The sequence below is a fragment of the Schistocerca cancellata genome, chromosome 1 (genome assembly GCF_023864275.1).
Source record: "Schistocerca cancellata isolate TAMUIC-IGC-003103 chromosome 1, iqSchCanc2.1, whole genome shotgun sequence".
Classification (NCBI taxonomy): domain Eukaryota; kingdom Metazoa; phylum Arthropoda; class Insecta; order Orthoptera; family Acrididae; genus Schistocerca; species Schistocerca cancellata.
Window position 1 is genome coordinate 914,310,226 of NC_064626.1, and position 144,179 is coordinate 914,454,404.

Here is a 144,179-nt window from a genome sequence, read left to right on the forward strand (position 1 = left end):
AAACGCAAAAAAGTAAAAATTGAACTTTTCATAATTTTGAGCCTTTCCGGAGCCCCTTAATGTGGTTTTACTTTATACCACAACAAAAATAAATGTATCTAGCACCGCATCGTGCTCTGAGTAAAGAAAACAATAGCTCGGCACGTTCCTACACCGAGGTAATGTATATGGGGAAAACGAAAATAAAGTGCTTCATACAGGATGCAGAAGGGTGTGTCGCTACTCTCCTTACGCTTCATCATCCAGGTACGTCTTCACGTATATCATGTTATTCCACCGAGAATCGAACTTAGTCATGTCAGCTCAATCAATGGGTGTCTTCTTCTACCTGTTGATGATCCAGCTGCGTGGAGGGTCGCGTAGGGCACTACCTAAGCAATTAGAAAAATACTGTCTGTATTTTTGGTTCCGTACGATCTTGCAATGACGTTCTTGTAGGTAGTTCCAAAAGTCGAATACATCTTTAGGTCCATCGTGAAATAAGTAGTGTACCGCTTGCGCACGGATCCACATGACAGCGTTGGTCTTGGCGCGCGGGAAATACTGTTGATCCGGAAATAGTAGAAACCGAGGTGTAATGTGTTCCGGAGTCATTCGTAGGAAATACGACAAAATCTGTCGCACCAAGCGCCATACGTCTTCTGCCGCGTCATATGTGAGACGGTGTTCGTCCGTGTCTGGTATCTCGCGGTCTACGCAGAGAGACGATTCCGCCATGTTTATTTTGTGGAGGCGTGATCGGGTGATCTGTTTACCATTGACTGTGGTGTACCACGTGGATCGGACAGCTGTGTTCAGTGTAACCGCGTGAATCGTCTTCCACACCACCTTCCAATTAACCTGAGAGCTTTTGGTCTCCACGATGTTTGGTGGGCGCCTCTGCTGTAGGACATGATATATATCCCGCGCCGACGCCTGTTTCGTCGGCGGTTCTGCGATACGGACAGAGCTGTGTTCAATGTAAAAGTACCCGAAGTAGTAGAAGGGTGGGGGTATGTCTTGCGTCGTCAGTGGGGGCATAAGGGAGGGCGGAGCTAAGGACTCCAACAGCAAACCTGTCAAACTTTCCGGGTGGTGGCGTCACAGCTTGATGTGTGAGCTGACATACAGGGCCACAGCTCTGTCGTGGACATGGACTAGACCAAGACTTCCCCTTTCTGGGGGAAGGGTCAGTGACTCATAATTGACTTTGAATAGCATGCCGAATAGCATGCCTCTACTGACGTAGGCTCCGAATGCCGCTAATAGAAGTCGAGCCATCAGTAACGATATTGGAAGAACATGCGCTATGTGTGGAAGGCGCGATGCGAGGTAAACATTGACGAAGTGTGTCCTTTGGAGAATGTCGAGGGTCCGCAAACGAAGGTTGAAGATCTGGACCCGAATTTGTTGTAATAAGCGGCGGTAGTTAAGAGCCGCAGTGCGCCGTATGTCGTCGTGAAACTCAATTCCGGGACATTTGATAGTGCCACGAAGCTGTAGGGGTTCGACACACGCTGGGGTCAACCCGTCTCCTATGGCCATGGCGACCGATTTGACGACGTTGAGACAGCTGCCGGAAGCCACATCGTAGGTGGTAATCCATTCTAGTGCTCTGTTGACATCGTCGCGATTGCGGAACACGAGAACCAGGTCGTCTGCATATGCTGCACAGCGAAATGTGACGTCACGTAGGGTAAGACCGGTGAGGCGTTGACGGAGGCCACAGAGTAGCGGTTCCAGTGCCAGAGCATATAGTAACGTCGACAAGGGGCAGTCTTGACGCACGGAGCGGAAAATCGGGAGGGACTGCGAGAGACGCCCGTTAACGAGCACTTTGGAAGTCGCCCCTCGGAGGAGGCGCCTCACGACGTCTGTGAATTGCTGTGGGTACTGCATGTGCTGGAGAACGGACGTTAGGTACGCGTGATCCACTCGATCAAAAGCTAGGCTAAAATCTAGTGATGCCAGCGCTCCCAGGATGCGGCGTGCCCTGGCTAGGGCTATTAAGTAACGGTATCGACACAGTGCTGTGTGGATGTTGTTGATACACCCTAGGGAAGTCTGATCTGGCGAGATGACGTAAGGTAGGGTCGGTCGTAGACGGTTTGCTAATAGTCTGGTGAATATCTTCATGTCGCAGTTGACGAGTGTTAGCGGGCGGTAATCTTGTATTCGAGCCCCACCTTTAGGTTTGTGAACCGGTATAATTATTCCTTCTACGAAGGTCGCAGGGAGCGGCACCGCGGGGGACATAAGCTCCCGACAGGTTTGTTAACTTGGGAGCCAGTAAATACTGGAAAGTTCTATGAAACTCCACAGGGAGCCCGTCGGGACCAGGAGACTTATTCGCCGCTCCTTTACCGATGGCGTCGATAACTTCGTCTTCCGTAATGTCGTTCAATAATTCAGTTTGTAAATCCTGTGGGACAATGCCGTAAACCAGTTGTGAGACTGCTGTCACCGTCGTCGGGTCGGAACATTGAGCAGAATAAAGTCGTTCGTAATGGTCGAAGAATGTTGCAGCAATATCGCGTTGTGTGGTGTGATGAGGGTGGTGAGCGCATGTATCAGCGCCCGTCTTCGCAGTGTACGTTTTCGGATGACGTGGTACATAGTGGGTCGTTCCGTTGCGAGTCTGTCTTGTGTTCGCGCTCGGACGATCGTCCCTTCGAAGTGTCGGCGCATATGGGCTACGATCTGTGCTTTCGCACGCTGAACTGTCAACTGTCGTTCCGGTGTGGCTGGTAAGGAGGCGCATTCGCGAAGGACGGTGAAATAAAAATCAAGGGTCTGCCACCTCCAAGCAGCAGTCTCACGACCATACGTAATAAAGGTTCGCCGTAGGGCCGGCTTGGCGCAGGTTAACCACCAACTAATCGACGTAGTATACGTTGGAAGGCGACGGACGCACAAACTCCACGTGTCTTCGATGGCACGTCGACAATCCGGAGAAGCGAGATGAGCAAGGTTTAATTTCCAGGGATGTCGGCTGCGCCACACCCGTTGGCGACGAAGGGTGACGGCACATATATAGGCCTCGTGATCAGAAAAGGCTACTGGCCACACCTCCGCGTCGCTCACCGTTGCCGCGAGACGGGAGACGTAAATCCTATCGATGCGACTAGACGATTGACTCGTGAAATGGGTGTATCCCGGTCTATTTCCTCGGAATGTTCCCATGCATCTACCAGCTGTAGATCGCCGATGAGTGTCCCAAGTTCGGGGCACGGTGAATGGCGTGGCAGCTGATCTTTAGGTGCTTGGGTGCAATTGAAATCGCCCCCTAATATCAAGTCATCGTGCCTGCCCTGAAAAAGCGGTGCTATTCCTTCTGCGAAGAAGAGCGATCGGTCACGACGGCGTACACATTGATAAACCGGACGCCTTGCACCGTTACGGCCATTCCTCTAGCGTCGGGTAGATATCGGACTTGTCCGCCTCGAGGCCCTCTCTGAGGAGAATTGTGACTCCACTGTTAGTTGTCGAGGCTTGGGACACATGAGCCGTATAACCAGACATACCCGGGAAATCGGCGACGAAGACTTCTTGGAGAAAGACAATGTCAACGTCTGCTGCATTGAGCATGTCTTGGAGCAGCGACAACTTCGTACGTGTCCGAATGGTGTTAATGTTGATTATCGTTGAGCGATAGGTCTGTAGATCGTCTCCTGCGGTGGGGGCCGCCGTCAGTGTCGCAGTAAAAGGTGGGGCATGTGATCTGCTGGCCGCGTCCGCGCCGTCATCTGTTGCTACTCGGGAGGGGCCGAGGTGTGGGAAGAGAGACCCCTCTCCTCATCCACCACAGCGGCCGCAGAATCGTCTTCAATGTCATGCACCCAAGGTCCGTAAGTTATCGGTGGCTGCGGTAGAACACTTGTGGGCTGAGTGACTAAGGGTGAATCCGCAGTTGTTTTCGGTTGTGTACCAACGGCGGGCGCTGTGCTGGCCATCCGTTTGCCCGAGAGAGCAGAATCGGGTTTGTCAAAATCAGACAAAGTGACAGGTGAGGGCGATCTCGTGTCATCCATGTTCCTCGTCGTTTCGTCGGCCGTCCGGTCGTCAACTGGAGAAGACGTCCGCTGGAGGCAATCGTCTGAGGGTGTGCGACGTCGCTTTATGTTTTCTCGGTGACCTTTGTTTGAGGACGTGGGTTTCTGTGTCCGAAAGAGTTTGTGGTTCCCGTATAGCATCCCCCTCAGGTAGAAAGGCAGAGGTCGGTACAACCCTAGCGTTGAGTTCCATTCTCTCGTCCGAGTCTTCATGTGGAGTCGATGGGCGGCGTTCTTCAACCTCTGCAGACACCGTAATGGTGTTGGTCAATCCAGGACCGGCGACAGGTGCGCATTCTAACGCGTCCTGTCTCCCGGAGGGGTTGTCGTCTGTCATGACGGTAGATCGTGTCACCTCTGCGTAATTGAGGGGGAGGGCCGTGAGCGTAGGAGGTGGTGTCGTGTCATGTAATGGAAGTTGTGTAACCCGACGTTGAATACACGCCGAGCGCACATGACCCTCCTGGCCGCAACCAGAACAAGTACGAGGTTGTCCGTCGTACATTACTATTGCTCGACAGCCACCTATGACTAAGTAGGATGGCACATGTTTCTTTAATTCAATTTTCACTTGTCGGACGCCGTTGAGGACCTGGTACGTCTCGAAGGTGTTCCATTTCTCGGCCACGTGGCTAATTACCGTCCCATAAGGGCGGAAAGCTGAGGTAACGACGTCCGGTGGTACTTCGAAAGGGAGTTCGAAGACTCTTAGTGTGCGTAATCCTAGTCCAGCATGGTCAACAGTAACCTCTCCGATGTGACCATCGGAGTGTTTGAACTTGAGAGTGTTCGCGCATCTGTTCACAACTGCGTGACATAGCTCGTCATCGACCATGTTGACGTAAACGACGCTACTTGTGACGGATAGGTGGATACCGATGATGTGCTGTGTTGGTATTTGAACTTCGTCACGGATGAATCGTTCGACTTCAAAGGCTCGTGGTCGTGCGTAGTAGGGCTGGAAACTGATCTTGATGGTAGCTTTTCTGTACGAATGAGCCATGGCGACTCAGTGTTAACGGTCGCGAGTATTAGCTGCGGAGAGGAAGTAAACAAACTACGCGCGCTCGCGACTCTGCGGACGGGACGTAAACAAGACGTCCTCGCCGCTCACCGGCATAAAGCAGACTGCCTTAGACGCTCGCCTAATCCCGCGCGCTGTGGAATACCTTTTGAATAGAGATCTATTGCTAGGGACAGTGACGTTATCCGAAACAGAGTTCTCCTTCTAGGATAAGGGATCAGCTACAGATCGAGTTACGGGAACCATCGCGTTGTCCTCTAATCACAAATGCACTGGTGTGCAAAACGCAGCTCAATAAACACACTGGTGCGCAAAACGTAAGGCCGAAAGTAGCTTTCGCATGATGTGTCACTGTCAAGATACACAACTCGATGAAACTTGGGCCATACACAGAAAGGACTGCTGCAGTGTAGTGCAGAAGGTCACTGAAAGAAACATTCAACGAGACGAAGAGAAATGACACGTTTATTCGAAGACTATAGTTACATTGAAGTAACCAGGATCCATGATGGTTCCCTGGACATCAGCAAGCGCGGGTCATGCATGTTAATGGGGTGCGTGATCGCCAGGGACAGCAATGTATGGCCGCGCGGAGTGGCCGCGCGGTCTCAGGCGCGATGCACGGAGTGCGCGGCACCTCCTGCCGGAGGGTCAAATCATCCCTCGGGCATGGGTGTGTGTGTTGTTCTAAGCATAAGTTAGTTTAAGTAGTGTGTAAGTCTAGGGACCGATGACCTCAGCAGTTTGATCCCTTAGGAATTCACACATGTTTGAACATTTTTAGTAATGCATGGTGTGCAATGTGCTCGCATGCTGGCGACAAGGTACGTAACACGCATGTATCCTATCACACTTCGAATGACTCGTTGAATCACCACATCTTCATCCCGTAGCAAATGTACGCGACTGCTTGGGATAACGAGTAACACGTAGCGTTGGTACCTCTGTCGCATGTAATCATCGAGTGGCTTCAGAGGGATATGGCGACCCTGAAGAAACCTGTGAACTCTGCGCCTAGCATAATGGAGACCGTCACCACGTCTAGAGACGGGTTGCGCCTATTAGTGTGATGCAGCTTAACAATTTCCACATGTGTTGACCACACTCCTTATTATTTCCAAGATGTTCTTAAGCGTTTAGACCTATCGTACTTTACAAAGGCTATAAAATACAATACAAAACTGGTCTCAAAAGACATGAAACAATGTTGCATTTCACCACTGGTTAGAGACATAGCATAGTGAGCACAATATAGTTTATTAGCTTACCAATGTTACATAAATTGTAGAAAATTGTTCACAAGATACATTGTAACTCGTCAACATTCTTAATTAAGAGACAAGTGCAAACTGCTACCAAAGAACAAATTAGAAACCAAGTGGACTAAACTCCTATGCGGCGCTAGATAAGTGGTTCACGATGCGTTTGTTTGAACACAATTACATTTCTTCATCATTACATTGTACAAAACAATTTCATCACAAAAAAATTCATGGAATCCACTTCACTTTTTTTTTACAAAAGGTATTTTAAGTAACAGCTTTTTTCAACGGTCGAAAATAATACTGCAGAAGGGTGAAATTGAATTGTAACGACAGATAAGAGTATTCGTCTCCGCTTTTTTACGCAAATACAGTCTTTGTTCAGCCATGTGCCTCTTCAATTAATAAAGACCATCACTAAAATATACATTTTTATTCACATCTTTACTACAAATTAGTCAAGTAGAGCTCATGAAATCGGTTCCTGATGTAAACTTTTTGTTGGTTTTGTAGTTGTGTAGGAAAATCTACATCATAATCCGCAAGCCACCTACTGGTGTGTGGCGGAGGGTGCTTTCTGTACCACTATCTGATCCCTCCAACCCTGTTCCACTTGCGAATAGTGCGTGGGGAGAATGATTGTCGGTAAGCCTCTATATTGGCTCTAATTTTTCGAATTTTCTCCTCGTGGTCAATACGCGAGATGTATGTGGGTAGAAGCAATATGTTATCTGACTCCTCCTGAAAACTACTGTCCCGAAGTTTCAATAGTAAACCTCTCCGAGATGCACAACGCCTGTCTTGTAATGTCTGCCAGCGAAATTTGTTTAGCATCTCTGTAACTCTCTCTCACCGCTAAACGATCCCGTGACGAAAGGCGCTGTGCTTCGTTGGATCTTCTCTATCTCCTCTATCAGTGCTACCTGATAGGGATCCAAGACATATGAACAATACTCAAGAATCTGGCGAACAATCGTCTTATAAGTCACTTCTTTCGTGGATGAGTTACAATTCCTTAAGATTCTTCCGATGAATCTGTTTTATGTGATCATTCCACTTAAGGTCACTCTGGATAGTTAAGCCTAGATATTTTACGGCAGACGCTGTCTCCAGCTGTTTTTCATCAGTAGTGTGGCTTTACAGAAGTGGATTTATTTTGCTATGTATGCGCAACACGTTACATTTATTTACGTTCAGGGTCAACTGCCAGAGTCTGCACCATTCATCAAGTCTCTGCAGGTCGTTCTGCAAATTCTTACTATCTTCTGGCGTTGCTACTTTGGTATAGACGACAACATCATCTGCGAATAGCCTTAAAGAGCATTCGACGCTTTCTGCTGTATCATTTACATATATTGTAAACAGCAACGGTCCTATCACACTTCCGTGTGGTACTCCGGATATTACATTTGCATCTGTCGATTTAGCTCCGTTAAGAGCGACGTGTTGAGTCCTATCTGCAAGGAAGTCTTCAATCCAATCGCAGGTCTGCTCCGATACTCCGTAAGCTCGTATCTTTTTCATTAAAAAGCAACGCGGGACGGTGTCAACTTACTGAAATCAAGGAACGCGGCATCAACCTGAGCGCCGTTGTCCACTGCGCTGTGGATCTCACGGAGGAACAGAACGAGCTGAGTTTCGCAGGTTCTCTCTTTGCGTTATCCATGTTGATTTTTATACAGGAGATGTTAATTTTCCAAGTACGTCATAATTCTTGAGCATAAAACATGTTACATAATTCTACAACAGATTGACGTCAATGATGTAGGTCTATAATTGTGTGGATTTGTCTTATGGGCTTTCTTAAAAACGGGAATGACCTCCGCTTTTTCCAGTCCTTAGGTACCTTTTGTTGCTCAAGCGATCTACGATAAATTACTGCTAGAAGAGGAGCAAGTTCTTTTTACATAATCTTTATAGAATCTCATAGGTATCTCATCTGGTCCTGAAGCCTTTCGACTACTAAGCGATTGTAGCTGCTTTTCAATTCTGCGATCGGTTATCTCAATACGTGTCTTTTCGATGTTCGTACGATGATTGAAAGGGGGGGGGGGGGAGGGGGGAACGTTTGGGCTGAGATTAAGGCGTAAACAAAGCACGACGATGCCACAAGACAAATCTTATAATCTGTTTAGAACATGACATATGTTGTTATTATTTTGGTCGTAAGTCCAAAGGCTGGTTTGGTGTAGCTCTCGATCCTATTTTATGCTGTTCAAGCCTCTTCCTCTCTGAATAACTACTGCAACATTCGTCCATTTAAACCTACTTACTGTATTCATCCCATAGTCTGCTTCTATAATTTTTACACTCACCCCTTCCATTCGATACCAAACCGACAATTTCTAGGACCTTAGTAACTCTGAGGGAATGCCATCTACTACAGGGGCCTTGTTTCGACTTCGGTCTTTCAGTACTCTGTCAAATTCAACTCACATTATTTTATCTCCAATCTCATCTTTATCTACTTCCTCTGTTCTTTCTATAATATTGTCTTCCAGTTCATTTCCCTGTATAAGTCTTCCATGTTTCAGCTTTCCCTTCTTTGCTTAGTACTAGTCTGCCACCTGAGCTATTGATATTATTAGAGTTTCTCCAAAGGTCTCTTTAATCTTCCTTTAAGCGGTATCTATCTTTCCATTAGTTATACAAGCTTCTACAGCCTTGCATTTGCCCTCTAGACACTCCTGCTTCTTCTTTCTTCCAATCTCATTTTTTAGACGTCTATTTTCCCTTTCGCCTACTTCATCTGCTGCATTTTTATATTTTGTCCTTTTGTCGATTAAATTAAGTATTTCCTGTGTTATTAAAGGACTTCAATTAGACTTTTCGATTTATCTGTTTTGTCGTCTGCTACCTTCACTATTTCATCTCTCAAAGCTACTCATTCACCTACTACTATACTCCATTCCCATAGTTCAGTTAAACATTACCTAATGATTCTTCCGAAACTCTCAATAATATTCGATTATTTCTACTTATGACGTCCCATGCCCACAATTTCATGCTCTCCTGCTGTTTCTTCAGTTAGTATCTGCAGTTCATAAACAGTAAATTATGGTCAGGGTCCACATCTGCCCCTGAAAATGTCTCACAGTTTAAAATCTGGTTTGTAAATCTCTGCCTTACCACCATACGAACCTGAAACTTTCCAGTGTCTCCAGGTCTCCTCCTCGCGTAGAACCCTTTTAAATTGTTCTTAAACCAAGTATTAACAATAGTTAGATTTTGATTGGTACATAATTCTACCAGGCGGCATCTTCGTTCATTCCTTTACCACACTCCCCATCTCCTACTATTTCTTACTTTGTTCCTTTCCCTACTACATCACGTAACACATTCTTTCAATCTCGTCATGTTTGACATATCAACTTGTACTAGTGCGGTGGGTGTAGACGTCGTGCTTATCTTGGCTACGATAATGCATACACTATGCTGATGATAGAAGCATACCACCATTTCTGTTTTCTTAATCGTCATTGGAGCTCCTTCTGCATCACGCCTATTTCACTTTGTATTTATAATTCTGTACGCACCTGACCAGAACTCCTGTTAGGCCTGTCACCACACTTCACTGATTCCCACTGCGTATCTAATTTCAAGATACCCGTTCCCCTTATTCAATTTTCTACCACCCCTATCCAATTAAGGGATCTGACACTGCACCATAGGACCCGTGGAATACCAGTTTCGTTTTTCCGGATGACGATACCCTCCTGAGTAGTCCCTGTCTGGAGATCCTACTTACTACTTTATCTCCGGAATATTTTACTCAAGAGGATGCCATCATCATTCAACCAAAAACTGGAGATGATAATCCTCGGAAGAAATAACGCCTCTAGTTCCCATTGCTTTCAGCCTTTCACAGTACCAGCACAGCAGGTCCTTCGGGAAGCAGATATTTGCGTCTCCAGAGATACGCCTCCTTTGTTTCAGCACGTACGGACGGCTATTTGTATTTTTGAGGTACTCGGGCCACTCTACCTCATCAAAGTCCATTATACATGCGGTGCATGACACATATCGACTGATATTAGTTGGTGCCTGTTGAGTTCCGTTTCTTGCCTCGCTACAGGATCTGGCCGGTCACGTCTGTTCGCCCGCGCAGTGGCCCATTTCAATTGTAATGGCCCGGAACTGTTGCACTAGACGTTGCCAACTGGATCGCATGGCACACTACCAACTGAGGTTTCTCTCGTCTCCATAATGTTTTCACGAGAAATACGAAGGTAAATCGAAAAGTATTCGCACAACTTTTTTTCTAATTTATTACATAACAAAATTTACAATGACTTCTGAATACATTGTGGGAGTGAACACTGATCAATGTGTTACAAATATTTACTATCAAAAACAGTCTTGATCACAATTTATTTATTACGGTGACCGGTTTCGACCAGTAGTAGTAGCGATTTACCACCAGAAGAAGGTTCTTACTCATTGGTCTGAAGATGACCACAGTAGTGGTCGATACCGGTCACCGTAATAAATAAATTGTGATCAAGACTGTTTTTGATAGTAAATAAAAAAATTACAATGACTTCGTTTTAAGATAGTCGTCCAGCTTTTCAACCCACTAGGTCTATTGTTAAACAAGCTTTCCAACACCGAGAGAAAAAATCATTTTGGTTGAGCAGCAAGCCAAGTATACACCGTTTCCTGCATCACTTCTTCGGATACGTTCCGCCCTACAACGGTTGTTTCGACTGCAGACTTCAGCTAGTTGTTAAGTATGTAAAAGTAACATCAACTGTTTACTATATACCCCTTTTCCAAGTACTATTTCAGAACTGTCCCTCGAGCGTCCCGAAAAACTTTGAGCATCGTTTGTCCTCCAGAAGATTGACTATTGAATTTCCTTTTGCTTGAAGATCTGGTATGTTTCTATATCCTCCCATTTGGTCTCTGTTCAAAGTGGTGAAACTATGTCACGTCTCCAGTGATGATTATTGTTTTTTAAACTTCACCTTCATTAGTGTGACTGTTCTGTAGCTGCTGACAAATTCGCACACCATTTCTTCTTTGGTTTTTGTTAAGTTGTTTTGGGACGTATGTTGTAGGAGCAGTATAGAAGTGGAACCTGTTATGGATAACGTCATACGCAGAAACTTGACTAATATGCTTCTGGGTTGCTACTTCATCAACAGTCAATCGTTATTTATTCAGAACCCAGTCATGGATTTGCTCAGTGTTGGTATCAGAAGTAGGCTTGACTGGACATGATGCGCTTTCCTCGTCCTTCATGCTTGTTCGACCGATCTGAAATGCCCTGGCAGACACTTCGACATGGCAAAACATTCCCCCCCCCCCCCCCCCGCACTGTACTGAAAGTATTCTGTAGATGTCAGTAACACCCTGACCCATGATTCCTTAAAGAATCGAACTCCTGCGCATGAACGTGGTCTGTGCAATTTGCGTTCCATTTTGAGAAGAGCGAGTTTCTCACGCACCTCGTTGTATATGAAGTCATATCTCCAGACCATTGTGTCGTACAACGACATAATTCTTCAAGACATTTCAGTGGAATATGTGGATACTATATGCAAAAATATGTTACGAGTAAACAAGTTATAAATAAAAAGATGATGTCTGGTGGTGAAGTTTTACTGCATGCAATAAGCAATAATCTTTTTTTCTTTCATTTTTTATGGGGAATGACAGCGATAAAAAGTTTCGAAAGTGGTTGAAATTATGTATAAAATTTGTTGGAAATCGCTAAGCGCTTTCATTCACAAATATTGGAAGAGTATAGTTTGGGAAATTTGCACGCTGTGAGTTACACTGCCTCAATACTTACACACAATTTCTTTAATACTTGACTTATTTTGTTAGGTTATACCTCTTGATGGGAAGAGTAATGTTGATTTTTAAATTAAGTCAATAATTATATGAAATATTCAAATTCAATTTTTTGTTCCAAGCCATTGGATAGGTAACTTGAAATTGGGAATGTGCACCGTTTTAGCTTTTTGGTAATACAGAACAGTTCCTGGGGCAGCTTCAGCTTGCAAAAAACAGATTACAGATCGCTATTCATCATCTATGAAAACAGAGAGCGGCGCAGTCTTTTTTCCTTCGCGACAAGGCAAATCAAACTGATATTACTACCCTGAAATCTGCAGCAAGTCAAGACGACGGCGACATGTAGCGTCTGTTGAGTGCAGTAAGTCGTACATCCAACCTAGATTGACAGTGAAATTCCGATTGTCTTCCACTTCCAAGTTTCTCTCTGCATACCTACGTATTATTTTCATACGCTGAAAATTAGAAATCGCCCACGGAGGAGAAAGGATGTTTTTATTTCGTCGTTTCTGCCATGAAGGCAAATTAATACTTATTATTTTTACATCCACATTCTTTACACCTCCGCGGTTGAGAACCAGGGTTCACTTGCCGACACCTCTAGGCATTGTTCCTTGGTGTGAAGACATGTACGCGGGGCACTCAGCCTCGTGATGCCTGTTGTGGAGCACCCGATTGGAAAGTCTGCAAAGCGGTCGGGAGGGCGGCGTGTCGACCACATGACGCTCTATACGGCATCCGCACGACGAAGCAAGGAATACATCCCTTGGACCCTTAAGGCTTAGATGAAGAGCTCGTTTATTTTCCCCACATTGCTCTGCCTAAACCCGCTGGGCAGATCAGGTGGTTAGGATTGTGGAAAGGGCCAAATAAGGTGGCGGTCAGTTTCACTTCAAAATAGTAATTTATTGTAATTTAATAACACATTTAAACCAAAATGGCACATAGCCGAACCTTTACAACTACGAGTTTCAAAATCCAATTCTTTCATGACTGAAGGCCTCCAAAAAAGAAATCTTAAAAATTAACAAGATAAATTTCAAGTGACTGAAAACGCGCAGTTAAAATTGCAAATAAAATAAAATATATATATTGTTGTTGAGGTCTTCAGTACTGAGACTGGTTTGATGCAGCTCTCCATGCTACTCTATCCTGTGCAAGCTTCTTCATCTCCCAGTACCTACTGCAACCTACATCTTTCTGAATCTGCTTAGTGTATTCATCTCTTGGTCTCCCCCTGCGATTTTTACCCTCCACGCTGCCTTCCAATACTAAATTGGTGATCCCTTGATGCCTCAGAACATGCCCTACCAACCGATCCCTTCTTCTGGTCAAGTTGTGCCACAAACTTCTCTTCTCCCCAATCCTATTCAATACTTCCTCATTAGTTATGTGATCTACCCATCTAATCTTCAGCATTCTTCTGTAGCACCACATTTCAAAAGCTTCTATTCTCTTCTTGTCCAAACTATTTACCGTCCATGTTTCACTTCCATACATGGCTACACTCCATACAAATACTTTCAGAAATGACTTCCTGACACTTAAATCTATACTCGATGTTAACAAACTTCTCTTCTTCAGAAACGCTTTCCTTGCCATTGCCAGTCTACATTTTATATCCTCTCTACTTCGACCATCATCAGTTATTTTGCTCCCCAAATAGCAAAACTCCTTTACTCCTTTAAGTGTCTCATTTCCTAATCTAATACCCTCAACATCACCCGACTTAATTCGACTACATTCCATTATCCTCGTTTTGCTTTTGTTGATGTTCATCTTATATCCTCCCTTCAAGACACCATCCATTCCGTTCAACTGCTCCTCCAAGTCCTTTGCTGTCTCTGACAGAATTACAATGTCATCGGCGAACCTCAAAGTTTTTATTTCTTCTCCATGGATTTTAATACCTACTCCAAATTTATCTTTTGTTTCCTTTACTGCTTGCTCAATATACAGATTGAATAACATTGGGGAGAGGCTACAACCCTGTCTCACTCCCTTCCCAACCGCTGCTTCCCTCTCATGCCCCTTCCATCTGAGCTCTTGATGTTCATACAAGTGGTTCTCTTATCTCCAAAGGTCTCTTTAATTTTCCTGTAGGCAGTATCTATCTGACCCCTAGTGAGATAAGCCTCTACATCCTTACATTTGTCCTCTAGCCATCCCTGCTTAGCCATTCTGCACTTCCTGTCGATCTCGTTTTTGAGACGTTTGTATTCCTTTTTGCCTGCTTCATTTACTGCATTTTTATATTTTCTCCTTTCATCAACTAAATTCAATATTTCTTCTGTTACCCAAGGATTTCTACTAGCCCTCGTCTTTTTACCTACTTGATCCTCTGCTGCCTTCACTACTTCATCCCTCAAAGCTACCCATTCTTCTTCTACTGTATTTCTTTCCCCCATTCCTGTCAATTGTTCCCTTATGCTCTCCCTGAAACTCTGTACAACCTCTGGTTCTTTCAGTTTATCCAGGTCCCATCTCCTTAAATTCCCACCTTTTTGCAGTTTCTTCAGTTTTAATCTACAGGTCATAACCAATAGATTGTGGTCAGAGTCCACATCTGCCCCTGGAAATGTCTTACAATTTAAAACCTGGTTCCTAAATTTCTGTCTTACCATTATATAATCTATCTGATACCTTTTAGTATCTCCAGGGTTCTTCCATGTATACAACCTTCTATCATGATTCTTAAATCAAGTGTTAGCTATGATTAAGTTGTGCTCTGTGCAAAATTCTACCAGGCAGCTTCCTCTCTCATTTCTTAGCCCCAATCCATATTCACCTACTACGTTTCCTTCTCTCCCTTTTTTACACTCGAATTCCAGTCACCCATGACTATTAAATTTTCGTCTCCCTTCACTATCTGAATAATTTCTTTTATTTCATGATACATTTCTTCAATTTCTTCGTCATCTGCAGAGCTAGTTGGCATATAAACTTGTACTACTGTTGTAGGTGTGGGCTTCGTATCTATCTTGGCCACAATAATGCGTTCACTATGCTGTTTGTAGTAGCTTACCCGCATTCCTATTTTCCTATTCATTATTAAACCTACTCCTGCATTACCCCTATTTGACTTTGTGTTTATAACCCTGTAGTCACCTGACCAGAAGTCTTGTTCCTCCTGCCACCGAACTTCACTAATTCCCACTATATCTAACTTTAACCTATCCATTTCCCTTTTTAAATTTTCTAACCTACCTGCCCGATTAAGCGATCTGACATTCCACGCTCCGATCCGTAGAACGCCAGTTTTCTTTCTCCTGATAACGACATCCTCTTGAGTAGTCCCCGCCCGGAGATGCGAATGGAGGACTATTTTACCTCCGGAATATTTTACCCAAGAAGACGCCATCATCATTTAATCATACAGTAAAGCTGCATGCCCTCGGGAAAAATTACGGCCGTAGTTTCCCCTTGCTTTCAGCCGTTCGTAGTACCAGCACAGCAAGGCCGTTTTGGTTATTGTTACAAGGCCAGATCAGTCAATCATCCAGACTGTTGCCCCTGCAACTACTGAAAAGGCTGCTGCCCCTCTTCAGGAACCACACGTTTGTCTGGCCTCTCAACAGATACCCCTCCGTTGTGGTTGTACCTACGGTACGGCTATCTGTATCACTGAGGCACGCAAGCGTCCCCACCACCGGCAAGGTCATGGTTCATGGACACACACACACACACACACACACACACACACACACACACACACACTCACACACACACACATATATATATATATATATATATATATATATATATATATATATATATATATATAATTATTATTGGTGTTTTGCCCTTAAAGAGCGCATTTGGACTAAACTACATGGCCAGTTCCTTTTGCTGCCCAAACTTCCCTCATTCGCTCGCTGTGTTATATATATATATATATATATATATATAGGGAGACAAAAATTTAGTAGTCATGGGTGAGTGGAATTCGGAAGTAGGAAAAGGGAGAGAAGGGAACGTAGTAGGTGAATATGGATTGGGGGGAACAAATGAAAGAGGAAGCCGCCTAGTAGAATTTTGCACAGGGCATAGCTTAATCATAGCTAATATTTGGTTCAAGAATCATGAATGAAGGTTCTATGCATGGAAGAAGCCTGGACATACTAGAAGGTATCAGACAGATTATATAATGGTAAGACAGAGATTTAGGAACCAGGTTTTAAATTGTAAGACATTTCCAGGGGCAGATGTGGACTCTGACCACAATCTATTGGTTATGAACTGTAGATTAAAACTGAAGAAACTACAAAAAGGTGGGAATTTAGGGAGATGGGACCTGGATAAACTGACTAAACCAGAGGTTGTACAGAGTTTCAGGGAGAGCGTAAGTGAACAATTGACAGAAATGGGGGAAAGAAAAGCAGTAGAAGAAGAGTGATGAAGTAGTGAAGGCAGCAGAGGATCAAGTAGGTAAAAAGACGAGGGCTAGTAGAAGTCCTTGGGTAATAGAAGAAATATTTAATGTAGAGGCAAAAGTGGATGGAACAAACATCTGAAGGCCATAATTAAATTTCAAAATTTTAAAATATATTACCGTAATCTTTCAAGGCAGAAGGCCGCAATGTTTTCACTTAAGTGGAAATTTGAGAATAAGGCTTTAAACGGCTGAAGGTCCACATCTGATTTTTCAAAAATTCAAAACTACCTTAAACCTTCAAGTTTTAAGTGGCCAAAAGCACACTAAATGAAAAACAACGCAACGACAATAACTAAATTTGAGAATAATGCTTTAAGCGGCTGAAGGTCCACTTTTGACTGTTCAAAAATTGAAAACTATCTTAAACCTTCAACTTTTAAGTGTCCAGAAACATATTAAATGAAAAGCAACGCAACAACAATAACTAAATTTGAGAATAAGGTTTTAAGCGGCTGAAGGCCCACAATTGATTTTCTAAAAATTCAGCATACCTTAAACCTTTAAGCTTTAAGTGGCGCCGGCCGCGGTGGCCGTGCTGTTCTAGGCGCTCCAGTCCGGAGCCGCGCTGCTGCTACGGTCGCAGGTTCGAATCCTGCCTCGGGCATGGGTGTGTGTGATGTCCTTAGGTTAGTTAGGTTTAAGTAGTTCTAAGTTCTAGGGGACTGATGACCACAGCAGTTGAGTCCCATAGTGCTCAGAGCCATTTGAACCATTTTTTTTAAGTGGCTGACAGGGCATTAAATGAAAAGATATCAAAACAACAGTAACTTTCAGCAAAATATCCACTTCCTAGAATTCAAACTTACTTATACGGGCTGAAGGCCCATGATTTACATAAAACACTATAAACAATTTTTTTAAGCATTGGCTACAATAGATTAGCAACAGACCATTGAACACCCATGAAAAGGACAGTATAGACAACGGCACTCAGACGCCTCCAGGGGTGGGGGGTGAGTCTGACCTCGAAACATTAACGTTCACTTAGGTGAGACAGTTGGTGGGCCCAACTACACTTGATTCGTCGGTAACCCAACCAAGAAATAGTCGTGGACCGACCGACCAAACGACTTGCTAGCCACCAATCGGTACATGAAAACTTAAAGACCAAACTGTTACGGACGTGATTATCCACAATGAAATATGTATTAAGCTGTCAAAACTACACTATGTGTTGGACAGCGACAACAGGTGTGGAAAGGACACTGCCTGAAATTACGTTAGTGGGGAGGGTAGGTAACCAGAACACTAACGGCCACAAGACAGAAAATTCCGCTGGTGCACTTGAATTGTAGTGAAACAATATAGTTAATTCCACAGCACTGTGGCTCGATTTCACCACTACAATCACTCAGTGTTGCTCACAGGAAAAACTCCCCAACAGCGAACCACCGAAACGAACGACACATCATGAATGGAGGTGGCTTGGTACTTGAGACACCTCTCAACTTTGACGTCCTGGGTCGATGCGATCGGACAGCTCCACACATGCTCCGACACTGCGCAGGGACCGCCAGCAGACCCATCCAACTGCGCCGCACGGAGGTATCCTCCCTGGTCCGCACCAACCGACCGACTACCTGCGCACACCCTAGCCGGAAACTATATGCACAAGACCAAAGCTGGTACACGCCAAGGTGCAAATATCGATACACATCGCTGATGCCACACGTAGAAGGAGGAAGAACCACGGGATAACCGCAACAACGGCGGGAAACCAATGAGAATGATTCAAATCCAGATTTACGTCTTCTCTGATTTTCCTAAATTGCTTAGACAAGTGTCGGGATGGTTCCGATAAAGTGAGCGCAGATTACTGCGCCGTTCATTAAGTCCAGTCAAGTAAGGAAAAGTAGTGGACAAATATGGTGTGGTCGCAAATTTTTGTACAGTGGTAGGTGGGAGAGTCATGAACAACTTTTGAACAACATACTAAAAATACAGAACGGCAGGGTGTGAGAGTGGGGGAAAGAATGAGGGTGGGGGCGTCTAAGGGTAAGTCTTGTATGTTTTTCCCGAATAACTCGAAAATCGCGATTTCTAGTGAAACTGTTTCCCGGTACAAAATCAAACTACATTAAATTTACTACAAAAAAAGATCCTACTCATATTTTCTATATAAATAGAAGTTACCACAATGCAGGAAACTGAAAAATCGCATGAAGTCCTCTGAATTCTGAAAGTGGTGGTCACACTTGTCTATGAGAGGTCCCAACAGCGTAATAAAATGTTTGGCCAGAAAATAGGTGGGAGCTTCAAAGTTGCTCACTATTCGGCGAAGAGGAGACCCATCCTTATGTATCTTCGATAAGCCGTACAGTCTGGGGTGGGGAGGGGGGGGGGGGACTGCAGCTCGTTGACGTAGGCACTTAATAACTTTAGAAGAAACAGAACTCTTCTTGAGAAGGTCTAATGTTTTTCTTTGCTTCTTGCCAGTCCGATCCTCTCTTAGTTTGCGATACGCAGGATCGTCGAGCAGCGCCTCCATCTTGTTGTTGTGAGAGAAGGACTGTGTCGTTCCCCTTGTCAGCAGCTAAAATGGCAAGGTCTTTGTCCGCTCTTACGTCTCGCAGAGCCTTGCTTCCTCCTGAGCTGATGTTAAACTTTCTTGTTGGGGCAGCACACAGCTGCATTTCTGCGGCTCCCAGCAGCGAACACTGGGGGCTCCGCTTTAATCCGACTGTTAATGTTACGATACATTTTATCGAAATTTATTCTTGCAAAAGATTAGTCTACTTGAACGAGCTTGAAAGCAACGTCTTCAGCAGTAGATAAGGAAAATAATTTAGGAATGACATTGCTTCAACGATGATGTTTGAATATAAACTGATGTACATATCTGCTCTGCTACGTTCTTGGAGGAAGACTGTCTACGTTTCATAACACGTATCATGGTGAACGAATTCCACTTCAAATTACCTGATTTATAGTATCAGCTAATAGATAACTGACACTGTATCTAAAAACAGCTAATGATGACAATGTCGTTTACATCTTCACAGCAACTTTGCCAACAATGGATATGAAATATAAATGAATCTAAATTAAGTCTACACTCAATGAAGGTGGTAAGCTACAGTTGAAGATTAATGACCAACATAAGAATCTCGATTATCGTTCTTCCATCTTGCTAGCAGTCACCATTTTTCCCAGTAGGGATCCAAACCTTATTGTTATCATATATTTCACACTAATTCCCACGGGTGCTTCCTACTATAATATTCGTCTTACATCTCGAAATCTCCAAGCAAGAAAATACTTCCCATACGCTGCTTCCACATCAGTGTATCTTTAAGATGAAATATATAATCATAAAGTTATCAGAAAAACGGAAAAACGTAAAAAACGTTCTTAGCTAGTTATGCAACAGCGGTTGTTCCGATTTGTTTTTAGATCATTTTAGGACATAGTTCATTATCACAGGATTTTGTATTTTAAAATCGACCACATAGTTTCCATATTGTTCAAGTACGACTCATGGGAGGAACCAGGAGGTGCTGAAGACATCTGCATGCCTGTTTGTGAGACAGCAACTTTACTGTCGAATAAGAACTGTTCCATAATACATGGGTATTATCTGTCGCTGATTGTATTTTGCTTGAGTTGGGTAACAATAGGACAATGACGCTGCATTTCGTAAGTAGGCTACCTCTTTTTTAATATTTCGATCTAGGTGGTCCGACAGATAAGCAAAATCCGGATCAGTTGTTAGAAACGTTCCGCTCACTTAGGGCGCTGTATAGCTGTCTTCTAACTAAAAAATGGCTCTGAGCACTATGGGACTTAACATCTGAGGTCATCAGTCCCCTAGAACTAAGAACTACTTAAACCTAACTAACCTAAGGACATCACACATATCCATGCACGAGGCAAGGTTCCTGACTGAAGCGCCTAGAACCGCTCGGTCACCAGCGGCCGGCTCTTCTAACTATTCGCATATGTGCTGCAGAGCCTCCATATCATTTTCGTACTTCTGAGAAGAGATAAATGATTTGCGTACTGTGGTGAATATTCGCTTTTATACATTTCGGCTCACACTGCAACTGCAGATAAGCACACTTGAGTCCTTACGTCACTTGGTCTCGCAATATACTTGATGTTTTTCTTATGTTCGTTGCAATGAGTCACTGACAATTTCGTTTTTTTAAATATTAAATTGCTATTTAGTTTTCGTTGTTTGCTTTTTGTCACGAATGGCATCTGCTGCCATCACCGTGGACTGTTTAGCACTATAGTCGCAGACCGAAGGAAACAGGCACCATCTAACCACGCTGCAACACTTTGCCCTTTTAGATATCCACTCAGGATCCTTTTTGTATCTGACATACCTTTAGACATTACTTTTTCCTTTGGGAAGTAAGTGGAAGACTCAGATTTATTGGAAGATCACCGGGGAAGTGAAATGACACTCTTAATGTGTTGTTAAGTGACCAAAGCCTTTTTTTATTCGATTTTAGCCGCCAGAACGGGGATACTCCCTTGCCAGATGCTAAAAAGCTTTTCATATCGGGCTTCAACAACTTTCTGAACATAACTTGCTACGAGAATTATTAATTGTTGTTGTCCATCTGGTTGGCCCTTGTGGCAAGGGTTTCTTGATTCCAGAACTACAGGTCTTCCTACTTGAAACATAAAGCTTGGAAAAAAGTTCAATAATTAGGTGTTTGGTATGGAAGTGGCCATTACTTTCTTCTTGCTTGGTGGACGGCCAACATACAACTGTCAAAACCAATAAAACTATACTGGACCGTGATGGCACAACATTATCTACAAATTTCTCATGCAACACTGTTTGTTCGGAAACGCCTGAGTGTCTGATATCATTCATGAGCAGAATTCAGCGTGATGGATTGCCATCCTAAGGGCCCGGGTTCGATTCCCAGCTGGGTCGGGGATTTTCTCTGCTCAGGGGCTGGGTGTTGTACTGTCTTCAACATCATTTCATCCCCATCCGGCGCTCAGGTCGCCCAGTGTGGCGTCGAATGTAATAAGACCTGCAGCAAGGCGGCCGGACCTGCCCCGTAAGGGGTCTTCCAGGCCAATGACGCCAAACACTAATTTCCATTTTTCATGGTCAGATCAACACCCTACACGCCGTTGTAGTGGGAAAAGTCATTGGGAGAGTGTGAATCAAATTCAAGTAAATGCAGGGGAAGATCTAAATCTTCGTAAGTCACTGTGCAGTGCTTGGTTTGGGGGCTGGGGCTACAATGTACCATTGCTGACAACAGTTATACGACTATTAAACGTTCCTTGAAACTTTAAGAATATATCCCTTTTGTTTATATCTACGGCAGGAGATAATTTGTACGTTTATCGGAATTTTGAATCGGTAAAACACGTAGATTTTGGGGAAAAGTTTGTGATTCGACAGTCATGATTGTGCTAGTTATCTGGGTCTTCAACGTTCACACTAAAATGGCATGAAATGAGTAGGGTTAAAATTGATAAACATGTTCCTATTAGAAGCGGCCTACTCTTACCTTTAACTAATGATCCTGGTTACCCTTTTAATTCTTCCATTGAGTTTGGGAGATCAGAAATAATAGGTATTTTTGATCTGTTTTTTGTTCACACAAGATCAGGCTCGGAAGTAATGCCTCAGAATTTTAGTTTGAGAGCTTTCAACCTATTTCTATAAAACAAACCTTATTAAGATTGTACGTCTTTATTATTCATATCTACATAGTTGCAATCCTCTGCAGATAGAGGGATCCGAATTGTATCGTGTGACATGGCGCTGTGTAACGTGACTACGTCGCTGCATGGGAAACAGCGTGCTGTAATCGAGTTTCAAATACGAAAAGTTCGTCCACAAATGGAGAATCTCTGCTTCAGGATTACAATGCCAGATCACACACGAGCGCTGTGATATCTGCAACAATCCGACGTCTTGGCTTCCCTGTCATCGATCATCCTCCATACAGTCCCCACGTGGTACCATCCGGTTTTCATTTGCAGAGCTGATGTGGCTCCGACAACAAATTCAAACATTCTGTTGCGACGATATGAACAAACTAGTCTCTCGTTTGGAGAAATGTGTTCGTTGCCAGGGTGACTTTTGAGAAATATAATAAATGTCTGTATAGGAAGAATAAAGATGAAGAATATTAATAACGTTGTTTTATTTTAAAAGCTTTAAGAGTTTCACATATAAAATTCCGAGGCTTTATCTTTCAGCACGACCTCGTACTTGTCATCCAGTAATAAATATGATCATCACTCTTAATAAAGTATCAGTGACGTTATCACAGACCAAAGACTGTACAAATGAAAGGCGGGTGCTACAGGTCACGTGCCTACATTATGAAGTAGCTCTCGGAGATGTCAACACTTATCTTCGTGGGACGCGAAGTCGTGTCCCAACGCTGCTCGCTTCGCTGGTGGCTCTCCAAGGCCAGAGGAACGTGTACAGGAATTAAGACGATGGGGAAACTGCTGCCTGTATTAAGTGGCCGAAAGTGGGCGTAGCGCGTCAGCTGTGAGTGACGTCAATCTTCACAGGCTGGCAGATTGGATAACCGTCTTGCTGTCCAGCACACCAGCGTTAGGTCTCTCGCCGTTCCTGCAAAAAAGTCACAGCGAGTGCTCCGCAGCTGTCGTTCCAGTATATGGGTGCGCAACGGAAAACGATCTGGAAAAATCAATACAGTTCCGGGAAAGGGAAGAAGGAAGATTAGGGGTAAACGTCAAGTGCACAGCGAGCTCATCGGAGAAGGAGTGAAAACTCAGATTGAAGGTAAATGCGGAAAGGAAAACATCCCTGTCCTTTACAGAGACACCATGCCGGCGTTTGCCTTATCGATTTAGAGGCACCATGGAAAATCTAAGCCCGGATGGCAAGGCGTGGATTTGAGGCACCATAGTTCTGAATATGAGATCAGTGAGTTACCACTGTGACATGTCGCTCGGTAATACGCAGTTCAAAGGGAATGTAAGCACAGAACAAAGTCTTAAATATTGTGTCCGCCGAAGTCCAAAGTCGTACGCGCAGTGATGATTAACCTCGTTTTTTTAAGTGTATATTAGATACATCTGACACAAGTTTGTTATACTTAATATAGGAGAGTCAGAAAGTTCGCTATTACTTACAGAAAATTGAATTTTTTCCCAGTTTTTTTAAAATTTGCGTACGATTTTTTAATTTGCGAACCATGTATGATGTGCGTTATCAGTGAAGCATGTGTTACTGTAGTTAACCTCATCTGACAACTCGTTTTTGTTTAGTTAGTAAATTATAGGACCTATTATGCTTCTTTGTGGAACGAATGATGTTATTTTCTTTTCTGTTAACACTAGAAGACATTAAATTTGAGTAAAGCAGTTTGATTGTATTCTAGAAGTGCAACATAAACCGTGTCTGTTGATAAATCATTGTGCATTCGATCAAGAAGTAGTTGTAAATTACACTATTTGATCAAAAGTATCCGAACACCTGGCTGAAAATAACTTACAAGTTCGTGGCACCCTCCATCGGTAACGCTGGAATTCAGTATGGTGTTGGCCCAGCCTTAGCCTTGATGACAGCTTCCACTCTCGCACGCATACGTTCAGTAAGGTACTGGAAGGTTTCTTGGGGAATGGCAGCCCACTCTTCACTCTGAGTGGGAATGGCAGTCCACTCAGTGCTGCACTGAGGAGAGGTACCGATGCCTGTCGGTGAGGCCTGGCACGAAATCGGGGTTCTAAAACATCCCAAAGGTGTTCTATAGGTTTCAGGTCAGGACTCTGTGCAGGTCAGTCCATTACAGGGATGTTATTGTCATGTAACCACTCCTCACAGGTAGTGCATTATGAGCAGGTGCTAAGTCAGATACATGTCGACCCAGTATCACATCTGTGAAGGTACTCCATATTATCGTGTATTAGTTATTATTCAACAGTGCACCATAGCGTCGAAAGCCTTTCGGAAATCAGTGAAAACGAAACCAATCTGATCACCTGTCTCTACTCTTTTCAAGAAACAGTGTATCACTAAAGCAAGACGTTTTTGACACAAAGGAGTCTTCCAGAATCCATGCTGATCCGTCGAGAGAAGCTTCAAAATGGTTCAAATGGCTCTGAGAACTATGGGACTTAACAGCTCAGGTCATCAGTCCCCTAGAACTGGCTAAATGGCTCTGAGCACTATGGGACTTAACATCTGTGGTCATCAGTCCCCTAGAACTTAGAACTACTTAAACCTAACTAACCTAAGAACATCACACACATCCATACACGAGGCAGGATTCGAACCTACGACCGTTACGGTTACTGCGGTTCCAGACTGAAGCGCCTACAAACGCTCGGCCACAGCGGCCGGCAGAGAAGCTTCTTTTCCTCTCATACGTACATGGAACAGCCACTTTCTTTTACAGATATGAAATGATTTTCTAAATAAGACATACCACATACCAAAACACATTTATGTAAAAACTCGGTTAAACTGTAGATGTAGTTGCATCTATTCAAAATGATCTGAATTAATCGATTTTCTGAAGTCAGAGGACCATTGAAACTTGCGGATTCGTCACCGCCTGATTTCGTTCGTAGTTCTAACAAAGTAGAAATGGTATCGATCAAATCCACATGTAAAAGGCACGCCACAGAAGGGAAACTTGTACATGAAATTTAAAACAGGAATGAGTTAAAGATTTCTGCCACTGAGATTTACTGAGTAATGGAAAGTCAGCAAAAGGTACGCAGTATATTTTGATATAACTGTTAGACTAATTATGTAGAAAATCACAGCAGATGAGCTCAACGCTGAAAATATTAGTCACCCTCATAAAAGGGCACTCTTGTGATGCTGGAGCGCTGCATGTGGTGGGGAACTGGTATCATTTGGTCATCTGACCCTCCACCGTCAACGTTTATCATGGCAAGGCAATAAGGAGCTGTCGTGTTTGAGAGGCCCATGACCACACCGTGGATGAAGGAGTCCGATTTGTTGGTATATCAACGCAGACTGTACAACGTGTCTGCAAGGAATGGTGCACCAGGACTGTAACGCGCCGTAAGAACAGCGGTCGTAAAGAAAACGTAATCGGCAGGGGTCGAAGGCGAATCTCGCGTCTTCTAAATGACAATCAGCTCCAAATTCGACAAGAGTTGCTGATGTCTGAGAATTCAGCTTCATCTCAACCAGTTTCCGAACAAACTTGCAGCGGACATCTGGAGTCGCTTATTTCGCAAAATGATATTACACGCTGCGGCACTTCACGCTACACGTTTTCAGTGGCCAAGAACACAGAACCCGGACTGTAGCTGACTGTTCGGTTGTACGTGGGCTGACTAGTATCTAGAATGTGACGAATCTTGTGAATCGAGATAAAGATTTTGCCCTTAGTGCAGCTTGGCAAACAGACTCTGATGCAAGTATACCGGAGAGCCAGCAGTCTCCATCGCTTTGTTGTGGTCTTCAGTCGCAAACTGGTTTGTTGGATCTCTCCACGCAAGGCTATTCTGGGCAAGCCTCTTTATCTCTGCATGGCTACTGCAGTTTGCATCTGTCTGAACCCGATTTCTCTACTCGCGCCACGTTCTCCCTATACTTTTTATCTCCGACACGACCTTCCATTACACTATTTCTGTTTCCTGATGTCTCAGAATGTGTCCTATCAACCAATCCCTTCTTCTAGTCAGATTGTTCCACAAATTTCTTTTCTCCCCAGTTCTATACCGTACCTCCCATCAAATCTTAAGCATTCTTCTGTAGCACCACATTTCAAAAGCTTCTGCTTTTTTCTTGTCTGAGCCGTTTATCGTCCATGTTTCACTTCCGTGCGAGGCTACACTCCAGACAAATATCGTCATACAAGCCTTCCTAACACTTAAATTTATATTAGTTGTTAATAACTACCTCTTCGCCAAAATGCATTTATTTCTGTTGATTGTATACATTTTATAAAGATTCCCGTTAGATCACCGAAGTTCAGCGCTGTCGGGCTGGGCTGACACTTGGATGGGTGACCATCCAGTCCCCAAAGCATTGTTGACAAGTGGGGTACATTTAGCCCTTGTGAGGCACACTGAGGAGCTACTTGATTGAGAAGTAGCGGACTCCGGTCTCGTAAACTGACGTACGGCTGGGAGAGCGGTGCCCTGACCACATGCCCCTCCACATCCGCTTCTAGTGACGCATGTGGTCTGAGGATGACACGGCGACCGGTCGTTAACGTTGGGCCATCATGGCCTGTTTGGGCGGAGTTTAGTTTTAGAATACATTTTCTATCCTATCTACTTAAGCCATCGTCAGTTATTTTGCTACCCAAATACGAAAACTCATGTAGTAGCTACATTTAGTGGCTCGGTTCCCTCAGGATCGCATAATTTAATCCTGCTACATTCCTTTAGCCTTGCTGATTTTTATCTTATAAACAGTTTTCGAGACACTATTCGTCCCGTTCAACTGCTCTTTCAAGTCATTCACCGTATTTGACAGAACTTGTCAGTTTTATCAGCAAACCTCAAAGTTTTTATTTCCCCTCCGTGAACTTTAATTACCTTTCCTATTTTGTTTTCTATTTTCTTTACCGCTTGCTTAACGTACTGATTGAATGACTTCGCGGATAGGCTGCAAACTTGCTCGCTCCCTTGTCAGTCACTACTCCTTCTTCATGTCCTTCGACTCTTTCAACTGCGACTTTATGAGGCAAGGTAACTGTGAAGATTGCATTTCATGAACCAGGATGTTTATTCAACACTTTTGTACAACACATTCATGACGAGTTCTCTTGGACATGTCCTCGTTTCAGGACGACAATAGACATGTTCACTAGGCTGCCCACATAGATGCCTGTTTTAACAAACACTCAGACACCACGTCGCACCTCTACTAATCGGCCGAATCAGCCGATCTTAATTCAATGGAAAATTTTTGAAACTATCTGGAACAGCAGGTGAGCCACACAACCAACATCTCCGTAGTTGACAGCTCTGCGGGATCCAACTGTCAACGAATGGCTTCAGATGGATTGTCGAATACATGACGAAACTTCTTGCCCTCTTCCTCTTTGAATGGAGACCATTATCTAGGTTAAGTCGGTGTTATGCGGTAGTAGTGTGGTGTAGCGTTGGGGTGAGTCTCCAGTCACCTACTGTACACATTCTTCGTTATTTGGCCCACTGAAGACGTGTAGTCTTACTCGCCGCACTGAAGAACGCTCTTTCGACAGTTGCCCATCGCATGCAGTTCCCTTCGTAATTTCTTTAGGAAACTGTGTTTTCGGGTTGTTGCTGTTGCAGATGGTGCAAGTTTCCAATGTAAATATGTATCCCGAAATTAAACTCTCATTAATTGTCATTTCTTTCTAAGTGGTTCCTTAATAGTCTTCATACCTCATTTTCCTAGTTCAGTAATCCGTTAATTTGTGATGTCTTTCTTTCTAGGCTATGCCATAAACAAGTTACAACTGTTCCCAAACTTAACTGCTTAATCATTCTTTGGGGCGACATTGACTGTCAGGCTGTTGGTCTGACGTTCCAGCCTTATGCTGATAAGAATGTTTAGCATCAGTTATTAACCAAAACTTTCTGAACTATAGTGAATTTGAACAATTTCTTTTCTAGAGGGCCCCCAGAATGCCTGAGGTCGATAAACGTTACATTTATCCGAAAATTACTTTGAGCAGATAGTTAGAGAATCAACTCATAAGGGAAACGTCTCAGACCTCCTAGTAACACACAGACCTGAACTTACAGAATCAGTTAACGTGGAGGAAGGTATCAAGGATCATAAGGCTGTGATAGCATCTATGACAACTGGTCTGACAAAGAATGTTAAGAAAGGTAGGAAGATATTTTTGCTCAGCAAGAGTGACAGGATACACATTTCAGTGTATCTGAGCAGGCAGCATTAAATATTCTGTGACGCGAACGAAGATGTGGAAAACAAATGGAAAAAATTCAAAGGAATCGTGCAATATGTCCTAGAAAAATATGTCGCGGGTAAGGTCTTAAAAGGTGCTACGTATACAAGGAGAACTTCACCTCAGTTTCAAGATAAGTAAAAACAAAGCTGACAAACAAAATGTGAACTAGGCGAAAATGAGCGCAAGAAGAGCAGTGAGTTAAGCGTTAATGACTTTGAAAGTAAAACTATGTCCACCGATCTGAGTAAAGCCCTAAGAGATTTTGGTCGTATGTAAAATCAGTAACTGGATAAAAGTCATCTATTCATTCACTCAGTGACCATACTGGCACCGAAACGGAAGATTACAGAGAGATGGTCGAAATACTGAATTCGGTCTTCCAAAATTGTTTCACCGCGGAAGATCGTAACACGGTCCCTTCTTTCAACAGTCGTACAAACGTCAAAAAGCTGGCTTTGAGATAACCGAGAGCGGAATAGAGAAACAACTACAGTCGCTTAGTAGTGGAAAGGCGTCACGACCGGATGAGATACGTATAACATTCTACAAAGACTATGCCAAAGAACTTGCTCCCCTTCTAGCAGTAATTTATCGTAGATCACTTGAGCAACGAATGGTACCTAGCGACTGGAAGAAATCGCAGGTTATTTTTAAGGACCGTAGGTCAGGTGCAAACAATTATACACTAATATCGTGGACATCAGTCTGTTGTAGGATTACGGAACATGTTTTAGGCTCAAGAATAATGAGGCTCTTGGAGAAGGAAAATCTTCTGTATAAAAATCGACATGAAATTCCTCAAACAGAGATCCTGCGAAACTCAGCTCCCTCTGTTCCTCCGCGAGATCCACAGTGCCGTAAACAATGGCGCTCAGGTCGATGCCGTGTTCCTTGACTTTAGGAAGGAATTTGACACCGTCCCGCACTGCCGTTTAGAGACAATAATGCGAGCTTATCGAGTATCCGAGCAGATTTGCACTTGTATTCAAGACTTCCTAGCAGACAGAACCCAACGCGTCGCTCTTAAAGGAACCAAATCGACAGATGGCAAGGTAATTTCCGGTGTACCTCAAGAAAGTGTGATAGGACCGTTACTGTTTAAAATATATATACACGATCTAGTAGAAAGTGTCGGATGCTCTCTAAGGCTGTTCGCAGATGGCACAGTTGACTATAACGTAACGCCATAAGATATGGTTCAAATGGCTCTGAGCACTGTGGGACTTAACATCTGAGGTCATCAGTCCCCCAGAACTTAGAACTACTTAAACCTAACTAACCTAAGGACATCACACACATCCATTCCCGAGGCAGGATTCGAACCTGCGACCGTAGCGGTCGCGCGGTTCCAGACCGAAGCGCCTAGAATCGCACGGCTACCAACGGCCGGCGCCATTAGTAGAATGATCTCCACATTATTGATGAATGGTGTAGGCTCTGTTAGTTGACCCAGGACATAAATAAATGTAAAATATTGCGCGTACACAGGGAAAGAAATCCACTACTGTATAGCTACACTATTGATGACTGCTGGAAACAGTATCTGCCGTAAAATATCTAGGAGTAACTACCCGGAGCGGCCTTAAGTGGAGTGACTATATAAAACAAATAGTGTGGAAAGCGGATGCCAGACTCAGATTCATAGGAAGAATCTTAAGGAAATGTAACTCAACCACGGAGGAAGTGGCTTATAAGGCGCTAGTTCGATCTATTCTTAAGTATTGTTCATCTATCTGGGATCCCTACCAGACAGGGCTGATAGAAGAGGTAGAGAAGATCCAACGAAGAGCAGCACGTTTCGTCACGAGTTCGTTTAGTCTGCGGGAGAGCGTTACGGAGATGCACAACAAACTCCAGTGGCAGATGTTACATGAGAGACGTTGTGCATCGTAGAGAGGTTTACTAATGAAATTTCGAGAGAGCACTTTCTAGGAAGAGTCGGACAACATATTACTTTCTGCCACATACGTCTCGCGTAATGACCGCGGAGGAGAAAATTCGAGAAAATACGTAGGCTTACCGACAATCATTCTTCCCACACGCTATTCGCGAGTGGGACCGGGTTGGAGGGCTCAGTTAGTGTTACAAAAAGTACTCTCCGCCACACACCATTAGGTGTCTTGCGGAGTATGACGTACGAGGTGCATTCAAGTTCTAAGGCCTCCGATTTTTTTTCTAATTAACTACTCACCCGAAATCGATGTAACTGGCGTTTCTTCTCGACGTAATCGCCCTGCAGACGTACACATTTTTCACAACGCTGACGCCATGATTCCATGGCAGCGGCGAAGGCTTCTTTAGAAGTCTGTTTTGACCACTGGAAAATCGCTGAGGCAATAGCAGCACGGCTGGTGAATGTGCGGCCACGGAGAGTGTCTTTCATTGTTGGAAAAAGCCAAAAGTCACTAGGAGCCAGGTCAGGTGAGTAGGGAGCATGAGGAATCACTTCAAAGTTGTTATCACGAAGAAACCGTTGCGTAACGTTAGCTCGATGTGCGGGTGCTTGTCTTGGTGAAACAGCACACGCGCAGCCCTTCCCGGACGTTTTTGTTGCAGTGCAGGAAGGAATTTGTTCTTCAAAACATTTTCATAGAATGCACCTGTTACCGTAGTGCCCTTTGGAACGCAGTGGGTAAGGATTACGCCCTCGCTGTCCCAGAACATGGACACCATCATTTTTTCAGCACTGGCGGTTACCCGAAATCTTTTGGTGGCGGTGAATCTGTGTGCTTCCATTAAGCTGACTGGCGCTTTGTTTCTGGATTGAAAAATGGCATCCACGTCTCATCCGATTCATGCTGTCGTTGTGCGTCAACATTGCTTGGCAACATGCCACACGGGCAGCCATGTGGTCGTCCGTCAGCATTCGTGGCACCCACCTGGATGACACTTTTCGCATTTTCAGGTCGTCATGCAGGATTGTGTGCACAGAACCCACAGAAATGCCAACTCTGGAGGCGATCCCCCAAAACAATTCTCTCCACTTTCTCGATCATGTCGTCAGACCGGCTTGTGCGAGCCCGAGGATGTTTCGGTTTGTTGTCACACGATGTTCTGCCTTCATTAAACTGTCGCACCCACGAACGCACTTTCGACACATCCGTAACTCCATCACCACATGTCTCCTTCAACTGTCGATGAATTTCAGTTGGTTTCACACCACGCAAATTCAGAAAACGAATGATTGCACGCTGTTCAAGTAAGGAAAACGTCGCAATTTTAAGTATTTAAGACATTTCTCATTCTCGCCGCTGGCGGGAAAATTCCATCTGCCGTACGGTGCTGCCATCTCTGGGACGTATTGACAATGAACGCGGCCTCATTTTAAAACAATGCGCATGTTTCTATCTCTTTCCAGTCCGGAGAAAAAAAATCGGAGGCCTTAGAACTTAGAATGCACCTCGTAGATGTAGATTTTGTTTTTGGTACAACTGTCTGCGGCGCTGTTTGTTTAATTATTCGTACTGAGTTACACGAAGAGCTCGTTCTGACGTTTTTGTCATTATCAGGTGTACCTACGCAGATGATATGATAAGCATAAAATCGTTCCTTACTTCTCTCTCAGTTCTGTGTTTATGTATCGCACGTTGTGCTTGCGTTTATAATGCTAGTGTAACGATGCGTTAGTTTAAACAGCATGGAGAAAAGGAAACGTAAGTAGACGCCTATAAAGGACTAAGAGAGATATTAGAAGATTATTGCATTAAACTTGTTATTTAGTTAATTACTTATCCCACAGATCATACGATGAACGTTATGCTGTGGAACGAGTCAACAGGACAAATATAAAACACACACTCGCACGTACGTGTATATACACGACTACATGCTGACCAGTTACAGGTTTTTCCTGTAAATAAGACTTTTTCTATTCGTGTATATAATCGGCTACATGCTGGGCAGTTACGTGTTCTTCCTGAAAGAAAGACTATTTATATTCAAGAATTCCTCTATGGTATAGATTTAGTTGTCAAGGAGTAATACCTCTAACCTTCATCTGAAGAAATTTGTCCTGCTTGCTGTCAGACAGACTGTAAGGCTATGGTTGATGTTCAAATGGTTCAAATGGCTCTGAGTACTATGGGACTTAACATATGTGGTCATCAGTCCACTAGAACTTAGAACTACTTAAACCTAACTAACCTAAGGACATCACACACATACATGCCCGAGGCAGGATTCGAACCTGCGGACCGCAGCAGTCGCGCGGTTCAGGACTGAGCGCCTAGAACCGCTATATGGTTGATGTTCCCAGCTGCTTAAAAATATACCTGCGAGGTATACATCTGTGAACTCCACACATAATCCTAATTTCTTTCTTCTGTGCAGTGAGTACTTTTTGCCTAAGCGAGGAGTTACCCCAGAATATTATCCCATAAGGCACCAGTAAATGAGAATATGGGAAATATGTTGACTTACTCACTTCGGTATACCCAAAGTCGACAATTATTTTTTTGACAAAAGTTGCCGAACATAAACGTTTTAGCAGGTCTACGACATGGTTTTTCGACTTTAATCTTTCATCAACATGCATGCCCAAGATCTTTCTAACCTGTTCATTATTTTTTGTTGGTATACTGGGATAATAGAGGGCAACATATTTTTTACAGTTCAAAACTGGATAAGCACCGATTTTTTTGTTTTCAGATTTTTTTTTCCAAAGTTCACAGCTATTTAATATTTCTCTGTTAATACTTCTTTGCTCGGCTTCACAACAATACTTGTATCATCTTAAAACAGGACTAATTCTGCCTTCTGATTCAAATAAAATGGCATCTCCAAAAAACTTAGTTTCTCTAGTAGAATATTATGATTAACACAATAACATGCCTCCGATAGCGCACAGAACATCCCAATTGGAATTTGTTATCATTTATAGATTTTATTAGGCAATAAATGGTAAATAGTTGACTCGATAGGATAGCACATTTGAAATCCAGTTGGCTAAGTATTCTACCGCTAAACAAGTAGACAACAATCCTGGAATGGATCACCTTGGCAAAAGTTTTAGAAAATGAGTGAGGATTGGACACTGGGCGGTAATAATTCACAATTGTGGAGTGACTTTCCTTCTAGAGAGGCCTAACAACATCATATCTTAATCTATTCTATATTAATAATACGTTACATAAGTGAGTAAGGACATTACATATTATAGGTTCAAATCTTTGTAGTGTCTAAATGGAGAAATTATCCACCCCATGCGAACTTTTACTTTTCAGAGTCTTATTTTAGATGAGGATGTGAGATTTACCTCCGAAAGCTAAGTGAGGTTTTCGATGTCATTGCCTGTAGAGCGAAACCAGCTGACGCCAGTACGACGTGAATGTCCACGACGAGTTTTATCAGGATGTCGGATCTACACGATATGAACATCCTTGGCTGCTCTCCTAGTAACCGCGAGGCAGTGAAATGTCAGCAGTTTCAGAGAAGAGCCGTGGAAACAGCGATGGCGGCGCCTCGAGGGGTCAAGTGCACCTTGACTTCGCAGCCTTGATGGATATCAGCAACGACTCTGTGGTCGCGGAGTTTCTGCTACACACCTGTCTTTACTACTTTAAGAAAACCAGTTGATCAGTTGATAGGCAGAACAACTTCTTCTATTACGTCACGAAACGATATTGTCAGCACTTAGTTCTATATCGCAGAGATGATAACACCGTACCAAAAATATTGTCACGTCAAGAGACATCACGTTAATACCGTGTAACACCTCCCGTAACCTAGATAATGACTTCAATTCCGTCAGAAACGAGTCAGTTTTTCAGTAAGCCACGTACAGTTGAAGCCACTCATTGATGTATACATCGCCGGCCAGGGTGGCCGAGCGGTTCTAGGCGCTACAGTCTGGAACCGCGCGACCGCTACGGTCGTTGGTTCGAATCCTGCCTCGGGCATGGGTGTGTGTGTTGTCCTCAGGTTAGTTACGTTTAAGTAGTTCTAAGTTCTAGGGGACTGATGACCTCAGCAGTTAAGTCCCATAGTGCTCAGAGCCATTTTTTGATGTATACATCTCGCAGAGTTACGAAATTTCCAGGATGTTGATCGTTACGTTTCACTTGCTGTCCCAAAAGAGTTCCAGAGATTTCGCATGTGTTTCAGATAGTGTGATTTAACGGACCAGTCAAGGTGTGACAGGGTTCGTGAGAGTTCGTCAAACCAGGCAGCCAATGAACACGTTTTTTGTCATCTCGCAAGGTGGGAGTGTAAACAACGTATTCATCATGAAGATGCTGAAGAAAAAGGAACACCCTGTCATGGAGAATCTCTGCATATAAAAGACAATGTCCTGACTGACTCATCATCGCCCAGCCGGAACCGCTAAGGAGAGCCTGAAAGTTGGAGAAGGCGTGGATCTTATACTGTAGGCGTCACTTAAGAAGGGATTTTTCGAAATTCCAATCCTAAGGGGGTGAAATAGGGGCTGAAGGATTTTTTTGAAAACTGTCGCTATTAAGGCAGTTTTGAAGCTAGACCTACGAAAGTTGGTATTTGGTTTCTCGGTCAGAAATAAAGAAATATGTGTTTCAGCATTTTTTGAAATTTAACCCTATGGGGGTGAAAGAGTGGGTGAAAGCGTTCTTTGAAAACATATCTACATCTACATCTACATGACTACTCTGCAATTCACATTTAAGTGCTTGGCAGAGGGTTCATCGAACCACAATCATACTATCTCTCTACCATTCCACTCCCGAACAGCGCGCAGGAAAAACGAACACCTAAACCTTTCTGTTCGAGCTCTGATTTCTCTCATTTTATTTTGATGATCATTCCTACCTATGTAGGTTGGGCTCAACAAAATATTTTTGCATTCGGCAGAGAAAGTTGGTGACTGAAATTTCGTAAATAGATCTCGCCGCGACGAAAAACGTCTTTGCTTTATTGACTTCCATCCCAACTCGCATATCATATCTGCCACACTCTCTCGCCTATTACGTGATAATACAAAACGAGCTGCCCTTTTTTGCACCCTTTAAATTGTCCTCCGTCAATCCCACCTGGTAAGGATCCCACACCGCGCAGCAATATTCTAAGAGAGGACGAACGAGTGTAGTGTAAGCTGTCTCTTTAGTGGACTTGTTGCATCTTCTAAGTGTCCTGCCAATGAAACGCAACCTAGGCTCGCCTTCCCCCACAATATTATCTATGTGGTCTTTCCAACTGAAGTTGTTCGTAATTTTAACACCCAGGTACTTAGTTGAATTGACAGCCTTGAGAATTGTACTAATTATCGAGTAATCGAATTCCAGCGGATTTCGTTTGGAACTCATGTGGATCACCTCGCACTTTTCGTTATTTAGCGTCAACTGCCACCTGCCACACCATACAGCAATCTTTTCTAAATCGCTTTGCAACTGATACTGGTCTTCGGATGACCTTACTAGACGGTAAATTACAGCATCATCTGCGAACAACCTAAGAGAACTGCTCAGGTTGTCACGCAGGTCATTTATATAGATGAGGAGCAGCAGAGGTCCCAGGACGCTTCCCTGGGGAACACCTGATATCACTTCAGTTTTACTCGATGTTTTGCTGTCTATTACTACGAACTGCGACCTTCCTGACAGGAAATCACGAATCCCGTCGCACAACTGAGACGATACCCATAGGCCCGCAGCTTGATTAGAAGTCGCTTGTGAGGAACGGTGTCAAAAGCTTTCCGGAAATCTAGAAATACGGAATCAGAGAGCCCCTGTCGATAGCGGCCATTACTTCGTAGGAATAAAGAGCTAGCTGGGTTGCACAAGAACGATGTTTTCTGAAACCATGCTGATTACGTATCATTATGGTTCAAATGGCTCTGAGCACTATGGGACTCAACTGCTGTGGTCATAAGTCCCCTAGAACTTAGAACTACTTGAACCTAACTAACCTAAGGACAGCACACAACACCCAGCCATCACGAGGCAGAGAAAATCCCTGACCCCGCCGGGAATCGAACCCGGGAACCCGGGCGTGGGAAGCGAGAACGCTACCGCACGACCACGAGATGCGGGCGTATCATTATGAAAGAGCTGCTAAAGTACGTATTTTTAAAGCGACGTCTATGAATACTGCAATTCGACTTCTCGGTTACAAATAAAAGAATACGTGTTTCAGTGTTTTTGGAAACTGAATCACTACGGGGTAGTAAGGGATTAGATTTTTTATGAAAATGTTTTACTATGAAAGCATAAATCTGAGAAATTTTGTATTTGACTTCTCTGCTGGAAATAATACGTACTCACGTCACAGTTTTTGCAAATTCACCCCATAATCAGGTGAAATAGCGGGTGAAACGTTTTCATTGGGAAAGCATTTTTAAAGCTAAATCATTGAAAACTGATATATGGCTTCTCAGCAACAAAAAATACATGTTTCACTGTTTTTGGAAATTGAACACCTAAGGGGGTGAAATAGGGTCAGACTGAGTCACTGACTCATCATCGCTCAGCGCAAATCGCTAAGGATAGAAACTTGAAGTTTGGAGAGGGTGTAAATCTTATCCTGTAGGGATAGTTTAAGAATGGATTATCCGAAATTTCACTCCTGAGGGGATGAAATAAGGGGTGAAAGGCTTGTTGAAGGTATGTTGCTATTAAGGGAATTTTGAACCTACGAAAAGTGGTACTTCGTCTCTCAGTCAGAAAATGAAAAATACGTGTTTCAGCATTTTTGGAAATCCAACCACTAAGGGAGTAAAACAGTGGCTGAAAATTATTTGGAAGTAAATAATTACTAAAGAACCACTATAGGATTTTTAAGATTACATCTATGACAACTGGTATTTGACTTATCGGTTAGAAATAATAAAAAAATACGTGTTCCAGTGTTTCTAAAAATTCAACCACTAAAGGAGTGCAATAGGGGATGAAAATTTTTGAGAAAATATTTTATTACATTAAAACAAATTTAAAGCTGAATTTATGAAAATTGGTTTTTCACTTCTCGGTTAGACAGAAAGAAATACTTGTTAGGGGATGAAAGTTGCTATGGAAATGTCTCCACAAAGCGAAAGAAGCATGATCAATAAAAACTTTGGACTCCAGCCACCAGAATCGTTTTAGGTGAGAAAGAACATTCTGAGAAGACCATGTTTATATTGCCTTAATTAGTGTGAAAAGCTTAGAAGGCATTGCAGTTTGTGAACAACATAAAAATTCGATTAAATAAAAATATAAAAAGTCTCTGGAGCCATACAGTCTACGCGAGCGAAGCAGCGGACACTAAGCTGGTAATGAAGTAATCGGAACACCCTGGTTCATGTTCACGATACCGAATGAGTAGGGCAAAGTCACAGTACAAAAGATATCTCCAAGCCACTTCCGGCTTGAACTACATCCTGCAATCAAACGCATCATTGAATCGTCGGAGCTCTCCGCGCCTGGCATAGTTTGAAAAGAGGCAGCATCGAGACCAGTCAGAAGACACTACATGTCTCCAGTCGCCTACTGTATACATTCTGATGTGTGGTCTTACGTGCCGCAGTGAGGAATGCTCTTTTGCCAGTTCGCTATTGCATGCAGTTCCCTTCGCAATGTTCGCTCGGGAGCTGCAGTTGCTGACACCAGTATGTTTTCACTGGTTATTGCTGTTGCTGATGGTGAAAGCTTACAATGTAAGTACATATCCAGAATTTAAACTCGTTAAATGTTTATTTCTTTCGAAGTGGTTCTTTAACAATCTCTGTATCTTAGTTTCCTCTTTAGAAATGCGTTAAATTTGAGACATTCACGTCTCTTTCAAGGTTCTGCCATAAACAAGTCAGCACTGTTCCCTTAGTTAACTACTTAATCATTCTTCGAGGCGACATTGTCTAACAGCCTGTTGGTGTTAGTTCCAGCCACATGTTACCATCAGTTATTAACTAAACCCTTCTGAACTATTGTGAATTGCAACAATTTCTTTTCTAGAGGGCCCTCAGTATACAGGAGATCCAAGAAAAACATTTTTATTTTTGCCACAGGTTTCTGCTGCACTAATGATTTATTTCTTCATAGTAATTACAAAGTTTCACCACGAGCTCGTTTCGGCATTTTTGCCATTGTCAAAGATACTTGTGCAAATGATAAAATACGTATAATACACCTATGTTAATTTCTGTGTTTACGTATGGCACATTATGGTTACGTCTTAGCTGGTATGACGCGGTCCATATCTTGGAGAGTAAGTATAGTACTCTTTCTGTTATATTATAAGCACGTTATTATATGTACTTTTATTTGTGTGATCTCGTTAGAATTATTTTTTACAACTTTTTCACTGCTTCCGCTCCAGCTATACTATGTGTTTACAATGGAATTTATACTTCGCGGAAAGTCAGTGCTTACGTTTAATTATCAGATGTTGCATTTTGTGGTTTTACCACAGTCTAATTTTTACCACAGTCTAATACATAACAATCGCGACAATGTCGAGTGTGAAAGTTTACCACAGTCTAATACATAACAATCGCGACACTGTCGAGTGTGAAAGTTGTTACCGTTTGACACCTAGAGCGACACTAGCGCTTCAAGCGGCGAGAAAGTAGACAGTGACATGTGTCGCAAGGATAATGCACGTTTTATTCGTTTTTCTATTTAATTAACGAAATAATTGCTATATTTCTGCGTCCCGTGCATTAATAATTTACCAAGGGACATGAATTATCTTGAAATGAATGTAACACAGTATCTTGGTTCAAAAAATGACTCAAATGGCTCTGAGCACTATGGGACTTAACTTCTCAAGTCATCAGTCCCCTATGATTTAGAACTAATTAAACCTAACTAACCTAAGGACATCTCACACATCCATGCCCGAGGCAGGATTCGAACCTGCGACTGTAGCAGCAGCGCGGTTCCGGACTGAAGCGCCTAGAACCGCTCGGCCACCCCGGCCGGCCAGTCGATCTTCTCTGATTCAATGGCATAAGCTACAACTTATTCATGAAGAAATACTTTCGAATAGACGCATAATTGCAACGTAGTCCGCTGACAGCAAGAGAATGTAAATACGTATTTCATGCATGAGAAGCATGTTTTTTTGTCGTCTATTTTTATTATGACAGGCATGCTCCTTCACATGTAAAAAATAAATTTAAAAAAATCCGTATCTATTGAATCGCCAATACTTTATTAGACTTTCTGGCACACGAATACTTTTGTAAATGTAATTAATTTTGCTTCAAAAACGAAGATGTTGAAGATTCTTGCCGTTTGAGGCTCAGATGCAGCAACAGTTGTGGAACTGGTTTCTTCTCTGTTGGGAAACAGTTTTATTCCTTTTTGACGTTTTATTATGACGTCTGTCCGGTTTTCCCTTCAGGTACAGTTGTGGCAACTTATTTAATGCGTTAAATAACGTAGGTCTAACATTACATAAAGGTTTCCTACGTTACAGATTCACTGATTTGCCTGGACATGTAGCGAAAGAAACTTCGAATTGTTGGGCAGATATACGTCGTCTTTCTGCAAAAGGTCAGTTCCTCTATGGTTTATTGGTAACTTTTTGTTTTTAAACGAAAATGACGTTCTTCAGTAAGTTTCTGTACCTTATAAGAGAATCGTAAATGAACTGTTTTGTGATCTGCCGTTTTATACGTCCCATGGTCATTAGGAAATGTGGTGTCATTTCTCATATATTGTCGATTTTTATGGCTCTACAAACGCTGTCGCGCGGGGTAGCCGCATGGTCTAAGGCGTCTTGCCACGGTCCGGGCGGCTGCCCTCGTCGGAGGTTCGAGTCCTCCCTCGGGCATGGGTGTGTGTGTCGTCCTTAGCGTAAGTTAGTTTATGTTAGGTTAAGTAACGTGTAGGCTTAGTCCCTTAAGAATTCACACACATTTGAACCTTTTTTTCTACATACGTTATCTATAGTAAAAGTTATGCTGCAAATCAGTATAAACGACAGAATTCGGACTCATCCAATATCGTACTCAGAAGTGTCACCTGCTGACGGCTCGGCGTTCTGCTATTGTATAGGAGACAAGAACGAGACCGAATGTCGCGACTGTTGTGTTGCACAGTGGTTTTGCCATAGCTCCAGGGGTTTTACGTAAATAATAAGCGTTCTATTGTTTTGTGTTTGTCGTGATAATACTTGGAAAATTTTATTGACATTATAAAAGAAAAAGGAGAAATTATCACGACCAACACAAAACAACACACCATTTATTATTTACGTAAAACGTGGTAAAACCACAAAATACTATCTCTGAAGATTAAACACAGTCACTAACATTCCGTTAAATAAAATTTCCTACGTAAGCATATAGCATCGCCGACCGCGGTGGTCTAGCGGTTCTAGGCACTCAGTCCGGAACCGCGGGACTGCTACGGTCGCAGGTTCGAATCCTGCCTCGGGCATGGATGTGTGTGATGTCCTTAGGTTAGTTAGGTTTAAGTAGTTCTACGTTCTAGGGGACTAATGACCACAGATGTTAAGTCCCATAGTGCTCAGAGCCATTTGAACCATATAGCATCGTTGGGGCCGAAGCTGTCAAAAATAATTTTACCGAGATCATACAAATAGAAGTGCGGTACGCAGAAATAACGTAAACGCGACATAACAGAAAGACAACTTCTATTTATGCTCCAAGATGCAGTATGGTCCACGTCATACCATTTAAGACGTAAGCATAATACGCCATACGTAAACGGATAGAGAAATCCGATTGAATTCATCTCTTTCTGATGTAAGATATTAGCATCTAAACGTTTAAATCGTTATTTTTGCGATAAAAATATCTATGATAAGATGGGGCTTAGTCACAATTCATCTGGGTGAAAAGAGATTTGTGATGCCTTAAATCGTTTCAGAAATGTTTGAGGTGAACGTCCTAGCTGAATTATCCCACAAGTGGGAAACTCATCCACGTAACTGTGCCTGCTCAGTCTGCGCTGATTAAGGCTCTAAAATCACGTCGAAGAGAACAGCCGAGAAAAATAAAACCGAAGAGAACTAGTAAGTTGTAAGGGGAAGCAATACAAGATGACTGATGGCTCTATGTTTATCGGTATGCAAGCGACAGCATGCAAACCTAGTATGTTTCAGAACGCCGCACATAAAAACGAGATTTCGTGGTGCTCATACCTCGGGTTCTATTGGTAGTAAAAATATAGAGTCAACTGTTTTGGACAGCAATGGGCTGCAGACCATTTGTATGGACAACAGAAGGATCGTCTTAGGGTCACTATCCTACAGTACAGGGTCAAAGTAAGAATGTTACAAACTTCCCCCTGTTCAGGAAAACGGTGAAAATCGGTTGGTTCTTTTTGCATCTCACATGGTCTACGGTGGCTTGATGGGACTTATGGAGGCTTCAGTAGCCCTCGATTACTCGCGCGGAGTATAAATGTACTCCATTGTCGTTCTAAACGTTATTTTCTTATTGTTGGCAAGAGTGGCGGGGCTGAAATTTTCAGAGCCTGGCGTTCTTGTACTAACCTGTACGTACAGTATAAGTAGCGTGCGCCGTCCTGCACGGATCTTCTCATAGGAAAGTCTTGAGTGTTCCCTGTCGTGTTCGGCGCACACGTGTACTCCACGGTAAGGATTTCCATTATATTTGAAATATGTTTGGATTGCTATTGTAGTTTTTAATTTATCGTTATTATTTGGGTACAATGGCAGTTCGCACTTCTGATGAAAAGATTTGGATGCAATGGCTAGAGGAAGAACTGCAGACTGATGAGCCTTCAGATTGTGATTCTGATCTGTGCGATGGACGTACAAGCGAGGATGATGATCTACCAGACGAGCAAACTGGAAACAATGGCGTGGAAGAAACGGAAGAAGACAATGCGGACATGGAAGAGAGCTTCAACAAGGCAAGTGAAGAAAAATCGGAAGAAGATAATGTCGACAAGAAAGAGAACATCAACAAGGCAAGTGAAGAAACTGATTTTTATTTTGGAAAAGATAAAACGAAATGGAATTAATTACCTCCTCATCCTACTGTTGGAACAAAGTCCAGCAATATCATTCTTCGTGTTCCCGGTCCAAAAGGAGAGGCAGAAAATGCAAAATCTGAAATCGATTACTTTAACTTGATTACTGATGAGAGAATAATAGAGTTGATTGTGAAAAATACCAATTTTATATAGAAACCATCAGGCACAAATTTTCTAGAGAACGAGATGCATACCTTACAGATCAATGTGAAATGCGAGACCTTCTTGGTACACTTTTTTTTCACTGGTATGCTAATGTCTTCCAAGTTGAATACTTGCAAAATATGGGGCAATGAGAAATACAATGGTATTGGAAGAGTCTATTCGACTATGTCGAGGAATAGATTTCATTTCTTGCTTCGTTGCCTCAGATTTGATGACGTAAGCACCAGAAATGAGAGAAAAAAGCTCGACAAATTGGCAGCAATACGAGAAATTGCGGATTTGGAGTTAGAAAACTTTCAGAAGTACTATACTCCTGGGGAGTACCTCACAGTTGATGAGTAGCTGGTAGATTTTCGTGGAAGATGTTCAAAAATAGTTCAAATGGCTCTGAGCACTATGCGACTTAACTTCTGTGGTCATCAGTCACCTAGAACTTAGAACTAATTAAACCTAACTAACCTAAGGTCATCACACACATCCATGCCCGAGGCAGGATTCGAACCTGCGACCGTAGCGGTCGCTCGGTTCCAGACTGTAGCGCCTAGAACCGCACGGCCACTCAGGCCGGCCGTGGAAGATGTCAATTCAGACAGTTTATACCCTGTAAACCGGCTCGTTATGGCCTGAAGGTGTTTGCATTAGTGGATTGTAGAATAATGTATACTGCTAATATGGAAATTTATTGTGGAAAACTACCGGCGGTGCCTTTTGATGTAAGCAATGCAGGACCGGAGGTCCTCATGAGAATTGCGAAACCGATTTTAGGCACAGGACGTAATATCACGGGTGATAATTGGTTTATTAGCTATGTTCTGCTTCAAGGTCTGCTTGAGAAAAAGACAACTTATGTAGGAAAAATCAGACACAGCAGAAAAGAAATACCTCAGGGATTTTTACCGAGCAAATCTCGAGAAATAAACACTTCTGTTTTCAGCCTTAGACATGATGCAAACACTTGTATGCTACTGCGAAAGGAAAAAGAAAGCAGTAATTTTACTTTCAAGTATGCACAATGATGCAGCGATTGACGAGTCTATCAGTTCAAAAAACATATCAGAGATTGTTACAGTCTACAATCGCATGAAAGTTGGAGTTGACGTACTCGATAAAATTTGTTCACATTATTATACAGCAAAAACTACTAAAAGATAGCCAACAGCCATTTTTACAGTATTTGAAATATCGCTGCTATCAGTGCTTTAAGCATTTATTCAGCAATTAAAACTATGTCAAAGTGAAACGAGATGATTTCCTTGACGAAATTAGGTGGCAGATGGTGATACCGCAGATTCATGAACGCGTGAAACAGTCCTTCATACCCAGACAACTAAGAATTCGAAGACTAATGTTGTTAGGAGAGGACTCAGAAGAAAAAATTGAAATAACTAAACTAAAAAAAGAGGGCAAAGAACGTTGTAAAATATGTGGCAGATCAAGAAATAAATCAACGCGAAGAGTGTGTGCGAAATGTAACGAGTGTGTGTTGAATATTCGACAACTAGCGTTGTTTGTAAGAATTGTAAGTGATTTCTTATTGTACATATCTACTGTAATTATTTTTTGTGTATTATGAGCTTCTTTACTAACGTTATTTTGAATAGTTTAATTAGTTCTTGTGTAACGTAGCATGTTGTGAGTAATAAATAGGTGCAGTGACAAAAACTCATTTTGCTTTTAAAAAATTAAATGTTAAATTTCTTCCCTCGTTTCAAAAGTATTAGTAACGAATTTACTGATGTATCGCAAAGGACGTAAAAAACAAATAAAATAATTATATAGAGAAGAAACGTATTTTTAACAAAAAAGTGGTGGATTACATTTGTACTCTGTGTGAGTATCTGTGTCTTCAAAACCCGCGCGAGTAGCGGAGGGTTAGTTCATGGGGGGTTCCTCGGAAAACCCCCAAAAAAGAGTTTCTTATTGTTATTTCACTGCCCCCAGTGGATCAAAACCCAGCCAGGGATTCCAAGAAGGCTATGTATTCCTAGGATTCCGATCTCGAAAACCTCGAAAATTTTCATCATATCTTTATCCGTTGTCGAGATACAGAGTTAAAATTTACCCTAACTGTACACGTAAAACGTAGTTTATTAAGTGACGTAGCATGGATAAATGTCCTGTAAAGTGTCTCCGTTTTAAAATTCTTGCCTGAGGTGTAAAATTAGTTTGCGTTGTTTCATTTCCACATAATAAATAAACTATCTAAATTTTATTCATCAATACATTTCTTTTCATGAGTTATATGCCGTGCTGCAGCAGGGAAAAGAAGGGGACCAGCGGAAAAATGCTCCTATCGAAGCATAGAAAATGCGAATATGTCCCTATTTATTTAAAAGACTGACTGAAAAGTGGGGTATTAGCTGCCTCATTTTACCTTCCTCAGCACCATTACAAATTTTCGCAATAGTTTTGGCATGTGAAGAAATTCGAGTGTTTTTTTTTTTTTTTTTTTTTTTTTTTGCAGAGAGGGAAAAAGACAATGGCAGTGGCAAACAGACGGAAAGTAATAAATACTGGAAGATAATAGACCGTGGTTATGTTGTAGAAAGACCGAAGGAGGCAATGTGAGAGGAAGAGAGGGACTAAGTGACAGTGGAACATAGAAGACAGTGATAAAACAGTGCTAGGAAAAGAGTGAAGGAGACAGTGCCAGAGGAAAAAAAGGGGGGCGGGAACGATAGGAAGATGGGAGAGATAGGAAGTGGAAGCGAGTGAGAACCCAGATAATGACAGGCAGAGTATGTGACAATGACAACTTGGAAGAGAGAGAGAGTGACAGTGAGAAGAGAGAAGAGCAATGGTAAGAAATGAATGAGGTGGTAGTAATAAGAAAGAGGAAGAGAGGGGAAGTGATAGAGGGAGGAGACTGTACTAGTAGCACAGAACGAAGGAAACTGTCGCTGTGACACAGGAGACAATGGCAGAGAGAGACAAAGAAATAACGAGAATCAGTTGGTATGAATGAGTGAGTGAGAAAGGGCAGATAGCAGCGGATGGTTATGAGCGACTTACAGTCATGGAGTAATGGGCATAAGTGAATTACGGTTAGGGGAGCTAGTGGGAGTTTGAAGTGAGTTACATGTTAAAAAAAAAAAATTATGTTCGCATGTCAAAATTTTTCGAAATTTTTTAAATATGCTGAGGAAGGTAGAATGAGGCAATTGATACCCCATTTTTCAGTCAGAGGAACATATTCGTATTTTTTGCGCTCCGATAGGAGCATTTTTCCGCTGGTATACACTCCGTCTGAGATATTCGGGGTAATATATTCTGTGAGATCAAATACAGCCTGTACGATGTTTAGCGTCCTTATTTATAATCATTTGTAAAACGTTGTGATGTGTTTCACCGGTTATGGTTAATTCTGCTTGCGCTATGATCGCATCACCCACTGCTAAGAATCGTTCGTTGATTTTATTAACACCAGGTGCAGGAAATGGTATGAGAGAACGTGGGTACCTTTCAGAGCTATATCGAGGCAGCTGACGATCGCTTCAAGAAGTCCCAAAAGTCAGGGAAAATAATGCGACGGAATTTTTAGGTGATTTACTTTTATTAGGATGGTTATACTTTCGGCTATGCATTCAACAGCTGACTACGAAATACGTAAAAAAATGTATATTTTTCCAGAATGAAATTTTCACTCCCCCAGCAGATTGTGCGCAGATTTGAAACTTCCTGGCAGATTAAAACTGTCTGCCGGACCGAGACTTTAACTCGAGACCTTTGCCTTTCGTGGGAAAGTGCTCTACCAACTTTTTTCCCATTTTGATCGGCACTGTTCGTTGTGTTTGGGCGGACGCCACAAGACAACCTTTCAAGTTGACCGTTGATGCCTTTATTCAGTGTAGAAGAAGTGTAGCCTATGACGCGCGAATACCCACACTTCTTTCGTCCAGTATTTGAAAATGAGAGCAGTTAGTTTCTTGCAACAAACATTTACACATAATTTCAAACATCTATGAGACTTTTTGTCACTAACAACCCCCATAAAACGACAAAAGGAAAATAAGTTTTTTGTTTACTACATTTTCGCTGTTCATGCAGTAAAACTGAAGCGTTCGGGATGAAGTTTCAGTTTTCTTTACGACTAACTGTAGTCGCGACACATTTTGCAGTATTCACGTATACCTGAATGCACTTGCAAAATTATATCATTCTACTACATATAGTCCAGGAGATATGACGTCATAAACACTGACAAGCGTGAAAACGGAACTGCAGGGCGAAATTCGCTAGACGTACGGGATAAAGATGCGTAAAAATAGGTGTGAAATATGTTAAATATATGTGATATATTTCTGTCATTTGAGTACTGTAGGAAAGAGACGGCTAAAAGTTCCTCCTAAGCTCCTGGATCGATTTCAAACAATCTTGGAACAGATATTATTTATCTGGAAAGAAATGCTGTGGGGATAAAAACGACCAGCTATTGAGATGGGGGTGATAACTTCTTTATGGAGAGAAAGGTGGGGAGGAGAAGATGTGCAAAGAGGGAGAAGGAGGAAGTGAAACAAAAAAGAGGGTACAGGAGGTAAATAGTGGAAGGAGGAGGAGAAGGTGGTGGACATAGAAAGGAGAAGGAGGAGATGGACAGAGAGACAGGGAATGAGGAAACTGATAGAGAGAGGAGGAGGAGGAGGAGATTGCTGAGGAGATGAATTTAAAAGAGAGGGGAGAGATGGGATGGAATTAGAAGGAGAAGGAGGTGATGGACAGGGAAGATGGATAGAGAGTGGAGATAGGAGGAGATAGACTGAGGAAAGGAGGACATGGACAGAGAGGGGGCGTTGGAGTAACAGAAGATGGGAATAAATACATACCCTGACAACGCCGGTTACTCAGCTAAATAAAAATAATTTTAGCCGTTGTAGAATTCGGAATTTGTGGGACCCATTTTACACATGTAGTTAATTCGATAGGTTGTAGGAGGTGGCTGTTGCGGTACGCCTTGCAGTTATCGGTTTCGTAAGAGGAGATGAGCTTCGGTGAAGCTGTTGACCGAAGGTGTGGAGCAGCGTAGCGCACGCCACGGTGGGAGGATGAGCAGGTGGCATTTTAGCAGGTCCTGGAGAGGCCACGGCCGCTGCCCTCACGAGTAAACAAGGCGCATCTGCTCTGGCGCGACGCCAACGCCATTCGCTCTGCCTTCACCGTGGCCTAAGCAGATTACGCTCGCGCATCAGTAAGCGGCTCCCTATATCAACGGTCTCTTCGAGCTCAGCGAGTACTGCACCCGAGGGCACAGTGCTCAACTGACTCCACACTATCAAGTGACGAGTAAAATATCAGAGGTTAGACAAAAGAGTCAAACCGACATATATCATGACAGTTTAAGACTTGTTAGATGCTCTTTCTGTGGGAAAAGCTCTACCAATGGATCCTAGTCTGATCGGCTCACAGCTTAACATTATCCTAATCAACACACAGTGAATGATAATTAATATCGAAAACTGACACGGGTGAAAATATAAGCCCTTGGAGAACTCATTACAAGTATCATTTAATGCAGTGTAATTCCTCCCCTGGACTCGATAATCGCCTGGGTTCAGGGTGGAGGAGTGTTCGTAAAACCAGCCACGTATTCTTCCAGCCATGTGAACTTTGCTGTTGTCTTTATGTGCCTGAGTGAGCAACGTCCTTGCGAGGTGACCGACTCCAAACCTTCTCTGCATGCAGTTATGGTTCGAATGGCTCTGAGCTCTATGGGACTTAACATCTGCGGTCATCAGTTCGCTATAACTTAGAACTACTTAAACCTAACTAACCTAAGGACATCACACACATCCATGCCCGAGGCAGCATTCGAACCTGCGACCGTAGCAGTCGTGCGGTTCCGGACTGAAGCACCTAGAACCGCTCGGTCGTGCATGCAGTTACCGTCGCAATATTTTCTCTCTAACAGGTGGATATGGACCTTCACTGACTGCCTGCAGGAACTCTCGTCTGGTCTGGAAGCGATTTTGATTCACAACCTGTGAAACGCATCTCCGGTCCCTCTCGTCAGACCTGTTACTCATGGATTCTGATGTGTCTTAGGTATGTTGTGGAGGACTTCTCCTAAGTTTTATGCGTACCTAGCATAAGCATAAGGATAGCCAAGTTTCCAACAATCGAGCGTAGCACAGCGGCAAAGGTTCGCTGCTAACATGCTGTCGGTACAGGTTCAAATACTGCCCATGTCCTTTCTCTCGATTTAACTGTACAGAATGTCACTGAATAGTACAGGACATGCAAAATAATTCAGAGATCATCCCACACAAAAGCACTCCACTCTGCCGATCCTGTGATGTTTATTTTTACAGACGGTTTAAAATTTTCAGGAAAATGTTTAAAAATGCTCCCAACTTCATAAATACAAATCGGAAAATCGCTCTCGAGGGAAGATTCCACAAACATACAGTCTTTAATTGTACATCAATTTAGTGCAGCTATTTTCACAGGAATGATAAAATACACTCTGTTTGTATCGATGTTGGTCGAAGAAAGAACAGTTTTTCTGAATTCAAACTGACTGTGGTTTCGGTTACGCTTCAGAAAAAAATCGTGTGGCAGCAATGCGGTAGCTTTCATTAAATAAGCGTGGTGCTCTACGAATTTGCGTTTCGGTTGCTTCTACGACAAATACCATCTGGAGTTCTGTAATCTATTCTGTAACAAACGGAGTACACATTTGAAGAAAGTTTGTTGTAATTATTTATTTATTAATGAAATTGATATAGCGAAAATTAATATTTTTTAATACTTTTTCAGGATGTATACTAGGAAAAGTACACACGCAGAATTTGAACGTGTATGGCAGTGTCATCAACGCAGTAACGTGGAAACATAGTCGATGCACTAAGCTCACTTGGTTCAAATAGAGCTAACGTTACAGGTATCTTAGATGTGGACAGAACTTCATCGATTTCCACGGAAACTATGGGCCACCGCGTGAAGAGCCCCTAGCCAGGTACCAAGGACAGGTCCCTCTTACAACACACCTAAGACTCATCAAAACCCTTTCTAACAGGTCTGACGGACCACTTGTCAGTCAGGATATTTTTCCCACCATAGTTGTGACGTTGCCACGTGTGTTACACCACTTCTTATGGACACGTTGAATAGTCCGCCGCGAAACACCAACAGATCCGGCAGCTTCACAAACCGTACGGTCACGGGCACGGCAAAACACGACTGCCCCTTGTTGCCGTTCTGTAATGTCTTTACATCTTCCCTGTTTCTACATCATCTACGTGATTACTCTGCTACTCACAATAAAGTGCCTGGCAGAGGGTTCAATAAACCACCTTCAAGCTGTCTCTCCACCGTTCCACTCTCGAACGGCACGCAGGAAAAACGAGCATTTAAATTTTTCTGTGCGAGCCTTGATTTCTCTTATTTTATCGTGATGATCATTTCTCCCTATGTAGGTGGGTGCCGACAAAATGTTTTCGCTATCGGAGGAGAAAACTGGTGATTGAAATTTCATGAGAAGATCCCGTCGCAACGAAAAACGCCTTTGTTTCAAAGTTTGCCACTCTAGTTCACATATCATGTCTGTGACACGATCTCCCCTATTTCGAGATAATATAAAACGAGCTGTCCTTCTTTGTACTTTTTCGATGTCATCCGTCAGCCCCACCTGATGCGGATCCCACACCGCACAGCAATAGGGTGGACAAGCGTGGTGTAAGCAGTCTCTTTAGTGGACCTGTTGCACCTTCTAAGTGTTCTGTCAGTGAGTCGCAGTCTTTGGTTTGCTCTACCCACAATATTATCTATGTGATCGTTCTAGTTTACGTTATTTGTAATTGTAATCCCTAAGTATTTAGCTGAATTTACAGCCTTCAGATTTGTGTGACTTATCGTGTAATCGAAATTTAGCTGATTTCTTTTAGTACTCCTGTGAATAACTTCACATTTTCTTTTATTCAGGGTCAATTGCCACTTTTCTTATCTAAATCATTTTGAAAGTCGTTTTGATCATCTGATGACTTTACAAGACTGTAAATGATAGCATCATCTGCAAACAATCTAAGACGGCTACTCAGATTGTCTTCTATGTCGTTAGTACAGATCAGGAACAATAGAGGGCCTATAACACTTCCTTGGGGAACACCGCATATTATTTAAGTTGCACTCGATGACTTTCCGTCTGCTACTACGAACTGTGACCTTTCTGACGGGAAATCACGAATCCAGTCGCACAACTGAGGCAAAACTCCGTAGGAACGCAGTTTGGTTAGAAGACGCTTGAGAGTCGAAAGCCTTCTGGAAATCTAAAAATATGGAATTTAAAAATATGGAATCAATTTGACAATTTGACAGTATGAGAATTTATGTACAATGTCCGCTTGCAACATAAATGTGTCACTGATCGCTACTGCCTTATGTTCACGTAGAGGCAGTACGCATGTGGTTGAGTACGTGACCCGATCGCTGCGCCATGTGGTTGTTTAGTTGGTTTGGAGATTAAAGGGCATAAACTGTGCCATCTGTAAAGGTTTAAAGACTTATCTGTACCTGAGCGCTGGGGTACTAATTTTTTGTCAGGTTAGCTTACGGTAAAAGAAGTACAAACGTCTCAGTACAAATGGTTTCCCAAACTAGCCGTTTGCGAAATAGTTTCGAATGCGTAATTCCGAGCCACCTCTATTTCGGTGTGAAATAATGCCCGAGTTAGTATAAATGTAACTACTTTCATTAAGTCCCCATCAGATTGGGCTTAAAGTTCCGACATAGCCTACTTTAATAAGAAATCCAATACTACTTTAGCTCGTTGCGTGCTACAATTCACTGTACACTGGTAAATGTTAATGGAAGCGTTCCACGCCTTGCCATCGCATTTAGATGCATTAATGCACCCGTCTCTGCAGCGAGTTAAGAATTCTTTCAAACATCCCCGGATCATCTCGTAAAGCTACTCCAGTTCTTGAGCCACTTGAACTTGGAGATATTGAATTTAATTGATGAAAGGAGGAAATATAAAAATTCAGCAAATGAAGCAGACGAAAGGGAGTAGAAACATCTAACAAATGACATGCCTAAGCAGGACTGGTGAAATGTGTCTTCTAGTTACAGAAAATTACACAACGGCAAAATCCTCCACTTAAGCGACATTAAAAGATGCAAATAATTCAGAATATCCGCGTACGTTCTTTGCCGCTTCAAGAATGCACATTCCAACAGCGGTGGGATTATTTTGCACTCTTACGATTTCTCTGAGTAGCTTCAGTAAGGAAATTTAATTACTGGAATATTTAAAAAAGATGACATTACCATTCTCCAGTCGCCGAATGTTCAGGCAAATATGTTGTGGATGGCTCCAGACATTGTTCATTGAATTTTGACCATACAACTCCAATAAAATTCTTACACCGTGAAATGGTAAAACAGTTAATACAATCCGACTTCATTTCTTACAAAGATAATAGGTTCTTTCTCTAATGCGAGAGCGATAAGAGCCAACATGAAGCCCAAATCATTTCGTGATTGAATAATGCGGTTGCAGTAGTATTGAAGTCCGCTTCCTGTGAAAATATCGGTTCACAGTTCTAATTGATTAATGACATGGAAAAATGGGTATTTTATATTTCTAATAAATAAAACACTGTTTCTTAAAGTTTTCTTAAAGTAAGTCGGAAATTATTCAGTCAAACCGATAACTTAACATTTTTCTTCCACCCATCCTAAAGACTTTTTGTTAAAAAAGATACACGAAAAGACTTCTAAGCATTATGTTAGGATGCAATAACAAATCTCTCATGGTTAACTTTTTTTACCACTTTGTACATAAGCAGCACAAAATCACTCATATTTTTCTGAATTTGAAAACGTAGTATTATATGACTAGAGGACAAACGTAAGTCTATAGAATGATTGTGACGAGGTGAAATATAGATAACGCCTACACGAAAATGGTGGAGTCTTTTGGAGGAAAACGAAGCAGCCGTATAAAAAGTCGAGAGCTCAGGGATAGCTGCAAGATGGAAGGAATACATAGTGGGGCATTACAAGACAAATGATTTGATGTAGATGGAGTTAATTGATAACTTATCTAATGATTTTTAACTTTAAGTTGTTAGAGGGAAGCAGGGTGAAAATTATTCAGAAAGGAACGACAAGATTTCTTCCACCATTTCGCAGCAGGTTATACAGCGCGTTTCCGTAAGAGCGTTCAAAAATTTAACAGGACATAGAGAATGCCCCACTGATTAATTTGAGGTAGGCAACCTGGCGTAGGAGAAACCAGCTTAAGGAGATAAGGAAGCAAACTTGTTTATCGCTTTGTCTAGCTTTACAGCCGAGCGGTTCTAGGCGCTTCAGTCCGGAGCCGCGTGACCGCACCGGTCGCAGGTTCGAATCCTGCCTCGGGCATGGATGTGTGTGATGTCCTTAGGTTGGTTAGGTTTAAGTAGTTCTACGTTCTAGGGGACTGATGACCTCAAATGTTAAGTCCCATAGTGCTCAGAGCCATTCGAACCATCTAGCATTACTGTTTTCCAAGTTATTTACAACTAACATGCGTACAAGTTTACACTTGCTGCGCCGTTTATTTACATGTACGGTACATTCCTTATTTACTGCAAGGAAACTAGGAGAACGAGCGTGATTAGTAGGAAGTCATGATGCAGGTTTTGTTTATTTTACTTGTCCGTAAGGTGGCTCTGTTGTATCGTATGTACATTGCCCCATGACAGAACGTGCTATGCATCAACGACAGACCCACGCTGTAGTAGTGCCACACCCTCAAGTACGTTTTGCTGTGAATATCTGGACCGGCACTGTAGGCGACGATCTCACTGGGCCATATCTTTTACCTGAATAGCCACCTTCATTGAGGTTAGTGCAAAGAGTTCCACCTGAGTTGTTGGAGAACGTACCATTGACTGTTCGTGAGAGGATGTGGATACAACATGGCGGTGCACCGTATCATTTCAGTGTGGATGTCTGCAACCATCTCGCTGCTGTACTTCCTGGTCGCTGGATTGGAAGGGGACGTCCTATTCTATGGTCTTTGAGGTCACCCCACCTGAATCCCCTTGATTACTTGCTATGGGGATACCGAAAGCTGGTCGTGTTTGAGACCTCAGTGGATACATAGATGGACTCAACTGCCAGAAATTAGCTGCCTGTGATGTGATTTCTAATCACACCAGGGATATTTGCCAGGGTGCGTCAGAATCTTGTTCGTCAATGTCATGTTTGCATTGTGGCTGATGGCCGTCAGTTACAGCATATTTTATAAGATACAGTACAAATGGTACGTTCATTACGTCAGCGATGGTATTTGCAGTTAACTGTAACTAATGTAAATAAAAAAAGTACACAGTAATGCGATTTTATTCCTGTTATCTCCTTAAGCTGGCTTCTGCGATCCCGCGTTCCCTACCTCCTCTATATCCTATTCTCTTTTGATCTCACTGACGGAAACACCCTGCACGTGACAACAGAAAGTTTCCATTTTATTCAATTAATGTGGCACGGGATGCCCACAGCGCCGTAAGGATACTTAACGGAATAATTAAAAGGAGGAACGGTGAGTGTGGTCACAGCCTCAGAGACAGTGTCCAAATCACACTCCGCTCCATGCGAGAATCGTTATGGGAGTCCCCAGTGTAGTGCAGGGATTATATGGATGTGGTCAGTTTACTTTGATCTTTAGAAGGTACGACTCTTTAGAATGTATAAACACTCAGTACAGAAAAGTATTCTCAGCTGGAAACAGTCAAGATTTCAAAAGGGACGACGGGGTAAACTGCAATTTTCCCTCCTTCCTTCTTCTAAAATGGCTTAACTGACAGAGTATGTGTTACAATAAAGGAATCAGATGTTAGTTACACAGGGAATGTCTTGTGATCTAGGTAAGGCTTTTGATTGTGTTCAAAGGTAAAAGTATTAAGGACCAGTAAACACAACTGGTTCGCAGTTTATTTTATCTGCAAAAGGAAGGAAGGAAGGAAAGAAGGAAGAAACATTAACGTTTAACGTCACGCTGTCTTACCTGCAAGACAAGAAGCAATTTATATCAATTACAAATCCATCGCACAAGATTTGTTTGAAGCAGTCGCACATGGTGTACCACTGAGTTCTGTTTTGTACCGGATATGTCTCCTATGGGTCATGGGACGCATTTTCTCTGGCGTTTCGGCATATATTTGCAGTTTTGTTTTTGCAGCGTGTAGCTGGAATCATCCCAAAGAAATACTGCTCATCTAGTCTTTCATACGACACCCAGCGTCGACGGAAAGCGTCTGCTGGTTTCCCGTCACGAACTAAATGATATTTAAAGTAGAATGTTACGTGCCTATGCGACAGAGTGGTCTCAGATTAGCCAGTACGTTATTCGTTCTATCAATATTTATTAACAAGACCAGTAATACGCGAAGATTAATGAGTATCCCAGCAGCAACTGAGCAGCACTGCTGCATGTCGGCATCTGTCAGCGCGGGCCAGGGTGGTGCCCTCACTGCAGGAGAACTGGTTATTCTTCGTGTTTTACTGTCCCTGTTAATACATACCGACGAAATGAGTATCCTTCTACACTAACTTTGGACCGCCATGTCTAATGGACTCGTAAAATTCTTCTTTAAGAATTATTTTATTTGTAACGGGAGACAAATCGACGCCTTGCATCGACACTGGGCGTAGCATGAAAGACTTCACGAGCAGCATTTGTTTGGGTAGCCTCGTGCCTCTAGTTGCAAAAACGAAACTGCAAATTTCTGCCGATGCGCCTAACAACTCTTAGGAGAGACACTATATATTTATATATTAAACAGACAGAATACGGCGCCTCCGTCGGCAGCGACTATATAACACAAGTTTCTGGCGCAGCTGATAGATCGATTACTGCTGCCACAATGGCAGATTATCAAGATTTTTAAGTGAGTTTGAACGTGCTGCTAAAATCAGCGCACGAGCGATGGGACACAGCATTTCAGAGGTAGCGATGAAGTGGGAATTTTTCCGTATGACCGTTTCCCGAGTGTACCGTAAATATCAGGAATCCGATAAAACATCAAATCTCCGACATCGCTGCTGCCGGAAAAAAGATCCTGAAAGAATATAACCAACGACTACTGAAGAGAATCGTTCAACTTGACAGAGGTGCAATCTTTTCGCCAGTTTCTGTAGATTTCAATGCCGGGCTGCCAACAAGTGTCAGCGTGCGAACCATTCAACGAAACATCATGCATATGGGCCTTCGGAGCCGAAGGTACCCTTGATGACTGCACGACAAAGCCGTACGCCTCGCCTGGGCTAGTCAACACCGACATTGGACTGTAGATGATTGGAAATATGTTGCCTGGTGACTCATTTCAAACTGTATCGAGCGGATGGACGTGTACAGGTATGAAGGCAACCTCATGAATCCAGAGACCCTGCATGTCAGCAGGGGACTGTTCAAGCTGGTGGAGGCTCTGTAATGGTGTGGGGCGTGTGCAATTGGAGTGATATGGGACCCCTGATACGTCTAGATACGACTACGACGTAAGGATCTTGTCTGATCACCTGCATCCATTCATGTCCATTGTGCATTCCGAAGGACTTGGGCAATTCCAGAAGGACAATGCGACACCCAACGCGTCCAGAATTGCAACAGAGTTGCTCCAGGAACACTCCTCTGTGTAAACACCTCCACTGGCCACCAAACTCCCCAGAAATAAACATTATTGAGCACATCTGGGATGCCTTGCAACGTGCTGTTCAGAAGAGAGCTCCACCCTCTCGTCCTCTTACGGATGTATTGGCAGCCGTGCTGGATTCATGGTGTGTCAGTTTCCTTCAGTACTACTTCAGACATTAGTCGAGTCCAGGCCACGTCCTGTGGCGGCGCTTTTACGTGCTCGCGGGGCCTTGCACTATATCAGACAGGTGTATCAATGTCCTTTGGTCTTTAGTGTATAATACTTCTCAGTCGGCCGGGTCAGAGACGGCCTTACGCATTTTGAATGATCACTGACGAATGTAAACACAACACAATCTAGCTGTAATGGCGTCAGTGGAAAGGCAATTAACGAGACAGACGAGTGCGAATCATCTATGGAGCTGCGGCACTATTGCTGCTGTGGCGTACTTACTTTCCCAAGGGCAATCCTCATGGTCTGGATGTTATTAAATCTCGTGCGAGAAACTCGCTACATGACAATTAGGCTATTCCATTATCTGCGATGACAGGAGCACTCTATTTCCAGTCGTCTATGTCTCTGCTCCAATCGCTTATCATAAGTTTTACCTTACGGATCAAGTCTATGGTTTTCACATCTTTATGGAGTAGTTACAAGTTTTAGGTGCTCTACGTGACTATATAGTAGCTTTTTCTCTACTTGCATCGCATGTTTGAAATCCGTGTGGTTTATTTGACTGCGCATGTCTGCGCGAGGTGCAGCATTTATATGAGATGTTGACCAATAATTCTGCTCTTATTTGTAGGGAAGTAAGGATATTTTGTTTCTCTCTCTTAGAAGAAAATATGTTGGATCTGATTATTTACCTTGTGTCTTGTAATATGTCCTTGACGCTGCTGCTGACTCAGGCGGTCAGCTTTCCGGTTGGGTTTTCTTTCCTGGAATACACACGGGAGGAAAAGCATGCAAAATGGAGCGAGAAGCTGCGGCAGTGGCTAAGTGGCCGGGATGCCGCGCCTGGGAATGCACACACAGCTGCACTCACATCACATCCTCGCGACACCGGAACTCATCTCCCCTGAGGTACTTTCGCTTCCGTTGAATCTTCACACTTTCTTAGCTCTCCAAAGTCTTACGTCGATTTCCCTTATGGTGTTTCTCTGTAGCCAGATTTTTTTTTATTTTTTCCCATAGTTACAATTATAATTTCTTTCCTAGCGCTTCATGAATGTTTGAACTCTGACAGTTAGATATGCATGTGAAAAATGTCGAACTTTACAGTGAATTCGATGCTATGTTGTATTGTAGATGGCTTAATAACTGAGTCTGTTGCCTCTTAGAGAATATTGTTATAATACTGAGTACAAAATTCGTTGTTTTACTCCTGACAAATATGTTGGATTGATATTGGCACTGCCTGAGCGCTGTTGACTGATGCATAAGGTAGTAGACAGTTTTTTTATAGTAAAGACAGCCTACTGGTTTCAATGGATTTTATAGTCGAATTGACCATGGTTTCGACTCCTAAACTAAGGGAGTCTTCATCAAAATTTATATTACATACGTAATAACAGCTCTCGTCATACAATTTTAACGCCAAAAATGTTCAACTTCTTACGTATGTAATATAAATTCTGATGAAGACTCCCTTAGTTTAGGAGTCGAAACCATGGTCAATTCGACTATAAAATCCATTGCAGCCAATGGGCTGTCTTTATTATAAAAAATATTTTCACGGTTGCTGCACACAGCTGTGTTTAGAGTAGTAATTAGATAGATTTTAAATTTGAATTCAATTTGAAGGAGGCAGACCTACACGATGTCGTTTATGAAAATCTGTTTTCACCATTGCTGATTTCTTACGTAATAAAATATATGGCTGCAGTTACTTTTAACCAGCGTGTAAATTGAAGTAGATTTGTTCATTGTGGGGCAGCTAATGCCGATTTCATGGAAGACCAAGACACAGATACATCAGAGCCAAATGAGATCTCTATTACATAATATCGTGGCCACCTTTTAGAGCTAAGATCACACTGTTTGTCAGGTTACAGTGATGTGCCAAAACACTACCATCACTGCCCACCTCGAGGTTCAGTGGCTTCTTCTGGTGCTGCGGGCACGTGACGCAGCAAGGAAGCAATGTAAACGGAAGGAAGACAAATGGGCAATACTTATAACGAAGATACAGGCCGCAAATGCGGAAATCCTCTAATATGAGCGATTTTCACAAAGCGCACATTGTTGTGGCGCTGCGGCTGGAAACGAAAAACTGCCAAGCTGGTCGCCTGTTGGCGTACCACTGTTGTCAGCACCTATGCTAAGTGGTTGATGGGTGCTGAAATAACGAGCAGGCCGTGTGTTATTGGGCGACCATGCCTCATCACACGTAGAGCTCACAGGATTCACCACTGTATAACCCGGGATAGGCAGCCATCTGTGGCTGATCTGAGGACAGAGTACAACGCTGGTGCAGGAACAAGTGTTTCGGAGTACACTGTTCAAAGGCAACAGTTGAACATGGAGCTCCGCATCCTACGTGTTCCTGTGTTGACCCAACGACAACGACAATTATGGTTCAAATGGTTCAAATGGCTCTGAGCACTATGGGACTCAACGTCTGAGGTCATCAGTTCCCTAGAACTTAGAACTACTTAAACCTAACTAACCTAAGGACATCACACACATCCATGCCCGAGGCAGGATTCGAACGTGCGACCGTAGCGGTCCCGCGGTTCCAGACGGTAGCGCCTAGAACCGCAAGGCCACTCCGGCCGGCCGACAATTATGACTGCAATGGTCACAGCATCACTGAATTTTCACCGTGGATCAATAGAATTATGTCGCCTGTCGAATGAATCGCATTTCTTGTTATACCGCGTCAATGATTGAGTCCTTACATGCCATCTTCCGAGCGAATGGCTGCACGAAACATGCAACGCGCCACAGATGCATGCCGGTGAGGGCAGTGTTATGCTACCCGGGTACATTGAGTTGAGCTTCCATGGGTTCTGCGGCTGTAATTGAAGGTATCATGACATCAGAGAACTACGTGAACATTATTGCGGACCACTTGCATCGCTTCATGCTTCAAGTCTCCCTCTTTGGCAATGATAGTAGGATTACAGTCAGTGTCGCAATATCAGAATCGTACTACAGTGGTTTGAGAAGCATCATAGAGAACCCACACTGATGTATTGTCCGGCAAATGTGCCTGATCTTTATCCATTGGAATACATATCGAGTGCCTGCCGCGTGTCTGTAAGCAGCCAACCTTCAATTTTCGGCAATTGCTTGATCTGTGCGTAGACACCTGGTATAGCATACTTCTGAAATCGTGTCAAGGACTTGTAGAATCCATACCAAGCAGAATCTCTGTTTTACTGTGTTTGAAAAGTGGAACAGCATGCTGTTAAAAACGCGGTCATAATGTTTTGGGTCATCGGGATACGTTGGTAACTAGGTTTGGAAACTAATACATATCAAACCAATCTTTTTTTTTAAAAAAAAAGAAAGTAAATGTGACAGATATTGTGGTATTAGTCTACTTGATTCTGTTTGCAAAATCTACAACAAAATAATGAAGAGACACTTACGTTCCTTTCGTAAATTAGAAGAACAAACAAACAAATAAAAAGCTTTTGAAACGCTTGATTTCCTATGTAATGCTTTAAATGTGGATGGGTAACTTCAGCATTTAATAAAAAAAAGTACAAAATCCTTACAACAACGTAATATTGTAGTGTAGTGGCATAAAACACTGGCCAACGATTTACAGCATCTATGTTAATGAACAGAAGGGTGGTACAGGATTGTGATTTGTCACCAACATAATTAAAATCTACTTAGATCAGATGATAAGAAAATGGAATAATTATATTCTTCGAGGGCTTACTTTGAACTGAAGGTTCCGCAGCAACAGATTGCTCTTCTCTGGTGACATGTCGATGATCCCAGAAGATGAAGATAAACACCAAAGTCAACGGTTATTTTAACAAATAGTGTCGGAAATACAATCTTCTACGGACACAGAAGGCAAAAGGTTTTGCTGTCGAAGGGAAAGAACGATTGAGATGGGAAGTTATGATAAATGACCAAATATCTTGAGTATGGCAACAGCTACCAACGTAAGAAGGCTGAAGCCAAAAGCTTAATATGTTCCAGCAAATATGTGACACAGTTTATAACCTTTTGAAAAACGCAACATGCAAAGGGACCAGAATTAATTTTAGATGACACTAAAAGTTCCTGATCTAGTGTACGGAAACTGAACCGGAATTTTTCAACAAAAGATCAAATGGTTCAAATGGCTCTGAGCACTATGGGACTTAACATCTTAGGTCATCAGTCCCCTAGAACTTAGAACTACTTAAACCTAACTAACCTGAGGACATCACACACATCCATGCCTGAGGCAGGATTCGAACCTGCGACCGTAGCGGTCGCGCGTTTCCAGACTGAAGCTCCTAGAATCGCTCGGCCACTCCGGCCGGCAACAAAAGATCAGTCGAGAATTCAGTCAACCCTGATAAGATGACAGAGATAATACTTCACGTATGGCCAGGTTCAATCATATCCGTATAGTACAGGTCAGCCTATACCAAACATTTGTTTGCAAATTTCTCGTTTTCGTAACTATGTTTTTAATTTTTAAAGTGTGTTTGTTCTGCAAATTTACTGTGCGTACCATTCCTAATTGTGGAGGAACGCTTTTGTGGTACCTTTTGTTTGTGTTGTTGTTGGTATATGTAGTTCATTTTTCGTTTTCAGGATTTCGTACCTCAATCGGTAAAATGGAATTCTTATAGGATAACTTTGTCGTCCATCTGCCTCTCTGTCCAACTCTTACAAAGGCCTTTTCCCAGGAACACGTAGACGTAGCAATTTGAAATTTGTGTCACTAAGATCTACGATTCCTTGACGGTGTAAAAACTTGAAGCTTCAATGTTCATGCAATCAAAAGATACGGCTATTTATGTGACATATTTTGATACTCGAAAACTCACCCATCAATACCCATAGGCCTAGAATCGAGAAATAAGGTAACATCGTACAAGTAAAGGAAAAATCTGAAAACCGTTAATTTATAATTACATCGCTCAGCTACGATCTACTCTCTTCTGCAAGAAGGAAGTCAGTACCAAGACTAAGTTATCTGTGCACCGTTCAATCTTTCGACCAACTTTGTTGTATGGGAGCGAAAGCTGGGTGGATTCAGGTTACCTTATCAACAAGGTTGAGGTTACGGACATGAAAGTAGCTAGGATGATTTCAGGTACTAGTAGATGGGAACAATGGCAGGAGGGTGTCCACAATGAGGAAATCAAAGAAAAACTGGGAATGAACTCTATAGATGTAGCAGTCAGGGCGAACAGGCTTAGATGGTGGGGTCATGTTACACGCATGAGAGAAGCAAGGTTACCCAAGAGACTCATGGATTCAGCAGTAGAGGGTAGGAGGAGTCGGGGCAGACCGAGGAGAAGGTACCTGGATTCGGTTAAGAATGATTTTGAAGTAATAGGTTTAACATCAGAAGAGGCAACAATGTTAGCACTGAATAGGGGATCATGGAGGAACTGTATAAGGGGGGCTATGCTCCAGACTGAACGCTGAAAGGCATAATCAGTCTTAAATGATGATGATGATGATGATGATGATGATCACACAAAAATGTTTTTGTCATTTGTTTTCAGACTGTCTGTTTGTCCGTCCGCCTGTTAAGACGCCTTTTTCTCAGGAACGTGTGGACATATTCAGCTGGAACTTACGTCATATACTAAGATCTATAGTCCCTTGGTGGTGTAATAAATATACGCTTCTAGATCAATGCAACCAAAAGACGCAGCCAGTTAACCCGCCAGGGTAGCCGAGAGCGCGATTTGGCCTTTGGCTGTGCTGCGGTGAGGACGCGCTGTTTGTGTTCCTGCCGCGGAGCGAGCGCTCGTGTTGTTTACATAGTACTCGGCCGTTTCGCGCGTGCCGTACTCAGCATATAGATCACTATGGCGCACCAATACAGAAAATCGACGCTCAAATTTACGTTCCGCAACGAATTTTCACGGCCCAAAGCACTCGAAGTCGAACGATTTCTACGAGAAGAAGTTAAAATCCCGGCTACCGACATTCTCGGCATTCACTTGTCCATTGTGAGTAGTATCGTATATGTCAAGGTCATCAACGACGCAACATGTGAACGGATCCTTCGGGACACGAAACAGGGCCTCCGTTTCTGCCATGCTGATGGCAATGTGGGGACTGTGCACGTCGATTATTCTGGGATGGGCCTTCGCACGATCAGAATTTTCGAACTTCCTTTCGAACTACCGGCGGAGGACGTCGTGACAGCGCTGCGCCCCTACGGCACGGTCCATGATCATATTGCGGAAAAATGGACGCAATTCCCGACATATCCGGTGCTGAACGGCGTCCGCCAGGTCCGAATAGAACTTAAAAGACATGTACCTTCATATCTGAATATCGGTGGCTGCCGTGCCATCGTCATCTACGATGGGCAACCGAAGACCTGCTCTGGTTGTGGGAAGGAGGGGCACCTCAGATCAGAATGTATGCAACGTCGAATCACTCAACTGCCGCCGGTTGAAGCGGACCCGCCATCGCAGCCGACGCTGCTTCCTGTGACTTATGCAGCAGCCCTCACGACAGCTACCACTTCACCACGACAGCCGACATCCACTGTTGGGTCGCGGCTCCATGTTCCAATACAGGACGATGATGACACACCCGTTCCACAAGCTACGGATTCCACTCCGATGCCGCCGCCCCCGTCGACGGATCACAACATACATGACGATAGCATGGCCGTAGAGTCGCTTATTGTGCCTACGGCTGCCTTTGTGCCGGAACGTCGTGAATCTTTGCCATCGTCTGACACAGAAGGACACACCAGGAAGCAACGCTCTCCGAAGCGACGGAAGCGGAGGCGTAGAGCAACTTCCGAACGGGATGCGACGCAGCCTCCAGAGGATGACGATTCCACCTTCAATGACGACGCTACCACAGAGGCAGCCGCCATTTGTTGCAGTGTGGCACCATCGAACGAAACTTCGGACAAACCACATATATCTACAGTGGCAAAATCGGATGCCGAGATGCAGGACAGCTGCTGCCCACCACCTTCTGGAGTGCAGGCACCCATGCCGTGTCCTGAGGAAGCTAGGGAGGCCGATCTTGCTTTCAGTTCCCCGACGTGGGCGGACGACCACGACGACGATGGAACCATGCAAGTTGCGCCAACAGGGCCCACGGCATTGGCGCCGGCTCTCTAGAAAGGACTGCAGGGAGGTTTGGGGGGATGCGGAGGTGTCAATACAGTCAGAAGCGTCATAGGTAATTCCAGGTTTAATGGATAACTTAACACCTGCGGTTCGGCAACAAGCTTATCGTATCGCCACGCTTAACCTCAACACGATACGAACGGCAGTGAAGATCCAGTTGCTGCGTGAGATGCTTCGTTCTTCGGATGTTGACATTGCCCTGTTGCAAGAAGTGTATATAGCGGCCCTCCCCGTTTTCTACGGTTCTGTGACATATGTGTCACCGGCGGACCGGAATGGCAGCGGTACGGCAATACTAGTGCGCGACGGAATTGCCATCGAAGAAGTGACTTACCTTCCGTCAGGAACGGGGCTGGCGATCACAGCACTGGGCACGCGCATCATTAACATTTACGCTCCATCAGGAACTGACCAACGCCGCGAACGATCGCTGTTCTACTCGGAGGATATCGCCCCCCTCTTTATCAGCCGCTTCGAGCAAAATATCTTCGGCGGCGATTTTAACTGTGTGCTCCACCCCAAAGACCAAGTCCCACATTTCTCAACTTGTCAAGAACTTCGGCTGCTGGTTCGAGATCTGCTTCTCACCGACACGTGGGAGACAGTGCACGGTGACCGTCCCGGGCCGACATTCCTTACTAGTCACTCCGCCAGTCGCCTGGACCGCATTTATGTTTCAAGAGCTCTAGCACCGGGAGTATTGGACGCCGAGCGTTGGCCGCTTGCCTTCTCCGATCATAGCGCTTTCATATGCACACTCACTCTACAACAGCAGCGGATATGGCTCAGCCGAGGACCCTGGAAGCTGAATGTGGCACATCTTCAAGCCCCGGAATGCCGTCAGATTATCGCCAACACATGGCTGGATTGCGAACGTCGTCTTCCCCGATACCCATCGACTCTAGCATGGTGGGTGGACTGTGCAAAACCAGCTTTTCGGCGTGTGCTAACACAATTCGGAAAAGATATCGCAGCTTGGCATCGTCACACATTGGACTTTTATTACACGATGCTTCGCGAACTCGACAGCCAACCACCATCTACAAACCGACAAATGGAAAGCCGCCGAATTAAAGGTAAAATATTGTCTCTTACGAGGAAACGTTTGGAGGGGGTCGTAGTGCGATCGCGACGTCAAGACCGAGTGGAAGGAGAAAACCCGTCTATGCATCACATCGTGCTCGACAGCCGCCGACGCCGACAGCAGCTGATCACGGACCTCGTTTTGCCAGGTGGTAGGGTCGTAATGACTCAGGCGGCGGTTACAGAAGCCTTCTCAGATCACTATCGCCGGTTTTACGACGAGGTGAATACAGAGGACGAGGAAGCGGCCGATCACGACATACTGCAGCACATGTCGCACACCCTCGACAATGCAGCAGCGGCGACGCTGTTAGGTGGGATTACACGAGACGACATCGAGGACGCGCTTAACAAGGGAGCACTCAACAAATCTCCCGGGCCAGACGGACTGCCGCTCGAGTTTTATCGTACTTTCCGCGATCTCATGATGCCCCGATGGATCATCATGTACCAAGAACTGATGACCCCCGGTTCCCACGTGCCACCTGCATTCGTGGAAGGTCTCCTTATACCGATACACAAGCCTTCCAGAGGTCGGACGGTCGAGGACTACAGGCCAATTACAATGCTCAACTCGGACTATAAAATCTTCTCCCGACTACTCGCCAGCCGCATAAAGAAGGTTCTACCCCTACTCCTCTCAATGGAACAAACGACACAGGGCGGAGTGACCAACATGCAAACGGCAACCAGTGAATGCAGGGATTTAATAGCCATTGCCGCATCCTGTCGCCTTCGAGCTGCTCTGATCTCCATTGATTTCGACCACGCCTTCGACAGAGTTCACCACAAGTTCCTTCTGTCCGTTATGGCCCGCATGGGCTTCCCGCCTGCCTTTCTCGACTTCTTTCAGCGCCTTTTCCGTGGAGCTGCATCCCGTGTACTGGTGAATGGACGGATTGCGGGTCCCTTTCCAATCCGACGGTCAGTTCGCCAAGGATGCCCACTCTCCATGATCCTTTACGCGATCGCACTCGAACCACTTGTCGGAGGGTTGAATCACAGGCTCTCGGGCATGTCATTGAAGGATCACACCTTTCACTGCAGGATATATGCTGATGACCTTCTATTACTTGTCCGATCTGGTGACGAGGTACGCTCCGTGATACAATGGATCAATCGCTATGGTTTGGCAGCGGGCAGCCTCATGAATGTGCCAAGTCGGCAGCGATGCCCATTGGGAGAGGTCTACAGGAGGACGCTTTAGCCCCACTCCCACTAGTTAACAAGATCCGGTTCTTGGGCATAACATTTATTACACAGGATGTGCGCCACACGGCTGCCATGAACTATGCACGATTACTACAGGCAATACGCACAGAAGTTCGCCGGAACTTACTTCGACGGATGGACCTCCTACAGCGTGTAGAATACCTCAACCTTCACGTGGCAACTAAGATGATCCACATGGCCCAGGTCCTACCAATATCTACAGCGATGGCACACAGACTGCAAGCAGCGTTTGGATATTACCTTACCGCCGGACACCTCTTTAAAGTCCGCTACGAAACACTCACCCTGCCTCCGCTTGATGGCGGACTGAGACTTATAAATGTACGAGCGAGGGCTACAGCATTATACTTGTGCACAATGCTGAAATTGTGGACTCACAAAGATGCTTCTCTTAAGGGTCGTCTGTTAGAGGAATTGCTGCCGGCGTCTCTTCTGCTACCTGTCACGGTTGCGCACATTACACCCTCACTCTCGCACCTCTCGGCATTTATTCTTGAGTATAGTTACGTGCACCCCGACCTTCCCAACACTCGCACTCCCAAGGCGAGAGACTTTTACAGACTGCTGCTAAGGTCCATCCCTCGCAATGTGATTGAGAGGAAGAGCCCTACGACCCTATGGCCTGCAGTGTGGAGAGCGGTCCAGAAGCCGTTCCTCCCCACGCGGGTACGAGCCGCGTGGTACCAGGTGGTGAACGGGAAGGTTGTAACACGACAAAGGCTGCATGCTATTGGGATGGCGGATTCCCCCCTTTGCCCACATTGCCACCTCGTGGATACTGACGAACACCGTTTAACATGTGGATCGGCGTCAGAGGTATGGCTGCTAGTGCAGAAGATCCTCGCCTGCTACCTACGTCTCGCGCCTCGCACGATTGAGCCACGGCTCCTCCTTTGTCCAGAGGATACTTATTTCCCACCTGCGAAGACTCACGCTCTCACATGGTTTAAAGGCATGTCCATATACTACCTCTTTCGAGATGATGAGAAGATGGTACTTGATTACTGGCAATTTCTCCAGGACAGTCACAGCACACTTGAGTGTACACCCCGATACCGACAACTATTTGCCAACTATTTGCGCAGTGTCTTCGATAACCCCCCTCACAGTTGGGGAGTACCGGGCAGAGGATGACCGCCTTCATGGGGCTCCACACGCTGCGAAATGTTGTACCAATTTGGAACATGGAATCTGTACGCAGATGGGCCATGCATATGGAATGGCGTGCGGGATTTGGTTACATTTTTTTTTCTTTATTATCCATCATCACACTATTGGTTTCAAATTCTATTGCATAGTTTAGAAGGAACTCTTGTTCTGTTGTTGCTACGGATGTGCATTCTAATTTTGTTTGTCGTAACTGAAAGACGCCTTTTTCCATCTATATATAAAAAAAGGTTGGCCGAGGAAAAAAAATAAAAAAATAACACAAAAAATAAAAAAAATATATAAAAAAAAGAGCGCTAACGCGCTGCTTCCTGGACTCGGGTAGGCGCGCCGGCCCCGGATCGAATCCACCCAGCGGATTAACGACGAGGGCCGGTCTGCCGGCCAGCCTGAATGTGGTTTTTAGGAGGTTTCCCACATCCCGCTAGGTGAATACCGGGCTAGTCCCCACGTTCCGCCTCAGTTAGACGGCTCGCAGACATCTGAACACATTCGCACTATTCCATGGATTACACTAGACGCAGACAGTTAAGGTACACTAATTTCGTCCCAGGGGGTATGGGGTGGCGACAGGAAGGGCATCCGGCCACCCCTTAACCATTAACATGCCAAATCCGATTAACGATGGCTGACCCTGCGGGACAAGGCTCCAGCGATGGAATAGAAAAGACGCGACCTGTTGTGTGACATATTTTGATACTCGCAAGCTCACTGATTGAAAGCTACAAGATAGTTCTCGTTGATGTGCAATCATGAAATTTTGGAAGAAACAAGGTTTCACTGCACATGTATTGGAAAAAATCTGAAAATTCTTAATTTGTAATTGTAGCACAAGGAAAAAATATTTCTTTTGTCATTTGTTGTGTTAAACTTGAAAGTAGAGCATCGAAAGTCTTAGAATCCCTGGGACCGATATCTTGCCAGCATCCGTGCCGATAACAGGCTCAAATCGTGGAGATTCTCGATCCCCGGAATAAACGAACTGTCTGTATTCATAATTAAGTTTGTGTGCAACCCTCAGTGAACGAGTCGTAATCGCACCTTGCCAATTTTTTTGAAAAAGGTTTATTCTGCACGTTTACTGTATGTAGTATTGGCAGCCGTGGAGGAGCGTTTTTTTAAACCTTTTATTCGTGTTGTCGTAGCTATAAGCAGTTAATTTTTTTCCTGTGGAGAAAGTACCTTCACACACACACACACACACACACACACACACACACACACAGAACCCACGATCTCTAAGTCTCCGGAGATTGTGCCTAGAGACGCACCTGGTGTTAGAGCTCTTATCGCAGCTGCAGTTAGAAGGCTTCTGGGCAGGAAAAAGTACGCTGCGGGGCGAAGCGGAGTGACAGAGAAAGCATTGGCCGGTCACCGCAAGCAAGTGCACGGTTCCCAGGGAAAGGCGGCGGCGGCGGCCGCGGCACTGACCGACTTGTCAAGCTACGCGGCGCGCGCGTCCAAGGCGACCTTCTGGGCAGACGGCGCGGCGACTGTGGCCGGGAGACTCTGCTCTGCTGTGCTCACGCAGCAGCCTCGGGCACCGCGGCTTTCCCGGTGCCCATCCAGTCACTGCTTACAAACCTGACAAGGCGACATGTTGATATCCTCTGCAGGTGATTTTCTGAGTGCAACAATAGGCAAGTTGTACAGATCCCAGAATTAACTACACTTTCTACGCAGTTGAGGAGTAGCCGAGAAAGGAGTGAGAGAGTCCTAGCTAATTGCAGACATTATTCAACCTGTAGATTGGACAAACAGTAATGGAGACCAAGGTTAAATGTGGAAAGGACAACAAAGACTTTGAAGTTTGCCGATGAACTTGAAGACCAGTTGAACGGAATGGATAATATCTTGAAAAGAGTTTTTAGGGTGAACTCCAACATGCCGGCCGGAGTGGCCGAGCGGTTCTAGGCGCTTCAGTCTGGAACCGCGCGACCGCTACGGTCGCAGGTACGAATCCTGCCTCGGGCATGGATGTGTGTGATGTCCTTAGCTTAGTTAGGTTTAAGTAGTTCTAAGTTCTAGGGGACTGATGACCTCAGAAGTTAAGTCCCATAGTGCTCAGAGCCATTTGAACCATTTGAACTCCAACAACAGCAAAACAAAGGTAATGGAATATAATCAGCCGGCCGCTGTGGCCGAACGGTTCTAGGCACTTCAGTCCGGAACCGCGCTGCTGCTACAGTCGCAGGTTAGAATCTGGCCTCGGGCATGGATGTGTGTGATGTCCTCAGCTTAGTTAGGTTTAAGTAGTTCTAAGTCTAGGGGACTGATGATCTCAGATGTTAAGTCCCATACTGCTTCGAGCCATTTTTGGAATATAGACGAATTATATCGGGCAATGATTTATATTTGCATACTGAACCGATGGATGAAAATTTTTACGAATGCTGGGATTCGAACTCGGGCTTCCTACTCACTCGGCAGATGTGCTAACCTCTACGCTATCATCTCACAGTGCCTTTACACAATTGCATGAACTACCCTAGCACGTCTCCTTCCTTAATCCAAATTCACGCCTCAGCCCACTTGCTATTTACCTTAAACAGCATTTCAGAGGCTTCCAGATGTACTGGATCAGCACCTCAGCATCGAACGAAACGGGGTACCCTGTCTGCCACGCAGACTTAAATGCTTTAATCGAATAAAATTATATGGTGCCAGGGACCATTTCATTACAGTTTCAGGCTAGTTTTGGGGGAATACCAAGTGAGCTGAGGCGTGAATGGAAATTTGGATTGAGGAAGGAGGCGTCCTAGCGTAGCTCGTGCAATTGTGCAAAGCCAGGATGGCGTAGTGGTTAGCGCAGGAGACTAGGTTCGGATCCTACACTTGGCACGGAATTTCATTCGTCCCCTCAGTCTGCATATATGGGTACATCGTAGATGTTTAAAGCTGGTCGTCTGCAGAACAAAGTGAGATAAGTGACAGCTAAACTGACAGTGACTTCTTTGTTTAAAATGCACCTGCGCTACATTAATCCCCCTGCCGCCCAGCATACTGACCCCCTGCAAGTGCCCAATCGTGACGATAATAAATTTCTTTTCACGAAGATAGGAGCAGTCCATTTTCTTTTAGTTTTATGAGCAAAATCTGTGTATTTTTTACGTTCGACTGCAGGATACAATTCGCATCTCTTTCTCTCTCTCTCTCTGTCTCTCACCGCGCCTGCCGTTATTTCGCGACATCCAACGAAGCAAAAAAGAAAGAACTATAACATTGCCGCCGATTACAGATGACCAAACTGCAGAGGTCACTGCTATATATATGATAGATGTGTTAATTTATCTCACACCTTCTATACATGTCTACCCTGCATAAAATCGAATAAGACTACCAATGTTTTGCTGCAGAATCTACCGATCACTGCAGAATGTCTCTGTTATTTCTAAACTGTCATCAGAGCAAAGAAAAAGCGAGAATTTAAGCTCCGAAGAAAAAAATGTCTATGTTAAGTGATTTCATTCAGGTTCATGGACAAAATTACATCGCTTTACAGCACCCATCACGTTCAAATCAGTGTCTGTAAATAAATTGTCATGCATGTGTGTATTGCAAACATTTCAGACATGTAAAATAAAATTATAGATTATACCCTTTCACGCCGTTTGCTCACATGTCGGAAAAAAACACAATCGTCTTATGTTGGACAACAACAAGCTATAATTCAAGAGGATGTTGTACACTATGGCAGGTCCTGCTTTACCAGTGTGATGCTATACAGCACTGGCGTTTATGATAAGTAAAAAAAAATAATAAAAAGTAAATAAATCGTGAGGCATGCCTTCTAACAGAACCTCGTAACGTCACCTAGTAGAGAACCCTATAAAATTCCTCCAAAACGTCAGAAAGTAATGCCATCCGCGTGCTGACATTTGACAATTTCTGCTCCATAACTCTCCTCTACTGACCTGCGTGTAAAGTTTCCAGTTTCTTGAGCTCTAGATTCGAAAGCCATTTCATCATCACAACACAGCCTGTTTCATGCAATCTACTCACACGTTGGGAAAAACATTACCATTTCCAGGTTCCATAATGTGCTATAATTCAAGCGTTACTTCATAATTAGAGGTTATGAAGTATAAAATAACACAGGACTAACGGTAACACATATTTCTAAACATGCAATCGTGACCTTAATAATAAAACGGTCATGATTCCATGAGAATAGATTCAGTCGATTTCTATTAGTTTTATGAGAAAATTCGGTGTAGTTTGTGAGCATTCTCCATGTTCAAATTACAAATTGTTATGCACAAGGGCATTACATTCATACAGATGTATGAAATATCAACACGTATCAGCATCTACACGCTCACTTAGTACATCTGGAGCACTCCTCACCGATATTTTGTAACATATGGAGTAGGGAAAAAACCTATGAAATATCTGAATCCAGAATTTAACTCGTTATACCACTCCTTATACACTCCTGGAAATGGAAAAAAGAACACATTGACACCGGTGTGTCAGACCCACCATACTTGCTCCGGACACTGCGAGAGGGCTGTACAAGCAATGATCACACGCACGGCACAGCGGACACACCAGGAACCGCGGTGTTGGCCGTCGAATGGCGCTAGCTGCGCAGCATTTGTGCACCGCCGCCGTCAGTGTCAGCCAGTTTGCCGTGGCATACGGAGCTCCATCGCAGTCTTTAACACTGGTAGCATGCCGCGACAGCGTGGACGTGAACCGTATGTGCAGTTGACGGACTTTGAGCGAGGGCGTATAGTGGGCATGCGGGAGGCCGGGTGGACGTACCGCCGAATTGCCCAACACGTGGGGCGTGAGGTCTCCACAGTACATCGATGTTGTCGCCAGTGGTCGGCGGAAGGTGCACGTGCCCGTCGACCTGGGACCGGACCGCAGCGACGCACGGATGCACGCCAAGACCGTAGGATCCTACGCAGTGCCGTAGGGGACCGCACCGCCACTTCCCAGCAAATTAGGGACACTGTTGCTCCTGGGGTATCGGCTAGGACCATTCGCAACCGTCTCCATGAAGCTGGTCTACGGTCCCGCACACCGTTAGGCCGTCTTCCGCTCACGCCCCAACATCGTGCAGCCCGCCTCCAGTGGTGTCGCGACAGGCGTGAATGGAGGGACGAATGGAGACGTGTCGTCTTCAGCGATGAGAGTCGCTTCTGCCTTGGTGCCAATGATGGTCGTATGCGTGTTTGGCGCCGTGCAGGTGAGCGCCACAATCAGGACTGCATACGACCGAGGCACACAGGGCCAACACCCGGCATCATGGTGTGGGGAGCGATCTCCTACACTGGCCGTATACCACTGGTGATCGTCGAGGGGACACTGAATAGTGCACGGTATATCCAAACCGTCATCGAACCCATCGTTCTACCATTCCTAGACCGGCAAGGGAGCTTGCTGTTCCAACAGGACAATGCACGTCCGCATGTATCCCGTGCCACCCAACGTGCTCTAGAAGGTGTAAGTCAACTACACTGGCCAGCAAGATCTCCGGATCTGTCGCCCATTGAGCATGTTTGGGACTGGATGAAGCGTCGTCTCACGCGGTCTGCACGTCCAGCACGAACGCTGGTCCAACTGAGGCGCCAGGTGGAAATGGCATGGCAAGCCGTTCCACAGGACTACATCCAGCATCTCTACGATCGTCTCCATGGGAGAATAGCAGCCTGCATTGCTGCGAAAGGTGGATATACACTGTACTAGTGCCGACATTGTGCATGCTCTGTTGCCTATGTCTATGTGCCTGTGGTTCTGTCAGTGTGATCATGTGATGTATCTGACCCCAGGAATGTGTCAATAAAGTTTCCCCTTCCTGGGACAATGAATTCACGGTGTTCTTATTTCAATTTCCAGGAGTGTAATAGAACCTCCTATAAGATTTTACCGTGTCTCTGTCTTCCAAAATATCAGAAAACAAATACCGTCTGCATGTTGACATCGAGCATATTACATATACACGTATTGCTCTATTGAAGAAGGAGGCCAGTGATCGAAGTCGCTTGCACGGACCTGTGTAAAGTTCTGTTGCCAGTACTGGAGGAAGACCATCTCTCTCAGACTATGTCTCGAGACAGGGTTCCTGTGTTGTTCTTTCCTAAACAGATTAATAGATTGTTTTTCAGCTGTAACACATTAAAGTAGTGTATCACTACAGCTTTGTACCCCACCACATATTTTGATTTTCTACCATGACTTCGAGGTCAGTCTCAGTTGCTAAAGTGACTCTAACACACTCGATGCACTGGCTCTCACAGAAAGCTGGACATCACTTGGTGTAAACTGTGCTGCTCACACAGCACACAGAACGATGTTTCTTATTGATGAAAATGTGGAAGACATCGCAATATATGGAAACTGGAAGAGTTTGCAGCATCGTGGAGCGCTTCCAACAGTTGTTCAAAGCTGATCTACACATTTAACCTCATCTTCCACAGTGACAGGGTAGCACATATCTTGGTGTTCCATTTCGAAGAGCGTTGTTTCCTCATTTTGCAGTAACATCAGTGATCACTGTTCCGGTACCGACCATCGCCAGAAGGTGCTGTTCACAACACGCCCGGGGTAGGAGAAATAAAAACAGGTATTGTCATCTTATTGGTGAAAAAAAAGAAATGTCAAGGATAGCGCAGCATATGGAAATATGATGAGTCTGTAGCACTAAGGAATGTCGGGAAACAATTGTCTTAAAGTGATGACCTCTACATTTCATCTCATGTTACAAAGTGACAAGTGTTAGATGTCCAATGTTCTGCCAAGGCTCTCTCCATCTCATTCTAGTCAGTCAGTCATTATGTTTTAATCAACAGAGCACCAGTGGATGGATAGGATGGAAAAGACACTGTCGACACAGGACAATGTACTGTAATAAGGACCGCGGTTGATAACGTTATCAGGTTAGAATTTTTACCAGTTCTTGCATAATTTCAATTCCAGATATTGACACAGCAGACTGCCTCCCACTTTCTGTATCATCGCTAAATCACCACTCCACTACTTTGCGAGTACCATATACTCGATTGCAAATGCAGTACATCCATTCAGTAATATACATCAAAGTATATCAGACAGCGTCCTATACCAATGCAATTAGGTTATCTACATACTTCCAACACATAGATCATAGCGTGGAATTTGCGGTTACGACTGGGAATCTTCCCTGTGTGGATAGCCGTCACAGAGTATTCTTGCATTCGTAGAATAAAGTCAGAGGTTGACAGATCCCCCCACATTGTCCTTGGCCAACACTCCCTGCAACACAGTTGCCAACATAATTTGCAACTGACCAGAAATAGGACGGTATTATACCCACTACATTCCACATCTTGTGAAGAAACAGAGCGAGCTGCTGAGCGAAGACTGTTCCACACCAATCTTACCCACAGCACCCATCCAAACGCACAAGATCTCTGCACACAGGTGCACATCGAGTGAGTTATCACACCTCATCGGTGTATAGTAGACATGAAAGTGTTGTGGTGATACAACAGACGGTTAAGAAGAAGCGTATGGAGCTGCAGACGGATGGAGTTTGAAACATTTTACGGAAATTAACTGTGCTATCAATTCTGGAGTATTACTACAGTCGCTGGAGTCAGTACCTAGTGGTTACTGGCATGAGAGAAGTGATCGTTGAGCATAAACGCACACTCTAATGACTAACTGGTGCTGCACCTAAAAATTCTATATTGTTTAATCCATAGGGTTTCCGAATTATTAGTCATGCGAAATGCAACGCTCTTAACACTCTAATGCAGGACGTAAATGTGCAACATTTGGCATACAACCGCCCTGCAAGTTTTCTACCTCAGAAACCATGGTGACAAACTTTAAGCTGATAAAACTACATCCTTCTACAATATCCAGGTGTCGTAGGAAGTGACTGAACTGTTCTCCTCTACTAAGGTATTGTCGGTATATATCCACCGCTTAACGAGTTTATGAACCAACTAGAATGGAATCGGGGAATGCTACGCCCTTGATACTCTAATGCAGAACATGTATTTCCAACCTCAGACGTACAACCGCATTGCGAGTTTCCTACCCCAATCACTATGGTGACAAACTCACGAAGGACTGTCTCCCTCCACCCAACGGTCATCTAGTTCACAAAATAGCAGAATTGGGATGATCATGTGAAATCCTTGTGGATCTCGAAGAGTATAAAAAGAGGTGTGACAGGTGCATCAGGATGCCGTGGTTTGTTGTTATTACTGGAGAATCTAGACAATATTGTTATGGAACATTCGTAATGTAACTTGCATCAAAGATGCTATACTGTTTAGCAGGAGGAATTTAAACGTGCTTACATCTCCTACAGAACCGTTTTGTGGCGAGGTTTTCGCTATCTGCGGGACTGTAGCACTAACGAAAATATCGTACAAGTGGCTGAGATTGAGAGTTCGCGATTGGTAATATACAAGCAGAGTCCCCATGTATGTTTTTAAAGCTGTTAGAGGTGGACGGTTGCGGTTCGAATGCATAACTTGCTGACTGTTCATCTATAAATTACACTGTCAGGGAGACACACTCTGTAGATATGGAGAAGGGAAACTCAAGTCCTAGGATGCTAAGTACAGTCAGCTTGCTGTCAAGTAATGAAAACTTATTACTAGTATTTAAAAAAAGCAAAATATAAGGTTGTAGATGTCTTGTCAGGGTTGCGGAAACAGAGTCGGAAAGTATAAACAAAAGTAACGAAGCTCATATGGTAAGCAATAAACCATACACTTATGAGAAAAAATTAGGGCAGCAGCAGAAATCTACTCTATGTACATGTCAACTCCCTGTTGCAGACCCTTGCACGGAAGAGTGGAAGTCAAATGAAGATGTAGTACTGTGCCAGGCTTTGTGTTTCAATCAAGTGCATCGCTACATGAGTCTGCAGACAGACTCTCTGATGTGTCGTAGCAATACACGGAATTATTTCCAGACTTCGAGTTTCCAATCTGGACACTCATTGAGCCTCATATAGGTATAATGCGAGTGTTATTATAACATTCACAATCGTCCTATCCAAAATGTGTGGATGTTGATCAACGGGAAGAGGAGAATACTTAGGATTTTTGAGTAGGCTGGTCTATAAGACAAGTAAACATCTACATATAGAATCAAACAACCCATGGGTATGCCAGCAATATAAATTTGTAAGATATATATATAAGTATGAAAAAAATATGAAAAACGACATAAAATCGGATAAAATCGAGGAAAACCCGATATAATTACGAAAAATTGATGGGAATACATAGAATTGCGGAAAATACTACCAAACATGTAAAATCACGAAAACCTTGCAGAATTCCGTAAACTGGGTGAGAATACACAAAATTAGAAAGAAAAGCATGAAATGCAAGGAAATGGTGTGGTTGAGGGTACCCAGACACTAAAAACCGTGAAAAGCTTAACAATTATGCGCTATCTGCATTGCCGGCCGGAGTGGCCGAGCGGTTCTAGGCGCTACAGTCTGCAACCGCGCGATCGCTACGGTCGCAGGTTCGAATCCTGCCTCGGGCATGGATGTGTGTGATGTCCTTAGGTTAGTTAGGTTTAAGTAGTTCCAAGTTCTAGGGGACTGATGACCTCAGCAGTTGAGTCCCATAGTGCTCAGAGCCATTTGAACCATTTTTTGAACCATTCTTTATTTATCCTCCCCGGCCCCCTGTAAACTAGATTCAGTTTTGTAAGACTTCGACAAAGGCTATATAAGTATAGCACGGGATCGCTATATTATATCAGGTGAAACATATGTATTCCAACCCAGGATTGTGTTCTCGCACATGCAGTCGAATATAGATATTACCGAATTATTGTTGATTCTCACAAGCAATGTTATTCCATAAGTATTAAGGAGAAGAATCAATGTTTTTAACAGACTTTGCCATTCCTAGAGCGTTCTGTAGGAGAGTGGACTGATGTCACATATATCATCCTCAATAATGTGAGGAGGATGCACTCTAGAGATGAGGTGTTAGGACGAAATTGCTACATTATCCTACACATGCGCAAAACTACCTAACATCAGACCAGGGGAATACTACCAGAGCCATACTACCAGAGCCATACTGGTCTACTGTAAAAAGCAATAAGGCTGTTACATCTACTTTGGTTTCTGATCGTGGTGTTTACTCCCTCGTAAGAAGTCCTGTTTCTTCATGTGTATTTTCTTGCAGCTGGGAGTGGGTGGTAACTCAATGTATGAACTATTGAAAATAGTCGTGTCGTTTTTCCACGCTCTATTTCCTAGTGAGGCATGGCCAGATCCATCAAAACCGTTACAGCTACTAATATGCATGGCAGATAAGGAAAGTACGATTGAGGGTACGCACGTTTACGACTTAAAAAAGATGCATAAAATCCATCAATTTCCTAAGAAATAGAACAGCAGTCTCCGTACTTCGTTCTAATTGGTTTATAAGCAGCTTGAGTGGAAGATATATATACGACAATATCTTCGTAATGAGGAACAGGTAGGTCACTTCCTAGTACACCAGAAGAGTGTAGGATGAGGTACACTATGTGATCAAAAGTATTCCGACGCCTGGCTGAAAATGACGTCCAATTTCGTGGAGCTCTCGATCGGTAATGCTGGAATTCAGTATGATGTTGGCCACCCTTAGTCTTGATGACAGCTTCCACTCTCGCAGGCATACATTCAGTCACGTACTGGAAGGCTTCTTGGGGAATGGGAGCCCATTCTTCGTGGAGTGCTGCACTGAGGAGAGGTATCGATGTCGGTTGGTTAGTCATGGCACGAATTAGGCCTTCCAAAACATCCCGGAGGTGTTCTATAGGATTCAGGTCAGGACTCAGTGCAAGCCTGTCCATTACAGGGATGTCATTGTCGTGTAACCACTCCGAACAGGTAGTGCATTATGAACAGGTGCTCGATCGTGTCGAAAAATGCAATCGCCATCATCGAATTGCTCTTCAACAGTGGGAAGCAAGAAGGTGCTTAAAACATCAACGTAGGCCTGTGCTGCGATAGCGCCACGCAAAACAACAAGGGGTGCAAGCTCCCTCCAAGAAGAACACGACCACACCATAACACCGTCGCTTCCTAATTTTACTGTTGGCACTACACACGTGGCAGATGACGTTCACAGGGCATTCGCCATACCCACATCCCGCCATCGCATCGTCACATTGTGTACCGCGATTCGTCACTACACAGAACGTTTTTACACTGTTCACTCATTCAATGTTTACACTCCTTACACCAAGCGAGGCGTCGTTTGGCATTTACCAGCGTGATATGTGGCTTATGAGCAGCCGCTCGACCTTGAAATCCAAGTTTTCTCATCTCTCACCTGTCATAGTACTTGCAGTGGATCCTGATACAGTTTGGAATTCCTGTGTGATGGTTTGGATAGATGTCTGCCCTCTTCAACTGACGGCGGTCTCTGTCAGTCACCAGACGAGGTCGGTCTGTACGCTTTTGTGATGTACGAGTCCTTCACGTTTCCACTTCACTTCCACATCGGAAACAGTGAGCCTGGGGATGTTTAGGAGTGTGGAAATATCGAGTACAGATGTATGACACAAGTGACATTCAATCACCTGACCACGTTCGAAGTTCGCGAGTTTCGCGGAACGCCCCATTCAGATCCCTCACAATGTCTAATGACTACTGAGGTCGCTGATATAGAATACCTGGCAGTAGGTGGCAGCGACCTGCACCTAATATGAAAAATATATGGTTTTTGGGAGTGTCCAGATACTTTTGATCACATGGTGTATTTTGTCATCTTAAAGTTTGGCGCCAAAGTTATTGGGGTAAGAATTTTGCAAGATGTTTGAGTGTTAGTGTATGAAGAGCATTACATTTCACATGACTAATACTTCAGAAACCATATGGGAGCTCCATGATGCATAAACCACACGTTCCTTCTTAACCTTTGACATATCACCACACCAATAAGTGGCGCTAACATCTTCGACATGCACGTCTTTGCATAGATCTTCTTCACTTAGATGGATGCCGTGAGTAAGACTGATGTAGAACAGTCTTGGCTGAAGAGCAGTTATGGACTCAGATTGCTCTGTCCCTTCACAAGATGTGGATTGTAGTGGGTATAATACTGTCCTACTTCTGGTCAGTTGAAGATTAAATCGGCGTTGCGGGAAGGAATGATCAAGGACAAGGCTGGGAGATCTTTCAATCTCTGACTTTATCCTATGAATGTGAGAATACTCTGTGACTCCAATCCAAATAGCGATAGATGGCCAGTCGTAATCGTAAATGCTGTACTTTGACTGACATGCTAGAAATATGTAGATAGCCTAACTGAGTCTGTGTAGGACGCTGTCTGGTATACTTTGATGAGTATGACTGGATAGATGTACTGCACTGTCATCTACCTGATTCTGCAGTATACTCTATGGTACTCACAAAGTATGGAGCGGTGGTTTAGCGATGATACAGTGATTGGGAAGTATTCTGCTGTGTCATTGACTGGTGATTAAATTACAGAACAACTGTTAAAGTTGCTAGAACTGGTCTTGCTATCAATTGCAGTGCTTATTACAGTATATTGTCCGATATCGATGGTGTCGCTTCCATTGCATCCATTCACTGGTACGCTGTTGATTACCACCATAATGATTAACTGACACCACTTGTATGCTATGATGAGAGCCTTGGCGGAACACTGGACATCTGCTACTTGTCACAGTGAAACATCGAATTAAATGTAGAGCTCATCACCTTCAGACAGTTGTTTGGCAAGGTTACTCAATGCTGCACTCACTCTATTTCCTTATTTCCTTACGCTGAGATGCCCTTCACATTTTTTTTACCAATAAGATAACAGTACCTCTTTTTATTTCTTCTACCCCATGCGTGTTGAGAACAGCACCTTCTGTGGATGGTCAGCACTTGAACAGCGATCATGTACATGGCTGCAAAGTAAAGAATTAATGCTGAACCGTGAATTTACTTTCAAAACTTTTTCTTAGGAATTTACTTTATTTACTAGCGATTCATCAAGAACATTAACACGTTTAATCACACTATGTGAGCGTGGAAGTAGTTGCCAATGGGTAACTGATGAGACAAATTAAAATTTTTTTTCAATAAATGGAAATTTTATTCCTAAAAGCCCTTTTTTTTAACAGATTTAAATTATAGTCAGAAAGCATCCTGTAAATATCAAGTTACAATTTATTCAGAGGCAGAAATAACAATTTTTTTTGATAGTATTAGCTTTCGCTCTGAGAACCTTGCCACTCCCTTTTAATACGGCCGTAGTCACGACCTCTCACAACAATCTCTGAAAGATTACGCTAGTGCAAATCTGCAGCACACCAAATTACTTTAAACTAAAAATTTTAACAACTCACACAAACACATAAACTATGCACCCCGTAAGAGGGATGGAAATGGTACAAAACACTCACATTTGATAAACTTACTTGCCACCGAAAGTGCAAATTGTTTTTAAAAGAAAATTCTTACGGTGGAAGGGTGGCAACTTCATATGCTAAAATGACCATTTAAATAAAAACCTATAAAATGCAGTTACATAAAATGTACAAACATGCTCTAGTTACACATATACCGCATCTCAAGATGATAGACAAGATGAAAACATATTTCAGGAATTCGGCCTTTACACCTTAAGCAATAAATTCCTTAACACCGACTCCGACAAACATGACAGAGGCAACTATTAACGTACGGCAGACCGACAGACACACAGACACTAACTGCTAAACAAATGCGGACGAGATACAGACGAGCAAGCTGGGGACGAGAGACTGACCAAGAAAACAAGTAGAATTTAAAAAGTAAATGAAACAACATATCACGAATTGCTTAACTTCAAAAAAAAAAAAAAAATAAAATAAAAAATACTGCGATGTCTGGCGAAGACCTGGCGCAGCACTCCCAAAACGCTCTCCCAAACCGTCCGCTGCCAGCCGCTTCAACGGACGCAGGAAGGCTCGCCGATCTCCCGTCTCACGACGTCACAGCTCGCCCCGGCCAGACCGATGTCGTGGGTTGACTCCTGTTGCTCTCGTGTCGGCCGCGAAGCCACTACCCCTCGCTATACGGCGCGACGCACTGGACTCACGTGGCGACGGACAAGTCATCTTGTGTCCCAGTGCGCGACCGACCAACCGATCGATCCAACCGCCAATGCCCATTGCCTGAACAAACTCGAGCACACTGGCGGCCTCACACATACTAGCACTCCGTACGACAGACAGACACTGACTGCCCCACACTGAGCCGGCTGACCAACTGACACGACTCACCGAGACTGACAGACTGACCAGACTCCCCACACTGACGAACTGACCGACTGCCGAGCTCATAGCGCCCCTCAAATGCACGTGGACAGGCAACTTTTCCACTTTCCAATCAGAGGGAGACACCAAAGCTGCGATTGCCACAGCGGCGCCACCGCCAGAAACGTAGGGTGACTGCTTTACACTACGCGCTGCGGCGCGCTCTTCAAAACAGCAACTTTTATCACGGCTCAGATGCTCTTCGTCTCTTCAAAATGGGACACTGAGACATCTGCTACTCTGCCAGTGTGGAAGATGAGATTAAATATATAGGTCATCACCTTCAGATAGCTGTTTTGAAACTCTCCATGATGCTGCGAACTCTTACAGTTTCCATATGTTGCAATCTCTTCCATATTTTTGTCAATAAGGAAAATCGTCGATATGTTTTATTTCTACCATCATGTGTGTTGTGGGAGCCGCTTGGTTTACACCATGTGATGTCCAGCTGTCTGTGAGGGTCGATGGATCAAACATGTTAATATCACTTTAGCAACTGAGACAGACCTCGAAGTCATGGTAGAAAAATAGAATGTATCGTGGTGTACAAAGCTTTAGTCATACACTGCCTGGATGTGTTAGAGCTGAAAGAGAATGAATCAAACTGCTTATAAAAGGACGACACAGGAACCCTCTCTTGTGATCGATAGTCTGTCGAACATTGTCTTCCTCCATTACATGTGCGAAAACTTTACACAGGTTTGTGCAAGCGATTTCGATCGCTGGGGACCTGCTCCAATGGAGTAATATGTGTGTATGTAATATATTCGATGCCAACATGCAGACAGTATTTGTTTTTCGATATATTCGAGAGAGAGACGTGACGAAGTCTTATGCAGTGACATAGGAGGTTCTATTACAAGGAGTTGTATGACTGGTTAAACTTTGGATGCAAATAGTTTGTTTTTTTTTTTTTTTTCTTTCTATCTACTCTGGATGTTACATATTAACGATGAGGCATGCTTTCAAAAATTACAAATGAATGTATAAATGCTGATCTGTATCAGAATTTCTCATGTGTGCATGACCATTTGTAATTTGAACACACAAAATTCTCTCAAAAACTTCACTTATTTTGCTCATAAAACTATTAGAAATTCGCTGTATTTATTCTCATGGTGTCATGAATGCTTTTATTATATAATCACGATTGTGTGTTAAAAAATAGGTATTAGTGCAAGTCCTGTGTTACATCATATTTCATAACCTCTGATTATAAATCTGCCATTGCATGAATTATAGCTCGTTTGCAATCTAGAAATGACAGTGTTTTCCCTGACATATGAATAGATTGCATGAAACAGGTTGTTCTGTGATGACCAAATTGCTTACAAAACTACAGCACAAGAATCTGCTGCTATTGCGAATTATTGCCTGCTGGATGTGGAATTTTTCTTTAAGTACACTTTACACACAGGTCGGCAGAGGCTAGTTACGGAGCAAACATGTCAGATGTCAGCACGCATACGGTATTTGTTTTCGATGCATTGGAGGAATCTTATAGGCTTGATACTAGGTGTCGTTACAAGGTTCAATTACACAGCATGATCTCACGATTTGTAATGCCATTGTGTACAAAACTAAGTCCTCCTGAATTATAGCTTGTGTGTTACCAAATGTAAAATGATTGTGTTTTCCCAACATGTGAACAAATGCCATGTAAGTTCGTATTCTGTAACGTTATTTCACGTGTCTGAAATGTTTGTAATATCCACATGCGTGACAATTTATTTACATACACTGATTTGAACGCCAGGGATGCTCTCAAACCATGTAATTTAGTCCATAAAACTGAAACAAATTGCTTAATATAGATTTTTCTTCTGAATTTAAATTCTCGCATTTTGTTTCCTCCAATGAAAGTTTCGAAATAATGAGGATGTTCTGCAGTGACTGGTAGTTTTCACAGACAAGTAGAGGCGTTCTTTTCGATTTTACGAAGTATTTTTCCACGTTGCTGGGTGTCACAAAATAACAGGAGGTGGGAAGAGAGAGAGAGAGAGAGAGAGAGAGAGAGAGAGAGAGAGAGAGAGAAAGATGAGCACATCTAGTCCGTGATGGAACTGAGGCTTCGATTCGAACACGAGAGGTTTACGACGAATTGGAGCTTCATGGTTTACAAAGAAACGCACGTGGTGCAGCAGAGTACAGGCTACGAAGAACATATGAATGAAACACGAATTAGACGGTAAATTAAATAAAATTTAACACAAGCATTCCACAAAGTACACCACACATTTATACATGATACACGAAACTAAAATTACACCGTTCGTCCACACCAAGTTGCAGTTGCACGAATGATCTCATCTAATGAACTGAATACTGATGAAATTAATAATGTTTCCTGACTGAATTGGCATGGTTATCAATGCCGCACACAAGAGTGACTACCGGAAACTCAACCAAAGCTAACTCTTATACATTTCAACTTAGCAGCTAGAGAGCAACAACCTTACTCACCGGCGTGCTAGGGAAGAGTAAAATTAACCTGTCACGTCGCCGGGGTCTACAAAGCAACCCAGAAGGGCCCAGAGAGTGTAAACGGTTTCTACCTATATCAACCTCACAACCAGTGACCACTAATGCCTCTCTGACCCAATGTAACCGTATTTAAAGCTCAACACAAAGGTTGGCCAAACCGCCCTTAACGTTCAAGGAAACCTCCTGGCCGGCTTTTTTTATTTTTTGCACGTTACCACTCAGGTTTTTCTTTTTTTACAATTTCTCAGTGCTTGAAATAGAGAAAACATTTTCTTGTTAATTAATTATTTTTATAAAAGTTTTTAGTTATTTATTTTTGTCCTTTCGGTTTGTTAGGGTCACAGTCAGCTACAGGTGGGAGGAGACGTGGTGGGTAGAGGTGGAGCCCCGACCCCGACGCCTGGCCACGCACGGTGCCTCCACCTTCCCGCCACCGTACTGACCCTCACGCTGCTCGCATTAATTTCACTCATTTATTTATTTCTTTTTCTTTCTTTTTTTAAATTAATCCACCCATCCAGAACCCTGGAAATCCCGCAAGATGATACAGGATGGGAAGTGGGCCCGCATCATTCCGAATCGGGCGTGCATCTGCCACGCCGGTAACACGCCAACTGAGTGGAGGCGTGGTAAAAACGCTGTTAAGATAATTGGCAAATTAACGGCTATAGTGGGAACTGCGTACAACCGGTGCATAGCAGTCTGCAAGTACTACCAAAAATCAAGGCACGAGAGAGGAGCATTTCATATATATATATATATATATATATATATATATATATATATATATATATATATATGTGTGTGTGTGTGTGTGTGTGTGTGTGTGTGTGTGTGTGCCTAAGTCCAGCTGGGTAAAGAAAGGACTCGGGGTCAATAACATGCAGCGCAGAGGGGCGAATCCGCCAGTCCTACGGCATGGAGCCACTGTTTAGTTGGATACTTCCCACAGGACGCATAATACCAAATGGATCTGATATGCGTCGGGAAGAAGCTGTGATGCATGTGCCCCCAAATCACAGTCTACCGCAACAATGGGTACCTGCGTTCTACGACGCTACAGGCGACACAACGCAAGAAAAGGACGTAGAAATCCTTCGTCCACGGCCGGCGTGTTCATGGGAGTTCGACGCTTGTATAACTAAATTCCACAGTGAAGACCGCGATGTGTGCAAACGCGGACCTGATGCTACCGGTCGGGACCGCCGGAAAGAGGGATAGTAGAACAAGAACGGGAAGCAAATGGTTCGTAATGGAGGCCTCGACACTGCGCCCTTGTTTGTGCATCGCGGCCGTGTGAAGTGCTGGCGCAAGGTACGGGACGTTTGCAAGACCAAGCCCTCCTGCACACGGAGGGCGAGTGAATGTGTGAATGTGTCACAGCGGACTTTAAGGATGGACCCAGCCGTCAGAAAATATCTGAATGCCGCTTGAATCCAACGTTTTATCGTAATCGCAGCGGTAGGATCTGGGCAGTATGAACCATTCTGGATGCTAAATAGGCATCCAGGTAGGCAATACGCCGCTAAGGTTCGAGGTGACGTAGGGAGCTGTGACCAATCGTCACGTCATGCGGGTAATTCTCAAAACATGACCGCCGCTGTACCGTGCGTTGATGACGTAAAGGTGATCCCAAGATAGCGGAGATTTTGGACACAGGGCAGGGGCGCCAGATCTTACGGGGATAGCCCGCGACCAATAGACAAAGCCGTGGATATGCGCACATTCATCCCACTTCCGGCCGCTCTCCCATGAGCCGTGATGGTGTCGAGGATCCATGTGACCTCCACCCGAGAACGAACCAGCAGCATGAGGTCATCTGCATATGCACGACTTCGGAAGGTGTAGCCGCGTAAGGAAAGTCCAGACAACGGCGTCGCCAGCAGTTTTATAAGCGGCTCCAGATCAACTGCTTAAAGGTACATGGACAGGAGGCAGCCTTGTCGGACAGGCCGTTGACTCGGTATCAGACCCGCCACACGCCCATAGATCTGGAACAACGCATAAGCGCTGCTGAAGAGCCGCCGAAGGACCTGATGAATCGGGCAGGGAAGCCCTTCTGTTCTAAGACGAGTATAGGAAGACATGGCGCACCCTGTCAAGCGCGTTGTCAAAATTTACGACAGCAATGGCCGCATAAAATCTGCATGACTCTGCCATCGAAAGCACGTCACGACAGTCTCCATTTGCTGTCTGGACTTTAACTATGCCACCTTGCGTAGTTTGCACGGTGGATAAGACACGTGATAAGAGGGGTCTGCAGGGCGCCGCCAATAACCGCACAAAAATCTTGTAATCAGTATTTAATAAGGTGACAGGGCGCTAGTGGCCTGTAGGTCATCGGTTTATGAACGGGTGCAATAATGCCCTCGACGAAATCTGGCGGATTCGCAGGCGCAGACGTGATCAATTTATTACACATCTCCGTCCATCGTGCAGACATGAGATCACAAGACATAAGATAGAATTCAGTAGGGAGTCCGTCGATGCCTGGTGACTTGTACAGTGAACCCATGAAGATAGCGGTAGCGAGATCCTCGGTGGTGGAAGGTTCCATTAAAGTAACCCACTTCTCAATTGTCAGGGTGCGCGGAACGTCCACGGCGATAAGATCGTAGTCGTTCAGCTAAGCAGGCAGAAGACATAGTTATTTGAAGTCGTAAAAGATCTCTTTTGGCGATGTCCCGCTGTAATATCACGCATTCTCGTCCCTCTTTCTCTCCAGGCGTAGACACACCAAACATTAAGAACTGTAGTAAAACCGTAGGTTGTTTTTCAGTGGAACGGCTCACATAGAGACGTTTCGACATGGCACATGCTCACAATATACAAAAGGAATGGGCTAATTTTCACATTTTATAAGAGAAGATATGTGGTCAAAATAGTGTCAATTTTTTAACGGAAGTAGCTCATTCAAAAAATCTTTTGAATTTAGGTATGAATTTTTATAAATTTTAAATTTTTCTAAAGAGGGTTATTTTCTAGCCCTTGTCAAACAGAGTCAAAATATCCATGTTAAGCATGGATGGAGGAGGAAGAATGTGTTTCTCTACTTTGAGATGATCTGCAATGTTGACTTATATGAATTCTTGCCGTTTTTGTTGAGCAAGTGCTCACGAAAGCGGGTCTTAAATACCTAAGCTCGGACATATATTACATTGTAATTTATTCTGAAACATAGTGATTAAGGCAGTGATTCATGAGCTGTATGTGTGGGTATTTGGTATAAGACTGTGACCAATTAAAAAATAAGTACGTGAATGATACCTACAGTCAATATTAAGACATTAAAAGATTTGTCCTATCTGTGATACTTGTCAGGAGCTGTCACTAAAACTAGAACATAGCATTAGATACTTATCTGTAATTTTCTAAGTGCTTTTCTCTAAGAATGCTGGTATTCATACTTCTACTGCTGCAAGCAAAGCCAGGAGCACATAATGAAGAGTGTTATGAAATCTACCTCGTGCTTCATTAGGAGTGGCTCAGTATCTCTTCAACAAACAATGAATGCTAATATTACGGCTTTCGGCCCGCTGCTAATGTCTTAGGTCACTCGTAACAGACAATAGGCACGTAACTTAAGTGGGGCATAACTGCCAGAGAGAATGAGAGAGAGCGAGAGATAGCACCGCTATTCTTAGTGTTTATTTAAAGCTGGCTGACAACGTATGCCTACTTGGAATTCGTCTCTCTATACTGATTCCAGATACTTACGATTAAGAGTTACTACTACCGAGTGTTTTTACTAAAGAAGCGACTGTCAAATGGTGGACAGACAATTGAGAAAGGAAATTTCTAAGTTATCTGCTATCTCGAAAACGGTAAAGTGGCAAATGAACAAAGAATCAAACAAAAGAAAACACTGATGTCAATTTTTTTCATTCATTAACAAAAGAAAACATTGATGCCAATTTTTTTCATTCATTTTTTCACTCTGTCAATCTCATTATCAGCTGTTACATAGTTCGATGAATTTTTATTTCCCGAAATTGATGCAGAATGCCACCATCATCCTTTCACTGTTCAGAAAATCATTCCAGTTGTTGCACGAGAGATGTGAATACATGACGAACAGGGAATTTTATAAATTATCTGGAAGGTTAATATAGACAAAGAGTTACATAGGTCTCTGGGTTCTTCGGTAAAATCGGCGCGGGACTGCTTTCAACCAGAAAGCATCAGTATTAATTATCTCTTGTACTTAATCTTCCTAACACTAAGTAGGAGATCTGACACTTTAAAAAAATTTAAAATGTCTGTTACGCAGTTGCAGTTGTCAGCTAGCATGGTGCACAGGTGTCCAGCGAAGCAGACAGTTGCTCTTATGCCAGCATATGAAACACACTTTGCGAAACTGTGTTGTATCGAAAGTGGTATTCCATAGGCTTCACATAGTGGGGGATCATCCGACGTGAAAGGAATCTGTGTGTCAGTGGAAGGGTCATACTCTTAGCCCAGTGAGCATCACCTCCTATCGGTGTGGCTGGCATTAGGTTCGTCACACCTGATTTAACGATTTAATTGACCAGAGTTGGTAGTTTACCACTTAAAACCACTGGTCTTTCCACTGGTCATTCTGTCCAACAGTGAGGGGATAGCGTTCAGGGGCCGAAAACAGGATCGCGAAACCTCTTCCACAAGCTTCCTTGGGTGCTTTGTCGGCTGCGTCGTTCCCCATAACCCAACCTGTCTCAGTACCCAGCACAGTACTACTTCTTTGCCTTGGTACTGGGTCCGATGTAAAGCATCTTGGACAGCCTGGATCATATTTTTTTTTTCGCTGGCTTCATTTGTTGTACAGACTGCAGGGCACTGAGAGAGTCAGAACAGATGAGGAACTTCCTGCTGCAATGACGTCTCAATTGCTCCACTGTCTACAGGATTCCATATATCTTGTTAGATTAATTTGTTAGTAGTTCTTGGAACCGAACTCTGAAGACCGTATCAGGGAAGAGAACAGAACAATCCAGTGTATTCTTCTTAGTTTCATCCGTCTATATAACGATAAATTTTTACGTTGTCTTAAACTGAGTAAATTAAAAAAAAAGAATTGTCTGGAAAGAAGGAAATAGGCAGAGACAGATGTAGAAGGATCGATAGACAGATAGAAAGAAAGAAAGAAAGAGAGAGAGAGAGAATAATTAGTACAATTTATGTTGGCTTTTTATCAAGAATTGAAACGGAAATCATATACGAAAATTTATGTTCATGTATCATCACATAGATGGGTACCTCTTGTTTTGTTGATTTTATACAAGTTTTTTGATCTATAAATCACAAGTCTTTCTATGTGTAGAGCGATCAAGGTATACAGGAAATGTTGAGACAAATGTCGACGGGTTGTTGAGGGTGTCTTGAGGAACACATCGAGGATAGGAACTTTTGTCCAAAACGGCCATCCTCCGAGATTTCTGTCCATCACATTCGTGGGAGACATGGCGTTTCTACGTAGCAGCTGATTCCAACTTCTGCACTGGCTATCGTGGCAAACAGTTGCGACTGCTGAGGAACAAACAGCATTGAGAGACGTTTCGTCGGTGTTAACTCATGTCTGCTAGCTGCGAAAGGGTGGCTTAGTGCCAAGCGGCGGCGCCTCTAACTTCTACGCTCTGCAGTGTCATTGAATGACGTTTCCAGATAGGGGTTCCTATCCTCGAATTGTTCCTCAAGACACCTTCTACAACCACTCTAAATTTGTCACAACACTTCTGGCGTACCCCGTATGTGACTTAAAACGTCAATCTCATCAAGGTCGCAGTATGTTAATGGTATCGTATGAATCCTACGGTGGTGTCGTCGCTACCAATTTCACTATTTCTTTCCGTGACGTTAACCGTTTCTGTAACCGAGTCTGCTAAAAATACTTGTACAATGATGATAAGCGAGAGTAGCTGGTTCTAACCCTGATAGTAGACGAATTTTCAGTACCAGTTCGGCAAGTAAAGGAGTGAAGGCGACATTGTGTTCCTGGTAGCCAGACTTTGTGCCAATATCTTGGGTTAGATACCACATCTCAATGTATGAAGTGAAGCCGAGCTAGGTGCTGCGCTAGCAAAACATTATACTCTTGTTTGGGACGGTGGCGCTTCAAATCCTCGTCCAGCCATCCGGGTTTATGATTTCCGTAGTTTCCCTGAATCGCTACTGGCTAATGGCGTCATGGTTTGATTGAAGAACAAGGCCGATTTTCTTCCTCATTCTTCCTCTAATACGAGCTTGTGCGACAACCCTAAGTACTTCGTCGTCGAAGGTAGATTAAGCTTTAATCTTGTGTTCTTAATTCATTAATTCTCCATGGATTGACCACATGTCACAATGTTGACGGTGATTCCTCCGCCCAATGGAACTTTAATATCGGCGGAACCAGTGATTTTGCGTGTCTGTTCCAGGTTCCACTCTCTTCTTTCTCTCATCATAATTAACATCACAAACTCGGACCGCACTCTACGCTCATCACAGGCACACAGAGGCACTTACTATCATCCAACGCAAAGAGAACATGTCCAGTGAATTTCAACAAATAAAGTCTTTTCAGAATTAGTCGGCTAAACTCCTAGGCTATGAAACAGTTAACAATGCCATATGACGTTTCCTGAATTTCATTGGCTCATCTGCTCGCACTTATGTCCAATATTCTTTCCGTGAAGTGTGAGGCACAGTGCGAATCACAGGTCATCTAACGCAGTTGCATATTGTTAGTGCTCTTACAAGTGCTGTTCGAAATTTAAAATAAGCTGGTGATTGCTTTTTGGGGCTTGTTGCCCAAACTTGTATTGTAACTTACATTTCTATAAAATTTGAACTGTCTTCCCTTCAGCACTATAGAAATATCGTCGTTAAAATCGAACTGTTTGGATTGTGTCCTTCTATACCTCTGCCCCCTTCCCCCTTCCCCTTTCCTCGTCAGATCTTTAACTTAATATCCATAATTTTGAGATCCTCCCTGTTTAAACTCTGAAAGACGAAAAACTTTCCATTTTTCATTATCTGTCACCGAAATATTGTAAGATAACGTTTTCGCTCTCTTATAATGTTTTCTTCTGGTTCTGTTCGTCTTTCTTTGTTTATCCACGTCTTTCCGTGCACTCACAAAATATTTAGAGAATACGAGATACGAAGTTGTGTATTGGCCCTTGGCGGTAAAGCCAACTGATGATAAAATCAGTAATATGGTGGTCTCTCATTTTCTTTTTCGTTATCTCGATCGTCGACTCACGCCACGCCGTTTCCGCAATTTTCTCGTTCACGAACCGTTTGAAACTCTTCCCATCACAGGTCCGCGAGCATATGTTTTCGAATTAAAAGCATCTCATGTGCTTAATATTAAAAATCGTCTTTTGTTTTACACACAACGTAAATCCCATCCATATCTGAACTGTAGCTTCGGAAATTTTTCAGTAAGCTTGTATCACCGAAATAAAGTCGTTGAAAATCGCAAAAACGAAATCGTTACTCTTTCATTTATCCAACTGACAAACAGTGCAGTCAATTGGAAATCTACCTGACTTGTGCAGAAGCATAGTCTGAAACGCAGACCACGACGTACAAAACAACATAAATATCAGTACGGTTTTTGATATTTAACCTTCGCTGCCACTAGACATCTCTGCAACTCATAATGAATTATTTTTATAAGATTTTTAATGTGATTACTTCTCAAAGGAAGATAAGTGTTCTGCGATGTTACAAGTTCATTCCTATGACTGGAACTGCAGTTGAAGTTTGGCGTCGCTTGTTGTTTCTGTTGTTTCGCTTTTCACAGATCCTACTCTGCCGCCGATCGACGATATTCTGCAGCTGGTCTCGCGTAGTCCATAGACGCCGATGAACTTTTCCACTCTGTTGACTGTACTGCACTTCGCGTTGGCTTAGAATCGTCTGCTGTAACATAAAGGACGATGAAAAACAGGGCGTTGGCGCAGCGTATATGGTATATTCAACGTAGCGCGACTCCACTGCGGCTGTATAAGCACCGACACGTAGGCAAGAGATTAGTGTGGCATCCGTGTCTTACCGACGAGTGTGCGCTAATGCAGAAACGTGAACTGTGGCGATGTTATTACCAAATGCGTCTAAACAGGGCCAACGTGCTGTTGGTTTTTTCATGGCTGCCGAAAAACAAACAATGGTGGACGTCCATCTGAGAATAAGTAACATGAATGAGGCAGCATGTCTGTCGAAAACCACCGTTGTGGGACGCTGCGCCGAGTGCCGCACTGATCGCGATCGGACGCAAAACACCGGTCGATCTGAGAGGCCATCCTCATCGGTTACGGACAACATGGTACCTCCACGACTGGGGAACATTACTGCGCAATGTTGGAGAAATTACGGCGCGCCCCCCTTCTAACAGCCGTGTACCGCAAGTCTCTAGAGGAACGGAAGGTTCCAAATGATTGGAAAAGAGCACAGGTAGTCCCAGTCTTCAAGAAGGTTCGTCGAGCAGATGCGCAAAACTATAGATCTATATCTCTGACGTCGATCTGTTGTAGAATTTTAGAACATGTTTTTTGCTCGAGTATCATGTCATTTTTGGAAACCCAGAATCTACTATGTAGGAATCAACATGGAATCCGGAAACAGCGATCGTGTGAGACCCAACTCGCTTTATTTGTTCATGAGACCCAGAAAATATTAGATACAGGCTCCCAGGTAGATGCTATTTTCCTTGGCTTCCGGAAGGCGTTCGATACAGTTCCGCACTGTCGCCTGATAAACAAAGTAAGAGCCTACGGAATATCAGACCAGCTGTGTGGCTGGATTGAAGAGTTTTTAGCAAACAGAACACAGCATGTTCTTATCAATGGAGAGACGTCTACAGACGTTAAAGTAACCTCTGGCGTGCCACAGGGGAGTGTTATGGGACCATTGCTTTTCACAATATATATATAAATGACCTAGTAGATAGTGTCGGAAGTTCCATGCGGCTTTTCGAGGATGATGCTGTAGTATACAGAGAAGTTGCAGCATTAGAAAATTGTAGCGAAATGCAGGAAGATCTGCAGCGATAGGCACTTGGTGCAGGGAGTGGCAACTGACCCTTAACATAGACAAATGTAATGTATTGCGAATACATAGAAAGAAGGATCCTTTATTGTATGATTATATGATAGCGGAACAAAGACTGGTAGCAGTTACTTCTGTAAAATATCTGGGAGTATGCGTGCGGAACGATTTGAAGTGGAATGATCATATAAAATTAATTGTTGGTAAGCCGGGTACCAGGTTGACATTCATTGGGAGAGTCCTTAGAAAATGTAGTCCATCAACAAAAAGAGGTGGCTTACAAAACACTCGTTCGACCTATACTTGAGTATTGCTCATCAGTGTGGGATCCGTACCAGATCGGGTTGACGGAGGAGATAGAGAAGATCCAAAGAAGAACGGCGCATTTCGTCACAGGGTTATTTGGTAAGCGTGATAGCGTTACGGAGATGTTTAACAAACTCAAGTGGCAGACTCTGCAAGAGAGGCGCTCTGCATCGCGGTGTAGCTTGCTCGCCAGGTTTCGAGAGGGTGCGTTTCTGGATGAGGTATCGAATATATTGCTTCCCCCTACTTATACCTCCCGAGGAGATCATGAATGTAAAATTAGAGAGATTAGAGCGCGCACGGAGGCTTTCAGACAGTCGTTCTTCCCGCGAACCATACGCGACTGGAACAGGAAAGGGAGGTAATGACAGTGGCACGTGAAGTGCCCTCCGCCACACACCGTTGGGTGGCTTGCGGAGTATAAATGTAGAAGTAGATGTAGATGTAGATGAAATTAAGACGAAATATCCGGGTAAACTGCGACAGGGAGTGCTGGTGATTCATGATAATGCAGTTTCTCATATCGAAAATGTCATAACATAAAAGTTACGCCAACGGAAGTGGGAGACATTCGAGCACTCACCCTATGGTCCTGCTCTATCGATCTGGACTGTACGGCCTTCGAGCGGAAAGTTTTTGATCGTCCCTTATACCTGCTCGCATTTCGTCACTTTTTATTTCAGAGCACCCACAAGTATTAAATAGTTCTTGGCCCAGGACGTTTAGCAATATCAACATTTTTCACTGGATATACGGCTTTTCTAGTGGGAGGTGGGAAAATGTACCACACCATTCGATACACAAGAGAAGGGCAAGAGATTTAACAAACACTTTGCTTTAAGAAACCAAAGCATATGCCTGTGTAGATATATCAACGCATAAGCAATGAAGACAAGGCAAAGTTATTCCTGTTCAAAATATAGATTTAGTGCGCTCAGTTTCGAGATTTTAGCACCCGTTCAAATTTCCTCTTGGACTAGTGAATTATAAGCATACAAGAAAATTCATTTCTGTATGCTAAAATGTAAGTAAATAGTTCTAAATTGAACATCCAAGCCGCTTTGCTCTTTTGCGCGTTGTGTAATAAGCTTACCGTCAGTGTTCTGCGTGGGTTTCGCTGAGAACAACATAGCGTGCTCAGTACACCATTCTAGCGACTAAGCAGCACTGTGAACGTTGATACAAAATCTCTACGAGAAATGGAAAACAAAAAACTGTGTGAGGCACAAAAAACTGTGTGAGGCACATTGATATATATCGTAAGTTATGAGAGTTTATTTGCCTATGGCTTAAAAATGTTAAAAGCACAGTACTGAAGAGACTTTTAACTGTAAAACTTCATCTGAACTCAGTGGACACTTGACATACTGATGGTGTATGATATAACAAATCTGTAGATCCAAATTTTAAGAATTCTGAAGCAAATGATTTGGCGGAACAGCCTTTTGTAATTTTCTCCTAATGGCTGAATATTTTTATACGTGTATTGACGAACTGGAGTCGCTTAAAAATTCAGGTCTTCTTCCTGTGTTGTTTCGTATTTTTTTCAGTATTCCTACATCTCCTCCTCATGTTATCTTTTCCTTTGTTCTGCCTATGTAGTTCCTAATTTCTTCTTTATTATACTTGAAAGCAGTCTGAATTTTATATTCTGTTCTCAGAAAAATTGTTTTCTGTTACTTTCAATATTTAGATGAGGTTTCTTTCCTTGTTCATGGATTCCATGACAGTGTTGATTTCTTTCTCCAGAAATATAGGAATAAGTAAAGACTTGAAGCTGCCAAGGGTTCTAAGTACAACTTTATTTTGATGACCGGTTTCGGCAGTCACGTTGCCGTCATCAGATCTTGTGCAATTGAACCTCAGTGCATCTCCATCACACGTACAATACACTGTGTCATCTGATAGGATGCAGCATACACGACATTTTTCAGTTCGCCTTGGTTTATACTTGGCACGCCGAAATACATTGAGGAGACAGAAGTTATGGGATAGCGATACGCATGTGTACAGATGGCGGTAATATCGAGTGCACAAGGTATAAAAGGACAGTACACTGTCGGAACTGTCATTTGTACTCAGGTGAACATGTGAAAAGGTTTCTGATGTGCTTAAGGCCGCACAACGGGAATTCACAGACTTTGAACGCGGAATGGTAGTTGCAACTAGACGCATGGGGCATTCCGTTTCGAAAATCTTTAGGTAATTCAATATTGTGAAGTCCACAGTGTCAAGAGTCCGCTGAGAATACTAAATTTCAAGCTTTACCTCTCATCACGGACAACGTAATGGCCGAAGGTCTTTACTTAACCAACTGAACAACCGAGAACAGCGGCGTTGGCATAGAGTTGTCATTGTTAACGGACAAGCAAAATTTGAATGAAATAACCGCAGAAATCAATGTGGAACCTACTACAGACGTACCGGTTAGGGCAGCGCAGCGGAATTTGGCATTAATGAGCTATGGCAGCAGGCGACCGAAGCAAGTGCCTTTGCTAACAGCACGACATTTCCTGCAGCGCCACACCTCTGGTCGTGATCATGTAAGTCGGACATTATACGACTGGAAAATCACGGCCTGGTCAGATGAGTCCTGATTTCAACTGGTAAGAGCTGATGGTGAGCTTCGAATGTGGGGCAGACCCCACAAAGCCATGGACCCAAGTTGTTAACAAGGCACTGTGCAAACTAGTGATGGCTCCATAATTCTGTGGGCTGTGTTTACATGGAATTAACTGGATCCTCTGGTTAAACAGAACCGATTATTGACTTGAAATAGTTGTGTTCGGTTACTTTGAGTTCATTTGCAGCCATTCATGGACTTCATGACTTTGCGCCACGTCCCCGGGCCACAATTGTTCGCGACTGGCTTGAATAATACCACTGAATATTTATGGGACATCATCGAGAGGTCAGTTCGTGCTCAAAATCGTGCGACAGCAACACTGTCGTAATTATGAACGGCCATAGAGGCAGCGAGGCTCAATATATCTGTAGAAGACTTGTAACGACTTTTTGAGTCCATGCCACATCTAGCTGCTGCTCAATGCCGGGAAAAAGGAGATCAGACGAGACTTTTGTCACCTTAGCGTATCTCGTTCTTCATGTTCCTGGAATCACTTTTATGTTCCGATGCGGTATATTGTACATATCATGGAGATGCAGTTCCATGTAGCATTACCCCACTTCTCCCTTTCTCAATTATACTCCTCTCTTATATACATGGAGAAACAATGCACTGGTGGGCGGTTTGTGGGTTTAAATCACCTCGGGGTATGACCTTGCAGTGCACTTGACTCATAGTCGTCGCACGGTGGCGCTGGCAGCAGTCCACATTCACAGAGGTGTATTTGTGCATGTCAGAGTACGGTGCAGCGAGTAAGTGTGCAGACGTTTTCAGACATCCTAATGATGGCTATGTGTTGAAAATGGCTTAAACAACACATATTGATGACGTTATGAGGGATAGAATACTAGGGCGACTTGAGGCTGGCCAAACACAGGAGGTCGTAGCACAGGCCCTCCGTGTGCCACAAAGTGAGATGTCAAGATTTTGACAATAATTCCAACAGACAGGAAACGCGTCCAGGCGCTACAGTACGGGACGTTCACAGTGTATAACATCACAAGAAGACCAATATCTCACCATTAGTGCCCGCAGATGGCCACGGAGTACTGCAGGTAGCCTTGCTCGGGACCTTACCGCAGCCAATGGAACAGTTGCCTCCAGACACACTGTCTACAGACGACTGGAGAGACATGGTTTATCCGTCCATAGACCTGCAAGGTGCATTCCACTGACCTCTGGTCACAGGAGAACCCGTAAAGCCTGGTGTCAAGAACACAGTATATGGTCATTGGAACAGTGGTCCCAGGTTATGTTCACGGACGAATCGAAGTATAGTCTGAACAGTGATTCTCGCTCGGTTTTGATCTGGCGTGAACCAGGAATCAGATACCAACCCCTTAATGTCCTTGAAAGAGACCTGTGTGGAGGTTGTGGTTTGATGGTGTGGGGTGGGATTATGATTGGTGCACGTAAACACCTCCATGTCTTTGACAGAGGAACTGTAAAAGGTCAGGTGTATCGGGATGTCATTTTGCACCAGTATATCTACCTTTTCTGGGATGCAGTGGATCCCACCTTCCTCCTGATGGGTGATAACACACGGCCCCACCGAGCTGCCATCGTGGAGGAGTATCTTGAAACAGAAGATATCAGGTGAATGGAGTGGCCTGCCTGTTCTACAGACTTAAACTCCATCAATCACGTCTGGGATGCTCTCGGTCGCCGTATCGCTGCACGTCTTCAAACCACAAGAACACTTCAGGAGCTCCCACAGGCACTGGTGCAAGAATGGGAGGCTATACCCCAGCAGCTGCTCGCCCACCTGATCCAGAGTATGCCAACCCGTTGTGCTTGCTGTATACTTATCACGAATACTGTGGACTTAAAGATCTGTGTCATGTGTGTTCCCTATGTGCCTATGCTATTAGCACCAGTTTTGTGGAGTGACACGTTGTGTGGCACCACATTCTGCAATTATCCTTAATTTATGAGTATATATATATATATATATATATATATATAGAGTGTTTCAAAAAGGTACGGCCAAACTTTCAGGAAAAATTCCTCACACACAAATAAAGAAAAGATGTCATGTGGACATGTGTCAGGAAACGCTTAATTTCCATGTTAGAGCTCATTTTAGTTTCGTCAGTATGTTCTTCCACCTACGCTCAATGGAGCACGTTATCATGATTTCATACGGCATTCTCTACCTGTGCTGCTAGAACATGTGCCTTTACAAGTACGACACAACATGTGGTTCATGCACGATGGAGCTACTGCACATTTCAGTCGAAGTGTTCGTACGCTTCTCAACAACAGATTCGGTGACCGATGGATTGGTAGAGGTGGACCAATTCCATGACCTCCACGCTCTCCTGACCTCAACCCTCTTGACTTTCATTTATGGGGGCATTTGAAAGCTCTTGTCTACGCAACCCCGGTACCAAATGTAGAGACTCTTCGTGCTCGTATTATGGACAGCTGTAATACAATGCGCTATTCTTCAGGGCTGCATCAGGGATTCCATGCGACGGAGGGTGGATGCATGTATCCTCGCTAATAGAGGACATTTTGAACATTTCCTGTAACAAAGTGTTTGAAGTCACGCTGGTACGTTCTGTTGTTGTGTGTTTCCATTCCATGATTAATGTGATTTGAAGAGAAGTAATAAAATGAGCTCTAACATGGAAAGTAAGCGTTTCCGGACACATGTCCACATAACATATTTTCTTTCTTTGTGTGTGAGGAATGTTACCTGAAAGTTTGGCCGTACCTTTTGGGGTGGGGCAAATAAAAGTGGCATGGAAGAGAGGATACGATTGGACGTGAAAGTGTGGATATAATGGAGGAACAAAAGACAAACAGTTATTTCAAACATGATGGAGGAACTGCCTATATAGCCGGCCGAACATTGGAGGATGTTTTTGTAATCTTCACGCCTGACAGTTAGCAGAAGTCAGTCTTGTCGCGGCCCTAGCTCGCCACCCAGGTCACCTTATCTGTTAGTATTCGATTACTTTTTACGGTGAGCCCCCAAATCTAGGACGTATCGCAACAACCCTAACAGCTTCCAAAAATTGCAGCAGAACATTTCGGATGAGATTGCACCAATTCCAGCAATCCAGCTACGATCCTCCAGAGCTCAAAAGTGTCAAGAGATGAATGGAGGTCACTTTAAAAATCTGCTATAGTCAGATTAGCACTATGTTTCCTTTCCTCTACTGTGTTTCTTTGTATTCTGCATGTCTGTTCTCTGGGCTACTTTTATTTTCCCCGTCCTGTATAAGATCTGATGATGGCAACTTAGGTTGCCCAAACTGGTCATCAAAGTAAATTTGTATTTAGCGATCCCAGTTGTTTGAATTTTTTACTTCTGCATTTCACATTATTATTGTAGACAGTTGCCATACCTGAATAACGTAAAGCTTGTACAACAGGAATATTTGTTCTGCTAGCCTGTTGACATTCATGTAATGAAGACGTTTCAAGGACATTAACCTTCACTTTGCTGTTGTTTCTGATATTTCGTCTACATTTTGATAGATCTTCTAGTTACTTCTCATTTTCCAAACTCTGGTGTTTTTCTAATAATATGTCTTCCAAGTATATTTATTTTCTGCACCTTACAGTTCATGTTAAATCCACATGCATATAAATATTCCGGTTTTACCATCTCAGAGAGAGACAGACTCCAAGTATTCAATGGACAGAGGGTACGACTGATCAACATGCTAGTGGCAATACCCCGGAAACACCAGTAAAATTCCAAGCAAACGACCTTGTCTTGATTTGGGATTTCTGGGACGCCTGTTGCTTTTCTGCGCATTAAAATTAAAACTTCAAACTCTGAACATTATATTTCCTAGTTTGTAACTTTAATAACCACTTGTGTATTAAGGATATTCCCAAGAGAATTTTTTTGCTCTTTCTCAACACGTTCTATTCTTATTGAAGCTAATGCCTTTGCAGACTGCGCTTTCATACGGTAAGCACGTCGTAATTAAGATCGGATAGCAGATGTATTTAATTAGTAAGTTACATGTTTCATCGATCATTTGAACTATTTTTGGCGAAATATTGTGGAATAAGCCAGTTTACAGGATATGCGTACATTATTAGCACTTAACATTAATGAAAATATTACTTTTTAAACCTTCGTATGCAAATACACTTAAAACAATCGTTTTTTGCTAGCTATCAGCTTTTAAGTAGGAATTCGTTAGTGGAATAGACGTAGTTGTCAGGAGAAATTATTTTAAGTTAGAGTTCAAACTAGATTTGCTACATGTCAGACATTTTATGTTATTGGATAAATGTTAAAAATTTTTTGTTGCTGCATATTGAACTCCTTTCTGAGCCACTGAAAGCTTTAGTAACTGGTAAAAATTGACGCATGGTGCAGGGAATGGCAATTGAATCTCAATGTAGACAAGTGTAATGTGCTGAGAATACACAGAAAGATAGATCCCTTATCATTTAGCTACAAAATAGCAGGTCAGCAACTGGAAGCAGTTAATACCATAAATTATCTGGGAGTACGCATTAGGAGTGATTTAAAATGGAATGATCATATAATGTTGATCGTCGGTAAAGCAGATGCCAGACTGAGATTCATTGGAAGAATCCTAAGGAAATGCAATCCGAAAACAAAGGAAGTAGGTTACAGTACGCTTGTTCGCCCACTGCTTGAATACTGCTCAGCAGTGTGGGATCCGTACCAGATAGGGGTGATACAAGACATAGAGAAGATCCAACGGAGAGCAGCGCGCTTCGTTACAGGATCATTTAGTAATCGCGAAAGCGTTACGGAGATGATAGATAAACTCCAGTGGAAGACTCTGCAGGAGAGACGCTCAGTAGCTCGGTACGGGCTTTTGTCAAAGTTTCGAGAACATACCTTCACCGAAGAGTCAAGCAGTATATTGCTCCCTCCTACGTATATCTCGCGAAGAGACCATGAGGATAAAATCAGAGAGATTAGAGCCCACACAGAGGCATACCGACAATCCTTCTTTCCACGAACAATACGAGACTGGAATAGAAGGGAGAACCGATAGTGGTACTCAAGGTACCCTCCGCCACACACCGTCAGGTGGCTTGCGGAGTATGGATGTAGATGTAGATGTAGATGTAGATGTAAAAAGGTGACTTTTCCCCTTCGTGTTATAGGTATGGACATCACTGTTCTTCTCAAATGGAGGCTATTATTTGTGATGAATTTCACTATCGAATTTATATATTTGTACACCTCCTTGAAGAGGTACATACATGACGTTCATGGGTGAACACCACACATTATTCTTACTGCTCTCTTTTGCGCAATCAGAACTTCTTTGAGTTCCCACATAATATTATTTCATAAGACATTATTAAGCGGAAATATGCAAAATATATCAAGAGGTTAACTCATATGTTTCCAAGACTAGCAAATATACGAAGAGCGAAAGTAGATGAACTTAATAGTTTGAGAAGCTCACTAATATGCTTCTTCCAGTTCACGTTTTCATCAAAACATATACCTAAAAATTTGGAGTATTCTGCCCCGTGTATTGACTCCTGCTGATGTACTACATCAATTGTTGGTACGAATATATTTGCTATACAGAACTGAATGTAATGTGTTTCTTCAAACTTTTTCTGAGAACCCTTCAATAATTCTTTGAAAAACGTATTTCATAATCTCTTCTGTTGTTTTCTCTGTACTGGGATGAGTTATGAAACGAGTATCATCTGCAAAATTTACCACTTATGCTTGTTGCATGTCAAGTGGAAGGCCATTCACGTATGTAAAGAAAAGGAGCGGATCCAAAGTTGAACGCTGTGGAACTGCCTTTGTGATTTCTTCCCAATCAGTAACATTTTCTACCCTTCCGACATGGTTTCCTGCCTTTTGTATTCTGTTTGTTAAGCATGATTTAGATCGGCTGTGCGTCAAGCCGTGGATGGCATAAAACTTCTGAGCTCTTCTAACAGACTAACATGATCTAAACGATAAAGCGCTTTGGAAAGATCACAAAAAAGCTCAAACTGACGATATTTTATTATTTAAAGCTTGTACTATTTGTTGAGTATATGTTTAAATAGCATTCTCAAGTCGAGCAGTTATATGTACGAGAGAGAGAAGGAGAAAGGAGAAAGGAAGAAGAAGGAATAACGTCAGAGAGCCTAGAAAAGAAAGGAATTGAAAAGGTCTGGAAACAGAGGGCAGTCACGTTAGACTAAGGTGGGCAGCGCTATCTGAAATGCGGCAGCGTGTGTGACGAACTGCGGTAGCGTGGCCACAGTTTCACGGCTCATTGGCCGCGTGACCACTTAGGCGCAGATCGGCGGCGTATCTGCGGGGCATAAAATTCAGCACCGGTACTCGTGCCGAGTCAGACGGACACGCTCTGACGTTTCAACCGAAATCACTTTTTGCAATCAAGGTCACCACTCGATGCCAAAAGCTCAGACCTGAAAGGAATAGCTACCGCTGGCTTACTCTTCATACAGAACCAATTATTGTGCACCAAGACTAGTTCCACCGATAACACGATAAGCTAAATCACGTGTTTCGTACAAATGGAGGATTCGATCTTTAATAGCTTCTGACATTTATCTGAAGTGAAATTTACTACATGAAGATGATAATACACTAACAGAAATGGACCGTAAGTCAGATTTTCATTAAACGCTGTGGAAAAGTTCATCACACAACGAGTATTAAATGATTAAATTTTCTTTACATTCCGAACTGATGTCCATCGTCAACATCAGAATAAGCTTTAACCAGCACAGGAACAAATACATTCTTCTACGCGTTCTGGCGTGGAAGCAAACAACCATCGAATGTCATCTTGAGGGATCAGTTAACGAAGACTACTGGCTGGAGAGTGATATGGAAGTACACGTCTTCCCACCGCATCCCAGATGTGTTCCGTTGGTGACACATCAGGGGACCGGCAAGGCTAGTGAAGGATCTGTTCGTTCCTCAAGGCGTTGTAGTATGATCTGCAGTGTCGGGTTTTGCATTATTCCGGTTGGAATATGCCATTTGGTACGTTGGTCATGATCCGTAAGACAACAAGGATTACCGTACTTGCCACATACTGGCGAGAATTCAGCTTTCCTTCAACAATTACCAAAATAGTTGTGCTGTCACAGCCAATAGCACCGCACACAATGAATCTAGAATTTGGAGAGGTATGGGTCTCCAGATTCATTGGTTCCTATGATCTTAAAACAGGTCGTCCACGGACATGGGAGCTTCGATCTGACTGCCACAAGCAAAAGTGAGACTTATGGATGAACACCGACGATTGCATTTTTTCTGCGTACCAAGTATATCGCGTATCCCTCGGCGAGATTATCAACCGTAGGAAGGACAACACTTGCGTTATCAGCGCATTTAATCTATGGGTGCCCGACACATAAACTTAATTCCGTGGGCTTGCAGACAGTGCACTGTCCACGAACAACTGCGTCAGGATTGTACTGAGAGTGACTCGATTTGGGGAAAAAAATTCGATACCCGAAACAATTGCCGTGGGCAACAAAGTGGTGTTGGTGGTATACCCAGCGAATCCAGCGAGAATGAGTCCACCGTAGTACTGATATCTTACTCAGCAGAGTTGCACTGCACGTCCCATGTAACGCCAAGAGTGGGGATCTACACGCGACAGCACCCTTTTGGCACTGTCCACTGTGCCGACACAGTACTGACCGACCGCCACTGATACTGCCAGCGCCATTATCATCGCCATCGCCATCGCCACCGCCTAGCCTACATCTTCAATGTTGGACGACGTCACACTCTTTTGATATGGAACCTGTTTTAGGCAATCGTTGACGACGTTTTATTTTCTTATATGTTCTGGACAGTATAAACTCTATTAGAGGGATATGTCAGATGCTTTGGCACTGCGTATTTACTGAGTTCAATAAATTGACCCTCCAACGATAAAACAAATCACAAGGATCGTCGTCGTCTACTGCGAATTGCAACAGCAGATAGATGGACCACAATGTGCTGAATAAGTTGTTAATTCAGTCCTGGGGAAACACGGCTGGCGAGAAACAATGACAGCTACTATCCCCGTGCCAGGAGTGGTCGCAGCAACTAGTAAGCACTTCAGCTACACCGACGCTATGCTCTGAACCACCATCACTGGTCCCACTTACAACTCAGCAATCGGAAGACTGAGCATACTACAAGGACTCCGTTACTAGTGTTGCTCACGTCCACAGGGTCCTCAGGGTCCTTTCCTCTTACCATGTCCCCAGCACTGATCGCAGCGGATATATCATGGCGTGACCACAGTGAAAAACACCTCGTCATTGTGTAATACAACAGCCGTTGCTCCACCTGTGTTTATCACACTGTAAGCTGCCCCCTGTCTTCTGAATTAGGACTTTCGTGAAACTTACTGGCAGATTAAAACTGTCCCAGACCAGGACTCTAACCCTGAGCCCTGACCTTTAGCGGGCGAGTGCTCTGCCAACTGAGCTACCTATGCAAACTCATGACCTGTCCTCACAGCTTTACTTACGCGAGTACCTCATCTCGTACTTCCCAAACTTTACAAAAGTTCTTCTGCGCAGCTAGCAGGACTAGCACTTGTGGAAGAAAGGGTACTGTGGAGACATGGCTTAGTCATAGTCTGCTGGATATTTTCCAGAATGAATTTTCACTCTTCAGCAGCGTGACTGCTAGTATGAGATACTCATGAAAGTAATGCTGTGAGGACGCGCCGTGCACTGTGTTTCGGTAGCTCAGTTGGTGCTGGTATTGTAGCTCAGCGTGTTGGGTCAGGGGGCTGGATATCTTCTATAACGAAAATATATAAAGAAACCATGTGCGTTTTTCATCAAAGGTGGCAGAGGAGTGTCGTTCGACATCCATACAGAACTGCTGACGATATGACCAAGAAAGAGATAGACAGAAAGGTAAAAAAGTTGGTAATCACTTTCTCGCGAAAAACAAAGGCTACGGGTTCGAGTCCCTGTCCGACACACAGTTTTAACCTGCTAAGAAGTTTCATATCAACTCACACCCCACTGCAGAGGGAAAATTCATTCTGTAGAGCTCGCATATTCGTGCAAGTTTCAAACAATTATTTATGATCTGACATATGACCCAAATAAGAAGAAACAGTTTAAGGTTAACAAAATCTGTATTGAATGATCATAGAGACAACAACTTTATGCAAAAGCGCAACAGGGGGAGAAAAAATCAAATGGCTCTGAGCACTATGGGACTTAACTTCTGAGGTCATCAGTCCCCTAGAACTTAGAACTACTTAAACTCAACTAACCTAAGAACATCAAACACATCCATGCCCGAGGCAGGATTCGAACCTGTGACCGTAGCGGTCGCGTGGTTCGAGACTGTAGCGCCTAGAACCGCTCGGCCACTCTGGCCGGCGGAGAAAAAAATCATTTGGTATTAAGTCCCATAGTGCTCAGAGCCATTTGAACCATTTTTTGAAGCTGAGCATGTTAAGAAACACGGCGGCGATACATAGTATCGTGAACTACACGAGACACCGAAAGCGTTGTGATACCATCCTGATCCGTGACCGCTTGCCCATCGTCCACAAACCGCGGTGATTTCGTGGAGCTAGAACCGAAGGGCATACGTTTCGTTCCACGGCGTCACACATGTGTCCAACTGTGGTGACATCAAGTGGTCTCACGTTGTGGACTGTTACTTAATCCATTGGGACAAAATTCGGGACCGGTTGGCTGGTCCATTGTCATCATGAATGTGAAGGTTGCCTGCGTTATGCTATAGACTAATTAATGCACGCATAACATTACGCAGTGGGTTGCTGTATCGTTCACGAATGACAGGCAGTCAGTCGCATTAGAGCCCCTGTTTCATGATAAGTGAAACGTCCTCTACAAGACAATAACTCCATCACGTGCTGAGCAGTTAGTGCCTTTTCGGCATGTGGATGTTATCGTCTCAGCTGTATTCGTACTATCTGATTAGCTTGTACCTCAACTAAACATTCCAGGCTATATGGGAGCTTCCTGAGTTCAGTGACGAAGTTACTGCGTCAAGCATTACTTTTTGTAATATGATGGAAGGTGGCCACTTAATGTTGCGTGCATTTTTATTCCTCCTGAATCTGGAATAAGCACTGACTGTGTCACTTATTTGGTTATGCTGTCTATTAGTGTTTCGACTGTAACACGTGGGGGTAGTGCATGTTTACCAGTGCGAGAATATTGTGAGCTCTTCTGAGATGCTAAGGTATTTGGAAACGTGTCAGATAACACAAATACTCGTTGTTAGTTTCGCTTGTTCCCGACACGCGGTTCGCGGCTCACAAAGCACTCTACTCTTCTTCTTGGCTGGTCTTCGTTCAGTAGGGAAGGCTAGCTGACTTTTCGCTTGTCCCTGTTTGCAGCAAACCATGTCAAACAGCTATTACGATCTTTGTCTGGTTCACAAGACGGAAGCTTTTGAACAACATACTTCGATGTAATACGAGTATGATGAGATGCAAATCGCTGGACGCGTTGCGTTTAGTTTCTTTACAAATGAGATTCACAGATTATTGGGTTTGCAATTTCGTGTGTTAGATGTGGGTCTTTGTTCGACTTAGCACTTGTTCTACAGCACGTGTGATCCGAAATCCATTTCAGTATAAGCATCCTAAACCTCAGAAGACTTACGCGCAGTTTATCTTACCTTTAATGAGGTATTTCTTCCATGTGAAATATTACTTTTATACGTGGTTGAAGTACTGTACGGAAAGCATTTAATGTCTATCCCTTTCAGGGCGTGAACCTATCCAGCAAATGCAGTTTTGAAATACTGTACAGAAAGCATTTAATGTTGGTCCATTTCAGTGTCTGAACATATCCACCAGTGCCTGGGAAGTGTGTATCGCATTAGATTCCGTTTACAGTTATAGCTTCAGTCTCTTCAATTTGTCATCAAGCATTCATTAACTTATATCCCCTTTCACTGAGTCACAAACTGGCCATATGGTAAGGTATCCATATCAATTTTGAATGAAATCGCTAACCGAGCTTATAAAATCCATAAGGAACACGTTGCACTAGCGCGTTGCCTTTCAAACTATCTTTCGCAAGTATTCCTCAGATCGTAATTTGTATTTAACGCTGGTGTAGTTTTCTCCAAGAACTTCAGGCGACGGAAACAAACAACTCGCACTTATTAATGTTTGTCAAATAGCAGAGATTCACAGGTCGTTAAAAATAATGAGCGACATCTACTAAGACACGTTTTCCGAGTTTTAAGAGTCCAATGAGGTGCTGTTGGTTTACACTTTGAGAAACTGAAGCTAGGCAGCCGGCCGTGGTGGCCGAGCGGTTCTAGGCGCTTCAGTCTGGAACCGTGCGACCGCTACGGTCGCAGGTTCGAATCCTGCATGGATGTGTGTGATGTCCTTAGGTTTGTTAGGTTTAAGTATTTCTAAGTTCTAGGGGACTGATGACTTCAGATGTTAAGTCCCATACCATGATGCTATGTATCGCCGCCATGATCAGCGCGCATTGGGGCACTACATGCTACTTCTTTACTAATTTTCGTTCCAAATAATAATATTTCTGCTTTCACTGGTAAATAATAGCAACACAAAATATAATGTAGGGAGGGAGTTGTACTGTGACAAAAAATAAATGTACTTTGTTAAACTCTATTCACTCGTTTTTCTTTCTACCTCGTTCCTTTCATTTTTGATAACATGAGAGTGCTAGACCATTAACACTGTTCAGTTTTACCACAACATGACAGGCTGCAGTAGTGTGGAAGCTATGACGCTGCTTAAGTAAACGTTGGTTTCATTGTATCTAAATGTTACTGTATACCTTGAAAGCAAAAGGTATAGTTTTAAAACTGATGGAAAACTTGTTGTAAAATTGGCGGGTATGGGCGTCAGGTTGATACATTGCTTACCACTGGTGCTGCTGAGCACCTGGCTGGACCACTGATGGGTCAGTGTTTGACTGTAGGCTAGGCATCTGGTTGGCAGAGGGTGCGTGATACTGTGGCCGCTAACTTGGTGGCTGGCTGGCTCATGGGGGCAGTGGACCCTGATGCCACACTGGCTTGTGAACCATACATTTGTTCTATGGATGCCATTCTCTCATATCATCCCCCTTTAGCCACTTGCCGGGCACTCACTAGGATACAGCCTCTGTATTCATCCAGAGAGAGAGAGAGAGAGAGAGAGAGAGAGAGAGAGAGAGAGAGAAATGAGGTCTATAATTAAGCAATCTACCGGTAGATGGGATGTAAATCATTACTATGTGGCATTGTGGGGTCTTTGAATGTCAATCAAGTCCCATTAGTCTTCCACACGTTAAAAAAAAATAGATCAAGTGTACCACAAGTAAATGGCGTGATACAGATTCTTTATGAACATTCATGCCCAAAACATGATAATCTGCTTAATTGCCTATGGAACGCAATAAAGCAACGATTCTATATGGCATGGATTCGATAAGTCCTTCATAGGCTCTAATAGGTGTGTGGCACAAGATGAATAACCACAGGTCACGTAATTCCCGTAAATTAAAGGCTGGTCGTTTGTGCATGCTTTGCCGATGCGCGACAGTATCCCAGCAGTTCTCCATAGGATTCGGATCAGCCGAATTCTTTGGCCAAGACACCAAAGTGAGTTCACTATCATGCTCCTCAAAGCAATCTAGCACGATTATGTCCTTGTGACACGGAAAGTTATCATGTTGGAAGAAGCCACCGCCTTCGGAGAAGGAGAAGGGATTAACGTGGTCCACAATAACGTTGTCGCAATCTACAGCAGTCGTGGTTCCTTCGATTACTACTGCAGGCCCCATGGAATCCCAGGTGAGTGTCCCTCATACTGATTAGAAATGGTCATAATGTTTTGCCCCAGCAGTGTACTGTGTGAACACTGCTGGTCATTAAAACTCGACACCGTGAAGACGGCATCGAACCAACGTTGAATCTGCGAGAACTATGGTACATGCTTCGATATGCAAGGTGCTTTTATTTCAGTAAAACACAAAGAAGCGGGTGGTTACGTTCAAAATGCAGCTATGCCCGGAAGTACAGAGCGGACTGTGATTATCGTATGGCAGTTAAATGTGGTACTTAAGCTAATGCATTAATGTGGAACGGATTTACGATGGAAAAAAGTTCCGATTTTGGCCTCCAGTTGTCAATCTGGTGCTGTGCATAATCTCGTCGACGACCCCGGTGCTCATAGTGAACAAAGCGGCCGTTAGTAATAAAATCAACATTATGCGTTTCTCACTCGTTTGACCTGTTCTGCCCTAATCCATTAGATGTGGAAACATTTTTATACGTCTTTATTGCATTCACAGAACAAGATTTGCACCTGTTGACCAGAATTGGAGCAAATTTTTCCAGCGTAAATCTGTTCCACATTAACGCATTAGAATATCTACCAAGTTCCGCTTCCATACGATAATTACACTCTCAGTGGACCACCACGAGTAGCTGCACTTTCGTTATAAAAACTTGGAACATGCAAGTAACGCCATATAAATTCTATGCATAATGCAAGATTATGTAACAAGCTCATGATTCAGAAATCGTATTTGATGTTCAGTGTTTGCGAGAAGACAGGGTTATGCATCCTGTGAGAAGGAAAAACCACTAACCGCACTAGTGGGAATTCGACAGTGGTAGTATCGCAGCCTATAGAAACTGTAGTTTATCGATCCAGGATAACGGTTCAAGCGTTGGTTGGGATCGCACGACTGTCATCCTCATATGGAATCTTTTGGTTCAGTAAGGGCATTCTCAACGTCATGCAATATCTCAGTGGCGACTAGCACCTGGGGGAAACAAACATTTCGCTCACTCGGCCGTGCAAGGTCGTACAGTCACGTAATGTATCAAGAGTGAGGAAAGTGGCTTGTTCGGTGCAAGACATGTATTGACATGCAAGTGCGACGTCTGGAGCTGCAGTGGCTTTCACCATGGCGACCATTTTAGCGGCTTCTCTTTATGTGGCAACAGAGAGAGGTAAGACGCCAGTGCTGTACCCAATGGAAAGAAGTGGCACCACCACAACTTCTGAGACGAGTCTCGGTGCTACATACAGCATCAAGAAGAACGTAACGGTGTGTGGACTCTCTGAGGAGAACGCATGTTGCCAGACTGCATTGGCGATCGTCGTACGGGTCCAAGACCCAGCGTAATGGTATGGAATACAATTGATTATGTACGACAGTCACCTCTGGTTCGCGAAGCCGGAAAATATGATTTTAGCTCTTATATTTCTAACAAGGCTGATGTTTGAGCCCTGTCTCCAAGGTCCCCCACGACGTTAACTTTCAACAAGATAATGCAAGACTGTATGTTGTTGGTGGTGTCCTGATCTAAACTGATACAGGGTTCTCCAATGGCCTTGCTGCAGTGGTCACCTGAGCTCATTTCGGCTTGGATCGCAGACAGATTGCCATTGTTGCTGCCAGAGGTGTTAGTTCTGTGTACTAAACTTCGCTTGCTATACACCTCCAAATGACCTACAAATTTAACAATGTGTTCTTACTATACTGCTTATACACAATAAGTAATATTTCCTTGTTTACTCTTCTTCCTGGAGCTGAAGTATTAAACACCAGCAAGTTTTTGTTTTCATGCACATATATTAGCGTAGCTAACATTAATCCAGTTGATGAATGGAAATGGAATGCGTTGTAAGTGCCAGATCACACATTTGTTAGGAGAGTGCAAAAACAATGTACCTCTCTCTGTACATAACTGACTTATATCAAAAAATAGTGAGAAGGCGTTCTGATACCATAGAATTATGCTGGTCACTACATCAGAGAAAAAGAGACAAATTAGCAAATAATGACTAAAAACATTGTAAGCGCAATATTAGGAAAATAACTGGTTGTAAGTGCCAACAAGAAAACTTCTACAAATTGATTCTAGCAAAGAAAATAACAGCAATCAGGCACACTTAATAATACTATCTACTTGTGCTGATAGCGCCGTTATCTGTTTCGAACCGACAGGTTCATCTTCAGACACCTGTTCCCTGTTATACTGGATGTAAGGGGTATAAGTGCAGGCACTTTTATGTATGGTACCTTAATATTTATACACATCTGTGTGGTGATTGTTTTTTCTCTACATCAAAGAGTCTTCCCACAAGCATGTCACCTAATTTACTACCTGATGTTTTCTGTACAGTCGTAACTGAACCACCAAGTGACCAATGCCTGTCAGTATGAACTAACCATTTAGCGTCCATACTTCAACACCTCACCTACTGCCCATGGGAAAATAAACATAAATGGGGCTCTTGCCACGTGAAATTGGAGGTACTAACCAACCTAAAAACAAACGAACTGTGAAAGCTACAATTATTAGCCTGCAAAAGACGTAAATATTGAAGTATTCACTACACCGTTCTCGGTCACCAATACAAATATCTGCTCTTATATCCGTTACATCCTGTATTACATTTGTTGTTCCTCAAGGTTTGTGTATTTTGTCGTTACAACTACAAGAAAATACGTGTTTTCCTCACCAGACGCGCTCCGCTTTATTGAAGTAAGGCATCATCAGTTGCCTGTAACTAAATATACTTACAATTTAGTTTGTTTCTCGATCGATAAACAGTTAACAAATTGTTGGTTTTTACTTCCAGTAATTTCTGCTTGGGTTTTCGCCCACATCAGGAAATGCTTCTTTCTTCGTTAAGCACTGATAATTGTGGTTTAATTTTACTCTGCTTTGCGGAGTTATGCATTTTTTTAGGTTTACCACAGGAAAATTTCGTAAACCATTGTTCACTATTTGTTTGTATACTTCTAAGTGTGTGTTGTGTTTTATAGTGATGGTAACATTGCCAGTAGCTTTTTTTTTATCTAAATTTTTTCTTTCCTGTGGTTTGTTATGTGTGTATTATTCTGTTTAATTATGTTTCTGTGTATTTATGCACTATGTAAGAGTAATGAAGAAATAGTGATGGAGTTTTAATTTTGTTGTTGTGAGTAGATGGGAGAGGAAGAAGCAAAGATGAATGGACATAAGAAGTGAGAGAGGGAAAGAATGGAAAAAGCGCTTCTATTTTTCATGTGATTTCTTCAATTATTTTATAGTGCCTGGTTCCCAACATTTATTTGGTCACTGCGCAACTGTATATTTTGCGTGTATATGGAAATTTTGTTGGAAATTGCAAGAACCCCTCACTCATACAGAAGCTCAGATATGTCTCAATTTAGTCGGTAAGTCTGTAAATGGTGATATAAGGGGCATACAGTATAACTGGCCACGCATTTCCACCCGCGTTTTGCGATAATTATCCCAGTCTGTCCTTTAACTGACTTAGTGAGCCGCCATGTAGGAATTCTTCCTACCTGTTACGTGGAGATGCTCTTGTTTTACGTCCCTCTGCAGAGCCGTAGCAATGCCATCGGATTTTGGAAGTGCAGTACTGCTGTCTATGTTTTACGTAATGAAGTAGGAAGAAGATTTTTGTACAAATAATTTTTACATGGAATGCCATTATGGCAGGTTTATCTAAGAAACACCCTAAAATGAACTTGTTCACACGGTGTATAAGCTAACTATTAACGGTACGAGAACATGGCCTACCACATGACTAGATCGAAAGGCATCCTATCAATTACTGCCGACTATGGCACACAATTTGTAACTTGAGCATAGTTCACGTAAGACCATACGTCTTCAGTTACAACGAAGTCATTCATTTATTTATTAATATGATCGTTTCCTAGCACTGTCAACTTACTGAAATAAAGAAATTTTACGAAATTTTTAAAGGACCATATGTCGTTAGCAGGGAGCCACAACCTGGTACAGTGGAAGTAGTACATCCAGAGTCTCATGTATAAAGGCCACATGCAATGTAATCTATGTGAAGAGATTCTGTGGTAATTAAAGGGAAACCTCAAAACTCTGACGTGCCTGAATGTCAGTTACTAGAGAGATATTCTATCTTGTAAGGTAATAAAGAGTATACACTGTGAAAGACAAACATAACCATGAAATCCATTGAAAACAGTAATTCTATTATACTGCAGAGAGAGACCATAGTTCAAAGTATTTTGAAATAATGTATGTCCAGTTCAAGTGTTTGTAAACAAAATAAATGGGTTGAATGGAACTTGAGAGGACGTGGTCTGCTGGTGTATTGCGATGTAAGGAAGGCCATTAAAAGGATCACATAGGCAGCGAGAAGCTAATGACATGTGCGGAGAACAGTTTGGGGCTGAGATAGCTGAGCCAGGTGATTATGTGACATGGTCAGTGTGACGTAAGCAGAGGCACGTCACGACCTTGACATTGGTTTACATAGCGACACTATGAATTACAGATAAATCAACAATATCAACCTAAATAGTTTAACATCAAGTGTTAATCATTGATATAAGAGCGCATTTTACGTTGTTTTCAGTTTTGCTATTTCATATACATGAAGTGAATGTATCACCACTGCAGTATTTACGGAGTAAAGAGCAAGCGGTAGGTTCCCACGCTGGCTAGCAGGGGTGATTGGCCATCTGGTACTTTCAGAGGTAGTGGGATGAGGTGCCGATGCAGAAATCGCACATGACGCCAGCAAAGTGATACGTAGGTTAGGTACATTTATTCTGGTGCATTTCAAGTAACTGCAAGTAGTTCTTAAAAAGTTGCCTTTTGCCACTCAGACATTAAATTATTAATTAAATTATTTAGGTTCATATTGTTGGTTTATCTGTAATTCATAGTGTCGCTATGTTTACCAATGTCAAGGTCGTGACGTGCCACTGCTTACGTCACACTGACCATGTCACATAATCACCTGACTCAGCTATCCAAGCCCTGAACTGTTCTCTGCACGTCATTAGCTTCTCGCTGCCTATGTGATCCCTTTAATGGCCTTCCTTACATCACAATACGTCAGCAAACCATGTCCTCTCAAGTTCCATTCGACCCCTTTATTTTGTTTACAAACACTTGAACTTGACGTACATTATTTCAAAATACTTTGAACTATGGTCTCTCTCTGCAGTATAATAGAATTACTGTTTTTCAATGGATTTCATGGTTATGTTTGTCTTTCACAGTGTATACTCTTTATTACCTTACAAGATAGAATATCTCTCTAGTAACTGACATTCAGGCAAGTCAGAGTTTTGAGGTTTCCCTTTAATTACCACAGAATCTCTTCACATAGACTACGTTGCATGTGGCCTTTATACATGAGACTCTGGATGTACTACTTCCACTGTACCAGGTTGTGCCTCCCTGCTAACGACATATGGTCCTTTAAAAATTTTGTAAAATTTCTTTATTTCAGTATCACTTTAGATGATTTCTTGTGAGCCCTTATCAGTACCAGAGCACCTACATTGTATTCCTTAGGTCTTATATTCTTGTTATGTCTCGCCTTATGAGATTCTGACTTTGCTGTTACCTTTTACAAATCTAATTTACGTTTTTCTTCCAAACTCTAGCCAATTCTTTTTGGGAATTTTACTGCATGTTCAATCGTAGTTTCAGGTCACTTACCGACCAACAATACATAGGGTGATATTTCTGTTGTTGAATGTGGAAACCGAGTAAGCACCTCCTCAAACTCTTTAACATACATTCCCCAAGTAGTATGGTGGTAATGGCAAAAAGCTCTACATAGTCTTCCTAGCTCATTTATAACGCTTGACACAGGGTTAAAGGACAGATGGAACTTTGAGATCATATATACATAGCCAGGATTTTCAGGACGTTCCTCCAAGGTTTTGATAACAACTGGCTGGGACCAATAATCATAAAATATTTGCCTCTGCCTGCATACTGCATGCACATAATATTGCCCTAATTTACTAGCTGTTAGTTTTCTGGTATATTGCCTCGTAAGGCACAACTTTAAAAAGTTAGAAAATTCGTACGTTACTACCAACACATACTTAAAACCTCCTATTTTGGTTGGAAGAGGCCCGGAAACATTGGCTGCAGCTAGCACACCTACCTGTTTTGATATAATGCATTTTCCCTTTTCTGGAGGTTGTAGGTGTTTTCGTTTTCTCATATTTTTCACATTTTTGTAATATTGTTAAAATGCAAGTTTCTTTCAACTTTACTGCACACTTTTTGGTTCCAAAATGACCATAGGTCATGTGTATATACCATATGAACTCCTCTATGTTATGTTCGGGTAAACACAACTTCCAATCTTCCCACACTAAAATAGTTATACAGTACAATACCCACATTTACCAAATAATATTCCCTTATGTTGAGTTCTTGGTTTTCTTCAGACCTTTACTTTACCATAGCCAGAACTGGATCTTTTTCTTGTTTCTTTTGATGCTTCCCAATATCTTTAGAACCTCGCTTTAGTGGTCAACCCCTTTAATGTAAAACAAACATATTTTTCTGGAATGCAGTCATGACAATGCATCTGCCACTACGTTGTACTTACCAGGAATATAACATATATCAAACAGGAATTTCTGAAGAACTATGGCCCTTCCCATAAGTCCAACATGTGTCATTCTACAACTCCTAATAAACGACAGCGCTTAATTGTCTGTGTATATGTTTACTTTCCTCCCTACCGATTAGAATCATAACTTTTTCGAGGCCCACACAATTGCTAATGTCTCTTTTTCAGTAACTGTGTAGCTACATTCACACTTCATTAACATTGTGCTAGGAAAACTAATTGTTCTCCATTCTGTCCCGCTCAGTCTCAGTTACTTGGAATAGACGTGCTCCAATCCCAGTGTTGGAACTGTCACCAATTACAAGAAACTTCTTACTTAACCTTGGGTGAAACAAACCAGTATTCCACCTTTAGAGACAGCATCCTTACTATTATAAAATTCCTTCTGACACTGTTCTGTTCACGACCATGGGACATTCTCCTAATTAAATTCAGTGTAGCTGTTGCTTTAGTAGCTGTTCACTCACAATGTTGCGATAAAAATTACAGAGGCTGAGGAAAGACTTGATTTGTTTCTTGCTCCTCAGTGGTGGGAACCACGTGATGGCTTCTAGTTTAGCAGGATTTGGTCATACCCCAAAAACTGTATTTCCGCTTTTTCCAAATTCGGATTTGGCTACATCAACTGTGACTTTACCTCTCTGAAAGGCCTTCAGTACTTTCTCCAATATTCAACTGTGTTCCTGCCAATTGCTGCCTGCAATTATAATACCGTCCACATACAGAGTGATCTTAGATAACAGCTCCTCTCCAAGTACGGAATCTAAGGCCCTTATAAATGCGGCTACCGAAATATTTAGTCCGAATGACAGAGCCTTTAACTGTGTGCATCTGCCGTTATTTATGAAAGTGGTAAACGTCCAATAATTTTCAGCCAATTTTATCTGCAAGTAGCCAGCAGTCAGGTCCAGACTAAATAACTTACTAGCACCCTCAAAGTTCTGCTGTAATTCCTCTAAAGTTTCTGGTCTATCGTTCTCAGACTCTGTTACTTTATTTAGTATCCTAGTGTACAATGTAGCTCATACTGATTCATCTCTTTTGGTAACAAACTAGTGGGTTACAGTACCGACTGGTTGATCTCTCTATAATCTGTGAATACAACGTCCTCTGTAATTCTCTATCTGTGGTCATTTTTGATACTGGTATTACATGTGGTCTCAACTTAAAACGTTGACGTGGCTTGGCTTTACATTCGTAAGGTTCTCCTTTCATTAATCCTGCTCTATCACAAAATACTTTATATTTTAACAGCACATTCTCTAGCTCTCATTTCTCATCTGTATCAATAAAGTCAATATTCTTTACTTTATTCTTTACTTCATTTACTACCCCTAACCAACCTCACTCTAATTCGGAATCCCTTTTCCCTGTGGAACACCTCCCTCTTTATTGACTTCCCACTGAAAACACTTTCACACTATTTTTAGGTAGTACTTCTCCAGAACTTCCCCTTTGGAACTAACCATATTACTAAATGTAATTTCTCTCTGAATAACATTTACCATTAGGTTCACACTACCCTTTCCTAAGTCCATAATTGCTGCATGGTCCACCAACTAATTTGTCCCTGTTATTCATCCAACACAAAGATTTGGGACTACCATAGTACCAACCTCCACTAACAATTCTGAACATTTACCTCTAATAACACTTAATTCTTCATTTTTTTTACTGTAACTCATTGTAATGGCAACACTGGTACCTCACTGCTGCCTCTTATTTGGTCATAAAGCGCCTCTGCTACAGCACGTAACTCGGTACCATAACAGCAGCTGCTTTAATTCCACTAATTTCCACATCTACAATCGGTTGGTATTCCTCTCTACTATCTGTTCCATCTTCTTCAAAAATAACTTTTCTAATACCCCCAGAACCGCACGACCGCTACGGTCGCAGGTTTGAATCCTGCCTCGGGCATGGATGTGTGTGATGTCCTTAGGTTAGATTTAGGTAGTTCTAAGTTCTGGGTGACTGATGACCTCAGAAGTTAAGTCCCATAGTTCTCAGAGCAATTTGAACTATTAATACTCCCAGAACTTTCCTTTATCAACCTCTTCATAGTCAATGGTCATTCACTTATCTGAACTTATTTTCGGACTTCACTCAAACTCTTTTCCAGTTTTCCTTTCCTGGTCTTCCCTTTCGTAATTTCTTTCTGACCTGTCATTATGTCTCATTTTGTTCTTGATATCGCCTGTTACTGTGATTGTTATTACCACCTCGGTTCCAACCTCCTCTGCCACATATGTAGCACCCAATCAACTGCCCCTCCTCTCTTCCATTCTGATTTCTGTTATGTTCCCTCTACTCATTATGGTTCCCGTTTTGTTCCCTCCAATTACCACTTTCGCTCGATCTCCAGTTTACTCCTCCCCAGCCATTACTGGATTTTCCTCCCCCCAAGTTCGTCTCGCAAAAACTTTGAAAATAATCTTTATAGCTGTCATACCCACTGTCTAAGAAGTTTCTCCTCTCGAAGATGTTGTTTCTAACATTGCATTAAGTACTGTTAGACCAGTACCTGTCTAAGAATTTTTTAATAAATTCTTCATACATTTGAAATGATTCGCCGGCTTTCATTCCCCATAAAAGCTTATCTCCTACCGTTATTCTTGTAACACATCCTTTTTTTTTCCTCGTCTGGTCCCATTTTTCAGGTAACAGAGACGAACTGTTCCACCAAAAATTTAGAATCAAGTTTCTTTGTTGCCAGGAAATTATGTAAAGTACAAAATGTTAAATACTGGTTTCCATTTGTATTCCTTCCACTGTTATTTACAGCAATAATATCTTTTAATTTTGAATCTAATTTCTTTTCAACCATTTCAGTGCCTCTGTTAGCGCAATCACTGACCTCCTTCTGAATACTAGCTACATTTGTATCTCTTTGGTATTTGTTTGTAGTGAATATACTCTAGTAGATAAACATGTCCCTGTTTCATCTACTTCTTTATTAAATTGGAGATCGATGCATCACACATTTGATCCTCCTTACCAAAATTGTAATCTAAAGTTTTAAAATTGTATTTTAATTCTGTAATAAATTTACAGTTATTTTCTGCGGCTACTCCCTCAGTGGTGACTTTTCCGAAGTTTGAGTCCCTGCCCGCTGTTCCTTGATTATATTCTCATTTTTGTTTACCACTTTGACATTTTGGTTAATTTTCCTAATACATTTATCCAAACTGTCAGTTGTGTCCTTCACGATTTCTTTCATAATTTTTATCAACTGTTCTGTCTCTAGAACTTTCCTCTGTTCTGTGATTAGTTTCTTCTAGATTTTTGTTATTTTCCTCTAGTTTCTTGTTAGTTTCGCTAGCAGTCTCCGGTATTTTGCGTTAGTCGTTTCCAATTTTTGATTTAGTTGTTTAGTTTCCCTAGCACTTTCCTTTAGTTTACTGACCAAAGCTGAAAAGATGACTTGCTTATTGAATTGTGAACCATTACATAATTTTGTTAGGTTCATTTTCGGTCTTCGTACTTTCCTTAACCAATGTCTGAGTGTCTCACTCAACACAATTTTCTTTGTTATTATAGGTTTTTAATGGGATTTCCTGTCCCTTGTTACCTACAATATCATTCAACATGACTACAGGATCTTCTTTCTATTTTGAAAGCGAAAGTACACCATGCACCTCTGCCAAGTCAGAGATTTCTTGAACCATAGTCTCGCTAATATTTGGTTCGCTCATATTATTGTTAGTTCTCTTACCGCTCCTAAGTAACTTTTACTGTATATAACACTATTATATCATTATAACTTTGAAAATTGTATATTTTACTGGGCGCAGTTGTGTTCCGCTGCCTCGCCGAGTGTCGAACTTTGGACTTTAGCAAGAGCGCCTCCAGTGCACTCCTCTGCTACTGTGCTGCGCTGAAGTATTATCCACGCGATGCCGTCGAGTCGCGTTGTTTCCTACGGTTACGCAGCTTGCTTTGCCACGTTGCACGTTGATATCTTCCTTCTGTTACGACCTCCTCTGGAAGGTCGTTCGCTATTCTTCACTCGAGATGTGTTCGTACTCCAGAGACGTGAATTGTACTTTTTGCTATGCCAAACTTATCACTTTACGTGGCACATTTCCTGCATTACTGGACTCACACAGTTTTAATGTTACACGTTGCAACCACCTCTAACAGTTATTGTTTACTATCCGTTTCTTTTCTCGTCTCGTGTATCACAGAAATTGCACTTCCTATTTCGCCGATAAATTTGCAATAAATAGCTTTTTACCGTCGCAAGTTATTTCTCTACAGCCGTATTTCACTCACAAGATGCCAAGTGCAAGACGCATCCACTGCAAATTGTCCAAACTGCAACGATTTGCAAGAAGCATCCACTAATCTATCCAAATTTGCGATAAATTCATCTTCCCGCAAGGGTTGCCAAATGCAAGAACCCTTCCTTTCGTACTAAACCTCTAGAAATGTCTCAGTTTAGACGGTGAGTCCGTGGGTGGTGGTATAAGTGGCGCACAGTGTAACTGGCCACGCTTCCCCACCTGCGTTTTGTGATGATTAAGCCAGTCCGTCTCTCAACTGAATTAGTGAGCCATCGCCTAGGAATTCTTCCTACCTGTTATTTGGAGATGCACTTGTATTTTTATGTCCCCCTGCAGAGCCGTAGCAGCGCCATCGCATTCTGATAGTGCAGTACTACTATCTATGTTTTACGCAATGAAGCGGGAAGAAGTGTTTTGGGCAATCAATTTTTACGTGGGATGCCATATTGTGCGTTTATTTAAGAAATACCGCTAAATGAACTTGTTCAAACTGGTTATAAGCTATTTAACGGGAAGACAGCATGGTCTCCCATATAACTAGATCGAAAGGCATTCTATCAACTACTGCCGACTATGGCGACCAATCTGTATCATGAGCGTACAATGGGTATGGTGCGTATAAGGTCATACTTGTTCGGTTATGCCAAAGTTATTCCTTTATTAATATGAACGTTTGCTAGCACTGTCAATTTACTATAGGAGTTTTTATGACCCAAAGACTCCTCGGAATGTCTGAATGGCAAAAGGCAACTTTTGTTAGTAAATATTTATAAATAAAAATTGCTTGAACGTACTTTCCCAATGTCTCTATTTGTTGACGCCATGTGCGATTTCTGCATCGGCACCTCATCCCATGCCTCTTAAAGTGCCGGTGGGCCATCTGTCTCTGCTACCCAGAGTGGGAACCTACCGTAAATATTGCAGTGCTGATATAGTCACTTCGTGTATGTCAAATAGCAAAACTGGAAATAAAGTAAAATTCGCTCTTATCTACAAATAAAGGGTATCTTAAAAAAGGGAGGTGTGTCTTTACTGATTCTTATGATATTCGTATCTTTTTTTAGTAATGCTTGCTCTGTGCTATTTCTGTTTAAGATGGTCTGCAAATGTTGGTTTGTACCGTATGTCTAGGGAGATGAAACAGAGTGCCGAGAACACAATGGCACTGAAAACAAGTTTTATGAAAAAAAATCCACTTAGCAATTTTTTCCATTTTCATTCTCCCATTTCAAATGGTTCAAATGGCTCTGAGCACTATGTGACTCAACATCTGAGGTCATCAGTCCCCTAGAACTTAGAACTACTTAAACCTAACTAACCTAAGGACATCACACACATCCATGCCCGAGGCAGGATTCGAACCTGCGACAGTAGCGGTCGTGCGGTTCCAGACTGGAGCGCCTATAACTGCTCGGCCACCCCTGCCGGGCTCAGTCCGGAGCCGCGCGACTGCTGCGGTCGCAGGTTCGAATCCTGCCTCGGGCATGGATGTGTGTGATGTCCTTAGGTTAGTTAGGTTTAAGTAGTTCTAAGTTCTAGGCGAGTGATGACCACAGATGCTAAGTCCCATAGTGCTCAGAGCCATTTGAACCATTTGAACCACCCCGGCCGGCATTCTCCCATTTATTAAATATGTTTAGGGAACAGGCATACTGTAGCGAACATGTGTTGGTCTGTATACCGTCTACATGGATAGCGACGTTTTAGATTAACTTCCCTCGCACTAGCAATATAGTAAATAATTTAACGTTTACATACGTATATTTTAATGGGTGACAAAAACACTGCACGTTACAGATCGTTTAGGGCGGCTACAAGGATCAGCTATAGTATAGCACTACAAAGAACCACAGTAAGCGTGTGTGGAGCGCTGATGCAGGGGCGGCCTGCAGTCGTGTTCCCAGGCTAGCAGAGAGCGCAAACAGCCCCGCGGACGGCCAGCGCGCGCAGAAGCCGCCGTGCCGAGAGTCTGCGGATGACCTGGGCCGGATGTCGGCGCCGCGGTAACCTTCATGCGGCTCCGTATGGGCGATATAATTTATTTCTCTCAGTTTCTTCGCAATCCACCTCCTGCACAGAAAGCCAGCGTACTCATCGGTACAAGGCCGTTACATCAGCTGACAGGCAAATTCTACTGCCAGTTGCAAGTCAGAGTACACAGCGATAAATAAGTAAGAGTACACCGATATACGCAGGGCTGTTCGCAAACAAATGAATATTAGGGTTACCCCAATGATGAAATGACAGAAATGGGACAATCCTTTACAATTTAGGTTGCATCTACATCTAAAAAAAATCATTACAAAAGATATAGGAAAAATGAATATAACCTACAGCATTTATTACACTGTCCTGTTGCAATATCCTTCGGTATCAGTGAACCGAACGGAACCACGTGATCCTTCAAGTAACATGCAAATGAAATATGAACCGATTAATTGTTGGATTAAATAATTACAAAGTATTGGCATGAGCATTCTACGAAACTCAAAGTTAATTGCTGATGACAAGTAACAATATAGGCAAGCAAAGGGATGGTTGCCGTATCATAGCTGCACATTATTAATCCGCTACAACCCAGTGATTCATTTAGAAACTCTTCCGCCTCGGTAGCTGAGTGGTCAGCGTGACGGATTGCCGTCCTACGGGCCCGGGTGCGATTCCCGGCTGGGTCGGGGCTTTTCTCCGCTCACGGACTGGGTGTTGTGCTGTCTCCATTATCATTTCATCCCCATTCGGCGTGCAGGTCGCCCAATGTGGCGTCGAATGTAATAGTGTCCGAAGTTCCATGCGGCTTTTCGCGGATGATGCTGTAGTATACAGAGAAGTTGCAGCATTAGAAAATTGCAGCGAAATGCAGGAAGATCTGCAGCGGATAGGCGCTTGGTGCAGGGAGTGGCAAATGACCCCTAACACAGACAGATGTAATGTATTGAGAATACATAGAAAGAAGGATCCTTTACTGTATGATTATATGATAGCGGAACAAACACTAGTAGCAGTTACTTTCTAACATTCTGCGTGGTGTCTGTCTGTTCTAAGTCGTGTCTCCCTACCACTTTCGCGCAACGACGCTCTGAGCGTGTTTTTTAGGGAATTGACTAGTTTGAACCTGGGACCTGCTGCTGGTAAGGAGACGCCAGACCACACATGACATGTAGAGTTCAGAAGAGTTCAGTGAGACTAGCGAAGACATAACCAAATACTTAATGATTTCAGCGTCAGCTCCACTGCACTCCCTGTAAAAGAATCTTAATACTAACTAAATTTAGTGGAAGGGGTTCAAGGCTTTCCTATTTTTAGTTAGCTGGTAAAATAACGTCGAAAAAGCAGTTAAGTTTACCATTGGAAATTTTATTCTACTAACAAAACATTGTTTATAAATTGCACTATTGATAAAAGGAAATATTTTAATACAGGATGATAAAAACCAACTGCGTTCAACAAAAATGTGAACGAATATTCCCTGAGTGGGTTTCCAAGTTCTACAATGGATCGAAGGATGACCTATGCCATATCACATCTATAATCTAGGTTTAAATTAAGTTTCACAAAAGCGAAAACTATCAAAATGGTCTACAGTGACCCTCAATTATCTTTAATTACTTATCTAACTTGTCGTAAATTACAGTGGCTGATGTGGCTTCTCAATAATTATATAACATAAAAATCATCGCGTTTCAGATTTTAACTTACGTAGCAAATGTGAATACCATGAGCTTCAATTGACGATCGACACTAGTATTACGTAAAAAGGGGATGTAACAGATGAGACTTCTGCAGTTCTGAGTGAAGCCTTATGCGCTCAAAAATGCGGCATCGCGTGCGTTCATTACCTTGTCGGTGTTCGTCAGGGGCCGGTGGCCGGCGCAGCTCCATACAGCTCGCCGTCTCGGAAGCAACTCTCTCCTAACTTCTCCTTACTACAATTTACCGAAGTTGGTTTAAAAAAAACTATCTGGCTTTGTTTTCATCTGACCAGTCAGGGTCTCAATGTTAACCTTAAGCTCCGCCTACAAAAATTCTGTCTATCCAATGAGAAACGTTATACTTTTCATGGTGGGGCAATGTTTTTAAAGTTTGCAACGTAACAGAGACGTAAAAAAGTCTCACGCTAAAACTTGCAGCTGGTGTGGCCCTTTTAGTGTTATCGTAAGATCTATTCTGTTCTTCTGGAGGGCTCTATCATTTAACATGGGCTGGGGTTGGTCCTGGCGGTTAGCTGGCAACGTGGGTGTCCGTCCCTTATCGTAGGGCCTTCTAGCTTAACACGGTTTTGGTCTCGGCTTCTGTTCACGTTTCTCCCCTCGGATCTGCGTCTGTCTCACGGTGGGAAGGTATGACATGCATTTAGGCATTCTTGTGTTAGTCTGTGGTATTCCATTTGCTCACTCGTTACTCGTATTACTTTGGCTAATTTAATGTCACGATTTATTCGGAGCTATGTGACATACTACTGGATTTGCTTATCATGTCAGGGTTTTCATGGAAGGTGTTGGATTTGCCTGACACATTACAACTTCTGTAAAGTATCTGGGAGTATGCGTGCGGAACGATTTGAAGTGGAATGATCATATAAAATTAATTATTGCTAAGGTGGGTGCCAGGTTGAGATTCATTGGGAGAGTCCTTAGAAAATTTAGTCCATCAACAAAGGAGGTGGCTTACAAAACACTCATTCGACCCATACTCGAGTATTGCTCACCAGTGTGGGATCCGTAACAGGTCGGGTTGACAGAGGAGATGAGAGAAGATCCAAAGAAGAGCGGCGCGTTTCGTCACAGGGTTATTTAGTAAGCGTGATAGCGTTACGGAGATGTTTAGCAAACTCAAGTGGCAGACTGCAAGAGAGGCGCTCTGCATCGCGGTGTAGCTTGCTGTCCAGGTTTCGAGAGGGTGCGTTTCTGGATGAGGTATCGAAAATATTGCTTCCCCCTACTTATACTTCCCGAAGAGATCACTAATGTAAAATTAGATAGATTCGAGCGCACACGGAGGCTTTCCGGTAGTCGTTCTTCCCGCGAACCATACGCGACTGGAACAGGAAAGTGAGGTAATGACAGTGGCACGTAAAGTGGCCACCACCACACACCGTTGGGTGGCTTCCGGAGTATAAATGTAGATGTAAATGTAGATGTAGATGTAGAAGACTTGCAACAAGGCGGTCGGACCTGCCCCGCAAGGGGCCTCCCAGCAAATGACGCCAATCGCTCATATCCATTTCATTTAGAAATTCCAGTGGTCGATTGAATACCATATCAAACGGTACTAAGCTATGAGTCGCGTTTAGCGGGGCTGTGAAACGCTACGCTGCCTATCTAAACATTAACCCCCATCTATTGGGCCGTGCTGCTGTATGCTTTCACCAGTCCGCTGTGGTAGTAAGTCGGAGGACCGTGATCGTAGTGCAGGATCAGAATCTCGTTCGTCCGAATTCAGTCAACACCAAGCTCCAAGACGTCTCGAACCAGCGATTTCTCCACACCCACTAACAAACCAAGAGAGTCCCTTTTTCCTCTACCATCTCCCGACTCGTCAGTTTGCGCCAACCACGAAAAATCTTATTCTCTTCCGCCAATAGCGTGTCAGTGCCACGTTTAACAAATCCGCACCCTGGAATTTCGTCATTCACGGGCCAATCAGAGCACATCTTGCTCGCTAGTTTGTCCTACAAATTCTGGACTGACAATTAGATAAGTACTGGTCTAACAGTACTTAATGCAATGTTAGAAACTGCATCTTCGAGAGGAGAAACTTCTTAGGCAGTGTGTATGATAGCTGTTGTTGTTGTTGTGGTCTTCAGTCCTGAGACTGGTTTGATGCAGCTCCCCATGCTATTCTATCCTGTGCAAGCTTCTTCATCTCCCAGTACTTACTGTAACCTACATCCTTCTGAATCTGCTTAGTGTATTCGTCTCTTGGTCTCCCTCTACGATTTTTACCCTCCACGCTGCCCTCCAATACTAAATTGGTGATCCCTTGATGCCTCAGAACATGTCCTACCAACCGATCCCTTCTTCTGGTCAAGTTGTGCCACAAACTTCTCTTCTCCCCAATCCTATTCAATACTTCCTCATTAGTTATGTGATCTACCCATCTAATCTTCAGCATTATTCTGTAGCACCACATTTCGAAAGCTTCTATTCTCTTCTTGTCTAAACTATTTATCGTCCATGTTTCACTTCAATACATGGCTACACTCCATACAAATACTTTCAGAAATGACTTCCTGACACTTAAACCAATACTCGATGTCAACAAATTTCTCTTCTTCAGAAACGCTTTCCTTGCCATTGACAGTCTACATTTTATATCCTCTCTATTTCGACCATCATCAGTTATTTTGCTCCCCAAATAGCCAAACTCCTTTACTACTTTAAATGTCTCATTTCCTAATCTAATTCCCTCAGCATCACTCGACTTAATTCGACTACATTCCATTATCCTCGTTTTGCTTTTGTTGATGTCCATCTTATATCCTCCTTTCAAGACACTGTCCATTCCGTTCAACTGCCCTTCCAAGTCCTTTGCTGTCTCTGACAGAATTACGATGTCATCGGCGAACCTCAAAGTTTTTATTTCTTCTCCATGGATTTTAATACCTACTCCTAATTTTTCTTTTGTTTCCTTTACTGCTTGCTCGATATACAGATTGAATAACATCGGGAAGAGGCTACAACCCTGTCTCACTCCCTTCCCAACCGCTGTTTCCCTTTCATGTCCTTCGACTCTTATAACTGCCATCTGGTTTCTGTACATATTGTAAATAGCCTTTCGCTCCCTGTATTTTACACCTGCCACCTTTAGAATTTGAAAGAGAGTATTCCAGTCAACATTTTCAAAAGCTTTCTCTAAGTCTACAAATGCCAGAAATGTAGGTTTGCATTTCCTTAATCTTTCTTCTAAGATAAGTCGTAAGGTCAGTTTTGCGTCACGTGTTCCAATATTTCCACGGAATCCAAAATGATCTTCCCCAAGGTCGGATTCTACTAGTTTTTCCATTCATATGTAAAGAATTCGCGTTAGTATTTTGCAGCTGTGGCTTATTTAACTGATTTAACTGATTGTTTGGTAATTTTCATATCTGTCAACACCTGCTTTCATTGGGATTGGAATTATTATATTCTTCTTGATGTCTGGCTCTCCCAAGGCCGTCAGTAGTTCTAATGGAATGTTGTCTGCTCCTGGGGCCTTGTTTCGACTCTGTGCTCTGTGCTCAGTGCTCTGTCAAACTCTTCACGCAGTATTGTATCTCCCATTTCGTCTTCATCTACATTCTCTTCTATTTCCAGAATATTGTCCTCAAGTACGTCGCCCTTGTATAGACCGTCTATATACTCCTTCCACCTTTCTGCTTTCCCTTCTTTGCTTAGAACTGGGTATCCATCTGAGCTCTTTATATTCATACAAGTGGTTCTCTTTTCTCCAAAGGTCTCTTCAATTTTCCTGTAGGCAGCATCTATATTACCCCTAGTCAGATAAACCTCTACATTCTTACATTTGTCCTCTAGCCATCCGTGCTTAGCCATTTTGCACTTCCTGTCGATCTCATTTTTGAGATGTTTGTATTCCTTTTTTGCCTGCTTCATCTACTGCGTTTTTATATTTTCTCCTTTCATCAATTAAATTCAATATTTCTTCTGTTACCCAAGGATTTCTACTAGCCCTCGTCTTTTTACCTACTTGATCCTCTGCTGCCTTCACTACTTCGTCCCTCAGAGCTACCCATTCTTCTTCTACTGTATTTCTTTCCCCCATTTGTGACAATTGTTCCCTTATGCTCTTCCTGAAACTCTGTACAACCTCTGGTTTAATCAGTTTGTCCAGGTCCCATCTCCTTAAATTCCCACCTTTTTGCAGTTTCTTCAGTTTTAATCTACAGTTCATAACCAATAGATTGTGGTCAGAGTCCACATCTGCCCCTGGAAATGTCTTACAATTTAATACCTGGTTCCTAAATCTCTGTCTTACCATTATATAATCTATGTGATACCTTCTAGTATTTCCAGGATTCTTCCATGTGTAGAACATTCTTTTATGATTCTTGAACCAAGTGTTAGCTATGATTAAGTTAAGCTCTGTGCAAAATTCTACCAGACGGCTTCCTCTTTCATTTCTTTCCGCCAATCCATATTCACCTACTATGTTTCCTTATCTCCCTTTTCCTACTCTCGAATTCCAGTCACCCATCACTATTAAATTTTCGTCTCCCTTCACTGCCTGAATAATTTCTTTCATCTCATCATACCTTTCATCAATTTCTTCATCATCTGCAGAGCTAGTTGGCATATAAACTTGTACTACTGTAGTAGGTGTGGACTTCGTGCCTATCTTGGCCACAATAATGCGTTTACTATGTTGTTTGTAGTAGCTTACCCGCACTGCTATTTTTTATTCATTATTAAAGCTACTCCTGCATTACCCCTATTTGATTTTGTATTTATAACCCTGTATTCACCTGACCAAAAGTCTTGTTCTTCCTACCACCGAACTTCACTAATTCCCACTAAATCTAACTTTAACGTATCCATTTTCCTTTTTAAGTTTTCTAACCTACCTGCCCGACTAAAGGGTCTGACATTCCACACTACGATCCGCAGAATGTCAGTATGATAGCTATAAAGATTATTTTTAAAGTTTTTGCGAGACGAACTTGGGGGGAGGAAAATCCAGTAATGGCTGGGGAGGAGTAAACTGGAGATCGAGCGAAAGTGGCAAATGGAGGGAACAAAACGGGAACCATAATGAGTAGAGGGAACATAACAGAAATCAGAATGGAAGAGAGGAGGGGCAGTTGATTGGGTGCTACATATGTGGCAGAGGAGGTTGGAACCGAGGTGGTAATAACAATCACAGTAACAGGCGATATCAAGAACAAAATGAGACATAATGACAGGTCAGAAAGAAATTACGAAAGGGGAGACCAGGAAAGGAAAACTGGAAAAGAGTTTGAGTGAAGTCCGAAAGTAAGTTCAGATAAGTAAATGACCAGTGACTATGAAGTGGTTGATAAAGGAAAGTTCTGGGAGTATTAATAGTTCAAATTGCTCTGAGAACTATGGGACTTAACTTCTGAGGTCATCAGTCACCTAGAACTTAGAACTACCTAAACCTAACCTAAGGACATCACACACATCCATGCCCGAGGCAGGATTCAAACCTGCGACCGTAGCGGTCGCGCAGTTCTGGGGGTATTAGAAAAGTTATTTTTGAAGAAGATGGAACAGATAGTAGAGAGGAATACCAACCGATTGTAGATGTGGAAATTAGTGGAATTAAAGCAGCTGCTGTTATGGTACCGAGTTACGTGCTGTAGCAGAGGCGCTTTATGACCAAATAAGAGGCAGCAGTGAGGTACCAGTGTTGCCATTACAAGGAGTTACAGTAAAAAAATGAAGAATTAAGTGTTATGAGAGGTAAATGTTCAGAATTTTTATTGGAGGTTGGTACTATCGTAGTCTCAAATCTTTGTGTTGGATGAATAACAGGGACAGATTAGTTGGTGGACCATGCAGCAATTATGGATTTAGGAAAGGGTAGTGTGAACCTAATGGTAAATGTTATTCAGAGAGAAATTACATCTAGTAATATGGTTAGTCGCAAAGGGGAAGTTCTGGATAAGTACTACCTAAAAATAGTGTTAAAGTGTTTTCAGTGGGAAGTCAACATCAAGGGAGCTGTTCCACAGAGAAAAGGGATTCCGAATTAGAGTGAGGTTGGTTAGGGGTAGTAAATGAAGTAAAGAATATTGATTTTATTGATAAAGATGAGAAATGAGTGCTAGAGAATGTGCTGTTAAAATATAAAGTATTTTGTGATAGAGCAGGGTTAATGAAAGGAGAACCTTACGAATGTAGAGTCAAGCCACATCAACGTTTTAAGTTGAGACCACTTGTAATATCAGTATCAAAAATGACCACAGATAGAGAAATACAGAGGACGTTGTATTCACAGATTATAGAGAGATCAACCAGTCGGTACTGTAACCCACTAGTTTGTTACCAAAAGAGATGGATCAGTATGAGTTACATTGTACACTAGGATACTAAATAAAGTAACAGATCTGACAGTGACATCAGCTAGCTATGGGCGAATCATAGCGTAGTTTAACACTTCTGAATTTCACGAGGCCAAATCATATTCCCAGACTTGTACTTTTCTGCCATAAATTGTGGTGTCCCAGCAAGGACTTGAAGCAGTTGCCCTCGGCCATCTCGAAAGGTGAGTCGTGCCACAGGCCGCTAACCCCAACTTTGTGACCAAGACCGATAGGTTTCGTGAGCTACCATCGGTGGCCGCTTGACACGCGCAAGCCGGCTCAAAGTTTTGTTTGAGTGTCCACGACACACCTACTGCATTCATTGGGCGGGCTGTGTATTTCTCACGTATTCACAGAGGAACTATTGGCCTCTTTACTGACAACTGTTGTTTTTTATAAGATACATTTCTCCCTATTAAATAAAACGTAATGAGACTTTAAGTAGATGCAACTAAAGTGTCTTGCCCACCGTCAACCATGACAAGGGGCAGATAAATTTACTATACATGGAAGGAGGGAAGCCATACGGCTTACAACCATCCACAGTCACATTAATGTGGCCACCACCTACGTTCTACGTCAACGTGCAATAAACACTCACAAACTACAGGTGGCAACACTAGCTGTGGAAGGGATATAAAGCGTGTTAGAGGGACACGAAAAACAGTGCAGTGGATATTGTAATGTGGAAAGGAAGTCATTTATGTGATGTCCACGATCACTGGCTTTCTGACAAAGGACGCCAGCATTTCCGCAACAGCTAACTCTGTAAATTATTCGAATGCCGCTGTGGTTGAAGTACACCTTATAGGGCAAACGGCGCTATCCAAAACGAGCACCGAGGCAACAGTGGTGCACTACGAGGCATAGATTCCAGGGGTGAACAAGGGTTGTGGAGAAGTGCACGGTTGAATAGATGTGCGACTGGTTAACTGACCGCCCAGATAATCCGGAAGACTACCAAATATGTCTCCTCAACGAAAGTTGCTGCGTATGGGTGTCCGCAGCAGGCGCCTGGTTCATGCGCCCGTGCTGACTGCTGCTCGTCAGCGATGAAGGCTGCAATCTGCTCGCCAGTACCGCAGCTGGACGTGCACTGAGCGTCGACACGAGGCCTTTTCTTATAATCACGTTTTCTGCTCCATCAGACAGATAGCTTTTGACCTGTACGGCCCTTCAATAATAAACGGAAGGGCCCAGGTAGGAACAAGAAACGTTATACACTACTGGCCATTACAATCGTTACACCAAGAAGAAATGCAGATGATAAACGGGTATTCATTGGACAAATATATTATACTAGAACTGACATGCGATTACGTTTTCACGCAATTTTGGTACATAGATCCTGAGATATCAGTACCCAGAACAACCACCTCTGGCCGTAATAACGGCCTTGATACGCCTGGGCATTGAGTCAAACAGAGCTTGGATGGCATGTACAGGTACAGCTACCCATGCAGCATCAACACGATACCACAGTTCATCCAGAGTAGTGACTGGCGAATTGTGACGAGCCAGTTGCTCGGCCACAATTGACCAGACGTTTTCAATTGGTGAAAGATCTGGAGAATGTGCTGGCCTGGGCAGCAGTCGAACATTTTCTGTATCCAGAAAGGCCCGTAAGAACCTGCAACATGCGGTCGTGCTTTATCCTGCTGAAATGTAGGGTTTCGCAGGGATCGAATGAAGGGTAGAGCAACGGGTCGTAACACATCTGAAATGTAACGTCCAATGTTCAAAATGCCATCAATGCGAACAAGAGGGGACCGAGACGTGTAACCGATGGCACCCGATACCATCACGCCAGATGATAACGCCAGTATGGAGATGACGAATACAGGCTTCCAATGTGTGTTCACCGCGATGTCGCCAAACACGGATACTACAATCATGATGCTGTAAACAGGACCTGGATTCATCCGAAAAGATGACGTTTTGCCATTCACGCACCCAGGTTCGTCGTTGAGTACACCATCGCAGGCGCTCCTGTCTGTGATGCAGCGACAAGGGTAACCGCAGTCATGGTCTCCGAGATGATAGTCCATGCTGCTACAAACGTCGTCGAACTGTTCGTGCAGATGGTTGTTGTCTTGCAAACGTCCCCATCTGTTGACTCAGGGATCGAGACGTGGCTGCACGATGCGTTACAGCCATGCGGACAAGATGCCCGTCATTTCGACTGCTAGTGATACGAGGCCGTTGGGATCCAGCACGGCGTTCCGTATTACCCTCCTGAAGCCACCAATTCCATATTCTGCCAACAGTCATTGGATCTCGACCAACGCGAGCAGCAATGTCGCAATACGATAAACCGCATTCGCGATAGGCTACAATCCGACCTTTATCAAAGTCGGAAACGTGATGGTACGCATTTCTCCTCCTTACACGATTCATCACAACAACGTTTCACCAGGCAACGCCGGTCAACTGCTGTATGTGTATGAGAAATCGGTTGGAAAGTTACCTTATGTCAGCACGTTGTAGGTGTCGCCACCTGCGCCAACCTTGTGTGAATGCTCTGAAAAGCTAATCATTTGCATATCACAGCATCTTCTTCCTGTCGGTTAAATTTCGCGCCTGTAGCACGTCATCTTTGTGGTGTAGCAATTTTAATTTCCAGCAGTGTAGTCTGGGGAACGTTTTCGTGGTATTTCCTGCGTGATCTCGTCATTGTCAAAGGCACAATGGATCAACGTAAGTATACATCTATCCTTGGTACGATCTCCTTGCGCCTGGCACACCCTCCGTTTTGATCATCGTCAGTGTGCCACGTCAGTGATGTGTTTCGTGCTGTTTCTCCTGTGCGTCGAGAGGTGTGATTTTAATTGTGTACTGCCTTGAGGTTCGCCGTCAGTGTTTGTTATGTGCTACGCCATCCGTCGATACTTTTTATGCTCCAGTCATTCTGTGCCTTGTGTTCTTTTAATTGTCGCAGCGTGTGGCTTTTTGTGTGCGCTACTTTTAAACAGTTTTTTATCTCCATTTTACAGTCACCCCTTTTTTAGTCTATTGCCTTCCATGATGTTCCCCCTTTTTTATATCTATGTTTACCATATTCTCTCCTTTGTTATTTTTAAATGTCTTCTATTTGTTTGTTGTATGTCTTTCGGCTGAAGAGCAGCGCATATGCTACTGCCAGTCCGCCCCGATGGGGAATTGAAATACAATAAAGAAAAAAAAAAAAAACCTTGGTACGATGAGACTCGCCACGCAGCTCACAGCGTATGTGAGTGGTTCAAAGAGCACTAACATGGGTTTGCCGTACTCCTCTGGCCCCGAAACTCCCAGAACTAAGCCCACTCGAGAATCTGTGGGATCACCTCAATCGAACATCGACCCTCGACAGTGAAACCTAGCACAGCTGGCCACGCCATCAGAGTCGGTATGGCTCCTCGTCCCTTCGGTACCTTGCAGGAGCACACTGACACTCTTCCTGCAAATGTCCGCCGCTCGTGGTCTCGCGGTAGCGTTCTTGCTTCCCGAGCACGGGGTCCCGGGTTCGATTCCCGGCGGGGTCAGGGATTTTCACCTGCCTCGAGATGACTGGGTGTTTGTGTTGTCCTCATCATTTCATCATCATCCAGGAAAGTGGCGAAATTGGACTGAGCAAAGATTGGATAATTGTACGGGCGCTGATAACCACGCAGTTGAGCGCCCCACAAACCAAACATCATCCTTATCACTCTTCCTGCAAGTCTGCGCTGCAAAACGTGGTTATTTACGCTTTTGCTAGGTGGTCACAATATGACTGGAGTGTGTACCACATATCTACTCACATGTCTAAGTATCGCGCCTGCTCATTTGCAGGATCTGCACTGTCATTTTAAGCGCAATTTCACGTTGACTTGCAAATCTACCCACACTCCCTTCGCCGCGACAAATGAAGCCCTCGATACCGTTTCATAAAATCACAACAGAACTTAAGGTTTCCACCTAACCAAGACAGCAACGCTACTGAGCAGTATGCCCCACAACTAACATGTATTCACATTCTTTGGGTTCGGCGACTCACTAGCAATTTGTCACAATCTGACCTATACTTCGGGCTACGAGAGTGCGCTTTGAGAGATTTTGATGGCAGCACTGATCAGAAAGTAATGATCTTGTAGCGAAGATGGAATCTAGTCGACGAATTCCCTTTTGTGTTCGCAAGCATGATGAAGAATTTCGAAGACTTGGTAAAGTACCGAATAAAAGTTGAACATACGGCTGCATTGCAGAGGGACAATACTAACTTTCTCGCTCCGATTCTGTTCCTATTGACAGTGTGTGTAGGAAACGACTAGTACTCCAACATACGAAAGCAAGGAGACGCATCTCTCAATAGTTTTCAAGAAAATAGAGTTTGAAAATTTTAGGCGTGCCTATACACTTTGTATGGTCGAACACATTCATGGCGTCCGCAGCCGAGTAAGTAAGCGCTAAGTTTCATAAGCACTAGGTCTTTGGATCGAATCTAGTTAGCGGTAATGTTTTTGTTTTTCCATTCCCACGTAAACTTTTGAAGATGGAGATAGTCTGCCACCGAGTAATATTAAAGAAATTCCTCCAAAATGTAGTCCTATGATGCAGCTTTGTGACGTTTATTTTCACAAATCGGAGAAGAACCTTGTAAAACGACTACAAAACTACGCGTATATCATCAAACAGGATAGAGAGGTAGCGTCTGCAGAAGACTCAATCAGCATTACACCATCAGTTATCTGCACCAATTTCTGGTGACATGCTCCCATATGCTTGGCAGGCCGCGAAACTGTGTCACGACCGAGAACAGCTTACGAATGTAACTTATTTTGCAACACATTGTAAATCGTGGTCTGTAGAGTTACGTGCCAAATAAGTGGATAGAGGATGGAAAATACCCTCCATGATGTAAGAAGGAAATTCGGCGAATGCTGAGGAAGCAGGGACTGTTGCACTACGTTCAAAGGGTACGCAAAAATGACGAGATTTGTGCGTCTGTGGAAAGATCTATGCGTGAAGCATGCAAGTACGACTACAGTCACACCTTAGCAAAAGATCTGACAGAGAACCCGAGAAAATTCTGGTCGTATGTAAAAGCGTGTCTAAGGCTTCCATTCAGTCTCTTGTTAACTAGTCTGGTGTGGCAGTAGAAAATAGCAAAACGAAAGCCGAAGTTTTAAATTTCACTTTAAAGAAATCATTCGCACAGAAGAACCGTAGAACCATACCGTCATTTGACAGAAGGTCGGACCCCCTTATGGATGACATAGTAATAAGCATATCTGGCGTAGAGAAGCAACTAAAGTATTTGAAAGCAAATGAATCACCAGGTCTGGATGAAATCCCAGTTCCAGTTTACAAAGAGTACTCTACGGCAGTGGCCCCTTACCTTCCTTGCATTTATCGTGAATCTCTCGCCCAGCATAAAGTCGCAAGCGACTGGAAAAAGGCGCAGGTGACTGCAGTGTATAAGAAAGGTAAAAGAAAGAACCCTTGAAATTACAGACCAATATCCCTAACTTCTGTTTGCTGCAGAATCCTTGAACATATTCTTAGTTCAAATATAATAAACTTCCTTGCGGCTAAGAAGCTTTGTCCACTATTCAGCATGGTTTTAGAAACCATAGCTAGTGCGAAACTCAGGTTGCCCTTTGCTCAGATGATATACTGAGAATTATGGATGAAGCATCAGGCAGGTCCCATATTTCTAGATTTTCGGAAAGCTTTTGACGCGCGGCCCCACTGCAGACTGTTAGCGAAGATATGTGAGTGGCTCGAAGGCTTCTTAAATAATAGAACCCAGAATGTTGTTCTCGACGGCGAGTGTTCATCACAGACGCGGGTGTCGTCAGGAGTGCCCCAGGGAAGTGTGGTGGGACCGCCGTTGTTCTGTTCATACATAAATGATTTGGCGGACAGGGTGGGCAGCAGTCTGCGGTTGTTTGCTGATAATGCCGTGGTGTGCGGTAAGTTGTTGAAGCTGAGTGACTGTAGGAAGATACAAGGCGACTTAGAGAAAATTTCCAGTTGGTTTGATGAATGGCAGCTAGCCGAAAATGTGGAAAAATGTAATTTGATGCGTATGTGTGAGAAGAACAAACCTGTAATGTTCGGATACAGTAATACTAGTGTCTTGCTGGACATAGTCAAGAAGTTTAAATATCTGTACGTAACACTGCAAAGCGATATGACATGTAACGAGCACGTGAGAACCGTGGTAGGGAAGACAAATTGTCAACTTCTGTTTTTTGGGAGAATTTTAGAAAATAATGGTTCACTTATAAAGGATATCGCATATACACTCCTGGAAATTGAAATAAGAACACCGTGAATTCATTGTCCCAGGAAGGGGAAACTTTATTGACACATTCCTGGGGTCAGATACATCACATGATCACACTGACAAAACCACAGGCACATAGACACAGGCAACAGAGCATGCACAATGTCGGCACTAGTACAGTGTATATCCACCTTTCGCAGCAATGCAGGCTGCTATTCTCCCATGGAGACGATCGTAGAGATGCTGGATGTAGTCCTGTGGAACGGCTTGCCATGCCATTTCCACCTGGCGCCTCAGTTGGACCAGCGTTCGTGCTGGACGTGCAGACCGCGTGAAACGACGCTTCATCCAGTCCCAAACATGCTCAATGGGGGACAGATCCGGATCTTGCTGGCCAGGGTAGTTGACTTACGCCTTCTAGAGCACGTTGGGTGGCACGGGATACATGCGGACGTGCATTGTCCTGTTGGAACAACAAGTTCCCTTGCCGGTCTAGGAATGGTAGAACGATGGGTTCGATGACGGTTTGGATGTACCGTGCACTATTCAGTGTCCCCTCGACGATCAGCAGTGGTGTACGGCCAGTGTAGGAGATCGCTCCCCACACCATGATGCCGGGTGTTGGCCCTGTGTGCCTCGGTCGTATGCAGTCCTAAATGTGGCGCTCACCTGCACGGCGCCAAACACGCATACGACCATCATTGGCACCAAGGCAGAAGCGACTCTTATCGCTGAAGACGACACGTCTCCATTCGTCCCTCCATTCACGACTGTCGCGACACCACTGGAGGCGGGCTGCACGATGTTGGGGCGTGAGCGGAAGACGGCCTAACGGTGTGCGGCACCGTAGCCCAGCTTCATGGAGACGGTTGTGAATGGTCCTCGCCGATACCCCAGGAGCAACAGTGTCCCTAATTTGCTGGGAAGTGGCGGTGCGGTCCCCTACGGCACTGCGTAGGATCCTACGGTCTTGGCGTGCACCCGTGCGTCGCTGCGGTCCGGTCCCAGGTCGACGGGCACGTGCACCTTCCGCCGACCACTGGCGACAACATCGATGTACTGTGGAGACCTCACGCCCCACGTGTTGAGCAATTTGGCGGTACGTCCACCCGGCCTCCCGCATGCCCACTATACGCCCTCGCTCAAAGTCCGTCAACTGCACATACGGTTCACGTCCACGCTGTCGCGGCATGCTACCAGTGTTAAAGACTGCGATGGAGCTCCGTATGCCACGGCAAACTGGCTGACACTGACGGCAGCGGTGCACAAATGCTGCGCAGCTAGCGCCATTCGATGGCCAACACCGCGGTTCCTGGTGTGTCCGCTGTGCCGTGCGTGTGATCATTGCTTGTACAGCCCTCTCGCAGTGTCCGGAGCAAGTATGGTGGGTCTGACACACCGGTGTCAATGTGTTCTTTTTTCCATTTCCAGGAGTGTAGGACGCTGGTGCGCCCTATTTTTGAGTACTGCTGGAGTGTTTGGGATCCGTACTAGTTCAGACTGGAGGAAGATATCGACGCAATTCAGACGCTGGCTGCTAGATTTCTTGCCGGTAGGTTCGAATAACACGTAAGCGTTAGGGAGATGCTTCGGGAATTCAAATGGGAATCCTTAGAGGGAAGGTGACCTTCTTTTCGAGAAACACTGTTGAGAAAATTTAGACGACCGTCATTTGAGCCTGACTGCCGAACGATTCTGCTACCACCAACATACATCGCGCTTAACGACCAAGAAGATAAGATACGAGAAATTAGGGCTCACACGGAGGCGTACAGATAGTCGTTCTTTCCTCGCTCTATTTGCGAGTGGAACAGGAGCAGAAATGACAAGTAATGGTACAGGGTACCCTCCGCCACACACTGTACGGTGGCTTGCGGAGTATGTATGTAGATGTAGATACTCCGAAAAAACATTGCATACGCGAAAGTTCGTTCATTACCTATGCCGTAATTCGCAACAATTATTTTCTAAGTTATACGATCAGAAACCACCCTGATCCATTCAGTGCTACGTAGGTTACACATTACATTTGACACAAATATCGATACTATAACATAAATAAGATGAGCCAAAGCGTCTACTCGCTCAGTTACGGCCACCGTGAATACGATCGACCATAGACAGTATATAAAAGGGCCTAAACTATTTTCTTGAAAGCGGTTGAGAGTTGCGTCTTCCTAGTCGCGCCCTACACACCATGCCAGTATGAACAAAATCCATGAGGGGAAGTTCGCACGGTTCCCTTGTTAGTGGTGGTAAAATGTTATCAAGATACAAGACTTCCTCCCGAACGTGACACCATTCTACTGCGAGAAAGTAATTTCGAAAATAAACCGGTTTACTCGTAATTGTACTCTTTCTGTAGAAGCTAAAATATGGTAACAAAACTCGCACTCTTAATTTGTGCTTGTGTAATCTAAATAGTGTAGCCAGCTATAAATACTTTGACCGAATTTTGAAATTAAAGCAGTGAAAACGAGTTAGCTATATTACTTTAATGCTGGCGTTTGAATTTCAACGACACTCGGGTTCATTTCGGAAAAGGAAGGGACTCTGCTTGGTAATGCAATTGGGACAATGAGCAACAAACGTTCATGCTAAGTTGCTGTAATTATAGTGACGAAAATGGAACAGTTTGAAAAGCTGAGGTCTGCCATACAGTTCTAAAACTTTACGTGCGTCCAGTCTTCCTTGTCGGTTGATTGAAGGTTTGAAGCCGTCGGTCGAGGAGGTGGCGACAGTCACTCATTGTCGGCCGTCGCTGTTGCAGAAGCTGGATGTTGGCGCGCCTTCTTCTCGACACGGTCACAAGACGAAACGGGCTCTTGATGTGCGCTAGTTAATGTTTCCCGTCCGCGACACCATGTCAGAAACTATCATCGCAAGTCGATCGCAATTACATGCTGCCAAACCCCGAAAGCGCGGCAACTCGCGGGAGCGTCACACAACACACCTGCTCCACTCGCTACTCCCGCCACACTCCTTCTCTCAGCCCGCGCTCCACGCGGCAGAGTTAACACTACCAAAGATCCTACACACTTTGATTCTTCACACGACCTATCGCCGTAATCGTTCGATAGCAGTTTTCCCTAGGCAAGACCCAGCGTAAAAATACAAATAATATTTACGAAACAAACCAATTATACATCGACATAAATGTTTAAATAAATATATACAAACAGTAAAACAATTACAATATACAAAGAGACAGAAATTGGTTAAAAGGTGCTACATTACAGTAGTATCCGAGGGGCTTGGATCGGCACGCCATTGTCTCGACCGTTGATAATGATTTTCAAGAGCTGAGCCACTAATTAACGTTCAGGCACTCGTAGCCTCTCTCTCTCTCTCTCTCTCTCTCTCTCTCTCTCTCTCTGTCTCCATCTACTGCGTAATAAGATTCCGTTCCACCCTTCTCACACAAGGAAAATTCCTTGGTGATATCATACATCGAATTCGAATCATTGCTGTGGCAGCGCAACAGCCTGACCGCTTAGCCATGGGGAATACCAAAATACCTACTTGTAACTATCTCGTTGTCAAGGAACCTGTGTGTTTCGCAACTTCCTTCCAAATTCAGACCAACACGTATTACCGCATGTGGACTGATCAACTAGGAGTGACAGCAGAGATCGAACGAATTGAGAGACGGACTGCTGGAATGAAGTCGGCTTAGCTGATACGAAAGTGTAACAGAAATGATCATGGGACTTATATGTGATTTCTCGGAAGAAAGACGATATAGTGCTCGCGAAATGCTGTTGAGTACGTTTAGAGAACCTGTACTCGACGAAAACTACGCGAGCAGTATGCTGTTACGATTCTGCAAGTCACCTAGCGATCTTGAGTATAAGGGAGAATATGAGGCGTGTACAGAGCCATATTTTTCTCTCTTTCAGTACCCGTATAGAATAGGAAAGAAAACTGTGGATAGAGGTACGATGTATCCCCCGATATGTATTGTACAGTGACTTGTAGCATATGCATTTGTAGATGTCGATGTAGACAATATCTTTTACTGATGACGTATCTACTCAGTCGGAAAGAATCTTAATGGACGCCATCTCAGACAAGTACTCCAGCAACATCTTGCCGTCTGTTTACTATCAACACCTCATGTACTGTCACGATAAATCGTCTATAGCGTGTCAGTAGCGGACGCGCTTTGGGTGGCATTTGGGAACAATGGTAATCAGGTGGAGGCGCGCTTAAATGCTGGAGGCTCTTCTCCTTTTAGTATTACCTGGAGTAGCGGTGCTTCCTTCTTCATCTTGTTTGTTTTCGAGGTTGCAGTAAAGTTATGTAGTTTGACTTTTTTTGTTTGCGCTTGAATCTCGTTCTTTTAATTTAAATGAAACTGTCGGATTTTTCCCGATATACTACCAATGTACCTTCCCTTGCTACTGCAACGGCTAGTGAAAGATAACGATGACTGGTGATCAACGTCTGCTTTGATCTCTATATTTCTAAGCTGTGGAGTCCATTTCGGCGAGGTGTCTCGATATTGCACTTCGTTCCGCCGGGCATGCTCCAAAATGCCCCAACGATTTTCAGTATCATTTTGGAATACCCGAAAGACCATGATACACAAAACACAAATACTGCCGTTTTGTTAGAAGCTCCGTTCCGTTTGGTATTCGATATTTTCTTTCGCGCTGTATTACAACAGTTTATCTGAACGACATTATTACCAATAACTTATAACTGATATTGTGCACTATGATAACATATAGTATCACATCTCCTACGTTCAAGATTGGAAATTTTCGATGAACTTTAAGGGTAAAGAGGCGTAGCTCTTCGGGCGTTTCTGTAACAGGTAGTCATATCGTCTTTTCGATTGATAGATGGCTAACGAATGCCGTCCGAACTGTAAATGTATTGTATCCTGGCAACATAATCCTTACAGGAAACACCATACCTTCCTCTAGTTTTGGAAAAATAATTGGGTTCCTCTCTTACTCAGCTTTTTATATCGGTTTTTGTCACCGCATGGAGAGAAGGACTCTTTCGTAATGAGGACAGAGTTTCACTCCTCGTAAATCCAGTACACATTTCCTCTAGTTTATTATGAACGAAATCATCTATGAATCATTCAATAGGGACACGGGGGATTTGTGTGACACGTTTGTTTCATCGAATGAATGATTAATAAGTTTTTGGGATTGTAGCGAAGTTGTACTGTTATATTTACACGATATTTTGAAGCCTCCCCTATCTCTTTTCGTCAGACGCAGGGCGCAGATTTGGGTGCTCGCTGTTTGGACTACAGTCAAATTGTGGAAGCACCTGACGTAGAAAGCTTAAAGAATCACATTCAAGAGAATTTTTCTCTTATTCAATAGTCGCATCTTTACCCTGACGCCACGTATCTTGTTACTCAATATACAGGGTGTTCCAAAAACACCGACAACGCTTAGTATGTTGTAAGGGAAGAGAAACTAATCGTTTCTCATGAAGGAAACCACAGCAGGAAACGCACGGCATGGGCGCTGGAGAGCGTCGAAGTCTGAGAGCGAACGGTTGTGACGGTTTGTTCTTATTCGTTTTGGTGTCTGAATACGGAAGGTATGCAACAGTTTGGTCATCTGTGTATTGCGGATGGACGACATGAACCTAACAACATTCTTGTGCATCTGCTACATTCCTTCACATTCCCATACGGCAAAGCGGACTGCAATGGGAGAGCGGTTACAAGACTGTATGCAGAACGTTTTCTTAACGGTCGTACCCCACATCATTACACGTTAGCGGTCATCGAGAGACGCTTCAGCGAAGCAAGAAACTTGCACGTCGGTATTTTCTACCTGAGGTGTGTCCGCTGTACAGTGAAGATTTAGCACTTTGTGCTTGGTGCTTCTGAAAACTATCATAATCTACTGTTCGTCCTCTGGTAGGGGCCGGAAATTGATGCGGATCGTCCTCTCTCGGCTCCAACACTATGGTTGGAGACTGACAGGCTTGCGATCTTCTAAGAGGAACCAGTCTACAGGTCTGCAAAGAGGGCGTATTACCTGCTGATACTCGCTCGGGCATAGCTTGTTCGAGAGCGAAAATTCGAAGCGGACGGGCTGTGATCGAACGAGGTGCATGGAGTGGGCAGAGGCCGCAAGGTCCGGCTCGCCCGCCGCGCTGCATTTCGACCGTTTCAGTAGCAGCCCTGTGTGTTGCAGGCTGGTGGCGCTCCTGACATGCTCACACCAACTGATGGGACTACACTCACATCACTTTAGTTACGCTTGTGGACTTATATTCCTGGGTGGCAGTTTCTAATGGCGACATCAGTGTTATCCATAAGAGAAAATAGCTTGCTTTGTGCAATAACGACAATTAGGAAACAGAATGAAATTTTCACACTGCGGTGGAGTGTGCGCTGATATGAAACTGACGCTGGCATATTAAAACTGTATGCCGGACGGACACTCGAACTCGAGACCCTTGCCTTTCGCGGGCAAGTGCTCTGCCAACTGAGCCACCCAAGCACGACTCACGATCCTTCCTTACAGTACCTCATCTCCTGTGAGGACAGGTCCTGACTCGTGCTTGGGTAGCTCAGGTGGCAGAGCACTTGCCCGCGAAAGACAAAGATCCCGAGTTCGAGTCTCGAACCGGCACACATTTTTAATCTCCCAGGAAGTTTCAATTAGGAAACAGTTTGGAGTTTCACAGGAAAACTATGTTACTACCAACTCTTGTCGATCTCATAATGAAAAATCTCACTACTGTTATTTGTAACACCTTCTGCTTTATTGGTTCAAATGTACACATATGAACTCTACCACCAAAGAAATTAGAAATCTAACAAGGACAAAATTGTCTGTCAGTTATTTCTTGTTGGCGTCATTTCAATGAATCGACTGGGTTCCGCTGAACATTACTTCGTCCGTACGTGATAACGTTCCAAGCCACACTGGTATTTCTTTCGCTACTCACGTTTGACATAAAACGTTCTTCGTGCTAAATTAGATAAATTGGGGAAGAAACGACGCCTACGCTTTCACCTCTCAAGCGGATCTTCGTGTTCACCGTCACCCCTTCGGCTTTAATAAAAGTGAACTTCATCGGTAGGTTGAGTATGGTATGGTCCAAAATCTACTCACTCCGGAAACAGATTTCATTCTTTTTGGTGCTGAGCGGGCGTGACATTCTCCCAACGACCCCCAAATAAATATTTACATATAACAAAAACAAAGTAAGATATTGCTGCCACGTTATAATTCTGTTCTAGCTCGTCAGAAATTGATATTTCATCACGCATTGACGTACAGTATACAAAGTCTCATCTGTCAGAAACAGACATTTCCAATAACCGGCAGGGGTACCACAGAATCGTTATTATTCTGTCCAACGTCAACATTTCGACTTTTTCATCTGTAAGACGGAGACAACGATCTTTCAGCGCTCGTAGTATCTATATTTAATTGACAGAAATATGACCGTTTTACTGTACTACCAAAATACCGGTGACTCGTGAACCGGCGCTATGGAGTTAAGCTCAATTTTCATTTGCAGGAGACACAGAGCTTTTGCAGTAATCTAACATATCTCTGTATCATCGGGCCCTGTATTACAATGAGTTTTCAGTTTGTGCACCTGTAAGAAAACTGAATTGTCGGGAACTTCTCGCCTTCCAGCGTTCCTATTGCACCTTTGAATGGGTCTAAAATACCGCGGGTCCTTTTCAGTGCTGTTCTCGTTAGCAATAAGTTTTTCAGATACGCCTTTCTCCGATAGCATTTCCTTGATTTTATCGTACTGCCTAACAACAGATTGTAGCATTCTAATCACGCTGTTCCAGCTAGTCTCCGTTTTTGTTTCAAGCTTGTCTGTATCGAATTCGCGTCACCAGTTTTGTTCATGAAACGGACAGTATCTCTTCAGCAAAGTCGCGGTATAAATCACGGTAGCCCAGTTCATCCAATGATTGTCATCCAACATGTATTTGAGGACTGTGTTCAAAACATGTGTAATGCTGAAAGGATTGCAGTACCTTGCATCTATTAACGTATCTGTCAGTGGCAAATTGAATCTTATTGATATGCTGGCTATTTACTCCTAACAATTTGAATAATATTTCCTCAATGCAGTTCCTGATAAGTTCCTTAGAATGGATGCAGTGCCACTAAATATTCGGATGGACATGTGGCTGCAATACTTTGTGTCGATGTGCGGAGTTACCTAACGTCACATATCTCAGTAGATGTACTGGTAGAGGTAGGTCAGTTCCATGTCCATCACTGTCGCCAGATCTGAAACCTCTCGATTATTTTCTGTGGGGTAGGATGACGACCACGGTGTATGGCACACCTGTAATGTCAACGGAGGACCTTATTGTTCGAGTCCACGGAACGATTGAAACACTTCAAAGTCAAACGCACAAACTGGTTCATATGCGTAAGGGTCAGCACCGCCGATGTATGTTCTGCATTGACGTATGGGGGTTCGCAGTTCGAAGCCCATCTGTAATGTAGACAGCTACTCATATTGGGTTTACTGACGTAATGTGGAGTGCACACCCACCTCACACTTCGACGCTCTCCAGCGGCCAAACCGTGCGTTTCCGGATGTAGGTTCCTTCTTGAAAACCGATCCGAGTGCCTTCCTGCAAAACATACTAAGCGTTGTCCGTCTTTCTTGGG